Genomic DNA, 144,179 nt, shown 5'->3' with positions numbered 1-144,179 from the left:
CATGGAATGCGTATCATGTGAGTACGAGCTTATCCTGGCCACAAGACCAAACTTCCTTTTCCAAACCAATTCTCAAAATAAAACAGGCAGATGCCCTTGCTAATTTTACTAGAATTTTTGAAAGCCATATAATTTAAATTCACTCGCGGTGTAAAAATCAGCACGCGTCGCGCCACTCGTGGCACCACGTCTCTTCCATAGATGGTGCCACCACAAGCCCGTGACACACCATTGGATCCATTGAACATGAAAATAACAAAAAAATATTAAAACTTATTTAAATAATTTAATTAATTTTCATAATTAACATCAAGTATAAAAATTAATTCAATGAAATTTTAAATAATAAATTACTACAAATTTAAAATGCTATAGCAAAGACCCACGTACCGTATGTCCCAAAATAGAGATCAACAGTTAACCTCAATTTTTTTTTCTACATTCTCACAGCTATCACAGTCCATCTGAGATATATAAAATTTCCCACTAACTAAGTTGGTGTAATGCGAGATAGGAGCAAAAGACAAAACTAATAAAATTTTCTTAACGTAAGTTCATACGTGTTACTTCACATCTGCTCAGTTACCCATCACAAAGAATGAGACTTATTAATTAATGGTCACATCCGAAAAATTTACAAAATGTCTCAAAGCAGCACTAACCCGTCGTTATATCTCATTGAATCTACTTACGAAAAAAATCTACTTTACAGTTAATTCTTAATATATTTTTATTTCTCAGGTCTTTTACAGTGCTGGATTAGCCATATAGCAAGTGTATCAATAGCTACGGGCCCCGCGCAAAAGAAGCATTTCCTACTGCGACTACCCATGGTCTAAGAGCCCGTGAACTCCAGACCTACGTTATATAATAAAAGCTGAAAGTCTATCAGCACATGCTCCCAACACAGTGAAGAACGATGGTCAGTTATGGAGTATGGGTTACAGTGGCTTTGGCAGGTAAACGGTACTAAAGGTGTGTAAAATACCGATCTAAATACATCAAATAATAAAGTGCGATTTTTCGGTATTACCTTCAGATTAAAAATTCTTCAAAAAAATCATCGTCTCCGTATATAGTTCCTAACCAAAACATAAAAAAGTGATATTTAACATTACTAATAAGTGCAGTGGAATTATAAACAACTAGCTAAGAACATACTTTGTGGGCAAGGACAAAAATTAGTGAATAACAAACTATTTTAGTGTAAAAAACAGCGAGACGAAAAGGCTTAAAAAATCAATAACTAGTGACTTTTTCCCGCACCAAATTTCAATCAGTGGTCTATCAACAAATGATCAAAGTGCTAAACCGTTAATTAATTAAATTCATGTGTAAAATTTACAAAAATAAAAAATCATTGAATGACGAAGCATTTTCGATATATTTAATAAATTTGGTATCAGCGCCACCTAGGGAGATATATTAGAACAAATAGAGGTGTCAGACAAGGAGACCAAATCTATCCAACAATTTTCATAGCGGTGCTAGAATTCATCATCCGCAAACTAAACTGGGAGAAAGTAGGCATAAACATAAATGTATTTTACCTGAAGCACCTCAGATTTGCGGATGATATAGTCCTGCTATCAGAGAGCACAACTCAATTACAAAGGATGGTAAACTCTCTACACATAGAAAGCCAAAAAGTAGGCTTGGAAATCAATTTAGAAAAAACAAATTCCATGACGAACGACACTAAAACAACTATTTATCTCCAAAATCAACCGCTAACTTATGCTGGTACCTACATATACCTAGGAAAACAAATCTCTTTTAATCAACGAAACAACGAACAAGAAGTAGAGAGGAGGGTCAACATCACGTGGAAGAAGTTTTGGAATCTCAAAGAAATCCTATAAAGTGACATGTCCATAAAGCTGAAAAGTAGAGTAATGAACACCTGCCTACTCCCCTCACTAACCTACGCCTGCCAAACTTGGAAGTTCACGAGGAACCTAAATAAGATCATAACCAGTCAAAGAAGTATGGAGAGAAGCATTCTGAAAATTAAGAAGATACAAAAAATCCGACATACTATCATAAGACAGAAAACCAAAGCCATCGACGCACTCAGTTACTCACAGAAACTAAAATGGAGCTGATCTGGACATCTAGCCAGACTAACTGACATTCGCTGGACCATAAAGACAACATCATGGCTAGGACCATTTGGCTATAGAAAAAGAGGTAGACCAATCGCGCGCTGGGTAGACGGCATTGTAAAAACAGCGGATACCAACTGGATACGAACTGCAAAAGATAGAGAACACTGGTCAACTCTGGAGGCCTTCACCTTCCGTTGAGAGGGGTTCTTGCAACCACATTTTTCTTATTACATTATTTTTATATCTGTACTAAAATTCTAACTAAAATTAATTAATTGTTAGATAATGCATATACACTACTTTATTGTTTTTTTTATTGTAAACCTTTATAATGTGAAGCAAGAAATAAAAGGCTTTTTATTTTATTTATTATTATTTATTACCTTCAGAATATTATTAAAAATCATGTTATTCATTGCCAGACACTTAACATCGTGGCAGCCCCTTGCCAGACACTCTTAATGTTCATGAAATTATAATTTTACTTACGTCATAGTATAAAAGCTGATTCTTATTTATAATACTTGGGTAATTATGTTATTTTATCACTACTTTTGCTGCAAATAACACAAATTAATGTATCACCCATGAATTGTTTCTTAAAACAAACTCACTTTTGTATTTACAAAGTCACATAAACAAATTGTAAACATATAATCTATGTATGTACGTCCATCGTTCTTACCTGTGTTGGGAGCATGCGCTGACTTTCAACTTTCAGCTTTTATAAAATAACGTAGGTCTGGGGTACACGGGCTCTTGCTCTACCACGTCAGACACTCGGTGTTCGATATTAAAAATGGACTGTAGATTATTTGGTAGGCGCAATAAAGCAACCGTGAAAAAAGGAACAATGCATGTACCACCTACCTTTACTGCTCCTCGCCACACAGCATCCACCGGTGCACGGCACTACAGGAACCAACGTGGTTCAAGCCTCGAGGCTTGAAGGGCGGCCCAGAACGTCTCGGACGGAACCTTCTTGTACGGCGGTCTAAGCGGAAGAGAGCTTGTGTAGGCTTATGAGTTGCGCCCACACACGCATACGTCACGCGATTGTCGCGACTAGCGCCACCGTTTGCTACCGGTTTCAACTTAGGGTTGAAGTACAGTAGCGATAGATGGCACCTTAGCAAGTTCGATCTCCACAGTTGAAATCAACTGACACTTTACCAAATAATATACAATGCAAAGATCGAACACTCGGTAACTGACTATTTCCAGTATATATAGTATATACCAAGGGCTCATTGAAAGAACTATCTACGGGCCCCGCGTAAGCTTAATCCGGGGTTGGACTTAGTATCCCGTAGCATGAATTTGGAGGTAAAAAATATTGTAGCTGATAGAGCTTTAGTCCACAATTATAATGATACCACTCTTATTACAAGGTAATGCACCGTTTTCAAGAAAATAACAAAAAAATTTTAACCTAAAACAGGTAAATCACGTAAATAAACACTACATGAGCGCTGACATCGCGGCGGGAGGCTGAAAACTGGCATGAAATGATGTTGGTTTCTTCGTAAAATAATATTAATAAAATATTATTACTTTGCCTGTCCTAATATTTTAACCCTTTGGTTCAAGCCCATACAGCCATAAAATGTATGAAAAACAGTGAAATGAAATGTAAAAAATAGTCTGTGACAGATTAGACGGCTTCATCAATAATTATTTTTAGATAAAAGGAAAACATTTATAAAAGGGTTCATTGTTCATTTTCATCAATCCCCAAAGCTCTACCAACTAGAATTTATTAAAATTGGTTAGGCTAGGTTATGTCAGAACAGTTAAAACAACGCACGAGCAAGCGTAGCGGGCCGCGGCAGCGGCCGGCGAGTGCCAGAAAGAATTCTAGGCGTTTCCCTTTCTTTCCTCCTCATAAAAATGTCCCAATCCTTAAAAATATCATAATTTGAGATTAGGTTATAATATTTATAATGCTTTTTTCTCTGGAATGGTGCATTACCTTGTAATAAAAGTGGTAGCATTATAATCGTGGACTAAAACTCTATCAATAACAATATTTTTTCAACAACCTCATAATTCGTGCTACGGGATAAGTCAAAGTCAAAGTCAAAAAAATCATTATTCACTGTAAAACTTTATAAGTTATTTAGTGCAAGTCAGGATGAAGTACAAAAGTTACAATAGCATTCAAATGAGTATAACAATATTCATTAACAAAATTTCGAACATTAATTCCAACTATCTTTATCATTGAAATAATCTTTAACATTATAATAGGCCTTAGATGTTAATTTATTTTTTACGACACATTTAAATTTTTTAATAGGTAATATTTTAATTTCATTTGGGAGTTTATTATAAAATATAACACAATCCACTTTAAAAGATTTAGCAATTTTACGGAGCCTAGTAGATGGAATTGCGAGTTTATGTTTGTTTCGAGTATTGACACTGTGTATATCACTATTAAGTTTTAACCTTAATCCGTTACTGGTGTCGTAACTATGGTAATGTACGTGTTGGTAAGGATGATTGCTGACCTACCATCTTGTATGAAACTAAACCAGAGATATTTAACTTAACTACCATTTACACCATATCTTTTTGAAAATATTGACGGCAGTGTAAAATTATTTTCATAATAAAATTTTATTGAAATCTAAATAACGAATTACAAAACTAATTTGGACGGAGTGAGGGTGGCGCAAAATAATGTACTCACAGTTCAAACATTAAAGTCAATGTTTTCAAATTACTAGTTGATCCGTAAACACGATCTGCATAAGCGTTAAACCCTTTTTATATTTTCACTAGCTCTCTAAACACGGGAAAACTACGTGAAATTCAACACAATAACGTAAATCGACAAAATTTTACGATTGATTGATTGGTTTATTAGTGAGGATAATTTTATTGAATTAAATTGTTACCATTTTTTGTCACTTCTTTTTTACATCCACAGGCACGACCAATAAAGAGAACAAATTCCACATAGCACGGCTATGAAGAATACATTGGATATTATTTTTGCATTGTTGGCTGATCTCTTGTAAGTCACAATCGAAGGCTTTACACAACTTCTGAATAAAATTACGCAAATACCGAGTGTGAAATGGCAAACACAAACAATCGAAACTTTTGGAACACTACGTTTTTTGACGTGTTTCGCGACACATTGAACACAATTAAGCTTTTTTCACGGTGACGACGGTTGTACCAAAATTTATGGACGATGCGAGACTCGAACCCAACAAAATACAACACGACCCCATACCTACGTTATTTTATGCTAAAATAATATTATATACTATCTTCCTGCATACTGCCTCGTGCTCTCCTACAGCTACCCTACATGCTTGTCTCGCAAGGGGGTTGGAACTATCAAAACTGTCTGGCTAATGGGGAAACATCACCTACTTATTACCTAGGTATTATTTTATATTAAAATAAGCTTTTATACTATCACGTAAGTAAAATTATAATTTCGTGACCATTAAGGGTGTCGGGTAATGAATTTTGACATTCATATGTGTCATTTCCGTGACCTACATGAATAAAGTGTTTTTTATTTGAATTTGAATAACGTGATTTTTAATGATATTCTGAAGTTAATACCGAAAAATCGCACTTTATTCTTTGATGTATTCAGATCGGTATTTTACACACCTTTAGTACCGTTCACCTGCCAAAGCCACTGCAACCCAAACTCCATAACTGACCATCGTTCTTACCTGTGTTGGGAGCATGCGCTGACAAACTTTCAGCTTTTATAAAATGACGTAGGTCTGGGGTCCACGGGCTCTTGCTCTATATCGTAATAGACAAACACTCTCCTTATTATGGCGAGACTAAATTTAAAATGTTCACGTGTGCTAGTTTTACAGATGTGTTAGTGAGTTAGTGAAGTGTGTAGAACTGTGCTTTTGGTCAATTCCTATGACAAATATTGATAAACAGAGTCCTAGTCATGTATACAATATTTTATTATATAACACATTACACATAATCTATTAACTGATTATAATCTTTAGACAGTCAACTCAGGTGGTCTCTTGTCATTTAACAACTGGGCAACAGCTGGTATTCATAGGAGCAGACACCGGTTATATGAATATAGTGAGAGATCATCATGTAATCATGATGCATCTTTCCTTTTATATGTGAAAAAATATTCAAAATTATTTAAGAAAGTATGTACTGTTGCTAAGTCAATGCATATTAGAGAAATAATTAAAAATGCTTCAAATAAAATAAAAATGACTTAGAAAGTTATTAACTGGGAATATGGAAGAGCGAAAGACTGCAAGTTTGAATATAATCTAATAAATAACAATACAAAAATCCACTCTGAGGAGGAAGTAGCTTCTGCTTTTGAGAATTTTTTTGTCTGACATTCCAGTTTCCATCTCAAACACCCTTGTTTCCTCCACCAGTGTTGCCGAGTCACTTCTTTTGGAAAATGTTAAGGAATGTAAACAAAATTTCAAATTCAGTGTTGTTAGCCCAGTAGAAATAATTAAAACTTTCAGATCCTTAGAAATGAAAAAAACTGCTGATATATAGGGCATATCTGTAAAAATAATAAGTTCTGTTATTGACGTCATAGCACCATATCTAGCACTAGTTTTTAATAGCTGTATTGAACATGGCGTGTTTCCTGACCTTCTGAAGTATAGTAAAATTACACCAATATTTAAATCAGGACTCACTTCTGACCCGAATAACTATCGCCCTGTTTCGGTGCCGACCCTTAGTAAAATTTTTGAAAAAATTATTTTAAGCCAAATGCTTACTCACTTTAACACTTATAAGTTACTTCATATAAAACAATTCGGCTTTACTAGGGGACGCTCGACTACGGATGCAGGTGTTGAACTCATCAGGAATATTTTTGAGGCCTGGGAGGAATCACAGAATTCACTTGGTATCTTCTGTGATTTATCTAAGGCTTTTGATTGTGTTCAACATTCAACGCTGGTCAGAAAGCTATGCCACTATGGTATAAGAGGATCTGCACTCGATCTTCTGATCTCATATTTAAATAATAGGATTCAGAGGGTCGAGGTGATTGGCAGGAGATCTCCTGGGACTCCTCTTGGTATGGGGGTACCACAAGGGTCTATTCTTGGACCCTTCCTCTTCCTAATTTATATAAATGATCTACCTAACCTTGTAGAAAAAAAACACAAGGTGGTATTGTTTGCGGATGACACTTCACTTATATTCAAAGTGAAACGAAGCCAAGTTTTGTATGACGAAGTAAACAATGCTCTATCTGACATCGTGTACTGGCTTAGCGCCAATAACTTATTGTTAAATAATCATAACACCAAATATATTAAATTCACCGCGCCAAATGTCAAAAATGTAGACGCGAATATTTTATTAAATGGAGAGGTGGTAAAACCAGTGGAATCTGCTATATTTCTTGGCATTACTCTTGATTCCAAATTGCAGTGGGGCCCCCATATTGAAGGATTGGCTTAGTTCTGCAGCATATGCGGTTAAGAAAATCAGACGGTTAACTGACATAGATACGGCGAGATTAGTATACTTTAGTTACTTTCATAGTATTATGTCCTATGGTATATTGTTATGGGGCAGTGCGGCCGATATTAATACTATCTTTGTGCTGCAGAAGTGGGCTATTCGCGCGATTTATAACCTAGGTCTTAAAGAATCATTAAGAGAAAAAATTTAAGAAATAAACATTTTGACTGTTGCTTCTCAATACATTTTTGATAATGTTTTGTATGTTCATAAGCACATTGAGGAATTTTCTAGAAACTGTGACATTCATAATGTTAACACGAGGAACAAACATAAACTTGTTATGCCTACTACTCGGTTGGGTCGAGTTAGTAAGTCTTTTGTTGGGCGATGTATATGCTTCTACAATATGATCCCAGAAAATGTACAAAACAAATGTGTTACGAAATTTAAAATAATTGTTAAAAAACGTTTGTGTGGGAAAGGTCATTATAGCATAAACTATTTTCTTAATGACACCACGGACTGGGATTAAAGCGAACACCCTCAGGCTCTTTAATTATAAATGTTTATTGTACGATATTACATTGTAATCCATATTTTATATAAAAAAAAAGCCCGCTGAGTTTCTTGCGCCCATTCTTCTCAGGTCTGAGGCAGTCTCTTTTGAATGATAGATTTTGACGTTCAATAAGTGATTATAAATCCTATTTTGAATAAAAATATTTGAATTTGAATTTGAATTATGAAAATAAACATCACGAAAGTAGTATTGAAGAATCAGTACTTACCTGTGAAATTATTCTTTAGTTGAATTGTTGCTAACTATATGTAACAACACAATCTAATACAGAACATGACACCATTATATTTTTTAATTAACAAGCGTTAAAACACAGAACAATAATGTTAAAAACACTACAATTCAATCGCGGTCCTATTTGAGAGGAGACTAATGGACACTAAATTCCTTCAAAATAGTTTCATGGTCTTCATCCATTCCGTCTCTTTCTCACACCTAGGTTTTTATGTAAGGATAGTTATCTTTCACACAGAGATGGTCTATTACCAAAACTGTACAAAACGCAGCACTAGAGCTAGAGCATCAGGTCGATTCGGAAAAATAAATAGTTTTGTTAAAATTACCTAGTTGTATCGCGCTGTTGTATACCGTTTTTAGAGCTTTTTCTTTGAGGCATTGTTAATTTTTGTTCGTAGCTTCGCTAACATTAAATCAAAATCATATGTGAATATTAAAACACTGCAGAACAAGAAACTTAAAATAAATTTGACATTTTGTCTTATCTATTTCAAAATCTACAAACTACTAACACACAACGCACCATCTTATGTAATTAGGTAGGTACTTATTTAGTAGTACATATGCGAGTAAATTAGTAGTTAGAACCTATGTCAGTTACTGTCGTCCGCCGTACGCTGTTAATTTAATACTTGTTCGATTAGATGAAATAATAGCCCATCAATAGATCTAATGAATAGAATCGACTCGACGGCAATTTTATAACATTAGTTTGACACAATAATTCGATAGTCGCAATGACGTTCTATGCACATATTATACGACCATAATTATTATCATTCGCAGTCTGATAGCGGAACGGCTTAAGTGTATTTATTGACAATGTAAGCATACTGTTCTGCTTAGTCTTGTGTCAACTGTCACTGTCCGAATCAGGTTTTAAATTCAACTTACGGTCGTTCCCAATATACTATCTACAGATAAAAAAATAAGTCAATAATCTGAAGCTGACCCAATATACCCGATAAGTCATTCTTATTGCCTTATATTCGGACGCGTGAATTGCAATTTCCATACAAACTTCTATCGCTGGTAAGCAATACGTCGTCCCATTCATAGACAGCGTGTACGGATAAGGTGAGTTACCGTCGATTAGTTAATTGGGACAGAAAAGTCATCGATAGTTACGATTTCTATCTCAAGTAAGAGATAGACTGAATATTGGGAACGGTCCCTAATAAGTAGCCACTGGAAACCCAAGTGCTGGCAGCCATCTCGGTCAACCGATCAGCCTAGCTATCCAACGTGGAAATGCTGCCAGTATTCCACGTAATGATATTTTTAATTTTATGTACTCATAGTACTCATATTGTAAATGTAGAAAGAGTTCAATGATTATGATCTTTCTTCCCGCTCGCCGCCGCTTGAAAAATTGTTAAGTGATGTACATAATTTCAAGCGTTTGTACAAATACATTAAGCGTACAGTAAATAACATTTAGAAGTTAGTGAACAGTCGTGAAGCGCTCTCAAAGCGAAAGTGACCGAAAAAAGACATGGCTTAAAGGTCTCGCTACCAGGCCATAAAATCAAAAAAAAAAAAAAAGTAGAAAGAGTTTGATTACAATTGATGAGATAACGCTGTCGGTCTGTCAAGTGTCATTTCATTTGTCATTTTTCATTGACAGTGATTCACTGTTCACTCATCTCTCCTGTACATTTTGCCTGCTTATGTTTAGAATACATACGTTTTATTTAATAATAAATAATAATTTAATCAATAATCTGTTTGCAGCGGTTTTGTTTGTTAATACGTTTTGCTTTTATTCATAAAAGTATTAACTATTAGTAAAACATTATAATATTGAATATTTTCTCACTCACAAACAAGTAAAAAGCTACTTTAGCTAGTTGAAAATATATTCATGAACAGAATTGGAAACATTTGAAGTATTGAATATCTGAGATAAAAGCTAAGAGAAAATGGCAGGTCAAGGGCACCAGTTTCCTGGTAACTTCCAAGGAAACGCTCCAGCCATGCGGTCGGGTTTCGTCGGAGCTCCAATGTCGGCTCAAATGCAGGGCATACCAAATCAACTAGCAGGCAAGTATATATGTATTAACATATTTTATTTATTTTGCTCTTTCTTCAAATATCAATATGTAAGTTAAAGTTAGCTTATATTACTATTATTTCTTTGATTAACAAACTTTTTAAAATTTTACTTCAACTAACTCTCTTACTTCTTTCTACTATTTTGTGCGTTTCAGACAACTGTTTGCTAACTCCCTCATAAGCTCTAAAAATAATTTATTCATAACATTTTTTCAATATTCCAATGTACTGTAGCTCTATCTTAGGACCATATTTTGATTTCATAACCTTAGAAGTGTAATAACTGCATAATACAATGGTTCAGAAATATTAACAAGATGTGTCATAGTCAACATATACTATGAAATACAATATAAATATATTATAAAAATAATATCTAGTTTTATGAGTGATGATATTTGCAAAAAATAAACAATATTAATTTCAGGAGTTATGGGAGGACCCATGGGTGCTGGTGGTATTGTGGGCATGAGCAATCAGATGGTTCCACCTTATGGAGCACCAATGCAAGGGCAAATGGGAGCCATGGGTATGGGAGGCCAAGTGAGTATCAATAACTACAGAGTATTACTCTACAAATTTAAGATTAATAAAAACATCACATCACGGGGAGTGTTCCGAAGAGCTGTTTAACCTGATTCCTGCCGCCAAATTCCACCTTCGCACGACACGCCACAAGTTAGGATATCATCCTCACCATCTGGATGTGTCCTCCACAGTGCGGTTTTCAAGGAGCTTTCTTCCACATACTACGAAGCTGTGGAATGAGCTTCCTTGTGCGGTGTTTCAGGGACGATATGACATAGGTACCTTCAAAAACAGTGCGTACACCTTCCTTAAAGGCTGGCAATGCTCCTGTGATTCCTCTGTGATCACTTAACAACAGGTGACCCGTACACTCGTTTGTTCATATTCCATAAAAAAAAAACATGCCCGCCTATGTACACAAAAACAATCATTGTTTTGTAAAAGTCCATAATATTGAGTAGATAACTAGAGATTGCATTTTTGTACAGGGAATCATTAAATTATTTATATTTATTTTATGTTACAAATGCATATCAAATTTTTAACATTCTCATCATTTCAGGATCATTGTTAATAACACTAAATTACTTTACAAGATATCCATAAGTGTTTAACTGTTCATATTTCTTCCGTGTTTGTTGTTAAAATGTTTAATAAATGATAACAGATTAGCAATATTAATATATATATATACAAGAAAATACTTGTGTTTTTAAAATTGAATACGAATAAATACAGTAGGTACTTGGTAATCCGGCACACATTTTTTTCTTTTATGGATTATTGTATTTGAACACTTTCTTTATACATACAAATAATTCTACTGTCATAGATATGTATCCAAAATAAAAGATTATTTATTGTTAAGTATTTTTATTATAAAAATGTGTACTTAATCAATATTGACAATTCGCTGTCTCTCTAATTTATATTCAATTGCTCTATAACCTTAGGCATTACCTGAGTAGCTAAGTGGTGGATTCGCAAGAGGCGGATTATCAAGTACTACTGTATTGAGTTTTTATAAAAGCTATTTTTAAATTTCTTGCTTATTCTAAGTACAAGCAATTGTATAGATTGGTGGTAGTTATTAAAATGTATTTGACAATTCAGTGGTCATTGACTGTCAGGTTAATTTATCTGTTGGCACTCAACTACCTATAAACAATAGGGTATATGCATGTAAATAGATTTAGTTCAAATATTATTTTTTTAATCTTTATTATTATTTACTTTATCTTAAATAGTTTTTTCTTGTTAATTTTTTGCTGATTAACAAATATTAAATAAACGAAAATGCAATAAATACGCGCGAAATATAAAACATTGGAATGCAATGCTATTGGTTAAAGCGCATTGAGACGTCAAAGTCTTGATGACCAATATATTAAGTTTTGTGTTAGTTTTTTATTATTAAATGATCTGTATATTATTATTTACAATGACTGAAAGTGTATTTGTTTAAAAGCAATCAGATAATCTTCTAAAAATAGACGCGTTTATGATGCTATTTGATGACCCATTTTATGTGTTTCAAACCCAGATTTCATTTCTGCTGAATTTAAAAGAGTGAAAGCTTTAGCTTTTATTATGTGATAAATAATTAAATTTAAAAGTTTTTTCAACTCATATTTTCTCACATTCATTTGTGTAACCAAACAATCTATAAATGAGAAGTTCCTTGAAAACCGCACTGTGGAGGAAGGCCAGACGAATGTCCTACATTCTAACAGCTCTTCGGAATATGCGGAAGAAGACAAACAATGGAGCGACGTCCTTACACAACGCCAAGTTATCTAGCGGTGCACAGAGCACTGGGTCCTCGACAATTCGAGCAGCTCTGCGTTGCACGCAGATGCTCAGATTGTTGAGTCTCTTGGAACTATCAAGAATACTTTATCTAGTGCACTTTTCGAAGTATTTTTGCACACAGGCACCAGAAAATACTTTTAAGTAAGTTTTTGCTTTAGGTAAAAAAAGATTATGACAATAAGGGATGGTAATTGATACACCCTGCCCATTGAAAATGCAGTGCCGCTCAGGATTCTTGTAAGACCCATAAATTATAAGTGGTACCACAATTATGAAATGTCATTGACTGAATTAGTTGTATTGCGAATTTATAGGTATTTCTAACTCAAAAAATAAAGGTTCCAGATAAGTTATCGCCAACATATAATGTAATATAACATTCTCCGAAACACGCTGCATCTAATGTTACAAGAATTATTCCGATCGGTTTACTAGTTTTCGCAGTATAACGGAAAGAAAAAACCGGCCATATATTTATTAGTACAATACAGATTGTTGATATAGACTGACGTCACAGAAACTCCGCGCAAAAGGCGCGTTTGAATAGCCCAAATATATTTTAGGAAAAGGATATTTATTTTTAATTCAATAAGAATGTTTTTTTCAACAATTTGATGTTTTGATACCCTTTTTTAGATGCCAATGCAATGTACAACATATTTTTTGAATCATTTACTAAACTGTTTAACTCTATTTTCATTTCAAAATCGTTTATTCCAAAAAATACTTTATCTTTTAATGATTGGGCTTCCGTCGATTTACACAAACGTGACAAACGTGACTTATATGAAGAGAGGCGATTTAATACAAGTGCAAAATTTAAAAATTATATATGGTTATATTCTAAAGAATTCAAGAACGATTGTAAATTAGCTAAGTCTCACAACATAAGTTTAAAGATTAAAAATAGCAATGACAAAATAAAAACAACTTGGAAAATTATAAATGAGGAGATCGGTAAAACTAATAAGAGAAATATTGAATTCAAATTAAAGATTGGTAACAGAAACATAAAAACAGATTCTGAAATTGCAGATACATTTGAAAAGTTTTTATGATATACCGGTCTCTACGACAAAATATCTAAATTCCTCACCTATATCTGCAATGAAACTGCTACAGAAAAACGTATCTTTATGTAATATAATCTCTAAATTTACGCATGTTGATTGCATAGATATTATTAAAACGTTTAGACTAATTAGCGTTAAGAAAACTAAAGATCTCTGGGGAATCTCTGTTAACGTAGTGAAATCTGTAATAAAAATTATAGCCACAGACTTAGCTTTTATTTTCAATAAGTGTGTAGATTGCGGTATATTTCCAAACCTAATGAAACAGAGCAAGATCAGTCCTCTATTTAAATCGGGAGATAAAGCTGACCCCACCAATTTTAGACCCATATCAGTACTACCAACCTTTAGCAAGATTTTCGAAAAAAATGTGTAAACGCAATTAATTAACCATTTTTAGAATAATAACCTCATGCATAATAAACAATATGGTTTTAATCAAGGTCTTTCAACCACAGATGCTAGTATCGAGTTAATAAGAAATATTTTGGATGCTTGGTAGGATTCATGTGATGCGTTAGGAGTGTTTTGTGATCTATCCAAGGCATTCGACTGCGTCCATCATGAAACTTTACTTCAAAAATTTCACCACTATGTGGTTAGAGATGTTTCACTAGATTTAATAAAATCCTACTTGCGTAATAGGATTCAAAGAGTAGACATTAATGGAAAAAGATCAACTGGCTCTATCATATCGATGGGTGTACCGCAGGGCTCAATCTTGGGTCCTTTTTTGTTCCTGGTTTACGTCAATGATTTACCATACCTTATTCAAAATAAACATGATATTATATTGTTTGCGGACGTTTGTTATTTAAAACAAAACGCCAGCAAAAAAAATTCTGTCAGGTTGACGACGACATTGCTGAAGTAGTAAATTGGTTTAATGTTAATAACTTACTTTTAAACGAAAGGAAAACAAAATGTGTAAGGTTTACACTTCCAAATATAAAGCACCAACCAACACCTATAAAAATTAATAATGACAAACTTGATGTAGTAGAAACGGCAACATTCCTAGGCATTACATAAGACTTTAAGCTACAATGGGGTGCTCATATTAAAAACCTTAATATATAATCGACTTAGCTCTGCAGTATTTGCGATAAAAAAAATTAGGCAGCTGACAGATGTTGAAACGGCTAGACTTGTATATTTCAGCTACTTTCATAGTGTCATGTCTTACGGAATTATATTGTGGGGTAGGGCTGCAGATATTGAAAACATATTTGTGCTGCAGAAAAGAGCAATTCGAGCAGTCTATAGAATGCGTTCAAGGGATTCATTGAGAGAAAAGTTTAGTGAAATAAATATTATGACAGTACACTGCCAATACATATACGAGAACCTCCTATACACTCATAAAAATATTAGCCAATTTATATAATTTAAAAAGAATTGTAATATACACAGTGTCAATACTCGAAACAAACATAAACTTGCAATTCCATGTACTAGGCTCCGTAAAATTGCTAAATCTTTTAAAGTGGATTGTGTTATGTTTTATGATAAACTCCCAAATGAAATTAAAATATTACCTATTAAAAAATTTAAATGTGTCATTAAAAATAAATTAACATCTAAGGCCTATTATAATGTGAAAGATTATTTGAATGATAAAGATAGTTGGAATTAATGTTCTAAATTTTGTTAATGAATATTGTTATACTCATTTGAAGGCTATTGTAACTTTTGTACTTCATCCTGACTTGCACTAAATAACTTATAAAGTTCTACAGTGAATAAAGATTTTTTAAGACTTTGACTTTTAGGATGAAAAAAATCTAATTTAAGTATTTTTTAAATCATGCATATACCCTATTGTGACAACATTAAGAAATAATCATTAAAATATTCATACCTTAGTGAAAGTGAGTATGTATGTTACTAATATATTTAATATTGTGTTACAGGGAATGGGTGTCGGTGTTGGTGCAGGTCCAGGAGTAATGCCACAGGCTGTTCAGCAACCAGGTCACTTAGTCATGTTTATGTTTAACTTGCTGTCTTTAGGGAAGTAATTGACAGAATTAACAAATCATCCTCCTGATGCTAAACAGCATCATCTACCCACAATAGTGATTTTGTAGTCTGAGTGATAAGACAAAGCACACTAATCATATCTCTCTGTCCTAGTAATGCTGAGTTTAAAGATTGCGAGAGGCTTCTTTGCACAAGATACGGCTTAGATTATGGGAACCACAACAGCATCTATTCCTGCCGTGAAGTTGTAATGTGTTGGCATTGCATTGTAATGGGCAGGGTGTAGAAATTACCATCAGCTGAAGGTCCCACTCGTCTCGTCCCTGATTGTTATTAAAATATATATATATATATATATTACTAGCAGACCCGACAGACGTTGTTCTGTATATAATAAATAAAATGTTTTTATATGAATTTGTCAATAATATATCATAACATCAAAAATTACTTCGTAAAATATGCACCCTGCTGTCGTAATGAAATTGTTTCACAGCAGAACTGTCAAACCGTGTGACAATAAATTCTCTAGCACAAGCACAACTATATCATAGCTTCCTGTGTTATATTGTAAATACACACCCATTGAATGTGTTACAGAGGTAGTAAATTTTTAGTTTCTCTGTATATTTCCAGGAGGCATGCAATCTTCAGGTACGGTTCAGACTCCTACAGCACCCGTACCACCCCCTGCTCCCAACCAGCCACCGCAGAATAAGGAGTTTAATACAGCATCACTGTGCAAGTATGGCTTTTATGTTTTCAAGCGCAACATCAGGTATTCATGATCTTAAGTAGTTCACCTGATGGAAAGTAACCAGCTGCCTACAGACATCAGCGAGACCAGACCTCATGAGATACTTTGCTGGCCATTGAGATATATTATGGCTGGCCTATGCTTTACAATTGAAGGATCTTAAGTTGCATAGGGATGGCAATATAGAAATATGTGGATGACTCCATGGAGTGGTTGTGCGGCTTAAAAATGTTCACATAATTACTCGATGAATTATGATCACACATTAAAACAAGCTAATTACATCAGAAATTTCATATAAATAGTGTTGTATTTTTTTATGGAAGAGAGAACAAATAAGTGTACTTGTCATCGGATGTTAAGTGATCACCGACATCCACATTACCTTGCATCACCAGAGTAATTACAAGAGTATTGCCGGCTCTTTAAAAAGTGTACGAGCATTTTATGATGGTATTTATGTAGTACCATTGTGGAAACACCGCACAAGGAAGTTTGGCCACAGCTTGGTCGTATGTGGAAGAAAGTATAATTGTTTTGTGGCATTTTGACCCTGAGGACAAGGTTCACAATGTACAAGTAAAGCAGGTAATTGTCAAAGGCTACATAAATTAATGACCATATAAAAGTTCTGAATTACTGAGATTGTGTCTCAAAATCACTTCAGAACTATGTTTATTTACCAGAAGACGTATAGGCAGATAGTCTTGGCAACCACACATATCGCTCTGTTTAATTTTTTATATTACATTACTATATTTATTATTCAAACAAAACAAATCTTATAACTATATTGACAATACTACGGCTACATAAAATTAAAACTATCATTACGTGGAAGCGTACCAAGAATACTGGCAGCATTGCCGCGTTGGATAGCAAGGCTGATCCGTTGACCGAGATAGCTGCCAGCGCTTGGCTTTCCAGTAGCCTTATTGAGGCGCGAAGATAGTATTTTGAACATTCTCCGCGCCTCTGGGCACCACGGGCCAAGTGTCTCGACACCAAACGGCACAAAGATGTATGACTCACTGAGGCCAACATATTTGCGACGCTTGTCTTCGGCAGTCGAAGCAGCAGCCCCAGCACCATTTGACGTAACTTGGACATGATTTGACTCTGTTTAATGAAATGAAAATATTGAAAAACTGTTTCTAGAATGAAATTTACCGTAAGCATAAAGCTTCAAATTTTGCTAAAGGAATTAGTTAATTTCAATCTTTAAAACTGACATTAAAAAGTTAAACTGTCATGCCACAGCCATAATTTATTTAACTAAAATAAATGTTATTTTCATTTTATATGTCAGTTTCTATATTATAGAGATTGTTTTTCGTACAAGTACAGTATTTGAACTGTCTAAAATATCTATAATTCTAAGTACTTGGTCATTTATTTACAAAAAGCAAATGGTGTTTTATTGATGAAGTACATAAAAATTTGCTCAATTTACTGTTGTAACGTTACAGATTTGGGCAAGAAACAGTACAAGACATTGTAAGCAGAACCCAAGATGTTTTCCAAACACTGCGAGCGATACAACCACCCAACGGCACACAGCATGGCGAGAACGCAAGCAACGATAAGAAAGCTAAAATGCAAGAACAGCTGAGAACTATTCGGCTATTGTTCAAGCGGTTGAGACTTATTTACGAGAAATGCAATGAGACTTGCCAGGTATTTATTATCGACATTCAATTAACAAATGTGATCAGCTCTAGGCACGTGATATCTGACACCTTCCGCCTTTTATTTTAGCTATCTGGTATTCTCATCTTTGGCATTGTAACAATTATTTCTACCGAACACTATTTATTCAAGTACGGATAGTATCACATAATACCGGTTTCAATTAGCTTGGTGTCGCAGTCTCTCAGCCTGTACGTATTGTAATCCGGTACCTTGTGTATCATTGATGCAATGCTATATTTAATGACAGTATTTTTTTATTGATATACCTTTTTAAAAATAAATTAAATACATAAGTATCTAAAAACTTGTGTGACCATAAAAAGTCAGCGAGATATATAGTTTTATATCAACATTTTGGAAAAGACGTAAAAAATCTAAGGGGTTGTTTCACAATGTTGAATGTTGCGACCGCTATATTAGTGTACTTCAGTTATTTTCACAGCATCATGACGTACGGTATTTTACTATGGGGTCATGCTGCTGACATTGATATAGTGTTTGCTCTGCAAAAGAGAGCTGTTCGTGCTATATATCAGCTTGGTTATAGACAGTCTCTCAAAGAAAAATTTGAAGAAATAAATATTATGACTGTTCATTGTCAGTACACAAAAATCGTCACCTTTTTGTTCTTAATAGTGATTTTTAGTATTATAACACTAGAAATAATTGATTGCTTGTAACTAATTCTAGTAGGCTTCATAAGATACATAATAGCTTTAAGGGTAAAATATGTATACACTTCTATAATAAAGTCCCAGCCACTATACAGGCATTATGTATAAATAAATTTAAATGTTTTATAAAAACATGGCTTTGTCGTAAATCCTATTACTCCACTGCTGAATATCTAAATGGTCGGACAGCCTGGGACTAGATTGTGATTATTTTATAGCGATATAAATGACTTTGTACAATATTGTAAGTACCTTTTTATTGAAAAGAGCGCAAAAAAGGAATGCTGGGAGAGTTTCTTGCGCCGCTTCTTTTTCAGAGCGCCATTTGTTTCCGAAGCGGTAGTAGTATCTAGTATATTAGAAATGACATCAAAAAGAATTCTAAAGGAATCAATTTTGAGAAAATAAATGCCTTTTATGCCTTTTTATGCCTTTTATGTCCAAATAAAGTATCAGATTGTCAAAGGCTAGATAAATTATTGGCTACATAAAAGTTTCAGATATAACAGATTGCGTTTCACAATCATCTCACAGCTATATTATTTCTAGACGACTTATTATTAGTCTGGCAACCCCGTACTAAATAGTTCCGTTTGACGAAATGAAAATATTAAAAAGACCATTCTTGTTCAATGAACATGGTGTTGTTAAAGGGCTTTTTTTATGAAAATAGGGGACGAGACGAGCAGGACGGTCAGCTGGTGGTAATTGATTCACCTTGCTCATTACAATGCCGCTCAGGATTCTTGAAAAACCCCAAAAATTCTGAGCAGCACTACAACTGCGCTCGTCACCTTGAGACATAAGATGTTAAGTCTTATTTGCCCAGTAATTTCATTAGCTACGGCGCCCTTCACACCGAAACAAAGTAATGCTTACACATTACTGCTTCACGGCAGAAATAGGCGCCGCTGTGGTACCCATAATCTAGCCGGCATCCTGTGCAAAGGAGCCTCCCACTAGTAAAAAACTTCACTACCTTCTCAAGAATGGTATCTTGAAACACTTGTGCCGATGTTTTATACCTTTTTCACAAAAGTATGGCTCAGTCACTCCTTCATAGCTCATACTCCACCAAGCAATCACTGATGTCGGATAGTGCCCATGTTGGACTCTGTCGACTAATTGGGAACCTTCCTTAGAGTTTTGATCATAATTACGGTCATTTTGTTTATTAAAATTGTAAAAAATTCTCATCCATAAACAAAAATTTTCTGTGACCTTCCTTTGTGTACCGCTTCAGTAGTTGTACACCACCCTATTGTTTTTTAAATTATCAGTTAACAAATGCCCAGTACGTCTCTTATAGGCTGCAAGTCCTTAGTCATCATTTAAAATACTCGATATGGTTCTAGGTTCTATTTCATCTCCCGAGATAAAATATTTTGCTCTCGAACAGGATCTTCGAAGTCTTTCCCTTACTGCTTTGACCACCTTTTTCCTACGAACACTACGTGGATGTCCAGATCTTTTTCTGTCACAAACAGAGGAGGTCTTATTATACCTATTAATAGCTCGGTACACAAACATATTACTAATACCAAGCGTATGGAGAATTTTAAAAATTACATTTGGCTACTCCATACCTACTTTGTGTAGTGCAATCACAGCGATTCGGTTCTCCCCACTCCATTTTAATATCGCAATATATTGTACAATGTATTGGCGCTAAAATGAGAGAACTCAATGAACAAGAAGCTGTGCGAGAAAAGAAATTTATTTCAAAACGCGTGGCTGTACAATAACAGAGTTAACAACAATGTTCTGATGTCTGAACTACCATCACGTGACACATACACTAGTGTGTCCGTCTTCTACATAATAAAACTAACATACCATAGTAATGTGTGTAAATGATACAATTACTATCATCATCGTTAGGGTATGGAATACACACACATGGAGAGCCTGATACCACTGAAGGATGAGGCAGACAACAAAGCACTAGATGAGAGACGCAACACAGAGTCTTATCGACTTGCTCTCGAAGAGAACAGAGACCTAACTGAACAGGTATGGTTCATTTATCATAATAATATCTACCTAAATAAAAACTCATCATCTTTAAGAAATATTTCTAAAAGGTCTGTTGTTGTTTAAAAATGTTGCTTCATTGTGTCAATGTTTATTCGCCATCACACAGTCTATTCTTTTACCAATATGAATAATAATAACCTGTCTTTAGCTATCCGCATATATTTTGAATCATAAAACCAATTTTCAATAAGAAACATAAAAAAAGTTGAGTATCTTATTAAAGAAACCCAAAATTATCTGAAATTGAGTTTCAAATGAAAGGATCGTTAACGATTTTGATTGACTAAAGTTACGTTACTTGTGGCCTTTTGTACGTGACACGACGTCATTAAGTTACGTTACTTGTGGCCTTTTGTACGTGACACGACGTCATTAAGTTACGTTACTTGTGGCCTTTTGTACGTGACACGACGTCATTAAGTTACGTTACTTGTGGCCTTTTGTACGTGACACGACGTCATTAAGTTACGTTACTTGTGGCCTTTTGTACGTGACACGACGTCATTTTGTTTTGGTCACCGCTTTGACAACATAAAGAATTATGCGTATTTTTTTAAATATGATATTGTGATTAAGTACAATAAATTTATATTTTGCAGTTTCTTTATATGCCATAAGATAAGATGGTTTACAGGGTCTAGTCAAACAGTCTATCGCCTTGATGTGTTATTCCAGTCACCAGGCCTGTCTCACTCACCGTGTAGGTATCGAAATAGTAAGTACGTGCGGCGGCCTCTACAGAGTAGGCCATTCAGTAGGGACTCACGGCGAGCTGTGACGCACGTGCGAGCTTTGTTGTCACCTATTTCACAGATCTGACTGATATTTTAAAAATGGAGAAACATAAATAAAGCTAAGCATATCAAAGGTCAATGCGATCTAAATTTAAATTTTTAAGCGTTCTTAAGACGCTGAAACAATCTAAAGTGATTATCATTATGATTAAATTACCATTCATGATAGCTTCCTATCTATTTCCTATATACGAAGTAGGTTTTATTATTTCGTGGTCTTCCAATGCATACATTACCTTATACTAGGTAGGTACAGTTGTACGTAAAGAAGTCAACCCTAATGTCGTCAGAAGAGGCAAGAGTCACGCGTTAGAAAGAGAGGCAACTTATAGGTGAATAAAAAAATGTAGGTTAGTAGCGCTGTGCGATCTGAATTGTACCTTATTGTATGATCGTAAGAGCCCTATTTCTTTGATTTTGGGGAGTGAGACTTGCGTATTTGTACTATTATATAAGTATTCTTTGATATATAAGCAATGAAATAATTTATTATTACAGGTCGTGCTAAAGAATAAACAACTGAAGGAAGTAATAACGAACCTAAGAACTATAATTTGGGAGATTAATGTAATGCTGACAATGAGGCGATCGTGATTTGTGTTTGACAAATAGTGTCCGAGTGAGTGACGTGTACAAAAGTACTTGTGCGGTACTTCATTAACACTGGCTCGATACGAAAAGAACATTAATTGGCAAGTCAACTCAGATTCTACGATGACAGTATTCACAGCTTATTTGTGTTAAATGATGAAGCTTACACAACTTATCTCTGGATAGAGGCTCTTGCTGCTAGACAACAGATGAAGACAGGCCAGGTTTATTACGTTAGTGTGCGTGACAAACTACGTGTACCTCACACCTGCAGATGTCACAGTCTATCTAGATGTATAAAATGATCTAAGTGGTGAAGTTATCTTTTATATAATTGAATGGATATTTTGTAATAAGCTGCACTGGCGAGGTGGAAATGAAGCAATGAATGGTGTTCTGTAGCCCCAATAAATGACTCCGGGAGTAGCAGATAATAGTCATTTATTAATTTATATTTGTTATGATTATAATATCTGTTAAGTTAATTTAAAATTAACGCTAAATTAAGTTTTTTCTTATTTTCTTTTTGTTTACATTTGCAATGGACAAATTGAAACTATCATCATGCTATATTTCGTATTTGGCCGCGATTGGTTTGTCATGATGCGACATTTTGTCATATGGATCTGTTGGCGTTTCACATTTATATAATTTATCTTTATATATTTGAAGCCGGTAAGGATGATCTTATTAATTACATGAGCCATTTAAATAGGGCTGAGGTCGAGACAAATATAACATACTAATACATACTAATTTCCACATGAAACTGTAGAATCTTGAGAAAACAAATTAAAAAATTAAGTGGGTGTCCTAATTATTACTTTGAATAAGAATAATAATGCATTTTTTTTTAATTTAATCTAACACGATCAAGCACTGATATATTTATACACAATTTTATAAATGAGAACCTTATTGTTGAGTTTGGTACGACAGTGTGAAGTGATCTCTTTTTATTTATTTGATCTTTGTTTAGGGGTAATGCGTCCACCTCATTGATCTGAATTTCTTTTATGTGTCAGTTGGTTAACTCAGCTACTCTGAATACAGCAATGACTTCTTCCAGTGATGGATCTCCTATTTTTTAATCTTCTTTTTCTAACAATCAAGATCGCTTAATACAAACGCAAGCCTGTCTCGCAGTGCATCGTCCTTGCTTTAATAAATTTATAATTATTACACATTCGCTTATATCAGTCAATAAATTATCAAAGCCCTCTTCAGGTTTTTGACTGCGTTTTTAAAATATACATCTTGAGTGGAGCATATTTTTATTTTTCTTGCACTTCTTTAAATGTTTTCTAATCCTCTGTTTTTAATGTATTGCAGATGTTTAAGGCATCGTCTCCGATTAGATTGAGAAATATATCTACCTTTCTTCCCTCAGTCGCCTCTGCCAAACCCGCAGCTTCCAATAAATAAATAAATAAATATATATATATATATATACATTGAAGGACTGATTTTTTTTAAATTTTCGCTTAAATTTCCATTTAATCATAACTTTCCAGGTAAATTATGTCCTAACACTGAGCCATGTATTATTTATTTAAATTATTTAAATGAATGACTTATTTAAATTAAACAATGGTAACCATTATATACTTACTTGGTTTATTCATACATGAAAAGTCGCCATCTTGCGATGCACAGAACCATACACCATCATCTGTTCACAGATCACATTATAATTATGACTAACATAGATATGTTACAGTTTAGTGGCGCCCCTTTCTTACGCATCTGTCCATGTCATTCACATTTCTCACTAAAGGCTACAAGCACCGTAAGCAATTACATTTGTAATTGACAGTTGTCAGGACTTAGCCAAATGTGTAAATATAAACTAATTAAAAACAAATGTAAATATTTGTGAAGTATTGTAAATATTTATTAAGACATTAGTAACAATCATATTATTTGTTGTATAAATAAAGTTGTTACATACGTACATTTTGTTGTTTGATTTAATATTAGTTCAGTCAGATTGCTGTTCGGCGAGCTCTGTTTTAGTTGGACGTCAGGAAGTCGAGCGGGCCGGATGGCATTTCTCCAATCGTGCTTAGAACGTGTGCCCCTGAGTTGATGCCGGTGCTAACGCGTTTATTCCGGCACTCATATATAAACGGTGTAGTCCCGGACTCATAGAAGTCAGCCCTTGTCCATTCGATCCAAAAAAAAGTAGTCTGTTCGGATCCGGCAAACTAGGTACAGGCCTATAGCTATTACCTCCCTGCTCTCCAAAATCATGGAGAGCATAAATAACGCCGCCAGCTCTTGGTATACCTAGAATGTCACCAGTTGATCAACGGCCAACAGTGCGACTTTCGCCATGGTCGGTCGGCAGGCGATCTTCTGGGCGGCGGCTATCGCAAGCAAGGAGCCTGGCAGTAAGCCTGGATAAAGCGAAGGACTTTCATCGTGTATCACACAAGTCGCCTTTATGGTCCAATATTAAGAAAATGTACCTTCTAAGGATAAGATCTGAGGTAAACAAAAGTTTTTATATCGTCTTGATTCGTCACTATCAATAGATCTGAGATAAGAGTTACGATGAGGATAAGATCTGAGTTAAGAGTTACGATGAGGATAAGATCTGAGTTAAAAGTTACAATGAGGGTAAGATCTGAGGTAAGAGTAACGATAGGGATAAGATCTGAGTTAATAGTTACGATGAGGATAAGATCTGAGTTAATAGTTACGATGAGGATAAGATCTGAGTTAAGAGTTACGATGAGGATAAGATCTGAGTTAAGACTTACGATGCGGATAAGATCTGAGTTAATAGTTACGATGAGGATAAGATCTGAGTTAATAGTTACTATGAGGATGGGATCTGAGGTAAAATTTAAAATGAGGATGGATGAGGTCCGGGTTAAGAGTTACGATGAGGATCACACCTGAGTTAATAGTTACGATGAGGATAATATCTGAGGTAAAAGTTACGATGAGGATAAGATCTGAGTTAAGACTTACGATGAGGATAAGATCTGAGTTAAAAGTTACGATGAGGGTAAGATCTGAGGTAAGAGTAACGATGGGGATAAGATCTGAGTTAATAGTTACGATGAGGATAAGATCTGAGTTAATAGTTACGATGAGGATAAGATCTGAGGTAAGAGTAACGATGGGGATAAGATCTGAGTTAATAGTTACGATGAGGATAAGATCTGAGGTAATAGTTACGATGAGGATAAGATCTGAGTTAATAGTTACTATGAGGATGGGATCTGAGGTAAAATTTAAAATGAGGATGGATGAGGTCCGGGTTAAGAGTTACGATGAGGATCACACCTGAGTTAATAGTTACGATGAGGATAATATCTGAGGTAAAAGTTACGATGAGGGTAAGATCTGAGTTAAGAGTTACGATAAGGATAATATCTGAGGTAAAAGTTACGATGAGGATAATATCTGAGGTAAACAAAAGTTTTTATATCGTCTTGATTCGTCACTATCAATAGATACATATATATCAATTTTAATAATCAAATGAATTACAATTACTTATATAAAAAATAATAAAGCCATCTTTTGTAAATATAAGTTGGAGCGTCTCATTCGGTCCCAAAATGATGCAATTCTTGTGCAAATTATTGCGAAGAGTCCGATATTCTCGCTCTCGCAAACATATTAGCAGCACTGCAATAGGCACCTGGGAAGTTTCGTTTTAAGAGCTCGAAAAGAATGATTTTATTGGACTTTTAGTTAAGCCCTTCTTTATATTATTACACCACAGGTGGCAGGTGTACATATACAGGCAATAAGTTTTAAACAGAGTTGTTTTCACCTCTTTGCTGCACTTTGAAAACCTTCGTGCTATGAGAGCGCCTTCGTTCCCTCTTAATATCGCAGACGTTCCAGATATTCTGTTAAGATATAATGACCTAAATATTTGAATTGATTTACAGTTTTTGAACTATTATCATTGAGACATATCTTAGGAATATTTTCTGGTCCCTTTCCAGATCTAAATATCATCAATACTGTTTTATTAACATTCTAGTTCAACCCATGACTGTTCGCATAATTTTCACAAATTGATTTTAATTTATGGTCTCTTCAGCATACATTTTATATAAAACATCCATGACTTGATAAATTGAACGTGTCCCCCTACCGAGATTCGAAGCCGAAACCTACAGTATGGTTAGTCAGGGTCACTAACCACTGGGTTAAGAAGTCCTTGATAATAGCATGTGTCTATTCAATGAGCAATGGTAATAGATAGGTATCTAATGGTAATATATTGTTGAAGTTAATATTTATTTTATATCAATAAAACAATTCTTACTAGGTATAACATAATTATATTTCCTCTTTAAAACTCTATTTATTGGATCTCATTTTGATTTTATGGTCAATCAAATATGAGATCCATCGAACTGAAAGTCAAATGATTTAGTCAAACAAAATTAAATAAATACATAATAATTTACGTCTTTATTCGTATCGAAGCATAATCATAATACTTATTTTAATGTAAAATAAATAGTAAACAATTAAATGGCAAGCTCCGTATCAACTATAAGACAACTTAGTCTACATCTAAATAAGTTGAAACACAAATTAAGATCGCTCAACTGGTTTAGGAATGTCTAGAGTTGCTTTCTTCTTTTTTTCTAGAACTTTCTTCTCGTACGGACGTTTGTCGATGCTTGTATATTGTAAGGGTTCGGACGGTGGTTGGGGAATATCTTGCTCTGGGTTTTCTGGGATTGCCTCGACTTCTTTTCCAACACTGCGGCCAGCGGGGAGTGCGTGGAATGCTTCTGCCAATTCAGGGTTTATTTCTTCAAGCGGCGTGTCGCCGTTGCGGATATAAACCGGAATGTAGCCGGGCACTTCAGGTAAGAACTGCCATTTAGGTCGGGCGTCTGCAACAAATACTTTTATTAGCATATGAATAGCAGTTTGCATATTGAGTGTTGTGCTTGCATATAACTCGGTATTACTACCAACGTGTCGAAAGTCAGATAAAAATCTCATATTAAATTGTATAAATCGCTTAGTTTCGCTTACAAAAGATATATAGCTGATAATTATAATTTTTATTGGTAAAAGTTGAGATAATAATATTTTTGTTTTCTTGTCAGAATCAGAGAGTCAACATCTCCTGAGGACGCCTCGTGTACTCGACGTACTTATCCATTATACGATAACTTATGGCCTAAAAATCAAAACTACGTTTTGTCGCAGAAAATCATATATAACAATTAAAGTGATATAAATAGCACATCGTAAGAAAATTAAATGATTGTTGAACCTTGACCATTGAACCATTGAACCTTTTTAAAAAAAATAAAATCGTTTTTTTATATAAGAGTAATACTGAGCGAGTATTGGTCGAAGTCATCACGAACTTTTGGTGGATCATTCTCCAATATTTTACACTAATAAATAAATAATAATTTGTAGAATCTAGATCGAGCCGCTCGCTGTTAGACAACTCATGATAACTGGCCAGGTTTATTATTTGAGTGTTCATGACAGCTACGTCTTACACTTGTGATACGTCAGTCACTTTGTTTAAGTGTACGTGCGCTCGTTCACTGCTGTCACAGTCTATGAAACCGTATAAATAATCTAAGATTTAACATATGTTAATATGTAAACTATTTACAGTTTGTGTGGATTGATGTACAATGTAGGTACGTACTACATAGTTACAACTCCTTAGACTTTTTATGATTAATTTACTTTTTTAATTTAGGTAAGGACCTAGGTAGGAAGGTCCTACTACTACTTAGTACACTTCATCATCAGCCGGAAGACGTCCACTGCTAGACAAAGGCTTCCCCCAAAGATTTCGGTCCTGCGCTGCACCCATCCAACGTATTCCGCCGATCTTGACCAGATTGTCGGTTCATCTTGTCTGGGGGGGCCTACCAATACTGCGTCTTCCGATACGTGGTCGCCATTAGAGGACTTTACTACCCCAACGGCCATCTGTCCGTCAAAATATATGCCCTGGCCACTGCCACTTCAGTTTCACAATCATTTGGACTATGTCGGTAACTCTGGTTCCCCTTACGGATCTCCTCATTTCTGATTCGATCTCGCAGGGTAACTCTAAGCATAGCCCTCTCTATTGCCCTTTGATCGACCATACACACACTAGTTGAAAACCTTCGTCATCAGACACTGGGGTATTTGAGACGAGAAGATTTTACGGAGCTTCTCGAACGCTGTCTTTCGCGAAATTGGACTTGCCTTACTGAATTGTTTGTCCGAGGTAGACGTACTCGTCCACAATGTCGAGAGTAGAGTTCCCGTTTACTACGAGAGAAGGTGCGACATGGATATTTGACATGATCTTCGTCATGTCCATGTTCATTTTGAGACCTACTCCTTGGGAAGCTGTATTGAGGCCATCGAGCATATGGCTCAAGTCTTCCATGGTGCCATGCTATTATTACGATATCGTGTGCGAATCGAAGGTGAGTGATGTATTCGTCGTTGATGTTGATGCCCAGTACTACTTAAGTTATACAAATTAAATTTGTACCAACATGGACTATGGACTCGAAGCCGATCCTCTCTGGTGACGTCCCAGCGCTCTTAGCATGCCACATGATCCGTAAATCGTGGTATGTTAGTTCAACTCTCGGGTTGTGGTGGTTGTTTAATTTGTTTATCTGCACCCATGCTTTAAATACTCTATTAAAGATTCTAAAACAGTTATCCGTTACATCATCCAAACGAGTGTTGTAATGTTTTACTGAACTTCATAACAACACTCCTTTGTTTTTTTTTCGATCCCTTATTATCGATCCGTTAGTTACAATAGATTTTTTTTTTATTGCTCCTTTAAATGATTTTCAACTAATAATTCTAATCAAAATGCATCTCGGGTCAATTAACACCACAGGACCTGCAGGTAAGTCTTCATTTACCGTGATCGTTGATAATGATATTATGTTATCCAGACCTCTTCACTTACATTCAAGATAATTTATAAATCTAACACTAATACATTATCGATAGATTTTTAAATTTGAGTGGGAATGAATTGATCAATAACTTATTTCTCTGATAATCTCTTGGAATGGACAAGGTTACACACCAAAAGGTGATCGATCAAATTCAATTATTTTTATTTAAATAATATTTAAAATTACTTGATTGAAGGCCAAAAATTAACAGCCATTCGAAATAATGTGCCTCAGACCTGAGAAGAACGGACGCAAAAAACTCAGCGGGATTTTTTTAAATAAAAAATATGGAGAACATATTACTTCCCGTGTGTGGTATCATAACAAAAAAAATATTTGACTTTATAATAACCTTTACCACACAAAAGTTTTTTTTCTTTTAAATTTCGTAACACATTTGTTTTGTACAGTTACTGAGATCATGTTGTGAAAGCATATACATGGCCAACAAAAGACTTACGAACTCAACTTAACCTTAAACATATTTGTTCCTCGTGTTAACAATAAATCGTATCAATGAGCATATTACTTATAGATACTATATACATACATATAAAACAACAACAGATTACTATATGTTTCTGGTTTTGTTTTACCAAATTATTGCAAGGGGTCAACGCCCGCAGCCGAATATCTCGACATTACAAGATCACCACTTATCACCTGCCTTCATTATTTTCCCGCCTTGAAGAATTGAAACTCAAGTTCACTCGATTTTAAATTTAAAACAAACGGTACGAGAAACTATTTTAGAGTGTACACGAGTTGTGTGCATTGTCGTTTTACTGTTCGTCGATAAATCAAGTTAAATGTACGAAGCTTTCGAGTAACGGTTCAAGTTTTTGCTTCTCAAATTGCTAACTGTAGTTTGTAATCACCTTGTTGCTTCAGAATATATGAAAGTGGTTTTTATATTAGTGTTCTAGTAATTAGTTTGCAGTTGACATGATTATTTTAAGAAATCACGAGATAGCACTTCCGAATTACCGCTCAAGGTTTTTATATAATATTAATTAATGAAGTACAAATAAACGTGCTGGTCACTTATATTTATAACTTGTTTCTCTACCGCTCTGTCACTGGCCATACTCTCACAACCGTCCAACGAGCCGCATCCAAACATTTAATATATATACATATATATATATCACAATCACATGACAAACTGTTTATTTATATCAATCAATATTTATACATGATTTGAATTGTGAAACTTCCCACCTCTAGCCTTAGATATTTTCTACCTTATCAAAAATAAATTTATTCTTAGGTAATGTTATATATATTTTATTAAACAATAATGACAAACCATCTAAATTATTATTCAGAAAAATAACACCCATAAACATACCCACACACTCAGCTATAAGTTACACACTCACACACGTTCATATCCAAACACAACACAAACACAAGTCAACATTCCTATTTACAACTATTTTTCTCTGTTTGCTGTTTCGGTTTCATATCAACTAAGTTTTGATTTTTTTTGTTGTGCTAAATATATAATTTAAATTAAAGAAGAAGAAGCAAAGTAATCACATATGCTCTAGGTATAGTTATCCAGACTGGTACACTAGAGAAATCATTCGAGATATAAAAATTAAAGCCACGCATCACAAGCGTTATAAGGCAAGCAAATCAAAAACAGATTACGAAGCATTTAGTTATTATAGATCGAAAGTAAAATACGCGATTGTATTGGCCTATGATCAATATCGTCAGCGGGTTCAATCGAATTTAATAGAGGATCCTAAGTCCTTTTGTAATTTTATAAACAAAAGTAGGGCTAGTGTAAAAAGTAAATCTTTGATTAAAGGCGATGGGGAGGTGATGACTGCACAGCGAAGCGTGAATTTGCGGATTATTTTAGATCAGTTTATATCCAGCAGAAACCAATTTTAGACGTAAACCTAGCAATAAAGGAAGTGAACTATGACAACGGAGCTGCAAGAGTTCACATTGGGGAGTTACAGCTAAGTGACGTGCAGAGTGTGCTAACTCAACTTAAGCCAAAAAAATCGGCAGGTCCTGACTGTATACCTCCATATATATTAAAGGATTGCCGACTGGTGTTGGCGAAGCCACTGCTCCATATTTACAACTTGTATTTAAAAGCAGCTATATATCCCGAGTGCTGGAAGATTAGTCGGGTAGTTCCGGTACCCAAAAGTGGGGGTAGCAGTAGAGTAGACGAATATAGACCTGTGGCAATCTTGCCAGCACCAGCAAAGGTTTTTGAGTCAGCAATTCAAAAGTGCGTCTTAGCACAGGTACAATGTTACTTGTCAGATGCTCAACATGGGTTTAGACCGCAAAGAAACACCACAAGCAATCTATTAACCCACATGGTAAATATTATTCCAGTAGTTGATGGTGGGGGACAGGTCGATGCAACCTACTTTGATTTTAAAAAAGCTTTTGATCTAGTCCATAACGATGTGCTGATAAAAAAGTAAGCTGGATTTGGATTCATGCCGCAACTATTAAACTTTATGGCCAGCTATATGGCTGATAGACAGCAGTATGTAAATTATGCTGGACATACATCAAAGCCTTATTTTACCAGATCCGGTGTAATTCAAGGCAGTAATATGGGTCCATTAGAGTTTATTATGATGATTAATGATCTTTCTAAGGTAGTTCAGTATGCGAAGTGCTTGCTCTTCGCCGACGATCTGAAACTTTCATTACCAATAAAAGAAAAGAATGACTGTGAGAAATTACAAAGCGACATCGACAGGGTTGTAGCCTGGAGTAAATATAATTTATTGCAGTTTAACACCTCAAAATGTTTAGTTATTACTGTCTCCAAATCTCGTAATCCGACATTATTTAACTACCACGTAGACGGGGCGCAAATGACCAGGGCATCTGAAGTCAAGGATCTTGGAGTGATTCTTGATGCCAACTTGAGGTTTCGTGATCATGTCACTAAGGTTTGTAAGAAAGCTTTTAGGAATCTGGGGTTTATATTACGTATGGCTCGTAGTTTTTACAATATTAAGGCAATTATTAATTTATATAACGCTTTGGTTAGAAGCCAGTTAGAATGCAACGCCGTTATCTGGGCTCCTCATGAAGCCAAGTACAGTATAATGTTAGAGCGGATACAAAATAAATTTATACGGTACCTGTATATGAGGCTATACGGGGTTTACCCTTTTTATCCACTTATGTACCCGACATTATTTATTTTGGGTATGGTAGGATACAGCGAGCTGAGGGTAAGAAGGGACCTGGCGCTGATCTCATATCTATTCAAAGTACTTAGAGGGAAGGTGCATAATGCGGATGTATTGAGTAGACTGTATTTTGTTGTTCCGGATAGGTACGTATGGCGCCGACGTCGGCCGCCGTTGCTGATGGTGCCGTCCGCGCGCACCAACCTGTTAAGCCAGGCAGCGGTGACGCGTGCCCTTCGTACTATTAATGATATGGCCTCACAGACGGATCTGTTTTGTTGCACTCAGGGTGAATTCACGAGAGTAGCGTTATTTATAATATGTTATAAAATTTAAGGATGTAAAAAAGTGAAATATTGTATGTACCTCTATCGCATTGGAATATACTGTAATGATAGTGTGTATTTTGATAAAGTAAATAAATAAATATTTAAAAAAATTCACTGTTGGACAATACCTTGTATTATAATATATAGTTAATATGTGATATATTGTGCTGTATATTAATGAAAATTATAAAAAATAAGTAATAACCGGTATTCATGATCCCCAGCAACATCAAAACTATAATAATTATAATACAATTGTAGCCATGCTGTGTCCATTCATTAAATATGTTTTAGATAAACGTGTGTTTTAATTTCTTATATAATTAACCATAAATTGAATAGATATGGTACTATTACTACTATTTTTTATGATATTGAGGGACGAGACGAGCGAGACGTTCAGCTGAGGGCTCAATTAATACGCCCTGCCCATACAATACAGAGCCGCTCAGGATTCTTGAAAAATTCAAAAATTGAGCGGCACTAAAATTGCGTTCGTCCTTGAAACATAAGATGTAAATTATAGTAAGTTTATAGAATTAACCGACATAGATACGGCACAACTAGTTTACTTAAGTTATTTTCATAGTTTTATGTCCTATGGTATATTGCTATGGGGCAGTGCTGCAGATATTAATATCTACCATCTTTATGTTGCAGAAGAAGGCTATTCGAGCAATTTATAACCTAGGTCCAAAAAGATCAAACTACTAACACTAGGAACAAACATATTATTGTGTATATAGATATATATATATATATATATATATATATATATATATATATATATATATATATATATATATATATATATATGTACTTGTTATACTTACTACTCGGTTGAGTTAGTGGTTTGTTACGCGATGTGTATACTTTTACAACAGTATTCCAGAAAATGTACAAAACTTTATTGAATGAATTTATTTTGAATTTTCAAAAACTTTAGAGCCCTTTCACACCTTCAAGAGATTGTAGATTTGAGTATGTTATTATTTTAATTTCAACTCCACGCGAATAAAACCAGAAATTTCATAAATACAATATTTGTTGGAGCTTGGCAGAATTGATGGAATTATATTAACAATTATTAAACTAAGCTATTATTTTATTGATATCTGAATACAGATAAGATATCAACATTCACATTACATAACCCACTGACCTAATTCAACTAGTATAGATTAAGTCATAACAATATTTGTTTAAGATCTATAAACATAATTATGATGACCTTAACCTTATAATGCACCTAGTGTTATATACAACAGTTGTTATAGAGTTATGACTAGAAGTTTTCACAGTATTCATATTGAGGTTAGTTACAGATTACAAAGGCGCAGACAAAAGCTAGTTTTACAATTATCAAACAGCAGCCGAGAGTATCAGATGACTGAAGGCTAATCAATGATAATTAAAATTTATTAAGGATTTAAACTATATATACTATTACACTTGTTAAATTAATATGATTGACAGTAGGATGATGCTGTTACCAGAAACTCTGCTTCGTGTTATTAAAATTAAAGTTATTATATTTTTTACAATCGCTAATAAAATGATCGCAAAATACCTTTATTTATTTATGGTGTGTGTGTGTGTGATATATGTAGTGTAACTCAATAACTCTAATTGACTTACTCCGTGTGTAAGGCGTTGACTATTTGACGTTTGTGTACTTTTGTTGTTTCACTTTACATAACATTATAATGTAGTTGAAATAATTTGTAAACCAATGAACTCGTTAAAAGCTCAACCTTTACCGAAGTGGCGGTAAATGTAAAAAAGAAAACTAGACATTCATAAGTGTCATTTTCTTGACCTACATGAATAAAGTGATTTTGATTTGATTTTGACTAACATCAGGGTGTCAAAATTGGGTGTTGGTGTGTTTGCGCGTTTCATTCACTCTAATAATTTTTCTCTAACGCGTCAAAAGAAGTATAACATCAATTCAAAATTTAAAAAAAAGATTAGATATCAGTTATTGAAAGTCAATAACTACCACCCATTCGCAAAAGTATGCCTCAGACGTGTTAAAAACGGGCGCAACAAAATCAACAGAATTGTTTTTTTTTCATAAAAAATTTTTTTAGAAGTAATATCGTATATATAATTTGATATTTAATAGCCTACATTGCTATGTACTGGTGCCGTCGTATACACGGGCCATGCAGGTCTCTCTCGGGAAATCGTCGACAAGTACCAGATGAAATTTGTGTCTTCTATCGAGTCCTCTCTCGACAAGGTCGCGGAATGGGGTAAATTGAACCTTGTTCAATTTAACCCTCAGAAGACTCAAGTTTGCGCGTTTACCACTATAGATCTGCATTTGTCGTATCACCGCTCTTCGACAACACTTCCCTTAAAGCCTCGTCTAGTATCGGAATACTGGGTCTCGAAATCTCGAGCGATTGCCAATTACGCGGTCATCTGGAAGCTAAATTGGCTTCAAAGAAGCTAGGCGTCATAAAAAGAGCACGGCAATAATTCAAGCCGGCCCACATTCTAGCGCTGTACAAAGCGCAGGCCCGACCACATATGGAGTATTGCTGTCACCACTGGTCTGGCGCACCCCAGTATCAGCTTGATCCAATAGCAGCTCGAAGTGGTGGAGAGGCGTCGCTTCTTTGTGTGTCTTCTTCCGCATCTATCACGAAAAGTGTTCTGTAGAGCTGTTTCACCTGATTCCTGCTGCCGAATTCCACCTTAACACGACACGTCACAGATTAGGGTATCATCCCCACCATCTGAATGTGTGGCGGTCTTCCACAGTCCGGTGTTGGAAGAGAATTTGGGCGGCGGTGATCACTTAACACCAGGTGACCCGTACGCTCGTTTGTCCTCCTATTCTATAATAAAAAAGACTGAGGGCGGTATTCCCAGTCTGTGGTATCATTAAGTAAGTCATTGATGTTAAAATAACATTTACCACAGAAACATTTTTATAACAACTTTTTGAATATCGTAATATTTTTGTTTTGAACATTTTCTGTGATCTTGTTATAAAAGCATATGTACATGGCCTCACTAACAACTTATTAACTCGACTTAACCGAGTATATATATACTTATTAATAAATGCAATGTAAAGTTACTCGAAGTTTTAAATGACTTGTCCCTGTCATGTAGTGTCAAAGGTAAGATAAAAGAAAAAGTTTTCGAATAGTAATTTGAAATACTCCCTAAGTTGTATTAAGATTGCAACGACTGTACTTGGTATAAAGTGCCTCGTGGACGCCATAGTTATAGTATGTATGTACGTATGTAAGTATTAATGTTCCAGTTTATTAAAAGAGCCACAGCTTCGTCCGTGAGTGTCGTCGCCCGCTGGAATCTGTAACCACCGCGCTGTGGCCGCCTCGGAACAGGTTGATCTTGTTTATTTCGCATTATAAAATACCAATTCCCTTCATCTTAGATCCGTATAGACTTACAATACACTGACGTATACACAAAGCGTGCGACAGATACAAACATCTCTAACGGATATTCAGATACATACGAGTAGTAACACGAGGAACAAACATTAACTTGTTATATCTACTACTCGGTTAAGTCGAGTTAGTAAGTCTTTTGTTGGCCATTTATATTATTTTACAATATGATCTCAGAAACGGTACAAAACAAATGTGGAAAGATTGTTCAAAAAATTGTGTGTTAAAGTTTACTATAACATAAATTATTTTCTTAAATAATAAAATTTATTGTACGATATTACATTGTTATCTCTCAGTTCTGAGGCACACTATTTCGAACGGTTGGTAGTTTTTGACGTTAGTCAAATAAGTGAGTAATAACTGAGTTCGGTTAACAAGTCGTAAACTGTCAGCCACGCTCCTTATAGTATGTTGAATTCTTTCTTAAGCCCTAGCTCTCACTAGCTAACGTATGGTGTCAGCTAGTCTCTGTATCATAAAACGATAGTTGCATTGAGAAACTTTTACAAAGAAACAGGAAATTCATGATATATATATATATATCTATATATATATATATATATATATATAGTATAACTTCTGGTTATAAGTTATGACCGTACGGAAATGAAACTCTTTTTACATTCTTTATATGAGCTTGACTTGTATATCTATGTAATGTTTAACGGAATCTTTAAATACGTATTTCACCCACTTACCGATGACAATATTATAATTAAAACATTCTGTTCTACTTTTATTATCTTTGTATGTATGATAATTTAATTAAATACTTAATTTAAGATTAATTTAATACTTAGCGCACAAGTCAAAGACTGATGTCAATTTAATAAATAATATAGCCTGTCCTATTTTTACAGCCAGGTTCTTCAAGATAAGCCAATGACGTTCTATACATATTATAGACAATTCACGTCATACAAAAACAAACCAAAAATAGGGCACATGCCACAAATGACACCATCATAAGCTTAAACTACCATATCTATACATTTCTGCGTTTACTCCAGTTGTTTAAAATATCATTGGTCAATAAGCAGCAATGTAAACATTTTGTCAGTTTAAGCTCCATATGTTCAATTTAGAACCTGATTTGGACAGTGACATCAGTGGAGTAGCAATTAGGTTTTTTTTAACCCTGACGAAAAAGAGGGTTGCTCTAAGTTTGGCATTTGTCAGTTTGTCCCTATTTTCAGATCAAGATCTGTTTAATCGGAGGTTTTTTTTTTATCAAAAATCACACTGATATTATAAAGGTGAATGTTTGTACGTTTATTTATTAGTTTGTGTGCATATTTATTATTCCCTAACGCTCTAGCTAAATGGATTTGGATCTAATAAGCTAAGGTAACATAATGAGAGACACAAACTAGATTTTAAAGATTAAAGGTGTACATAAGTATCAATTATTACTACGTAATGATACGTCTGTGATACCGTGTAAATAGCACAAGTTTGTAATTGTTCACGCTCTTATAAGCCGTTCACATTCACCGGCAATGACTTTCTGTACACAAACTACAATATTGCTAATCATTGTTCACTTGGCCCTTAAAAAAGAGCGACTCCATAGTTTTCATTTCTTACCTGTCTCATTCTGACTAACGGTAGAGAAAGAGTTGTGAATACTTGTCAATAATTATACTATATTTAATGAAAAATATTCGTTTTACAAAATTATTTAAGCTTTTCAGGCCATCTTATATAAATAAATTACCTATAAGTAACACCATCTTTTTTTTGCGTCGTTATAACGTATTATTTGAGCACTTTTTTAGGCACACCTAGACTTGGTGACGGACACAGGACTAAGGAGAAAAGTATGCTTACATTGTCTATAAGCACACTTTTGCCGTTCCGCTTTCAGAATGCGAATGATACATAAACAGCTCAGGAAAGTTAGCCCCCCAGATTTTTTTTTTTTTTTTATTTTATTACATCGTTAGTTCGCCATTTGTTCTTGATTGTTCTCTATAAACATTTGTTTGTTCTCGATTTTTTTTTTTAAATTGCAATTCATTAAAATTGGTTAGGTTAGGTTAGGTTATGTTAGAACATTTAAAACAACGCACGAGCCGAGCGTAGCGTGCCGCGGCAGCGGCCGGCGAGTGCTAGAACCAAATAGTAGGCGTTTCCCCCCATTTTTAATTAATTGTTCTAAATAAACAACATAAGAGCAAACAATTACTTCTAGCGAACAATTAAGAACAAACTACGAACTAACGATATGCGATATTGAAAATTCAAAAATAGAAAAAATTTTTTTTCTGGGTGGGCTAAGTTTGATGAGCCTACATAAACGCGTGCTAAAACATTGATTATACGTTACATTACAGTATCATCGTTTTAAGCTTAGAATAATAACGCTTTTAAAATTAAAAAACCACTAATAATAGTTTAAAAAAACGTAAAAACACGCTTATCTAGAAAACAAAAATAAAAAGTAGAAAATAATTTTCCAGAAGCATCAACTACCAATTATGTAGTTAAGTAACATTAATGTATTTTATTGTAAAAAAAGCGTGGGACGTGCATTTTATGATATCTTCAAAATGACTACTTTTTCCAATATAATATGTCAATAAAACATTTATAGTAGTGACATCAAGCATACCTTTATACAATAATTTGTAATAAATATAATAATTCTAAATTAAATTTATTTTTCACATAATAACAGTATTCGTGAAGAACTATTCTCTACTTTGTAGTCTGGATTTTCTGTCAAAGCGCATTTTTAGTTTTTTTTTAGTTATTATTTATTTTTATTGAGGAGGATATGAGGAGACAACTCATCACGACACTACCACCAACGTGATTTTTAAAATTCATTTAATTAGGCGATTTATGACGAGTTAATATTGTTTCGTGTATTATCTCCCATTTAAAGATCTCTCAAGTGACTCGTGATGGTAATCTATATTACAAAACGGAAGTTTATTTTTGATGGAGAAGAAAGTCTTCCAGCTTCTGAAGCACTATGAGAAGTGAACCTGGTCTGTATATACTATATATATATATATGTTTGTATTGTGTATTTGTACAAATTATTAGTTTTTTTTTACAGTTTTCCTCGTGGTTCGAAATTATTTATATAGAAAACTGTAAGAATAACTTGAAAATAGATTTCCTCAGAATTCTCTTCAATATAATATATTAATTCTTTAGTTGAACTTTGTTTTACTGTATTCAGGTTAATATAATATTGGAAATTAAAATAAGGTGAAAAGCCGGCAATGCTCTGGGAATACGTCTGTTGTACCACAGATCATGGGCGGAGGTGATCACTTTGCATTATCGACTTATCGTAATTGATACAAATGTAATTCACAGAAAGAACTCTACATCATAATATATAAATGTACTAACACAGACGAGAACGCGCGCGGCGCCGCGGGGACGAGTTAGTTGCCAATCAATAACTGACTAACTATGATATCACCCGCCACCCGGACTTTATATATTTCTTATAACATGTCTAAAGTTTCCTTTGTATCTTATGATATCACGACTATTCTGAGAATCGAAGCCTGCCTGCTTATTAAACTCTGGTAGATGTATCAAAAAAAAAAAATAATAAATATCAACTTTAAGATAATGTAACAGCAATATAATAAGGTGTTGTTCAAAAGTGATATTATATCGTGGTGACAACGAGTCACCTGATGTTAAGTGATCACCGCCACCCACATTCTCTTGTAACACCAGAGGCCTATAAGGAAGGTGCACGCGCTTTTTTGAAGGTACATATTCATGTCGTATCGTCCCGGAAACACCGCATAAGGAAGTTCATTCCACAGCTACAGAAATTGTAGCGATCAGGTAAAACAGCTGTATATACACTTTATATTCTCCAGGTTATTAGTACTAATAGAAGTTTATACAACTGAATTACTTATATAAGAAGGCTCTTGCTCAAGGCTTCATTTAGTGAAGCTTATTCATCGCTAGGATTAACATTGTCAAACAGCCTTGATATGCCTCGGCCAATTAGATAAAAATACACAATTGTTAACACGCCATTTACCACGATTATCAAATCATGAATAGGCTTCAAATTACAGACAGGCATCATAGCTGGTCCTGCTTCAGACACGAGCGCGGAAGATACAAAACAAAGTCGTGACCAGACATTATGTTTTATGAATGTTTTAATTGCAATTTAACTACATCCTTTGTTTTAGCTAAGTGGTATATTATATAGATGTTTAGATAGCGTAATATGTTAGGCAACATGTTTTTGTTTACATTTTAAAATCAGGAATTTTGATTCATACATAACATTAAACATATAAACATATACACATAAACATACACATACATTAAACATAAACATTAAACATAACATTAATATTTTTCACAACAATTGAAATCAAATAGTATATTTTTTTTTTTTTTATGGAATAGGAGGACAAACGAGCGTACGGGTCACCGGACCAGAGATGACAGCAATACTCCATGTGTGGCCGGACCTGCGCTTTGTAGAGCGCTAGAATGTGGGCCGGCTTGAAGTATTGCCGTGCTCTATTGATGACGCCCAGCTTCATCGAAGCCAATTTAATATATAATACGGTTAAAAAAAGGATTTAACTAGAATTAATACCCGAAGAGCTAGTCATATTGAGCTGCCAATGGTGTGAAGTAATTATGGAAAACAGCAAATAACCTTTGAGGGAGTTCAGATTTATAACAACCTGCCCTCAGAAATAAAAACTGCCATTGACTTCTTTTAAAGCGAGCCTTCAAAGGCACATACTCAATAATTATGAAACGTTTCTTATTGAAACGTTCCCACTTATTTTATTCATAAGTGGGTTGTTACTTTACTCGTTAAATTCTCATGTAAGTGACAACAGATCTTAATGAGAATAAGGTTAAATAAACCTAAACATTTAGACTTACTTACTATTATTTTTATAAGAAATGAAATATAAAATCATAATGTTCAACAGGAAATCAGGTGAGTCTTAGTAGGGCACGATAATATTGTTATTACAAATTATAATATCATTTTTAATTTTGTACATATTTATATTTCAACTGAGCTTGAGATGAATAGGCTTTACTCAGACTTAAATAATGTAAGACTTAGCTGAGTGTGATATATACAATGAACTTGACTTTTGAATTAGTCTTACATTTAGCTGAATTTCAGCTGTCAAATGACTATAAATATGAAATCGAAGTTTTACGTAAATAAAGTCTGAGCAACCTACACTCTATAGATCTCAGCGTTAGACTCAATGGAAAGTGATAAGCGAGCGACGGTAATTAATATCTGCTACTCAAGTCAAACGTAACGATGTCGGCCTTTCACGCGGCAATATTATGTTCTGAGCTTATAAGTCTCTAAGTCGCATCGGTTCAGGAATACTGCACAAAGTTGTTATGCATAGAGCCGAGTGGTGAGTGACCCTGCCTTACCTACAAAGCTAAAGGTCCCGGTTTCGAATCCCGGCAGGTGCAAACATTTATATCGATAAGTCAGTTCCAAAGAGTAACCATTCCAAAAAGGGTTCCAAAAGAAAACTACTCGAGTTGTTAATGTTTGAAACGAAGATATTCTAGACTTATGAAGCAATATTAGAAGTAACAACTAACCTGCATTCACTTATCAATTTTTTTTCTATGGTAATGGCGGGTTAACGTTTATGAAACAATTTCTCATACTTATCTCAAATTTACAAGATTTCAGGCTTGTTATACTTTCAATCTGAGTTAGGTACCTATCGATTTTTGCTATAATAATTAATATGTCTAGATAGAGTCTCTTGCTGTTAGATAACCGATAAAGTCTATTTTTTTCGACTTTGTCAATCTAGGCGTATAAATGATCTAAGGATATTTGTTTCCAAGTCATGGATGTTTATATGTATTAATATATGTTTAAGTATGTACATCGTATTAAATATATCGTCGTCTTGCAACATATAGCACAGGCTATGTCTAGTTTGAGGTACGAGGGCTGCACTAAAAGTATCGAGAATGGAATATTTCCACTGTTCCTGTCATATTAAAATCGTTTTAATTGAATACTCCTTGGTTTCAAAATCGAACACCATTTATTTATTTAAAAAAGGATTCTCGGTCTTGTCATAAGGTCTTTTCAAACTTGTTTAGTCGTTGAGAAAATGGAATTGACTCGAGAAAATTCTAGAGCGATGATTTATTATTGCATTCTTCTCTATACATTTTTGATAATGTTCTGCATGTTCATAAGCAGATTGAGGAATTTTCTAGAAACTGTGACATTCATAATGTTAACACGAGGAACAAACATAAACTTTTTATGCCTACTACTCGGTTGAGTCGAGTTAGTAAGTCTTTTGTTGGGCGATGTATATGCTTCTACAATATGATTCCAGAAAATGTACAAAACAAATGTGTTACGAAGTTTAAAAGAATTGTTAAAAAACGTTTGTGTGGGAAAGGTTATTATAGCATAAACGATTTTCTTAATGACACCACGGCCTGGGAATAAAGCGACCACCATCAGGCTCTTTAATTATAAATGTTTATTGTACGATATTACATTGTAATCCATATTTTATATTAAAAAAAAGCCTGCTGAGTTTCATGCGCCCATTCTGCTCAGGTCTGAGGCAGACTCTCTTGAATGGGTGGTAGTTTTTGACGTTCAATAAGTGATTTTAAATCCTATTTTGAATAAAAATATTTGAATTTGAATTTGAATTTGAATATGACTTTCGAAGTGGTTTAACACAAAAACAGTGTGTTGACCGGATTATTTCTGCATTTGGTGATGAAGCCCCATCCAAAACCACAATTTATCGCTGGTTTGCTGAATTTCAACGTGGAAGTGTCAAGCTCAGTGATGATCTCCGTCAAGGTCATCCAAAAACTGCAGTCACCAAAAAAAACGTTGATGCTGTGCGTAAGCTGATTGAGGAAGATCGACATGTGACATACCGCGAAATTCAGGCAACTTTAGACATTGGCATGAGTCAAATACAAATAATCTTGCATGAACAATTATGTGTAAAAAAGTTGTTTTCCCGATGGATACCGCTTTGCTCTGTGAAGAGCAAAAAGCGGCTCGCGTTACTTGGTGCGTCAGAACTCTCGAAAGATTCCACGCAGGATCCTCAAATGCTGTATATAACATCGTATCAGGTAACCTGATAATAAAGAATAAATTGCGTGGTCACAGATTTTCATCACCTGAAGAAGCTGTGGACGCCTACAAAACGGCCATTTTGGAGACCCCAACTTCCGAATGGAATAGTTGCTTCAATGATTGGTTCCATGGTATGGAAAAATGTGTCAAATTTAGCGGAGAATACTTCGAAAAGCAATAAATACATTTTTAAATAGTAATGTTGTGTCACTTCCCGATGATTTCCGAAATTTTCAGTGCCGCCCTCGTAAGATAATCTGTGTCAAAGTGTGTCAATATGTCAATATTTGCGAGGAAATTTTTTTTCTAGGAAAACATCGAAACAACAAAAAAGTGATGCGAGTTAAATTTAGCTAATCGCATTAATATGAGAATCTAACATTATATTTACAAAAAAATACTGAGCACTCTCTCTCGTCTTTGATGTAGTACTTAGTACTAACACGCTAGCTTATTCATAATAGTCTGCTAACTTAAAGCTTGCTAATTCTCACTCTGTCTTCTTCTATTGACCTAAGTCAAAATCAGAAAAACACTCCTAAGCGGCTGTTTAAAGTTAGCGGACCATAATGAATAAGGGGAGAGGTGTTTAGTTTGTCTGTTACATCTAAGGTGGACTACCACATTCCTTCCACTATATCTTATATTTTTCGTGTACAATATTCAACGTATTTACACTTCTATGAGAAAGATGAAATTAATAATAATCACAATCTTGTCAATGTGAGTGAACAATAAACAATAAATATTTTTAATTGTTTGTTTATTATATTACAATTCATTAATTCGTATTTATCAAAGTCAAATTAATTTTATTCAATTAGGCTTAAGTCATTAAAAATATTTAAGTAATTTGAATTACTCAATCTACCATAAAAAGTACAGCTAGTGAGAAGAACATACAAGAAACTCAACGGCCACTTTTTGTAATCAGAAATGTTGGTTTGTTTTCTAATATATATTTTTGTATTTTGTTCATATTTTCATCAAGTCGAGTTGATCTCAGTGTCGCAGGTCCTACGTAATGACAGAACCCTTGGACCATATAATAATACTCTTTAACAATTCCTTTATTATAAAGTCTTGTTTATACAGTTTTGTTTAATTTGGATGACGGAGTGATATATTTACGATATTTTCTTTGTGACTTAAGGCCTAGCCCTCACTTTCATACAAACTATTAAAAATCTTACGAAAATTATGTTTATGATACGGAAATATATAACATTAGAGGTTCCAGAAGTCATTGGATGTAATAGGTGACGTCCATAAAGAATTTGTATTTTAAATTCTTGAGAACTGTCAGTATTAAATTAGTGATTACTAAAATAATATATATACTTACTATAAAACAGCTCAGCAGGACACGATAACCGTATAATAAACTTGTTCTAAATTTTATTATGTTTAGCTTCTATTCTATGAGAAAGGAAATTGATATTTTTATAGTTTAGTTCGTTAACATATTATTAAACATACAATAATTCATAAATTAATTACCTACTCTTTGCTTTTAATATTAACATTGACAGTAGATACAAGGATTACTTTTACATATAAAAAATGTCAATCTTTTAATCGCGCGGGCATCTAATTAGATTAATAACATATTAGTGCTTTGTAATCTTTATCCGAAGAAAAAAAAAGCAAAAGATTAATTAATAAATAATGATTTATAATTGACTTATTGCCTGTAGTTCAATTTTCAGATTATAAACAAGCTGGCATTTTTTAAATTCCATAAATAAACTGAATTAAAAATATACTAAGACAAGGTTTATGTTAATAAAAATTAATTATTAAACAATCTTACCAATGAGCACGACGTGCACTAAACACACCAATACAATTAACTTATACATTGTGACTTAAGTCGAGATACCATGTACTATGTAGTTGTGCGCAGGCGTTGACTGCGAGCTTACGAGTGAAGCGCACGAGAACGGGACTCAGATAAAAACCTACTCAAGCCAGTGCAAGTCAATTATAAACATCCCAGAGCTCTAATATTTAAATTTTATTGATATAATCTAAAGTTGCATCGACATAATTACCACTTTCTGGATACAAAGAGCACTTTGACATTTGGAATTGTTTTTGTTTAGAGGCTTCACCCAATCCGGGTTAGAAATAGAAATATATCACACACTTACACACAAGCACAACACAAAATCTTTAAAAGTATTATAGTGTAATTAGACCAATAAATGTTGAACCTAAAATAATGTGTAGCTGTAATGTGCAGTCGGCCATCGTGTAATAGTTTTGTAATTAGTTTATTTTTTATGTGCTGTTCGTTCAATAACATAACAATTTTGCAACAACACTAATAGATAAAAGTCGTGAAGCTACATCAGTTCGTAGAGGGGCTTTGACATGGAGAGAAGAACTGAAAAGAAACACCCACCCCATCTTTTAAATCATATAAAAACTTACCCTACTCATTATATTATCATATAATTTAGTTGCCTGCGCAGAAACAGTGGTAGCCGTAAATTAATGACCGTGGTTCTATCCGAAATGACAAGTAAAAGTAGAGGATTAGAAATAGATACATTACAGACGCATCATTTATAAATATTATAACTCCGATATAGGCATTATTATCGATATATTATAGTATTTTAGTAAAACTATAATAATTTATGAACTTCGCACCGCAATTGAGCGTTTGCGAGTTATTAGTAATATTGTTTTCAATTCATAATAGTGATTTGAAGTTGACAGATAAATAAATGACAGATATAAGTAGAGTAGAGAATAGAGTTGCAAAAAGCAATGCCATCAAAAACACACTCGTAAAAAAATCATGTCTCGCACCTCAGTTCTTCTACCGTAAAAAGTTTTGAGATGAATGTTATTAGCATAGCTACATATTATAGTGATATTATTTATATCTATATATATATATTATATTATAGTGACGGACCTAGACGGTCAATTTATTTAGGCCCTAATAAGGGTCCTTCTTTATTAAGTTATAATTATAATAATAATGGTTTCTCTTAAGAAACGATGACCCGTACCTACCTACTATGCTGCTCGTAGGCACAAAATATCAGAAATAAAAATAATAAGTAGATACTTAGTGGAAATAAAAAGGGTTTTAATTTAAATGTACTTTAATATTTTACTTAGCCACTAAATATATTATATAATCAAATAGTATCTATGTTAAAAAAAATATCTAAAGTTATGTATTTATTATTGACGAAAATATTAGAAATAAATATATTTAGTAGTCAATATTAGTAAAAATGATTTTTCTTATGCCACATTTAAAAGAAGAGCTGAGCCATAACTCTTTTATTATTTAATCAAAATAATATAACACATAATAATAGCTGTGACAAAATACTAGTTGTTACTAACTAACCTACTCCTATCAGTAACCAGTAGCTGTTACTGTTACTCAAATAACAGTCGATACTAAATAGTCTATCTCGCTTGTCACTGTGAATTTTGATATCTTGTCACAGTGACAACCGGCGATATTTTAATATCTGTGACGATAAATTATACGTCTCACTCCTCTAGAAAAATATTCAATTTGTTTTATTCACAGTCTGTGCATTGGACGACTTTCTAACTACATATATTAACTATTGAGTATATTACTTGATAGAACTTTTTAAATTGCTGTCGTACTGTAAAAACAAATGACATGCTTTGAAACAAATGTACTAGATCAACAGCTGCACAGAGAGTTATAAATTTCAATGTGTTTCACAACGAGAGCTTATTGGCCAATTCTAAGATCAGATAGTATGACCATTCTACTACTAAAAGTATCTAAATGAAGCCAACTATTAATAAGCGGTACTTCATTGGTTGCAATTATTGACCTAAAAAAAGTAGATATTATAACTTTTACTTAGATAATTTTATAATTTATTTATATTATATATATCTTAATATATATAAATTACGTAACACGTCGTTTGTCCGCGATGGAGTCCTAAACTAATGAACGGCTTTTAAGGGGGATTACTTAACTCTGCACTTAAACAGTAAAAAACAAAGTGTTTTCGGTTCATTACACCAAACACAGAGGAGGTACAAACCAACGTACTTATAAATGATCAAAGATTGGAACGCCTGAACGGACACTACGGTCTTCTTGGGTTCGTTAGGTAGTATTGTCTTTGATTAACGCGAGTGTTAATTATTTAAATAAAACTCTTTCTTATCCTATGAAAGTGTTTTACTTAAACATCACGTTAGATATCAGCTAATAAGCTTCGGTCCACATATTGCCCAACTAGCAGATAGACTCAGCTCTGCGGCATACGCCGCCTGAAAGATTAGAGAGTACACGAATGTTGCGACCGCTAGATTAGTGTACTTCAGTTATTTTCACAGCATCATGACGTACGGTATTTTGCTGAGGGGTCATGCTGCTGACATGATATAGTGCTCTGCAAAAGAGAGATGTTCGTGCTATATATCAGCTTGGTTACAGAAACCCAAAGAAAAATTTAAAGAAATAAATATGACTGTTCATTGACAGTACATTTCTGAAAATTTATTATACATTGACAAAAATCGTCACCTTTTTGCTCTTATTTGATATTTTCATTATTATAACACTAGAAATAAGGGATTGCTTGTAAGATGTAGGCTTCATAAGATACATAAATAGCTTTAAGGGTAAATGATTCACTTTTTTAATAAAGTCCCAGTCACTGTTCAGGCATTAGATATGTATAAATAAATTTAAATGTTTGATTAAAAAATGGATTAAATTATAATTATTTTATAGTAATAACAATGGCAGTACAATAATGTATATTTAATTTATAAAAATATGTTTGTTACTTCAGAAATCCGAGCTTTCGACTGATAATAATAACCGATTTTGATAATTATTTCTTTATTTGAAAGCTGGTGTTTCCCGTGTGGTCCCATTTAAATTTGGTCCAGATCTGACGATGGCATGCATGAGAAAACCATAAAAGTCTTAAATGTGCTATAAGTATATGGGCGAAAAATTTACGAATAATTCAATATCACGTCCACCGATTTCGATAATTCTTTTTTTATTGGAAACGATATACTTCAAAGGTAGTTTGGTGAGAGTTTGGTAAGGTTCTGATTATAGGCATGACAAATTAACGGAACTCTTCAATTCTTAGGAGCTAATTAACGATACTCGGCCGATTTTTTTTAATGCTATCTGGATATTTGAGTCACCCACTCACTCTCTTTCCAAGACTGTATATTATTGTTTTGACGTAAGTTATTTTACAATTAACATATTATGTAGCTACAGAAAGTCAAAGTGAAAGGTCTAATGGTTTTCTCTGTCTGACATCAATTTATTGCATCGTTATTCGCATGCGCTTGGTTATAGCTTGTTGCTAATATATTATAGATAATGTTTTATACAAACATCTTTGTACATTCCGGGTTTTTCTAATGGGCTTGCGTTTGCAGGAGAAAATCATGTTAATACAACACTTAAGTCTGTTAGCTCGTTATTAACAAGCTTCTATATGAAGGAAGTTGTGGAATTTTAAATGTAAGTACATAAAAAGCTCACGTCTGACCGTTTAAAATCGGGTTCTGTACCCGAATGTTAGAAACGGATAGAAAAGGTAGAGAAGTAAGGCGTGCGAGAGAGAAGAATATCAACTCTTACGTAAATTCCGCAAGATAGAAAAGGAAAGCGAATCTCTTGTTACTGTAACTGATTTGGATTGACAAGTCGCGAAAAGTCATTTTGTATAAACTGGTATTGTTTTATTAACCGACTTCAAAAAAAGGAGGAGGTTCTCAATTCGTCGGTATGTTTTTTTTATGTTATACCTCAAAACTTTCGACTGGGTGAACTGATTTTGATAATTCTTTTTATGTTTGAAAGCTGGTAGTTCCCGTGTGGTAACATTATAATTTGGTCCAGATCTGACAGTGGCATCCATGAGAAAACCATAGAAGTCTTAAATTTGCTATACATTGGTATAGCAAAGTGGATGATATATTTACGAATAACTCATTATCACGCCAACCGATTTCGATGATTATTTTTATATTGGAAAGAATATACTTCAAAGATTGTTTGGTGAGAGTTTGGTTAGGTTCTGATTATGAAATCCATGACAAAGTAACGGAACTTTCATCTCTTAGTAGCAAATTAACGATACTCAGCCGAATCTATTTTATGCTATCCGGATATTTAAGTCATCTACCATAACATAGTTATGGTCAAGTAATTGTCGTAGTCGAATATGATGATCAATGGGACTCCTTAACGACTTAGAGTAAGGGTGTGATCTGTAGCAGAATTTCTGCCTGTAATAAAATTGCAAAGCGCTTACGTTCATTGCTGCATTGAAAAATTTAGTATATCTACACATACTTAGACAAATTGATACTGTACTTCAAATTCACTAATAAAAAAAAATTACTTTAATTAAAATTAAAAGTATGAAACTAATTGCGTATTTTTATACAATCTAATTCTAGTTACGATTATTGTAATTTTTGGAGTCGGGCTCATCCAAGATAGGTTTGTAACTACATACATAGCTATAGGTGAGATCTGCTTGAGTCGTGAGGAGGCGAGAGTGGGTCGCGACGGAAAGACACCGATTCCAAAAATTACACTAATCGTAACTAGAATTAGAGTATATAAAAATACGCAACTATTTTTATATTTTTTAGTGCATATTATATCTATTGTTTTGGAATAGTGTTTTTGAAGCTGGTTGTTTTTCTTTTATTTTTTTTTGTTTTAAAGACTAAGCAAAACACGAAAACATCCAAGTACTAAGTTATAACACGAGAGGGGCAAAGAACATTCCTACTTTTTCTTCTCAAATTATTCATTATTTTTTTTTGTTGTGATAATATAATGGTTGATTATAATGGTTTTTTTAAACTTTTTTGAAAAGTAACTCATGAGTTGACTAATATTTGTTTCGGCTCTAAGGTATTCTGGTAACTTGTAAAAAAAAGACGTGTGGCACTCGGGGACTGCCGCGGTAAAGCTATTGCATAGCAATTTTTTATCAACTTATGCAATTATAATTATTTATTTATGCTGTTTTTTTTTCTTTGATATTAATTCAAGTTACACTTTTTGAGCGTGGTGACCAATAAGAAAACAATTTTTTTTCTTTTATTAAATAAATAAGAAGTTAATATTGTTTAAAATATTTTTATTATCTTAGAATACATGTAGGTTATTCAGGAATATTTATCATTGAAACTATAGGTTTATGGTAACTGAAATAAGAAACATAAGTTTCAGACTTGATATCTTCTAAATATCTGGAAAATACCGCTTCAATGGTGGTCCCATATTTTGATGTGGGAATTTGAAGAATTTGTGGATCATTATTCATTTTCAAATTCAATATTTTCGAAAGAAAAGTTGTCAACCGCTCTGATTTTTTATCAGCGAAATTGATGTTGAAATAGGCAGCCAAAAATTAAAAAAAACGTGATAGAAAAAATAAAGAAATTAAAAAAAGTCAAGACGTACCCCAGGCTCGAACCTGGGACCTTCTGCTCAAAAAGCATACGTGATAACCGCTGTTCCACGGCAACTGTAAAGATCGTGGTGAAATAACTATATACTTCTAGTAAGTGGGGTGTTAGGTTATTTTCGTTACGGAATTTCAGGATTCAGTCTCCACGCTCAAGGCCCGCGATAGAAGCTATGCAATAGCTTAAAATTATAAGCTTTCATACAAATTTATAAATTATTGTTAATAATATAATTAGCTCTTCTTTTTTCTCACTCGCCTATTTCTGTCGTGAAGCAGCAATGTGTAAACATTACGTTGTGTCGGTCTGAAGAGCGCCGTAGCTAGTGAAATTACTGGGCAAATGAGACAACATCTTATGTCTCAAGGTGACGAGCGCAATTGTAGTGCCGCTCAGAATTTTTGGGCTTTTCACGAATTCTGAGCGGCACTGCATTGTAATGGGCAGGGCGTATCAATTACCATCATCTGAACGTCCTGCTCGTCTCGTGCCTTATTGTCATAAAAAATACTTATAGCTCTATCGTAATTCTCTACATATGATGATGACCTAATGGGTTTAGCGTCAAAAGGTTGTATAAATAAAACACTTTTTAACGGATTTGTGTTTTAACATTATTTTTTGCGTATTGGAACCCGAAACTATACATTATACAGCAAATACCACCTCCGAGGCAATAAATGGCGCTGAACTTCACAATGACAACTATTACAAGTACAATCTTTGACTCATTTCATGTGCAGTACCCCTGAAAACGCGCGCTTAAAAGGCCACGATACGTAGGGTTAGTCAAAATGATAATACAAATGTAACTTTTACGCAAAAACTAATGTGAAAATACAATTACAAGGTATAATTACACGCATTTTAATTCAACTTTAACAAGTGTTTTATTTAAATGTTTAACACTTGCATTAAATAAAGAAGAAACTAGAGACGCCCCCTATACTGGACGTATATTATAAAATGATAATTGCTGTTTGATGGGAGGGCGACAGAGGTTACTGAGTGGACGTCGACCCCTAGACGAGCTCTCGGCAGTTCCGCGCGAACGAAACGGACATTCAGAGTCGTGGTTATTATTCTAGCCTTCCAACCGTAACGATGCTATTACATAGTTTGTTCCGAACCCATGTCGTATAGAGCCGAAAACACTGCACTTGGGAGCTCATTCCACAGTTTGGTTGTACGTGGAAGAAAGTTCCTTCAGTACTGTATAGGAACGCCACACATCTAGATGGTGGGGACGATAATCAAAATAGTCGAATGCAAAAGGCTATTACACACTCTCGTTGGTCACATACCAACCAGAATCATGGAACCCAGGATTATTTAAGTATTGCAATAGTGGCTTCAGAAATAGAGCACAATAATAAACACTGTATGAATGTATGAACCAGCAATCAACATCACAACCCACTAGACTTCGGATTACTTGACAATGCCGATGTTGTGAAGACATTAAAAAGAAGCCACGTACTTTAAATACAAGAAGCTGTGGCCTACTGCTTCTCTTTTAGAACAAAAACTCCGAACACAACTGTCTGATTACAGTAAATATTTGATTGAAGGATTTTTTATTTTAACATCTTAGGCTGAGATCTATAGATCGTATTTAGAATTTGCTCAGACTCTACTTAGGTCAGAGTTGGCTGAGTGTAAGATTAGTATTATCTTTGATTTTAGTTTTTAAGCATTTGACAGCTATAAATATGCTTATACTTACCTAAGCTAAGACAGCCAAATGCAACAGTCGAGTTTGCGTTTTATCACACTCAGCTAAGTTTTACGTAAGTAAAGTCTGAGCAACGTCTAAGTAAGCTCTATAGATCTCCGCCTAAGTCACTGTAGAAATATTAATGTTAGTTGTGTTTTTCAAGACTACACGCATAGTGGACTCATTTCTATTCTGTACGTTGGGGATTAGCTTGACCCCTTGTTCCAGTTCGAATCATACACTAACAATATACAAACAAAATACAAACAAAGCGTGCAAGAGAGAAAAAATGAAATGAAATTTATTTATTGCGTCAAATACAGTGTACATAATGATCTTAAATTTATTGTAGTGTCTTCTATTCGGCTAATTAAAATTAGCATGTAAAAAGTTTACTTAAAATAAAAAAAATCTTCACACTACAAACATTGTTGTCGATTAACCATTTACCAGTGGGAGGCTCCTTTACACCGGATGCCGGGTACCACAACGGCGCCTATTTCTGCCGTGAAGCAGTAATTTGTCAGCATTACTGTGTTTCGGTATAAAGGGCGCCGTACCTAGCGAAATTACTGGGCAAATGAGACTTGACATCTTATGTCTCAAGGTGACGAGCGCAGTTGTAGTTGTAGTGCCGCTCAGAACTTAAACAGTAAATCGTTTCTATGGTAAGTTTTATTTCTAGAGGTAGATGATTGAATGATTTTATACACATTTCGTAGCTACTATTTAGGTATAATCCGTTAATAAATGAGGATTCAATTGAATGGCAAATAAATTAATTTTGTTTTACAAATTTACAAACTTCAAATATACAGGGTGTCCCAAAGTTGTGGGACATGAAGGGAAAGTACCTTAAATATCGTAGATAGGGTTATAGGGTAGTAGATTACTAAAAGAAGACTTTATGTTATTTTTAAAAGTTAGTAATTCTGTATTCAAAGATTTTCTAAAAATTACTTGCCTCGTCTGGGAATCGGACTGACTTAAATGTAAAAAAAACATCCCTACATTTATGATAATTATGTAGATATCAGAAAGTAGTCAATTAAGTGGGTATTTTTTTGCAAATTAATTAATGATCAAAATGTGATCCCTCCTGTCTTATGCAAATCGCCAATCTTTTAATGAGTCCACTTTTAAATGTCTTTTAATACCACGTTGAAGTGACATCCACCCGGCGAATATAGGGTAGCTCGTACAGACACTCGACTAAATCGCATCATGGCACCCAAGACGAGCGGTAAGGCGGCGAAAAAGTCCGGTAAGGCGCAGAAGAATATTTCGAAGACCGACAAGAAAAAGAAGAAGCATAAGAGGAAGGAGAGTTACGCTATCTACATCTACAAAGTGCTCAAGCAGGTGCACCCGGACACCGGTATCTCGTCGAAGGCCATGACCATCATGAAGTCATTCGTGAACGACATCTTCGAACGTATCGCGGCTGAGGCGTCCCGACTTGCGCACTACAACAAGCGTTCCACGATCACATCCCGGGAGGTGCAGACGAGCGTGAGGTTCCTGCTGCCCAGTGAGCTGGCCAAACACGCGGTCAGCGAGGGCACCAAGGCGGTGACCAAGTACACGAGCTCAAAGTGAAGAAGATATTTAATATTAATAATAAAAGCCCTTTTCAGGGCCACTATTTGGTTCAGATACAGGTTGGATCATGATAGTTTTATTTTGTGTATGCGCGCACCTTTCGCCACTACAATATATCGCTATTATGCTCTCATATTAATTAATTAAATAATTTCTACCGATAACATATTGCGTTGTTATAAAGCATAAGTTTACTACATTATATGTAAAGTATATACTATTACCTATGTAATGATCGCTTATTATAATTAGCGGCAACTTTACGTACACTACGAATTAGTCATCAATATCTAGGCTATTTTAATAATAGATCGTATGAAGGAGAGAGAAAAAAAAATCTACATACATACATAAGTATAGTAAAATACCTAATAAAATAGCGGCCGCGCCTGAAAGAGATAGCAATATCATCGATATATAAACGACGAGCGCGCTATCGAGCGTTATAAATATAGGCAGGTGCTCTTGCGTCCACTAGCAAGGCCTTAAGCCTCAACTCGAGTTCGCTCACGAACATCAATTAGACTTATTATTAGTGCAAGAGACATTTCTAAAACAACGTATACGCGATCCGCGTATCGCTAATTATAACTTAGTCAGGAATGATCGCACCACCCGCATGGGTCATTTATTTTAAAAGGTCGCTACACTGTATACCTATAGATCCTCCGGTCCTCACTAACATCGAGGCCTCTGCCATCCGAGTCAGTATGGCGAATCACCAGCTGATCACTGTTATTTCAGCTTATCTTCCGCCTAACAAACAAATATTAGACAGATATAGACGCATTACTCGGCCACGAGGCCGCAGTCACAGTGGGCGGCGATCTTAACGCCAAACACTCAAGCTGGAACAGTAGAGCCACAAATAGAAACGGAATTTTATTAGATTCTCTCACGGACACGCTGAACGTCTCAGTAATAGCACCTGACGAACCAACACGATATCCGGATATCGTCACGCACCGACCCGACATACCAGACGTTGCGTTACTTAAAAACGTAATGCTCAATGTAAATTCAATCGAAGTTTTTCACGAATTAGAGTCAGACCCCGGCCCGTCGTTCTAAGTCTAGGCCCACCGGTTAACTTGCAACCACCGACGAAAACAGTGATCGACTGGCAACGGCCTTATACCGGACGTCATCGACTCGGTTGACACGGCTCACAGTGCTATCTCTCATGTCACGTCACATATACAGAATAGGATCAAGGCCTGCTCCAGGCAGGTTCCGACGATGCAACCGCATCGCCTAAACCTGCCACCAGAGGTCAGGGACTTACTCACGCAGAAACACAGAGCCAAAAGAGCTTACGATAGGTATCCGTCGGTCGAGAATAGGCGCCACCTCCGCTACCTACAGCGGGTGGTACGGGAACGTATCGCGGAACTCCGTGGCGAACGTTGGGACCGCTTGCTCGGCAACCTTAACCCATCACATGTGGCTTTCTGGAAGCTGCCTCGCGCTTTCAAACAGGAGCCATCCACTGTCATGCCTCCTTCAGATAGACCGGGACTACGGCCGGCGCTCGATGACGATGAGAAGGCTGAATGCCTCGCCGATAGTCTCGAGAGTCAGCGCTCTCCAAATGCAGCAGCCGACCCGACACACGTTGACGAAGTTGAACGTCGCTCCGCTCTGAGCCCTTCAGGCGATGTAATAAAACCCACCTCCAACGAAGAGGTGAAGCTAATTATTAAGGAGCTTCACTCCAAGAAGGCCCCGGGGCCCGACACTATAAACAATAGGGTTCTTAAAATCCTACCCTCGACTCTTATTCCTTTATTGGTTAAGGAGTTATTATCTTCATTGTTACTCACGTGTTCATTACTTCTTATTTTCTTGGATTTTGTACTATTACCAGAATAATGACGCCGGAAACGCTTCATCTTCTTAGCACGTGGTAAAAATGCCACTTCTGAACTTTTACTTTGATTTTAAATTAATTTAAAAAAAAAAGAAAACTTTACGTAGATTTAAAAAAAAAAAAAAAATATAAGAAAAATTAAGTATATTTTCAATTACAGTAAACTTAGTACAAAACTTTTAGAAAAATAATGCACGCTCCGAGAAAAAATTCAAATTCAAATTCCAAATTTCTATATTTGATCTTAAAGTATAGATACAAAATTACTTAAATCTACCTATTAAAGCAATTTACAAGTAAGCCTTATATATGTAGATATCAGAAAACTTATTTCTACAACCCTATCTACGTATTGAGGGATAAAACTTTATTATGCTTAAAAAACTAATACATGAGGTTTGTGGGGGGGGGGGGGGGTCCAGGAAACTGGGAAAACCTGGCTATTTGCTATTGATGCACCGCTTTGTGCTTGATTGCCCGATTGATGCTCCGCTACTAATCACGCCATTTTATATCATCCCCTCTCCGCTCCTCGCCTCTCCCGCCAGTCTCCTCTGCTGCACCCTTCACCCCTCCTCCGATTACCGCACCACTCCACTCCGCCGGTTACAAAATATTATATTTAATTGGCTTAACTCATGTTCAATCAGTTTAGGTACCAAAGACATACAAAATCCCTCGCTTACACCAAGAAACAAGTCAAAAGTTGTTTAATACAAAACTTGTAGAACACTTGTCATAAATATTTTTTTGTTTTAAACATGTATTGCAATTGGTTGAAATACACAAACAAAGTGTGCGTGAAATATGAGAGACAATGAGTGGACATTTATTTGTTTACATTTTTGGAACACGATTTACATTTCCGACTATAGTATTATTTTGCAGTTTACAACTTTACTCAATCACGTTCTATACATGTAGACAATGCACCTCATACAAAATCAACGCAATATGGCACATGCCACAAATGACACCATAATAACCTTCGACTGCTATGTCTATACATTTCTCCGTTTAGTCGAGTTTTTTAAAATATTATTGGTCAATAGGCAGCAATGTAAACACTTTCAGTTTCATCTGCGTATTTGAATTGAAAACCCGATTTGGACAGTGACATCAGTGGAGTAGCAGTTTGGTATTTTTTTAACCCAGATGAAAAAGATTATTGTGTTTGTTTGTTGTCTTCTCGCCTCCTCAAGTCGTGTGTGCGACTCAAGCACATCTCACCTATGACTATCTATGTAGTTACAAACCTACCTTGGATGACACAGACTCCAAAAATAACAATAATAATATAATATTGACACACTCTTACACAAATTATCTTGCCCCAAACTAGGCAAAGCCTGTACTATGGGTACAAGAAAACGATATATTTAATACAATATACTTACACAAACATACATAAATACATATAAACATCCATGACTCGGAAACAAACATCCATATTCATCATATAAATTATTAATTAATTAACAATAATCATTACCAGAATTAGATTTATTAATTAGATTGTAGAGAAATAGGATTATTTTTATACTTTTTAGTGCATATTTTTTTACCACAGTTTTGGCCGTTCCGTTATCGGACTGCAAATGAAATGTCCATATGTATAGAACGTCATTGACTTTACTCTTTGGTTAGCTAGCAGTTCGTCTACACTTCTACAGTAAACGTGTTCACTGTTATGTTATCTGTCATTCGTGCACTTAGAACTGTGACTCAGCCTGGCACAAATCTCTAATAAACTCGAATATGTATGGCATTGCGCTAAAAATAATGGCGGCTAACGCTGTCTCGCTCTAACCTATATTCGACTCTTTTATTTGTTTTGGTTTGAGTGTTATTGACATGTCATTCATTATTATATATTATAATATTATAAATGTGAAAGTTTGTATGTCTGGCTGTATGTTTGTACTTCTTTAACGCAAAAACTACTGAATGGATTTTGATGAAACTTTACAATAATATAGCTTACATACCAGAATAGCACATAGGCATCATAAAACTATCGCGTGAATTATACTTTATACGACAAAACAACGTTTGCCGGGTCAGCTAGTTCAAAATAAATGTGACTGTTAATAATTTTTGTTACGAATTTTCGTTTTCTTTTACTTTTTTCTTGTATTATTCAGGGTAATGTGCTTAATTATTTATATAATAAATGCGTAAGACTTTCTAAGCTATACCATGTAATAAAAAATGTGTAAAACATGTGGTTTAAAATCTGGCTGGTAAGAGAATTTTCATGACTAAATTCTTTTTGGATATAGAAAGGTAAGCACTTATGAACAAATAATAAGCTAATAAACAATGCTTAAAGTGATTAAAAGTGATAAAGTATTTATTAAATTCATCTAGAATAAAAATTATAATCTATCCGTAGTGCTTGACACTTTTTTATCGATTGTCGATATTTTATTTTAAATTATTAATAAATTTATTTTTATTTATTTCATTTTTATGGTATCTATATTTTTGATTAATAAGTTTATTACCTATGAAATCCTTTTTATTATATTATATTATGGTTATGACGTGTGAAAAAATATTTAAAGCCTAAAAATTAGGGTTAACTAACTTCTGCTAATATGTATTCTGTTATAATTTCAGATTCAGGACCCTCGCCTACGACTTTATTGCAACATCTGAAAAACGAATACCAAAGACTGTCTAAACTGAAACTACAACGCAAAACAAAACTATTAATAAAATATTAATTATGTTAATTGTTTTTTCTTTGAGATAACTAAAACGTACCCATTAGTTTAAACAAGTTAGACTTTGCTTAGGTCAATATTAAAATTAACAAATAAGAACCTTAAAATTAGACATTACTTATATTAATTTATTTTATTTATATATATATATATATCGTTAAAAATTATGTATTGTTTCCAACCCTATATATTTATTATATTGGCAAATCTGATATCACGTTATTAGTTGATTATGTTGGAATCAAGATCATTGCAATACAATACAAGAGACATTTCTCATTATTGTTGTATGGCACTCCCGTCTCTTGAACGTAGTGTTTGAATTCTCTTTGCTTTGACTTAAAAGTTAGAACCCGCTACCGAGAAATTCAAAAGTTATGGTTAGACTTGTGGAAGAAAGACCAAGATAATAAAGGACAATGGTATGGCCACACACAAGAAAACATACCTGTCAGACCCTGGTACAATCAATTGAAGGATTGCAACAGAGATTTTATTATCACGATAGATTGCGTTTTGGCCATAATACTGCACCGTCACATCTTGCAAGATTGGGTATTGTTGAGAATAAAATTTGCCCACATTGCAATTCAAATGAAGGAACTATGGACCACCTTATTTTTGACTGCCAAACATCTCTGATTGACAGACTTGTGCTGGCTAGTGTAATCAGTGACTCCAAAATTTTATGTGATTCTTCATCCCACCCGCCTCCACTTGATCCATTATTAAGAGACAAAAGAAGTTATAAACCATTATATAAATATATTAAGAATACAATTCTAACAATATAAAGTGAAGTGATAAGTGAACTGTGAAATGAAAAGTATACATATTTATATAATAAAAAAAGACTTGACTTTAAGGTCTTAGTTACCAGGTCATAAAATCCCAAAAAAAAAATGAGAACCCTTTAGCGAGCTATGTTTTGTTTTGTATCTAAAAATTATTTAGAAATATTATTATTTATTATGTATAGTAGTTAATTTTTGATTGTCTGTTCAGTACTCACAACTCAGTAATAATGTGGGCTTTTGTACAAAAAAACAAAAATGACATAATTTATTTATCATTACTTCTGTTTAGTGTTCTAATTGGACCTTATTACAGAAAACTTAGAACAGAAGAAGCCAAAAAGTGGGCTGGTACAATTTTAGGGATAGCGTTGATCATTATTGTATCTGGCTATAGTGCAATACATCCCATTTGTTCTGCTTTAATAGGTGTTATTATTATAAAAGTAACCACAATTAGGTAACTAGAATTTCATCTTAAATGTGAAAAATAAATTACGACTAATTTTTTATAAAATTTACTTATTTAATTCAAATAAAGTAATAAGTAATATACTTTATTTTCAGATATTGTCATGTTGCCACATTCTTTTTCATGTTTGCATACCTATTTTTCTTTCGATTTGCTGATAAATTTGGCTTCAGACTATCATCGGGACAGACTAACCTTATACAAATGATAATTGTATTAAGAGTTATCGGAGTTGCATTTGAGATGAATGGGTCTTGGTTAGCTGTAGTAAACCCAAAAAAGAAAGGGAATGAGGAGATAAGTAAAATAAATGATAGAGATGAAGAATTCATAGAATTGATAAATCCTAACATAATTGATCTTGTTCATTATTCATTTAATTATATTGGGTTGCTTACAGGTAAAATCTATTTTATTGTAATATTTTAGATACAATAAAACCTTATCAAATTTATTTTATTATATTATATACTAGCTGACCCGACAGACTTTGTTCTGTGCATAATAAAAAAATACTGGTTTTTTATGTTATCAATAATATATTTTCATAACATCAAGAATTATTTTGTAAAATAGGTATGCTCCCTGTCAGTAACACTCTATATTATGTATAGAATGTCATTGCTACCTGTTAATTGTTTCACAGCAGAACTGTCAAACTGTGCCCCAATAAATTCTCTCATAGAAAATAAGCCCATACAAAACATATATTTGAATTTCAAAATAATTATGGGTCTCAAATTGAAATAAAAACTATCCTATCTCTTAAGTTGGACTAAACTGCACTTGATCTGTAATTACTTCAGTAATTCCCATTTAAATCTGTTCACTAGTTTAGGAGTCCATCGCGGACAAACAACATGTCATGTAATTTATACTATATATTAAGATAATATTTTTTTTTATTACAACAATTGAAGTCACTTATTTATATAGTTGAAATGTCTCATGAAAGTTTTGAAAATTTTATTTTAGTTAATACCAACCCTTTTTTTAGTTGGTACCTACCATACACCTAGAATATAATAGAGTTTAAATGACTCAACAGCCAGATAATATGTGACCAATTTTGATTTGCCTATGTGTGTGTTACCTTAGACTTTAATATTCAAAAGTGTAGTGTAGTCTTGTGTAGTTCTCAAACTAACTAGTTCGAAAGAGCTCTCCTAGAGACAAACAATGCAAACTAGTTCCCGGGTCCCTCACTCCTTCCTTCTTTAGTTTATTAATAAATAAATGGGGGGTGTGGATATCATATAGGCAATTAGGCAGTGCCTACCTTGTTAGGAACCTAAATAAATTTAGTACTAGTGTTAATGATAATTTATTACCTATGGTAGGCAGTCTGGAGATTGCATATATGATGCAAGCAGTGTTTCATACAAATTATGTCGTACTGTCGGACTCAAGTGCAACTACAACTATTTAGATCTACAATGGCTACTTTGCTAGAAAACCAATGCACAACCCTGTTAACAATCCTACGGATGCTACATATTTGTAATCAGTGCTACGGATCCTTTTTCGAATTCCAATTCTGTTATGTGCTTTGCAAACTAAATTATTAAATTGTTTAATATAATCTTGCGTAGGCTCAATATACAAAATATTCTGCGCATAGTTGTCAGTGGGTATCTAATTATGTTCACTAAATGAAATAGTTTTATCGGCATCTGGGGATGTTCACTCTAGTTCACAGTTCTTTAGTAAACTACCAGAAAAGCAGGATCGGGTGATCAATCAGTATTGGGTTCGAGAAAGGAACTAACAAACTAGAAGACGGAGCTATTTCGTTAAGGAGCTGCGAACTAAAATGACCGCTCCTAGTCAGGAACTACTATGTGCAACCCTAAAAAGGAGCTAATTTCATACCTGACTGTTTACGGATTGTCAATCAAAATTGGTGACAGTATTGTTTTGATTTCCTTTTCTATCTTGCTGTGTTTCCATTAGTTCTTCCTTCATGCACACTTTGTTTGTGTATAAATGTACACTCTACCAAAAGTATTTTGTATGTCTATGGTTGAACATGAGTGAAGCTATTTAAATATAATCCTACTAATATTATAAATGTGAAAGTTTGTATGTCTGGATGTATATTTGAACTTCTTTAACGCAAAATCTACTGAATAGATTTTGATGAAACTTTACAATAATATAGCTTACACACCAGAATAACAAATAGGCTATAATTTATAAAACTATAATGTGAATTATACGTAATATTTATATTTTTCTTTTAAGAAGTGTGATTGATACTAATGAATACAACTCGCGCCATCTCTTATCAACTAGCAAGCACAAGATCAATACAATTAAGACAGCAAAACAACATTTGCCGGGTCAGCTAGTATTTAATATAGTTGTAATATCTCTTGAACATGTAATAATTAAATTCATCTATTATTCACATACCTACAGCCATATTAGTATTGTAATATAATAATATGATTATAATAAGGCCAATTAAGATATATATAATGACTAATAATCCATAATCTATTACAGGCCCATACTACAGATACAGAACATTTAATGATTTTTTCCACTTACCCTACAGTAAATATGTTGACTGTCTTGGTTTCACCATAAATACCTTGAAAATTGTTCCACTATACATATCACTATATTTGGCGTTTTCACATATTTGGCCATTAGAGGTAAATATAATGTTGTTTTTATTGAATATTAAATTAAAAATCATTTTTCTCTTAATTTTGACATGTTGAACTTGCTCCACTCACTCCATGAAATGTTTTTTTCATAATGTTCATGTATTGAATTTTATCATTGATCAGAAAAAGAAATGAAAATAGTTGGAAATGTGTTACTAACATATTTTTTTTAAAAAGCACAGCTAAAGAGATTATATTACAAGTTTATACAATAACTATAACTACATGAAAATATTTCCCCAACCAATTATATTTTTTTTTTCTAGTATGTTCTTACCGAAGATCACAACAATAGGAGTTTCCTGTACAGAATGATGTATCCATGGGTTTTATTTGCCGCATTCCGTCAGCGCATCTATTCTGGAATGACCTTAGCTGAGAGTGTTTGCACATCGGCTGGGCTTGGGGCCTATCCAGTTCAGGGTCGAAATAGAACAGGACATGGGCCTACTGTTGGTTATATGAAATTAAAAAATATGTAAGTATTACTTCCAGCTCATTTATATTTTCTATTCTAAATTATAATATTAAAATACCATTATATTTATTGTTACTATGAGGGTTAGAACTGGCCACTTGTAAACAATATAATAAAAGAATAAGCTTAAATTTTGAAAATGGAACTCTGCCAATATTACTGAGTATATGGTATGGTATGGTATAGGTGCTCCTGTTTCCGCAATTAAACCACTAGTATGCGTCCATTTTGTGTGCAGTATTGGCCAGTCACTCCAACCAGCCCAGCTCCTTCCATAAGTTCAGTACATTCTTGGTTAAGGTTTTTGCCTGTTGGTTGGCCACCCCCGCACATTTCAGGATTACGTGAGTGACCGCCTCTGCACTTAGAACTGTCCGTTACGCCGATTATGAAAAGGTGCTTGTTTAGTGATGTGTGATCCGTTAGGGTGCCCACCATTATACAGATGTCATGTTTGTTGAGGCTGATAAGTCTACGTGTCAGTTTGGGTGACAGTGCAAGTATCGCTTCTTTCGACTGTCTACAGCTTGAGACATTCATCCATCGGGTGTTGTGTAGGTTGTTGGTGAGAGTGTCCATGAGCGCATTTGGCTGAAGGGCAATGGCAGAAGTGGCATTGGACCACAGTCACTAGGGTTGCCGATGCCCGCCTTGCAAGTTCATCCGCTGCAAAATTACCCAACGAACTGCTTATAAGAGGCAACTTGTTACAGGGTTTGGTCGACACTCGCGCTGAGTTTAGTTGAGTATTAGTTCAGCGCTGTTAGTACCGCCATACTGTCAGAATGAATTCTGATTCTGTGGCCATATACTTTTCTTCTTAATAGCTGCCTTGATGGCTACACTCTCACATTGGAAGATAGAGCTGTGTGTGCCCAAGGGTATGGAAGTGTGTATGTTCAGTTCCTGTGAGAAGATGCCGGCACCAGTTCCAGCAGCCACTTCGGAGCTGTCTGTGTAAATTCTTAATTCATTTACACCTGACTGGTCAGCATCCTTCTCACATAGCTGTATGTGATAGTTCTTATGAAAAACATGTGTTTTAGGTATCTTATCGCATGGTGCCTCACAGAGTTATTATATGTACGAACAATTTATAATTATTTAAATGGTAACCGTACGAAAATTTTATAATTATTAATACGGGTACTGGATAATCAATTTATTATTATTTAAATTTGTTTTTAGGAACTACTACTGATCAAGGGCCTATTCGGTTGTGGCACGGCCGGCGCCGCTGCCGCGGCCCGCTACGCTCGGCTCGTCCGTTGTGTTCAACAATCTAAATTTGTTTTTGGGACCTACTAGTGAATAAAGGCCCATTCAATTAGTTGATTACACTAGCGCATAACTAAAAAGTAATAACTATACATTAAATACAAGAAAAATGACCAGTAAAATCCGTTCAAATTATAATGTCGCTAAAATCCGACCGAAAAGGAAAGAATTCGATTGACACTCTACCGGTTAATTATAATATCACAAGTGAAATAATAATATCACGGCTTTGACAATATACCCGTGACATATTTTGTCGTGTGTGTGTATTGTAATAAAAAAAATAATAGTTGTAGCATGTACGGATAAATATAATAACTATAATTTATTCGTCCAGTACCCGTACAAACATTCACATCGATAAGTAATTTTAAATCCTTTTTTGAATAAAAATATTTGAATTTACATTTAAATTTTTCTTTATTTTAGGTCTGATGAGGAAGCTAAGAAAGCTGAATATGATTTTAAAACTGTTGAGTCTATGGAGGTGTGGGGTTGTGAGACGGTTGTTACATTGAGAGATTCCATGAAGGTATGGAACAAGGCCGTGCAGTACTGGGTTGCTATGGTGGTTTACAAGAGATTTCCAATCAAGCCGCTCAAGTAAGTAGTTTTTTTTTTAATTTATTAACGGCTTCGAAGTAAGTAGTTAATATGTATTTTGCACAGACCATAAACTATTTATATGAACATTATAGCATATTTAAAGAAAATGACTTATGCTATTTAAAATGTTATAAATGAATCATTTAAAATTATCAATAGTGTTAATTATAAGTTTGCATAGCACATGGAAGCCTCCTTTGCACAGGAAGCCAGGATGCTAGATTATGGGTACCACAACGGCGGCTTTTTCTGGCGTGAAGCAGTAATGTGTAAGTATTTTTGTGTTTTGGTCTGAAGGGCGCCTTAGTTAGTGAAATTACTGGGCAAATGAGACTTAACGTCTTATGTCTCAAGCTCAGAAGAATTTTGGGTGTTTAAGAATCCTGAGCACTGCATTGCAATAGGCAATGTGTATTAATTACCATCAGATGAGCATCTTACTGGTCTCGTTCCTTATTGTCATAAAAAAATAACTTCTATACCATGCGTTGCCCCTATACATCTTCAGGAGCTGGATCGAGGGTGAATCACCCAATTTTACACGCCTCAAACTCAGAAATATACGATTCGTATCTTTTTTGTGGGTAACAATGGCCGACCAATCCCAACGGGCGCTGTCCCGAACGATATGTGTGTTAACATTATTATTTAGAATATTGTACAAATTATTCTAGTTTTCTTTAGTGTTAATTACGCCAATATTTGTCTTTAAACAATTCGACACGTGTTTCGCCTTTACACGAGGTATCTTCAGGACGTGTTGTCTGGCCAAAAGCTGGCACGAGACTCATTTGTATAATTATGGATATCCGCAAAGTAATGCCTACTTCAATAACTTTTCTAGAATATTGTATGTTAATTATTAAGGAATTGTTATTTGTAAACGATATTTTCAGGATTCATGCCGCATTGTTTGTGTCAGTGATATGGCATGGCTATCACGCTGGATATTTCTTTTGTATCTACTTCTGTCCGTTTTATTTGATGGCTGAAGATATTTATTATAAACTCTACTATAAGGAAGCCACAGGATTGGTAAGAAATTTTACTATGAAACATATTTACAAATATTTTCATCTGTACGGAATTCAAATAATCTTGGAAAAAAATCATTATAGCTAAATTGATTTACTGAACGCATCACGAAACGCGTCGCTACCGATGATGTATGGCATCGTAGGAAGAGAGTTACTTATTATTATTTTTTTGCACACGGTTAATGTTACTTTTTTAGTAGCCTATACAACTTTTTAGAAATTATCTTTAGAAGCATTAGTGTTTGTAATAAGAACAAATCCCCGCGCTTTCGAACGGGCGGGAACTATGTTACATTAACGTTTACATGACGTCAGCGGACAAGCATAAAAACGTCTTTCCGCGGGGATTATAGTTCCTTTAAATCTTAACGTTATTGAGGTTAAGAATAAATTATAGATGCATATTTGAATTTTGTCATCTGAAATTAACTGAGTACTCGTATTAATGGAACGCCAATCTCTATTGTCTATCCTTTATCACACACACACACACTTACGCCTGTTTCCCGTCGGGGAAGACAGAGACAACAGAATGCCATTTGCTTCTATGCCTACAAACATTCTTCTTCTACATTCATTACTCTTTTGATACATTCTCGCCGGTTCCGGGTGCTTCGGACCTTTCCTTTTTTCAATACGTCCCCAATTTGGTCGACGAATGTCCTACGATATCTCCCGCGACCGACCCACACACACTTGCCTTATATATTTGATGCGTAATTCTTTCTTCACTCATTCGCTTCTTAAACAGTAATTTTTTAAATTTCATTAAACCTTTAACAGTTTTTTAACAATTATTTTTTGGGGAAGAGGATAACAAACGACCTCACGGGTTAGTTATTAACTTATATATTAATTAATTAAAAATACATTGTTTTCAGAAAAAGAAGATTATCGGTTTCATCATGTGGTTTTTAAGATCTCACTCAGAATCATACCAAGCGGCAGCATTCCTACTTCTTACATTCGATCGGATCTGGATATACTATAGCTCAGTGTACCACTATTGGTATGGCGTATGGCTAGCGTTTTTAGTAATAGGTCACGGATTATACCATCTTCACAAAACCAATAGACCAAAAAAGCCAAGAGAAACTGAAAACATTGAGGTATCTGAGAAATTAAAATGAGATTTTTGTTTTACAATTTATGTAGGTAGTTATGTATTTTTGTTCACCCTTTATATCTCTCTCTCTTTTTCATATTAGTCATTTTGGAGTGAAAACTTCTTTAGCATCGTTGTGATTTGAAAGTCGATAAAACGAAAAAGCGCGACAGTAAAAGGAGAGAGACACATAAATCTATAAGATTTAACGTGGGAGAAAATGAGTTAGGAAGCGTTATACAGTTTTGGTACCAGACGATCATAGTTAAAGAAGAGATTGTCCTATGTATGACGCGAGTATATCTTTATATATTCTGACGTCATCCGCACGACGTATTACCACATAGATACCACGAGAACATAAATATGGTTGCGGTGATAGTAGTCTTTCGTAACAGTTGAAATCATGTACCAGGACTTCATATGCAGTATTGAGGTGCATGCAGAAAGCAGGTTTCACTTCTGACATATGTAATTTTGTACGCACGCAATTTTTTTTGTTGTATTTTAAAAGGAGGTAGAACATATGATGTAAAAATTAAGTCTGAATGCGATATTATTATTTGTAATCTAAGATCTGGTCTACTAAGGTTTAAGTAAAGTAAATGTATTAGTTTAAAAATACTCATTTTGTAAAATGACCCAACTAGTAAAAAATCCTAGATTTAATAATTTTAAATCTAATTTAAACGGGTAGATATTATGTATCATAGAATTTAATTTTAAGAGGGTAGGTGTAAATAAAGTTTACAACGATGATTTTGGTACTATCTATATAAAATGAGGACACGGAAATAATTATAACTTACCAATTTATCGCATAGTAGGCCAAGTGTTAAAAATAAAAAGTACAAATAGGTTACGCCTATACTTCTTTTTATATTTCGTTCATCTTGTTACCATTTCGGTGAAAAAATATCGTTTATTCCGTTCCAATAAAACTAATTAATAAAATGGCCTGAGGGCGATCGCCCCATTCCCAAGTTGTGATATCATTAAGGATTTACAGTTTTTTTAACAATTATTTTGAACTACGTCACACGTTACACATTTGTTTTGTACATTTTCTGTATCAGTTCTGTCTTAGCAATGGCATGAGTTGCTTGGTTTTTGCTTCATATTTAATGGCTATATTGTTAGTAAAATCTCATTAATTTTAAAATAATACTGGTTAAATGTATGTGGGGGTTTGTATCTCAAATACAACTGATACTCATTCACTATTATGTATTAGTTTTATTTCACTTGTTTATGTACAAAATAGTGAATTGTTTCTTAAGTGAAAACTAAACCCGAATGATTTTTCAAAAAAAATACAGCCTGTATTATTAGACCATTGGACTCTGTTGCTGATAGGGATCAATCTTCGCAAAGATATGTATTACTAAAAATGAAAAAAAAAATACCAAATATATTCATTAATATCTGCGTTATTATTTTTACAGGAAAGAAAACTCACCTCCTATTCAATTTTTTTGATATTTTATCAAGGATAAATCCTATCATGGTATCAAATGCAGTAAGGTGATTAGTGAGGCATATAAACTTATGCATTGGAGTCAACAGTAAACATTTTGAGCAATTTATTAGTTAGGTAAAAGTGAGATATGAAAAGTATATTCTAGAATTTTTCTATTTGCTTTCATTTTTAATTGTAAAGTTTGATCCTTATCAGCAACAGAGTCCATTGGTTCAATAATACATGATGTATTTTTTTTTTAACTATTCGGGTAGATTTCCGTCATAAGTTCAAAAAAATTTAATAAATTAAATATGCAGTTATTGGTTTCTTATAAATCGAGGGCATAACTCCTTTCAAGACTTTCCTCTAAGTCTCGTAGTTTCCGACTTGGCCATCACCGCCCTTCTCAAAAAACCATCATGTATCTATATATTTCCGTAGTAATCGTAATAATGGTTGTAATATTTCTCGTTACGTAGAACGTACCTAATCACGACTAAGCCAATGTTGCGGAACTGATGCACAAGCGCGTTAGCTGCGTGTCACTTCTAATTGTAAGTTATATTTTTTATTCCGTGTGACACAAACTGTATATAATCACAAATTTTATCGATTTCATTTCAAGTTGCTCACTTCAGCTTAACTGAGTTTGCAGGACATCCTTTGAAAATGAATTATCAGAATAAAAACAAATATGCACTAGGAGATAAAATAAAAACTCAATTTTGTTAAAAACAGCACATATATTCATTTATTAACACATATAATTATTATTAACAACTATTTGTTAGTGGAGAGACATCACATAATATTAATTATACACATATCGTTGTTATTGTATCACATTCTTGATGTATAGGTGAGTCAGGTACGTGAAAATCACTGTCGCACTGAAACGGAACATACAATTGCTATAATCACAATTTAGTTAATAATTCTTAACAAAAATATGACACATTAAATGCTTAGGCCTAAGGTCCACGGAGGCGGTACGATACTCCGTGGACTACGATATATTCCTTGCAGTAATAAAACATAAAAATGAATAGTATAGTACATTTAAAATGCATCTAGGAAACAAGACTTAGATAAATATAAAAAAGTGTGTGTACTTATGTATGCACGCAAGAAGTTATACTTCTATGGCGTAACAAAGCAAAAATCCTTAAAATTATTTATTCCTTGTGCTATTCTACGTTTGTAGAAAGAATAATTTTGTAAAAATCTTGCAATGATGGATTTGACAATTAATTAATAAAAACCGAATACGGCTGTACGGGCTTGAACCCTTTGCCTATTCTAACAATGGAAGAAGAAACCAAAAAAAAAAAAAGTCGCAAACGTCAGATAGGTACCAACTTCACCCTGTTACTTTTGTGGTACAGTGACGCGCGCGAATCTTAAATTTCACTCTCGCGCACTTTCACGCGCCCAAAGAAGTATAACTTCAATAACAAAATTTAAATCTGCTTGATCGGTCGGGTGAATATTCATTGGAAGTAAATTTTATATGATATTTTATCGAGAACGAGGTTTAAGGTTAATTTGCACATTTCAAACAACAAAAAGCATCAGGATCTTTTTATTAACAGACATTTGTGTTTGCCAGAACATGACGCCGATTGAAATGGCTCATGATCAAAGATGCGAATGCTCTGCGGACTAGTGCGTAAACAATAACCGAATTCGGTCCGAGATTTCTAGACCTGTATTTTCACGGGTACGTATCGGACTCTGATCGGAAGTAGTGCGAAAGCGCTCTAACAGTTCTAAGTTTTAACTGAAATAACAGCAGTGATAATGTACTTTGTGTATATCAAAAGAATAACAATAGAAGTTATGTTAGATATATACACTTTTCATATTTATATACAACTTTTTATTACCAACAAATTAAGATAATTTAAGTAAGAACAGATAAGGCATGTCTTTGAGGTAGGTACATAAATAAGAGAATGTTTTGATAACTTTACATAATTACAAAAATATTATAAAGAAGTTAGGAGAAGTGGACTTTATTGTAATTGTAACCGGTTAACTTTTTTTTTAAAGAAAATAGCCCAGTGCAAGAATGAGCAATACGTCAAATAAAGTGTTCTCAGTCTCCTTGTACTTATGAGGTACTGGTTTAAGACTCAACAATAAATAATATTCACATGAGATTAGGTAGGTACTGTTATTTGAGTATTTTTCGCTTTCCATGCGTTTATGATTTGGAAACAACTTTAAAGTACATGTTAGTGTGTATCATACTTGGAATAGACGACCTGGCAGCTTGACAAGGCGTGATCAAATTCAGAATACTAAGTGTGGCTGACTGGTTACGACCTGTCAATCAAAATCGGTTACAGTAACAGTAGATTCGCTTACCTTTTCTATCTTGCTGTATCTCCATTAGGGATGTTCTCCTGTCTCGCTTTTTAGCTAGTATATTGATAGTTTATGGTCGGTATATTATTTAATTCTATCAATTTTGTTTGCAGACGTCCTATGCAAAACTACTTTGCACAATAAGCAACAACGAAATATAATCGATTATTTGATTGCGAAGCTATTTTAACGAATCTTAGGCCAGGATACTACAGGCATATGAAATGTTGTTAATATCATAAAAATGCGTGTATAAACTAGTTATAGATACATTATTGAAGCGCTGGTAACGATTATTTAAAAGGGGGCCATCATAGCAGAATTCTGAGGCTTGCTTTTCACTTTATGATCAAGTTATAGAAAAGCTATTCTGTCACCATGTTAACCAAATCACTGTTAATACACTTGTTTACTCTCAGATGAATTATTAGAAAGTCTTAGTACAGATTGACTCTACCGTGACATAGGAGTCAGAGTTAATGTTAACCAGAATTTTATTTGGTACGGTGGATTAGTAAGCATAGTTATACCCGGGACTTAACTAAGTAAATGTTATTGTTATATGACATTACTGCGCTTTGGCGCGCATCAAATTACTCGAACTTTTAAATGCTGTCGTCGTCAATTGATTTATTTAAGGTAACTCATTAATTACAATATTACTGAATAATCCTGTGACATAACATATAAATTAGCTTTCTTAGATACACTATACTTTAAAAGAACATCTATGGAAAAATAACCCTAACTAAATATCTCTTCAATTATTTGAGAAAGCAATTTGGGAATCTTTATGTACCTAAAACATTTTTGAAATCAAAACCTCTTTGGGTACTCAGATTGCTTTATTTTGTGAGGAATGAATGATACTTAGCCGTCACGTTCAGACATGAAACGCTCGAGCCAACTAAGGAAGACTCGCTCGGTGAGTATATCGTATTATGGACCTCGCTTTGTAAATAATTTTGTACAAATTGTGTTTTAATAATACTCAAAGAGGTTTTGACTTCAAAAAATATTACAGATAAATAAATACATAAATATTCCTAATGTGCTTTCTCAAATAATTGAAGACATATTTAGTTAGGGTTATATTTCCATAGATGTCCTTTTAAAGTATAGTGTATCTAAGAAAGCTTATTTATATGTTATGTCACAGAATTATTCAGTAATATTGTAAATTAATGGGGAAAGTGATACGGTTATATTCATTAGAAAATTATATTAAAACCCTAAACCAATTGATGACAATAGCATTTAAAAGTTCGTGTAATTTGAGAGGTACTAAATGCTCGCCATCGCGCAGTGACGTCATATAACAACATTTACTTAGTTTAGTTGCGGTTAGAACTTTAATGCTTAGAGTAAGTTCTCTAAATACTAGTCACTCAATATGGACTAGTGCAATATTTCACACGATAGGATTGCTCGCGAAGTGAATATAGCAACAAACGATGCACTTATCTTGCGTGACCTCGCTAGTGATTCACAGCGAGTCTTTGAGTAAGGTAGTGTCGGTGGCAGTCATTTTAAGTTTTCAACGCGGTCTGATGCAGTTTTTCGGTAAGTTTTGTAAGATTATTGCAGCTATATTGACACTAGTTGTATTGTAATTATTTATATTCTGAAAACGTTATAATGTTAGCAGTTATTGCCGCCAGCAGTATCTAACGTTATTATATTTTGAAAATATTATAACTTCAAAGTAACTTCAGTTTCTAATATGGACCACGACAGGGATTTGATATAGGACAGGTGGTCCATATAATGAACCCAATTAATTAATTTATTATTATATTTTAGGATATGGCAAAGATTTCATGACAATGGCCATACTTGCTATCCAAGAAAAAAAAAATGGGTTATTTAAAAGCTTCCAAAATCTATGGTGTACCTAAAACTACTCTGATTCGTTTGTGCCAAAAAAAGATAGGCCTTTGCAGGAAATAACCAATATGGAACTTGGGAGAAAAGCAACACTTCCCACAGAGTTAGAAAATGATCTAGCTGAATATGTTCTTCGAATGGAGGAAGCAGGATTTGGATTAACTCGACGCGATATAATGTCATTGGCATTTCAATTGGCACAAAAGAATAATTTGTCACATAACTTTTCCCAAGATAAGCAGTCAGCTGGCAAAACTTGGTTGCGATTGTTCTTGAAACGCCACCCAAATCTTTCTTTTCGCCAACCCACTGGAACGTCCATTGCAAGACTGAAGGGCTTTAATAAAGAAAATGTCAACAGATTTTTCACATTGTTAGAAGAAGCTATGGACAAGTACAAATATACGCCTAACAACATATATAATGTTGACGAGACCGGCATAACGGTCGTGCCCTCTAAAATGCCCGAGATACTAGCCGCGAAGGGCAAGCGACAAATCAAGGCTACAACGTCAGCTGAAAGAGGTTCGACAGTAACATGTGTTTTGTGTATGAATGCTAGCGGGTCGTTTGTTCCATCCATGATGATTTTTCCCCGTACGCGGGATCACCCACTTCTAATGAGAGGGGCACCTATTGGTTCAATACACGCATGCAACCCATCAGGGTGGATCTAAACTAATCTTTTTACTCGGTGGTTTAAGCATTTTTTGCAGCACGTACCCTCTGAAGCTTCTCCTGTACTATTGATATTAGATGGACACGCTAGTCACACTCGAAATATTGAACTTATTGATTTGGCGCGAGAGAATCATGTTCAATTATTATCATTGCCTCCACATTCAAGCCACAAGATTCAGCCACTCGATCGAACATTTATGGGTCCCTTTAAAAAATTCTTTATTGAAGAAATCCGGCAATTTGTACAAAATAAAAATCAGGCAGCAACGCATTACGATATTGCTGAACTATTTGGGCGTGCATATGTAAAAGCTAAGCGTGCAGAACTAGCAATCAACGGTTTTTGTGTAACTGGAATTTGGCCAGTGGATAAACATGTTTTTCAAGACCATGACTTTATTAATTGTGACAATGATAAGCCAATGCCTGACCATATCCAACCTATTCAGGAAAACACTGCCCATTTGCCACCAGCTGTGCCCGCACATAACAGTGATGATAATGATTCAGACCAGACATTCTGTGACGATACTGAGCCTCAGCCACTGGAAGAACCACAAACTATAAATGAAAAGGTCATTGATATTATCGATGAAAATCCACCGGAATCGAACAGTGAACATGTTACAGATAAGCCACAATCGCCGACCGACAACACTATTGGTATAGATGGATCTGAACCAGTTGCATCAATGAACGACCCTGAAGTAGTAAATGAGGTGCAAAGTTTAAGTTCATTAGCATTAGCTGAAATTTCTCATCTCTCTCATAATGGCTTGCTGGAACGAAATTTGTCACCCACTCCACTTCCAAATAAAAACGATAGCGATAAAATTGAAATAGCTCAAGATTCCATCCCATCTAATGATTCTATAAATTTCATAAATTTATCGCCTGGACCTTCTTCATCCCCTTATTTATCGCCACAACAACTATACCCTGTACCTCGAATTAAGATAAAATTCAGCAAGAGAGGAAGAAAGGCATCTAAATCAACGTTCCTTACTTCCTCACCGTATAAAATTGATTTGGAAACAACAAAAATAAAAGAAGAGAAGAAACAGAAACATTGAAAAAAAATAAGGAACTTCACCAAGGAGTTAAATGAACCAAAGGAAAACATTAGACCAAAGAAGAGATCTAAACCAGAACGAAAATTACAAGAAAAAGACGGAGACTAAAAAAAAGCAACGAAAAAACAATCGACGGAAAAATTTTAACAGAATAGAAAAACAGCGCTAAAGCAACATAGGTCAGCCTCTACTTCTGATGATGATAATTATTCAGTCAGCGATGATACTGACAAAAGTCCTGACAGAAGCCAGAATAATAACGCTAAGTGCTTATATTGTGAAGGTTGTTTTTCTGAGGATATGCATGGGGAAGTGTGGGTGGAATGTCAATCTTGTGGCCAATGGGCCCATTGATATTTCAGGTTGATTAATTTAAATGTTTATATCAAAATAGTTAAGTACGAGTAGATATGTTCGTACCATTAGTGTTAGTACTTAAAATTGTTTAGTCCATATTAGGCACCCTAGGTCCATAATAAAAACCTAGTGGTCCATATTGAATTACCTATTTTAAAATGGTTATGTTTGACATATCTTAAAAAAAATAAGATAATTAATAAAAAGTTGCTGTAATGCTATTTTTTTTAATAGTTTACAGTTAGATAATAATTTCTTGACTGATTGAAATAATAAATACTTATTTAGCTTGTATTATTTTACTTTTATTTAAAGAAATCCTTATGGTAGTCCATATTTAGAGAACTTACTCTACTAATACACCGTACCAACTAAAATTCTGGTTAGTAGTAGAGTCAATGTGTACTTAGACTTCCTAATAATTCATCTGAGAGTTAAAATTATTTAAATAAACTATTAGTATCTATAATATCGTTGGATGCATCTGAATCTTCTAAAATATATTTTGAAAAACTCACGATACATATTTTGTTAATTTGAATGCCGATATTTCAAATTAGGCGCCACGTGGACAGATGATGTACTATTAGTGTCAAACAAAGAGGATGTATTTACATCCTACGTAATAAGTGGCGGCACTGCCTAAGTAAAAATTGAAATTTAGTTTCGTATGAAACGTGCAGACATTTGACATAAGTTTAAAATAGTAGTAATTACAGTATCGCGATTGCCCACGAAGTACAATCCGGCTAAGTTTGAAAGCTTACAGTTGCTTAGAACGTAGTGGATTTCTCTTTTTTTTAAAGATTATAGCCGTTATCTGTCAATGACTGCACGTTTCACACAATCAAGAGTTTCTCGCCGCCTCCGGAGTTCCGCCGCGACCACGATTCATGAAATTGGATTGAAATATCAGTAAATAAAAAAAATTCAAAATATCTAAATAGTTCTAATGGGGATCACTTCTCTTATCTTGACGATTTCCTTTGCATTTACGGTTCTTTATGAATAAAAGAACTAAGGTTTTGTTGTAGTAGTTGTGCATATACATGATTTTATAGTGCTTACAAACCGTCATTAGATATTCATGAGATAAAAATTAGATCAATCACAAAAAAATGTGGTAATTGCAGGTATTTGACAAAAATAATATGAATAACAATGTAATAATGCTGCGAAATAAATTAAAAATATAAATTAAAACCGCTTTTAGCTGTTACGTGCACCTAAAATATACCTTTATGTAAAATATTATATACAATTTACAACCCATGTGACCAAAGAAACTTAGGAAAAGAAAAATGTATTATGAGTATATTAAAATTAGTAAGAAAATTAGCTTTAGTGAGTATGCGTGAGTATTTTGCCATAGGAATATATTATAAAACTAGAAAATAAGACTTACGTTATTCTTACAAATAAAAATTGTGTCTGAAAAGCAGGTTATTATACAGCATTGAAGCCTAGATTAAAATAAAAAGGAACAAATTATCATGCAACGTGTTACTGCGAGCCACTACACCAAAACGTGGAATATTCTTGGACTATTTACCCGACATTCCAACCATACGAAACTGGTTTGTTCGTGGTGCCCCCACTGCGATGGGCATAGTTATTTCCATAATTCCTGTTCTGATTGGGCGCCTGATAAGCGGGGTTCCCTGATGGATAAGTTTGCGAATTAGAACTTCTGGAGCTATACGAGTTGTAGTTAGGATTCTCCATAATAGGTCGCGTGTTAAAGAGTCCATTAATGCCTCCGCTTTTGGATAAATTACCGAGGATACTTCCAAAGACGTTGGATAAGCTTCCACTGCCGCCTGAGGTGCCCTGCCCCCCTTGGCCGTTCGCGAACTTGTTCAGAGTATTGAAGATGCTGTCAAGTGGGCTTTTACCACCTGATCCGAAGCCGCTGCTGCCACCGTGAGTGCCACTGCCTCCATATGGTGAACTACCCCCACCATACGGAGAACCCCCTCCATTTGATCCTCCGAAATTGGATCCCCCATAAGGAGAGCTTCCTCCATTTGAACCTCCATATGGAGAGCTGCCTCCATAAGGTGAACTTCCTCCATTTGAACCCCCATAGGGAGAACTGCCTCCGTAAGGCGAACTTCCTCCATTTGAACCACCATAGGGAGAGCTTCCTCCATAAGGAGAACCGCCTCCATTTGAACCTCCGAAACTGGAGCCACCGTATGGATTGCTGTTATAAGGCGATCCACCGTGGTTGTTGGAGGGAGGCGGTGCGGGCGCTGGATAATTAGGCGGTGACTCGAAGTCTCTCGTTGGTGATTGTGGGACGGGTTTAGGTGTTGCTGGTTTGTCCGGCTCTGAATTTGATCCTGAAAATTGAAAACGGAGTCAACAATTTTATTTCACTCAGATATTATTATGGTATTGGTAAAATTAAATATCAGCCGGATGAAGTCCACTGCTGGACAAAGGCCTCCCCCAAAGATTTCCTGCACTGCCCTCATCCAACGTATTCCGGCGATCTTGACCAGATCGTCGGACCGGTCGGTATCTTGTGGGGGGCCTACCAACACTGCGTCTTCCGGTACGTGGTCGCCATCCGAGGACTTTACTGCCCCAACGGCCATCTGTCCGTCAAACTATGTGCCCTGCCCAAATTAAATATCGGTAAGAATTTTTTTTGGCGGTGTTATTTAGCTTGTAATTTTACAGCTACAGGACACATTATATCATTAAACTTTCTGAATGACGGGCGCAGTGCCATGTGATCAGGGTTGTATCGCCGTATCACCTCATTTATGTTCAGCGATTTTTCAAGTTTACAGTTTCTGAAATCTGTATAGTTATACGATGTCTTGTAAAATATTTTAATAAGTGATAAAAAAAATCCGAATTCACCATCAACCAAAGACTTCTTTTTACAAGTTGGATATGTTCCGCAGTTAGAACTGTGACCATAGGAGCAGGGGTCCTCAGCCAGGACACATACTTCGTTTCTTAAACAACCGATGTCCTTGCAGGTTCGCCCGTATTCTGAAAAGTAACAAGACACACATAAATCAAAGTACATATAAAAATTGAATCTTCTTCATCTTCTCGTTCCGTTTGGTGACAGTTTTATGAAAGTTGACGTGGAGAAATATCTTAGTACATGGAATTAGCTACTTAAAATGTTATTTAGTGACGAGACCAACAAAACCTGATGACATTGACAATTTTACGCGTTGTCGTTTACAATGCAGTGCCGCTGAGGATTCTTGATTGAACCAAAAATTCTGAGCGTCATTGCAATTGCACTCGTCAATCTGAGCATAGAATATAATAGTTTATTACGCACCTAGGGAGAAAAGTAGGTTATTCTCACCCGCGGAATTTTGACAATCGCGGGTGGCAATGTCCTACTTATCTCACGTGGTGCGTATACGATTTTTTTTCCCTGGTACGAGGAACAAAAGTCCGATTCTCTCCCGGCAAGACGACTTTTGTCCCTCGTACCAGGGACCTTTTACTAAAAGTGAGCTTTTCATCAAGGTGAGTTAAAAATATATTTATTTATCAATGGGATTGACAATAACATAACGTATTGCAACAACGCTTGGTAAACGTCATGAAGTTATATCAGTTCGTAAAGTGGCTTTGACACGGGGAGAAGAACTGACAAGAAATACCCAGACCATAATTTAGGTAAGTCATAGAATAGCAAAATTGTATAGTCTGCTTAAGTATATAGTTTTAGGTTGGCAGTAAAGAACCATTAATATTTTCTATATAATCTGCTATACTTCATAGTAAGCCTTCTTTGGCAAAGTAATTTAATTATATTTATTTTACCAGTGGGAGGCTCTTTTGCACAAGATGCCGGCTAGATTATTGGTACCACAACGGCGCCTGTTTCTGCCGTGAAACAGTAATGTGTAAACATAACTGTGTTTCGGTCTGAAGGGGCGTGAAGTTACTGGCAAACGAGATTTAACATCTTATGTCTGATGGAGGCGAGCGCAATTATAGTGCCGCTCAGAATTTTTGGGTTTTTCAAGAATCCTGAACGGCACTGCATTGTAATGGGCAGGGCGTATCAATTACCACCAGCTGAACGTCCTGTTCGTCACGTCCCTTACTGTCATAAAAAAATCTTATGTTTGTGCTCAGTGAGTCCTACTATACTGTCTGGTATTTTATTGTAAAATTGAATACCAAAATCTACGAAGGATCCCTAAACCCCAGCTAACACGGCACGTAGAGTTTATTCTTTCTTCTTTAATTGAATGAATTCAAATTGCAAATAAGATTTTTCAGTAATTTCACTAGCTATGGCGCTCGTCAAACCAAAACACACTGCATCCACATTACCCACTACTACACGGCAGAAAAAGCAGCCTGGTACCCTGCATCCAGGCGACATTCTGTGCAAACAGTTAAAAGATTGGCTACCGATATGTGGAATTTTATTTATATTTTGTACATTTAACGAACAGTCGCAATGCCGAAACATCTACTAGACATGTTACAGGTAGTAGGAATATTATTATATTATTATTATCTATGCCTACTACTCGGCTAAATCGAGTTAGTAAGTCTTTTGTGAGGCGATATAATTAATGCTTTTAAAACAAATACCCAGAAACAAATGTATTACGAAATTCACAAAAATTGTTAAAGGACATTCATGTGGTAAAGGTTATTATAACATAAATTACTTTCATAATGACACCACAGATTGAGAATGGAGCGACAGCCGTCAGGTTATTTTAACTATAAATTAGATTGTATAGGGATTTTATCAAGAACAAAAAAGCAAAGAAGAAGCCCGCGGTGTTAATGTTGCCGTTCTTATCTGAGGAATTCAAAATTCAATTCGAATGGGTGGTAGTTTTTGACTTTCTATAAGAGATTTCACATCCAATTTTGATTAAAAATATTTGAATTTGAATAATTGGTAGGCCCCACACATGATGGACTGACGATGGTAAAGATCGCCGAAGTAGGTTGGATGAGGGCAGTGCAGGATCGATCGTCATGGCGATCTTTGGGGGCGACCTTTGTCCAGCAGTGGACGTCTTCCACTGACAGGCAACCATCATGTATAATTTATTAAGTATGGACAGCAAGTTTCGTTACCATACACTAGTAATTGAATCTACACTATATTTGAAGTTTTAATAAACTCGATCAGCGACTTTCAAGGGTGCCTTTGCTTGCTACGGATGGCCTAAAGAAAATAAACATAATGAAAGCGTCATAGACTTCAACATTTAATAATTTACGAAGTTCATTTCCTGCAAAAACGAATCCATCATAAAACATGTTACTCAATCCAAATATAACATCAACCTCATTGAAATCCATCACAAAATCAAATTCCTCAATCGAAATTCATGTCAATAAAGAAGGAATCTAATAAAAAATACATGGTCCTGCATGAATAAGTTTTATTTCTGTGTTCTTCGGGAAATCTCGCCCTTTTTACAAGCCGTAAGGCGTGACTCGGTGAAGAATTCGGTCGGGAAGGGAAAAAGGTTATTTGCATATACACGATTATAGACTTAGATTGGGTTCAGTGGCACGTCATGTTCGAGAGTATATTTACATCATTTTGAGGCATTGGCGAATAATTTTTGATGTAATGAACAAAATTCATTTTATTTTTAATACTGTTGTTAGTCTTCATAGAAAACGGCACTTTGAATGCACACCAGTACATATTTGATCCGTATTACTTACGCCTACCTACAACCCGCATTAACGGTTCATGGAAAAAAAAAAGATTTTTATGGACGATAACGCTCGCGCTCACCGTTCTGGCGATGTGGAAGCGTATATTCGTCGTTTGGATTGTCGAGCTCGAAGTCCCGACCTCAATCCCATAGAGCACATTTGGGATGTTCTAAAACGAAGAGTAAGATCGGTGCAGCCCGCTCCACAAAACATCAGGGAGCTAAGGAATGTAATTGTTGCGCAGTGAAAGCGTTTTCCACTAGAAACAATTAAGAATAGCATCGATAGCATTCCCATGATGGAATTAATTGATTTTAAATAAATTTCGTTAAACATAAATTTTAACGAAATTGACAGAAACTACTTTTTTCTTATTTATTTAAAGTATTATGGTGATACAAGCTACTTAGAATAATGAAATAATCTGAAGATGCCTGTGAAACATGTTATTTACATAGATGCCCGTTTATTTTTAAAAGAGTGTATTAAAATCATTTGAAAAAAAAATATTTGAATTTGAAATCGTGTGACTTCACTTCTGCGCTATACTTTTGTTCATCCTGTCTATTCTTCTTGTGACAAGCCATTGAACCATCAAAAAGCATGTAGTTCTAGCGTACGAACAGATATTGTAAAAATAAGCATACATTAAATAAATAGAATATTTCATTGTCCTCCATTCATCCACGCAAAAGATAATCCCCTTTAAACATAAAAGCAGCTCAGCAACGCAATGCTTTTAATTCACAATAAAAACATAATATCCCAACATTAGGAATCTAATAAGAATTCCGAATGAAATACAACTCTCATCTCAGCGGATAATAAAATTTATTCCCATAAAGTGATAAAAAAAGAGATCCTACTACGAAAACGTTTTAAGCCGAGTGGTAAGACGATGTATTTTAGGTACGGAATAGAATTTGCGACTCGGTAACTGCTGCTTTAGAGGCAATAAAAAGATATAAAGGCGTATAGGGTCGGATCATAACTCATTGTTTTGTACTCTCTGAGTAGCTTGCTCAGTTTATGTCTGCATTACCTAATGGATCTGAGCTGCTCACACGGAAGCATGTTGAGAGCACAGGCGAGCAACCTTATACTGGGAATTTTGTTTTATGTTACTAATTTAGTGTTACCCTTTGATATAATACAGCAAATTGAGAGAGGGACAGGTCGCCATCTAAGTGACGTCACGTAAGCAGAGACAAAAATGAATACCGTTTGCAAAACAAATATTAGCGCGTACCGTATGAATTCACATATTCTATGATTGTTAGTAAATAAATAATATTTACCATAACAATAGCATTCAAATGGGATATGATGCCTCAGTTCATTAGTTTTCTAGGAAGCACTGTAGATCTACGTAGTCGTAGTTGCGCTTTAGTCCGACAGTACGAAATAAGTTGTATGAAACGCTGCTTGCATCGTATATGCAATCTGTAGACTGCTGTAGGTAATAAAATTACCTTTAACACTAGTGCTATATTTATTTAGATTCGTAACGAGGTAGGCACTGCCTAATTGCCTATATGATAAGCATGCCCATGTCTCAGTTATAGGCGAAAACATCATGCTTAATATTAACATACAACAAAAGATGGAAAACAATAAGTAAATCTATTAAATTTAAATCAATTTAAATATATATTCAAATAACAAAGATTATTATCCAATACCTGAAAAAACTGTCGTTTATTAAAATTGCGATGAAATATGTCAATTAGACATGAAATCCGTTATTTATTATTTTTAGGGGCGGGTAAAAACCTATATTAGATCCTGCGTAATGACGACGTAGAAACGGATTATATTGCTGACAAACTGTCGACTCGGTACGAGATATACTTGTGTTGTTACGTGCTTTTCTCGTTGTCACATTTGTTAAAATCTGTACGAAAAGAATTAACAACATTGCATAGATAGTTTAGAAGTCAGAGAAAATTAATTACTTACTTATTTTTTTTTTATGTTAAAATAAGATGAATTTGTATGCAGTTGAATTTGCAGCAGTGCAGCAATTTGTAAGCAAATGAAAAGAAAAGAATAGTTTTTTTATATGATATAAGGACGAGACGTCATAAAATCTTGTATTCTTTGTTCAACTCTCAGGTTGTGGCTTCAAATTTTAATTGTGTATTAATTTGTGTATAAAAATGATAACAAATTGTTTAGATTTGCAAGAGCGACATCTCAAGTCTTCCTAATATGCAAATACTGGAGTTGGGCAGGTTATCAACTGTAAAGTAGATCCTGTAGATGAAGGCACAGCCTGAGAGTTCAACAAAGCATACAAAATTTTATGACGTTGGAAGAGCACTCACACGGAACACGAGAGAGGGTCGTCGGTTCAAGTCCTGTATCGTTCATAGATTTGTTTTCAAATTTTATTTGTGTATATGAGTTCAGTGTGGCTGTGGGAACTTGGAAATATCAATTACAGTAATTTAACTCATGAAAATTTTTCTGTAAGAGATACAAAGTACTACATAGAATACAAATTTTATTGTAAGATATAATATGTGGACATGGACTGTATCTAAGGTACTTAAGAGATATTGTTTCAAATTTATTATTATTGCTTTCATGTCAATGTCCGGTGGTAAGGTGATAAGCATGAACAAAGTGCCTATAGTCTATCTAGGTAGTTACTTCTCAGCCAGCCTTAAATGTTTATTTTTGAGACGTAAGCCTGTATATACCTGACCTTATAGGAAGTGAAACATAAATACAACGACTACAAAAATATGTATTGTGTTCTAACATCTCGACCAAAGCTATTTTGATCGAGACAATCAGATTATCTGGAGTGACTGATTGCAGTGGGAAATATCAAGGGCATAAAACTACGGGGTCGATAAAATAGAGACCATAATGGGACTCAATATTCCGAATGCCCTGAAACACGCGAGGACTTTCAGAGCATCGACCTTCATCAATAAAGACGAGAAGGAAGAAAACAACCACAAAAGGCTTAAATCACGTAAAGGATACGCGGATGTGTTCCCCCCGCGGGGTACAGCTCGTCTATATATATAATTATGATGAAAATGGTCTTTGTTTGAGGATCAATCACGCCTAAACCACTGGTCGTATCGACATAAATCTACCACCATTCGATGCGAAATTTATCCTAGATGGTTTATGGCTATTTTTACGAATTCCAGCGTTCCTTCCTTTTAAAATTCGCCCAGCGAAGCGGGCGGGAACTTCACGGGCATTTCACGTTACAATGAACTTTACAATTGAAATAATAGTAGACAGATTATCAATCTTATATCTTTAAACGAGCAATTCTTGTATATATATATATATATAATCTGAATCTCCGAAACGGCTCCAACGATTTTCACAATATTTTGTGTACAGGGGATTTCGAGGGCGATAAATCGATCTAGATAGGTTTCAATTTAAAAAAAGTAGTTTTATCCGTGTTTTAATGAGAGACAGGTACAAAAACATTAGAATACAAAGGTAAATTTCGCCAATATACACAAGACGTATAATAGCTCAGATGGGAAATTGGGTGATCCGGAAAGCAGACGACCCCGGTTCGAATCCAGAAGTCCTATTAGTTTTTTTTGTTCAAGTTTTGTACATTCTTAAAAATCCGAGCAAGGCTCGGTCGTCCGGATATTGATATTTAAAAGATAGGTTACGTAGACAACATTCGGTGTTTGAAAATGAAACACTAACGCACACATGAATAATTTAACATTGCAATAGCACACTACATTACGATTACAAGTCAAAGCAGGGTAGTAAATGCAATTATCGCAAGCGAAAAAGAGATAAATCTTATTTGCTAATTGCTTTGTATTTGCATAAAAAAAATACAGTTAATTCATCAGATATGATTTTTTACCGTACACCGTGATTTATGCCTAAATTACGATTCATTCATGAGTTTATGTAGTAAAAGCTATATTGTAGTAAAACTGCATTGAAATTAGGTAGATAATGTGTCATTGATTTTATAAAAAAATAATGTAATATTTAATTAATTATATTTATTCAAACAAAACAAATCTTATAACTATATTTACAATACTATCACTACATAAAATTAAAACTTTCATTACGTGGACGCCTACCTAGAATACTGGCAGCATTTCCGCGTTAGATAGCTAGGTTGATCCGTTGACCGAGATAGCTGCCAGCGCTTGGGTTTCCAGTAGCCTTATTAAGGCTCGAATATAGTATTTTGAGCATTCTCCGCGCCTCTGGGCCCCACAGGCCAAGTGTCTCGACACCAAAAGGGCATAAAGATGTATGACTCACTGAGACCAACATATTTGCGACGCTTGTCTTCGGCAGTCGAAGCAGCAGCCCCAGCACCAACTGACGTAACTTGGACATGAGAAGGAGCCAGAGTGTCGACGCAAGTCGCGTCTCACACCAGCGCCCTTCCCCGTGCCCAAGCCACCAGTGTCATTCCATCAGGACGCTTGCCATCGCGGCGGATTATACCATTTGGCTCTAAAACAGCTGGTATATTAAGAGCGGCAAATGCCCTGCGGATGACTTGACGACTGATACGGCCAGCCGATTTTAGGCAGGATAATCCGTGACGCCGAAGAACATCTACCGGAACGCCACATCTACATTGATGTGGTTCATTCAGTTTTATACCTAGCCGGAGTGATACGCATATTGACAATGTCATATTGTCAAGTAGCGTTCCAATTGGCGCAGAAGGCAAGGCTTGTAACCAAAAGCCAGACTCATATTGTGTCACGGCCAAAAGACGAGCACGCTCTGTTCTATCAGTAGATGAGATTAAAAGATCATGAAAGGCTGACTTACAAAGAATTAATATTGATTATAATATATAGCCACATTGATGATATCAATTATTTATACATAAAATAATAAAAAACATACAGACATAACAAAACAAAACCGAAATTTATTTCCTATTTTTACAATTTTACTAACGACGGCTCCCAAAAAGTTTTAAGATTACAATTAAGTATTAGTTTTTGTATATTATATTATTTATGTCTTTTTGTTGAGCGCCTATTACAATAATTGATTATTCTGCAGTTAACAAGGGATATACTGAAAGGGACAGTGTTACTGAAAAAACTCCTACGTAAACAAATAGCACTCACTGTCTACATCCGCTACCTACTTTAAAACTTGTTTTAGTAGTTTGATAGTTCAGCTACCTATATACGCACTTGTTTATTAAAAAATATTACATTTCGTATTAAATTCACTGCAACAACGACTTTTTACATCACTTCCTAAAATATTCTACCTCGATCATCCCACAACAGACAGCATCAATATTTCGTCATTTCTGTACGTTAATCTATGAGCGGCTTGGCGGCGATCGGCGTTGTCATGGCGACATATTTATTTTGTTAGATAAATAGTGAAATCAAATAAAATGTTAAAATTCATGATTTCTTAACTGTGGTATGTAATTCTAAAGATTTTTTACTTTCGTAATTAGTGCATAGTCTACAGCATAATCTTCCCATAGCACACGACAGCATTTTAATGTTGTATCTATAACAAATTGTGAGCAACTCTGTCAACAACAAACGCGTGTGTACCGTTTTCGTAACGAGAGAGCGATTACGACAAAAGGAACCAATTGACTCCATTTAGGCGATTGATTTTCGGCGCGCTAGCGACATATATACCTCTTTTAATAATATTATATCATTGCAGATTATACGAACCATAAACTAGTTGGAGTGTTAAACTTCCTTTTCCTTCAATTACAAATATACCAAAAAACTTGTTTTCTCTTAACTTTTCTAATATTTCGGGCACTTATACAGTGCCGCATTTAGATTACTTGATGCCCTAAAGTTTAAGGCCCAAACAAACAACGCCTGTGGTGCCTCGTCTACTAGTAAACTAGTACTTAGTAGACTTTTAGAAAATAGTCCTACGAGATAAATAAATATAGTGGAATTAGGTATTACCAGTTGTATACAAAAGTACCTATAATAATTTATAATACAAGAAGAAGAAGAAGCATTTTTTTTGGTCAATATCTTCTTTTACAATGTTGAGCTAGTTGATTCTTAAATAATGAATATTTTATAACACAATATATTTAGATAAGACGATAACATCAATTTATAATTTTTTCTTTGAAATAAATTACCTACAATGGTAAGACTGCAGAAACTGTCTAAAATAAATATCACGAGGGGCTGCTGAAAACCAGTGGTGTGTTAGTAATATAAGTATTAACACAACTAAGTATTGCGTGTGCTCTGTTTAGTAAGGAATCATGCGCCGTACAATGATTGTTCACTTTTAAATATGTTGTTTTTAGGGTTCCGTAGCCAAATGGCAACAAACGGAACCCTTATAGATTCGTCATGTCTGTGTGTCCAACCGTATGTCACAGCAACTCTTTTCCGAAACTTTAAGAACTTTACAGTTGAAACTTGGTAAGTGGATGTATTTTGTGAACCGCATTAAAATTTTCACACAAAAATAGGAAAATAAAACTTTACATTTTGGGGTTTCCCCATACTTATAACTGAAACTAAAAAAAAAAATTATCAAACCCATATGTCAGGGGTATCTATTCAAAAATGATATAGAGGTTTCTGATATCATTTTTTTCTTTACTGAATAGTTTGCGCGAGAGACACTTCAAAACTGGTAAAATGTGTGTCCCGTTCCCCCTGTAACTTCTAAAATAAGAGAATAATAAAACTAAAAAATATGATGTACATTTTACCATGCAAACTTCCACCGAAAATTGGTTTGAACGAGATGTAGTAAGTAGAATAAATGTAAGGCTATGTGGGTTTTTTCTTGGTAATAGGGCAGCTTTCACAGACTTTGATATGCTAGTCAATATTTTTGCGATGATGCTTATGGCAAATAATATATAATAGTACCTCATCGTGCCACCATATACGTGGTGCCCTTAGCAATTGCTTTGCTTACGGGCTAATCCAGAACTATACTTATATTTGATTATTATCTGTATATACCTTTATAAAAACAGCTATAAAAACTATTACCATTGAAGCTAAACGTGCTAGCACGAAGGTCATAGTCGTAAACAAAGGTCGTACAAACAGGACGCCTCTTATATGACGTATGGCTTGATAACAGGAAATTATATGAATCGGTTTTTTCCTCTCAATGATATCAAGTATCAAGTGCGACAGTATAAAATTATTTTTAGTACAGTAGTGCAACATTATTCATATACTGTGTTATGAATAAACGCGAAGAAAAGTAATCCAAATTTAAATAAAAAAAAATTGTCTTTATCTTACCTTTGTCGCTACAGAATTACATGACAGGGAGAAGTAATTTTAAACTTGGAGTAACTTTACACTGCGTTTATTAATAAGACAGAGATTAATAAATTAAAAAATAAATGTTTTGGTAAGCAATGTTAAATTGATATATAATCTTATACCTTTAATCGAGAAATTCTTGTATATATATATATAATCTGAATCTCGGAAACGGCTCCAACGATTTTAATAAGTTTAGTATACAGGTAGTTTCGGGGGCGAGAAATCGATCTAGCTAGGTATCAATTTAAAACAAATGTAGTTTTATCCGTGTTTTAATGAGAAACAGCTACAATAACATTAGAATACAAAGGTAAATTTCGACATACAAGACTGTAATAGCTCAGATGGGACATTGAGTGATCCGGAAAGCAGAAGACCCCGGTTCGAATCCAGATGTCCTATTAGTCTTTATTTGTTCAAGTTTTGTACATTTTTTAAAAATCCGAGCGAGGCTCGGTCGTCTGGATATAAATAATAAAAAATAAATAAAAACATCTGAAGTAAGTACCTTGAATACAGTCCATGTCTACATATTATGTCTTACAATAAAATTTGTATTCTTTATACATTCTATCTCTTACAGATACATTTTCATGATTAAAATTATTGTAATTAATATTTTGCCTCCAAGTTCCCATAGCCAAACTGTCCTCATATAGTTTTATAAGACTCGGTACTATTTTTGCATAAGTATTTCATAAATAATATGTGGCTGAAATTTTAATATACGTACCTATATTTTATAATCATTATAGTTATGAGAATAAACAACAAAATGTGATAGAGTTAAGATTAGGGGACAACGCATACCAATTAATTACACAAGCAGTTATAAAACACGTGCAATTATTATAGTAAACCAATCAACACCTTTCTTAGAATCTCAATTATAGCACGTATTCAATATTCACGATTATGTATCTATTCTTTGTTTCAAGTTTTGTTAATTGGATAAGGAATGACGCATTGTTCCGTTATTGACTCTCTATTAAAATAGGTAACTATGTTAACCAAACAAGGCTAAGTTATAAAGATTTCTATGGGAACACATGTTTTATGTGTGCATTTCATACGCGGTAGAAGTGAGACCTTATAAGTCATGAAGAATTATATTATAAAAATGATGGAAAATCTCTATAAACGTATAATACGAAATACGAAACATCACGGTTGTTGTGATGCCATTTCTCAAGCTTTTTACTACGCATGCGCACGTATAAACACACGTACAACGCTGAAGCACGTAAACACGAGTGAAGGGGTACCAACGAAGAACAACAACAACGGGCCAGCACTTGAATAATAATTTTCAGATGTGCATTGTGCATGAACCTCTAAACTGCATATGAGGTCCTGGTACATGTTGCTAGGATGACGCATGATTTCAACCGCTATGAAAGACAATACTATCACCGCTACCATATTTATGTTCTGCTGGTGTCTATGTACTAATACGTCGTGCTCATTACGTCAGAATATATTAAGGTATACTCGCGTCATACATAAGACAATCCCTTCTTCAACTATGATTACCTGGTACCATAACACTGTATAATGCATATAATTTGATTATACATTTATCTACACCCATGCTTTAAATTCTCTATTAAAGATTCTGAAACAGTTAGCTTATTACCAACATTAAACCACCCAATGTCGTAATAACCATTACATCATCCAAATGAGTGTTGTAATGTTGTACTGAATTTCATAACAACACTCCTTGGTTTTTTTTCGATCCCTTCATGCGCAAAGAGTTTCAACAAACAGCCACATTCTTATTTCTCGATGCGTGGTAATAAACACCTACAATAGGACGATTCATTGTGATTTGGAATAGGTGAAATAGAATAGTACTAATGTACAAATAATGTACAAATTCTGTTGTCTCCGCTCAGGCAAATGACTACGCTCATGAGACTTAAGCTGAGATCTATAGAGCGTACTTTGACTTTGCTAACGTAAAACTTAGCCGAGTTCAAGGTTAGAACAAGGTTTGACTTGGTATTTATAGTCATTTGACAGCTGAGATTGTACAGAAGGCCTACCATCAACTTTAATTAGCGATGCGATTCCAATGCAGTTCAGTTTAGGTACCTAAACTGAATCGCTAAAATTCGTACCATGAAGTGCCTTTTACTGAATGGCGTTTGAATCGCTTATGAAGAATGAACGAAATAAATTTGTCTGTGATCCGCGGTGTGAGAAAGAGATGACGCTCTCCAGTCGTTGCAAAGTTTGTCTCTCTTACTCGAACCAAATGCGTTGCGTTTCGAAACCTAAAATGATATGATTTTACCGGTTTTTTTCGTAGAAAATACTAAAAATACATTTTAAAATTGGACTTTATAACGTCAAATTATAAACCAGTAAGCCCTTTTTTGTAGTTTATTAAATAATAGTAATATAAATATATATAGTTCTTTGAATTACAATTAAATGTTTGCTTAGGTGTTTTCGTAAAAATAACGAGTTATGAATCCTAATCCTAATCATAAAATATCTTTACTGACATTGTAATACGAGAAGACAAAGAGTATTAAAGATGGTCACCAAACAAATTAATAAATAATAAAAAATTTTCGTGGACTTACAACGCGACGTCCAGACAACACTACAGTAAAAAAGTAGGACACCTTTCTAAGCTTTTCTTCTCTAGACACCAATATTTTTTTCGTATTCGTTTTAATTTGAAAAAATTTACTGGCGAGGTGTTTCTACTACGACTGAAATTATGTATGGCCGACACAAGATGAAATTTTAAAATGAGTCCATAAAATGTTAACGAGTTACAAGTTGCGGGTAGATAGAACTTACTGGAGAAGCCATCAACTGCGCAGAGCACCGTCAGCGCCATTAAACCCGTCCTCCAGTCCATACTTAATCTGGAAAGAAATTGCTCGTTAGAACACGATACTAAAATAATATGTAGTTTGTAATAGAACCTTCTTATGTCCGACGTTATGATAACAGTGTCTTGCAGCATAGAATCCTAATATTTGAAATGCGAATGTGAATTTGGTTGCTTATCTATACCCATGCTTTAAATCCTCTATTAAAGATTCTAAAACTATTAGCTTATTGCCAACATTAAAACACCCAATGTCCTAATAACCATTACATCATCCAGGCGAGTGTTGTTATGAAATTCAGTTCAACATTACATTATCCGTTTTCTTAATAACACTCCATTGGATGATATTATGGTTACTAGGACTGAATATTTTAATGTTAGCAGTAAGCTAACTGTTTCAGAATCTTTTATAGAGGATTCATATTTTAAGGGTGCAGATAAATGCTTGAATGCAACTGTTGATAATAATTAGGTATTAAAACACTCATGTGATACTATTATCACGCCACATTCATGTTTTAATACCCCTTATAACATAAATAACTATTATTATGCTACTCAGCTGTTCGTCAAATTTTAGACACGTTGTCATAGGTATATTTGATCTTAAAATATTCAACCGAAAATGCTTACATAATATACGTCTACATAGGAAAAAATACTCTCTATTCTATATAATTTTTTCCCTATATTTGTAGTAAGACTTTAGACTTGCCAAATTTACATAGCTTTCGGTCAACGTGAAATACCGCTTAAATTTTGATTCCCTTGAGAGTATTGAAATATGCGTTTTTTGCGGCATAAACGGCTGTATCTTTCTAACAGACTTCAAAAAAAAATCTTTGTTGAGTAAAAATTTAAAAAAAAAGAAAGCGACTTCAAACCGATATTTTTTGTTAATTTTTATTTATTTTTTGATTATTAGTGACTTTGAAGTACACTAACTAACAATATGTCTAATTATGTGTAGATATACAAAATTTTTCAATGCAGCATTCAACGTAAGCGATTTGCAATTTGATTACAGACAGAAATTCTGCCACAGATCGCACCCTTACTGTTAGTCGGTAAGAAGATCTATTGATTATCATATTTGAGTACTACAATTACTTGACCATATCTACGTTACGGTTGATGACTTATATATCCTAATAGCATAAAAAAGATTCGGCCGAGTATCGTTAATTTGCTCCTAAGAATTGAAGAGTTTCGTTACTTTGTCATGGATTCCACAATCGGAACCCAACCAAACTAACTTTGAAGTATCCTTTCCAATAAAAAAAGAATCATCGAAATCGGTTGGCCCGATATTGAGTTATTCGTCAATTTGTTGTCCACATACGTATAGCAAATTAAAGACTTATGGTTTTCTCATGGATGCCATTGTCAAGTCTGGACCAAATTATGATAGGAACCCACGGCAAGCACCAGCTTTCAAATAAAAAATAGAATTATCAAAATCGATTCAGCCAGTCGAAAGTTTTGAGGTAACAAACATAAAAAAATATATACCGACGAATTGAGAACCTCCTCGTTTTTTGAAGTCGGTTAAAATTAAGGTTATATAATTAAGTTTTATTTCAATCGCGCGTAAAGATTACACGCACACACTTTTTTTTTCATTAAACCCTTATGTGTATGGATAGGTCTTCAAAAATGATATATTGAGATTTCTCTTGCACTTGGCCGCTTTTTTTGATGGTACACATGTCGTCATACACAAGTTTATTCCCATAGTTGGTTGAAGTCAGAATGAGGTTCCCTGAATTCTTAATGAGTTTGCGGCCTGCGGTGGGTGGGTAGTGGATGCTGTCAGAAGGAAAGCAATATTTGCAGTAGAAGATTCACAAAGCGAGGTATCACAAACGTTATAAAATTAAATTTATGTTAGATGGACTGTTGTACTTTTAGGTCAATACAGACAATAATCATTTGGACAGCTCTCATTATCGTTATGCTCGAATTGGAAGCTACATTTAAACACACATTAGCGGTATAACTACACGACCAGTGTACAGAGGGTTCACCATTTAGGGCGCTTTCGCACTACGTCCGATCCGATCCGTACCCGTGAAAAACGGTTGGGTGTAGTTGTAGAACTATTTCTAAAGGTTGACGGAAATAAATCGGAGGACAGAAGCCGGATCTAGTACGTAAACTTCCATAGAAATAGTTCTACGACTACATCGGACCGTGTTTTCACGGGTTCGGATCGGATTCGGATCGGACGTAGTGCGGAAGCGCTTTGAGTAATTTAAAAAGTCCTGACAAAAATCATCACCTTTTGATAAAAGCCCGGACATTTTATTTGATTTCTTTAGATTCCGTTTCTCGTAAAGATTAAATAATGATATTAATTAGGTAAGTAAGTCTTTATTAGGAACAAACACTACAACTAAAGGTAAACATTAACACATTATAATACCGAATAATAACAACAAAATATGAAAAACTTATCTTAATAATTACGAATAATATAATATACATGCCTGATATAATTAAAACTAATATACATCAAGAACTAGAGAAAAAACTAAAGTAAGACTTATTCTAGATCCACATAATAAGCTGGTCTTTGCAGTGTTTTATCCGAAAAAGGTTTGCTACTCAGCATATCTTCTTCTTTTATATATAAAAATGAATTGCTGTTCGTTAGTCTCGCTAAAACTCGAGAACGGCTGGACCGATTTGGCTACTTTTGGTCTTGAATTATTTGTGGAAGTCCAGGGAAGGTTTAAAAGGTTTGAATAAACATGAAAATGCTCGGAATTAAATAAAAACAACAAATTTGTTTTTCCTTTGATGTGTCCATACATAATTTCTATGAGACAATTTATTGACGCACGGTTTGACAGTTCTGCTGTGAAACAATTTCATTATGACAGCAGGGTGCATATTTTACGAAGTAATTTTTGATGTTATGATGTAATATTGACAAATTCATAAAAAAACATTATTTTATTTATTATGTGCAGAACAACGTCTGTCGGGTCAACTAGTTAGTTATATATTATTAATATTATGTAGATTTTTTACTTTTATTATATTCAACATAATTTAAACTCAACTTCGGACAAAATCTGGATTAATCCGGAAAGATTTTAAAGCTAAGTGTACATTATTACATGTTATACTTAACAATCTTCCTTCTTACTCCTTCTAATGTCTATTTAAGTTAATATCTGTAATAAGCTTTAAGTTGTTTATTGTATTTTTAGTGTGTGTAAATAAATAGCTGTAGATATTCCGGGAAATAAATAAATAAAGATCACGACTCTGCACGCACAATAAAATAAAAATAAGTTCACAAATAAAGATGCTCGAGACATCGAAAAGATGATCTTATGTGGGAGCCACACCCCCCATTCTTTACTGTAGAACACCCCTCAATACAGTCTCCATTGTACAAATACTTGAAGATCAGCTCTTTTCACCGAATATAGGAAGCTTTTATGGATTAAATGGATTGTTAAAGAAGGCTTAGGGTGAACCAACGGCCCAATATCGTTTGACGTACTATGCTGATATTAACGATCTAGCTAATATTGGGGTGTGCCATTGAAACTTTCTTCCACGTAGATACAACCAACTTAATTGAGCGGTTTCAAGGATGCCTTCTTTTTAACATTTACCATAAAACATGCAGAGTGCAGACTCATTTTAATTGATATCATAAATTCGTTTTTAAAAAGCAAATAGGGCATGGACGTAAACATTTCGTTGTTATGTCGCGAGGAATAGGGGAATGGGTGACATGCAGATTCAGGTAAGTGTGCTGTTAAGTATTATGTTAACTTCACTGCGTGAACTACACAGTGAGTTACTATGAGTGTGAAACTAGATAGCGCTGTATTATTAAGATGGTATTTTCTAAACACACTTTAAATATTTTTAAGCCGTTACATAGGTTAGTTGTATTTTTTGGAAACGGAAGGCACGTCCCAGGAGACGTGCGGCAGTTACTTAACTCCCCGAAAGCAACTCTCGCCGCCGGGGACTGGAACTGCAAGCACCCTGCCTGGAATGCCAGAATGGCCAACACCGCGGGCAGAACACTTTTTAACGACTCCTTACAACACGGATAAGAGGTCCACGGCCCGGAGGTTCCAACCCACTACCCAGACAACCATGAATACCTTCTGGATGTGATTGATTTCACTGTCCTCAAGAACTTGGACTGCCAGCTGACTCAGGAAACTATTATCGATGAGATTCTGTCAGACCACCTTCCAGTACTTCTTACCATAACCGCCACCGCAACGCGAGCACCATCACGACCATCACGCCGGGTCACTGACTGGAAGGTGTTCGCGGAAGAGTTGGCAGCCAACACTCCATCCCGGAAGTTAGAGACAGCTGCCGACGTCGAAGCCCTCGCCGTGGACCTCACGGGGAGTATCCAGCGGTCGCTGGCCACCGCGACAAAGGAGACCGAGTCCAGAAAGATGCCGGAGTTGCCCGCAAGACTGCGGCAACTCATCCTCGAGAAACGAGCTTTACGCCGCAGATGGCAGGTGACCAGATGCCCAACACTCAAGACTCGTCTTAATAGGCTGGGCAGCCTAGGCAAGAAAAAGCTCGAAGAGGATGCCGCCGAGAGCTGGGAGGAAACGATTGGCGAGGCCGCAGATGATGTATCAGTTCTTCATCGTCTGTGCCGCCAAATCACAAATCTAGCGCCCCCAGCTCGCCCGCTGCGTCATCCCGACGGAACCTTGAGATACGCAGCGGCAGAGCGTGCCGACATCTTCGCCGAACACCTTGAACGCCAGTTCCAGCCGAATCCAACTGACGACGTATCGCACGTGACAGCACTTGAGAGAGAGATCGCCGAATATCTAAACCGGCCGGTAGAAGATGCGGTGTTCTTCTCCCTAACTAAAGTGAGAAGTTGCATCCTTCGGACGAGGCCCAAAAAAGCCCCGGGCGCGGATGGTATCACAAACGCCGCCCTGCGTCATCTGCCGCGTCAAACCATCGCGGCGATGACGCGACTCTTTAATGGCATCCTGCGCTCGGGGTACTTTCCAAATATCTGGAAGGAAGGCCTCGTCATTATGATCCCGAAGCCGGGGAAAGACACCGCACTAGCACATAGCTACCGGCCCATCACTCTTCTGGCGACCCAGTCTAAGATATTCGAATCTCTCCTGCTGTCACTCCTAAGACCCTACATAGAGCTTAGGGAAGAACAGTTTGGATTCCGCGCTGAACACAGCACCACGCTCCTGCTGTCCAGGGTACTGCACACCCTCACCGCTTCTCTCAACAAAAGAGAGAAAGCTGTGGCAGTATTCCTGGACATGGAGAAGGCGTTGGACCGTGTTTGGCATACTGGACTCGTGCACAAGTTAGCTGCAACCTCGACACCTCCCCGCCTGGTGAGGAAAGTCGCTTACTTCCTTGAAAACCGTCGGTTTCGAGTAAGGGTAGACGATGCCATTTCAGCTTCCAAGATTATCTCTGCTGGCGTACCGCAGGGGAGCTGTCTGTCTCCCCTGCTGTACGCAAAATACACAAATGACATCCCGCTCGAACCGTCGGCGACTCTGGCGCTGTATGCAGATGACGCGGCGTATATTACATCGTCACTCAACCTAACGCACGCCGCCGTGAAGATGCAGCGCCAGCTGGACACCCTGCCAGAATGGCTCAAGAAGTGGCGGCTATCGGTGAACGTTGGCAAAACCCAGGCGCTCGCGACTGGGAGTGTGCACACTGGCCAGCATAGGTTGCAGCTAAACGGACAGGACATTTCGTGGTCCCCGACGGTAAAGTACCTCGGGGTCACCATCGACCGCCGGCTCAACATGAACGAGCACGTCACGAAGACCATCGCGTCGACAAACGTCGCGATGGCCTTACTTCGTCCAGTGCTCTCCTCAAGCCTCCCGCTGAGGGTGAAGGTCTTGGTGTACAAGACCCACCTACGCAGCCGACTCACGTACGCCGCGCCTGCATGGTACGCGCTCGTGAATCTAACTAACCGGAAAAGGTTGCAAACCGTGCAGAACAAGATCCTCCGCCGCATCACGGGCGCACCATGGTACGTGAGGAACCAAACGATCCAGAGGGACCTAAGAGTCGAGGGCTTGGACGACTTCACTCGTCGTCTCGCCGTCAACATGTTCGCGCGTGCCAACTCGTCCGATCTCCATCATCTGCGAGATCTGGCCCCCTGGCACGCGCGGCCACCTGACAGCCGCCGCTACCCGCGTGATCTCGTGCGGGACGAGGATGAAGAGTGACGTGTTTGCGCGCGGCTCGGCTGATCGCCCTCCCTCTTCTTCGGGGCTGATCGTCAAGGCCCGCGCAAACCGGCAACAATCACCGGATCTCAGCTGAGGAAACAGGCGCTCCCTCAGCTCCAAAAAGATGACCACAAGGGGGGGGGGGGCGCTCCCCCAACCATACCATAAATTAAAGAAGACGATCGCAGAGAGCAACGACTCTCAACCCCAATGACCCGCCCGTTTCAACGGGCGGCGAGTGATCCTTGCTGCAGGGGACGAAAAGTCCTGATCAGCATTCCCCCACCGCGCCCATGTGGGCGCGGCGAGAGAAGACCACGAAGAGAATAAATGTCTTCGCTAAGTGAACAGTTGTTTCTATGTGTGAGTGCATTAGTTGGGAAGTGTACAGTGCACTTATTTGGCGTGTAGATTAATTATACTATATCATAATTAAGCATATTATGTGGTTGTGCTGAATATATGTATTTATTACTCGACCGCTTTCTTAACCTTATATTATTCCCCTCTACACATGAAGCGTACAAGATCAAAGAGATGGCGCTAGAGGCTCGGGTTAGGCCTTCAAACCGCTTGTAATATAAATCCAAGGACGACGATAGATATTGGTTTCGAAGTTGTTGCTTATGTGACAACGTCACCACATGTATCTATATTATTGGGATTCACGGAATCACCGTATAAAGAATGAAATCGTAGCATAATCAGCTAGCAAGCATGAGCTCATGAAATAAGGTTGCCTTCCATCCGTTATATATTCATAAATACATAGGTATATTACTTTTTTGTTTTTATGATAACTTATTATCATAAAAACATGTTCAGCTGATGGTAATTGATACGCCCTGCCCATTACAATGCAGTGCCGCTCAGGGTTCTTGAAAAACCCAAAAATTCTGAGCGGCACTACAATTGCGTTCGTCACCTTAAGACATCAGATGTTAAGCCTCAATTGCCCAGTAATTTTACAAGCTACGGCGCCCTTCAGACCGAAACACAGTAATGTTACACATTAGTACCTACGCATAATCTAGCCGGCATCCTATGCAAAGGAGCCTCCAGCTGGAGCCAACACAGTCCACATTATTTTCATATATTTAAAATAAAACAATTACTGTGTTACTTATAAACGCGAAGTAAACTTATTCCAAGTTTAAAACTTTTTGTCCCTATCTTACCGTTGTCACTACATAATTACATGACAGAAAGAAGTAATTTTAATCTTGGAGTAACTTTACACTGCGTTTATTAGCAAGACAGTTAATATTTAAACATAGTTATAAATTTAATGTAACGAGCCTAAAAGAATAACTGGTTAATATTTCTGCATATGAATTTCTATACTTATCAAAACTACATTAAAATATCACTAACTAAAACATTATTAATTGACTCCATAATTAAAACTGAAAACAAAATTTTATGAACGATGCGGGACTCGAATCCGCGACCTCTCGCGTTCCGTGCGAGCGCTCTTTCCAACTGAGCCAACCGTTCGTAAGTGACGTATAATTTATAAGATCTTGTATGCTTTGTTCAACTCTCAGGTTGTGGCTTCACCTACAGAATCTACTTTAGTACAGTTGATAACCTTCTCAACCCCAATGTATGCATGATAGGTATATATTAGGAAATTGACTTGAGATGTCGCTCTTGCAAATCTAAACAATTTGTTATATTTTTTAAGTGATAACCCTCACTTCTGAGATTAATGACATAATTAAAACTGAAAACAAAATTTTATCAACGATGCGGGACTCGAACCTGCGACTTCTCGCGTTCCGTGCGAACGCTCATTCCAAATGAGCCAACCGTTCGAGTGACGTATCATTTATAAAATCTTGTATGCTTTGTTCAATTCTCAGGTAAAAATTTTGTTTTCAGTTTTAATTGTCTAATTAATCCCAGAAGTGAGAGTAATCACTTTAAAAACATAACAAATTATTTAGATTTGCAAGAGCGACATCTCAAGTAAATTTTCGAATATGCTAATATTGGGGTCGAGCAGGTTATCAACTGTAAAGTAGATCCTGTAGATGAAGCCACATCTAATTAATCCCAGAAGTGAGGGTTATCACTTTAAAAACATAACAAATTATTAATTCACTCATAAAATGATTCATCAATACATATTAATTCGTACAACGGTTTCCAATAAATGAAAATTATTTGTAGCAACTCTACAAGCATTTAATGATTTACCTGCAGCTGGGATGTTGTTAATATTAACACATATCTGATACCCGGAACATAATATATAATGTACACGAATGTATATTTAATATGAAATGAGAACAGGTCAGTAAACGTGACGTATTGTTTAGCCACAATGTTTAACAAAATTATTTGAGCTATGTGACAAATTGTGTTGTTTCAAGCATTCGGATACCAGTAGTGCCTACTTGGGTATGTCAGTATTCTAAAGTATTCAGAGTTTTTACCTTCAAGTAAATGCTTATGGAAAGTAAACGGACGTTCCTCTTTTAATATAAGTGAAATATCTAAATCAATTTAAAATGCCATGCCATTATATCCGATGTATTTGGGGACATACTCGTACAGTGGCCACGTGTAAATATATATAAATAATATGAGTTAGAATTGTAATAATTAGTAGTTAAAAAAACCTAAAAAATACGCTTGTTATAGAAAAGCGAACTAAAAAAATGAAATTTAAAATTAGCTTCAATTCCTGCCTTATAGACGATTTATGAAAATTATATAAATTAACAAAAATCTTATTTTGCAAATTCAAAAATGGAATAATTTTATCAAATTAATGTATTGTCATCGGTCCTCGATAAATCTACGAAGTTTGAACTAAATCTGGCCGCTTAAAGTGGGTCTAAATTGTGCCCAAATGAGTCGGTTACATGCAAATATACATACAGGTGAAGCTAATAAAAAGTGTGTAAAAATGACCCAGTTTTATAATAAATATATAGATGGAAATATATTCAATAAAATATGGCTACATGTTAACTGAAACATAATTCCGAGTGAATGACGTCACCGCTCAGTATTAAACACCGGATGGCTTGAAGTTTTCTTGAATACGTTTTCATTCACGCGTGACGTCACCATTAAATTTAGGAGCGTTTACGCTCGAATTTATTCATTAGATCGGTATCAAATACAATAATATAATTTTGTGTTACAGCTGTCATTGCTGAAATTATTTTATTTTAGGAAAAAGTAGAGTAGTTTTAAACTAGAGCATGGATTCAAAATCTATTTATTTATTTTGATTAAAACGGTTACAACACCAATTACAATAATCAAGTACATTAAACTATAAATGTTAGACGCGAGGACTCACAAAGTTGGAGCAGCAACTGCACCAACACTTCAAGTCTAGTAGTAAATAGATCACAATCAGGGCGGGCTTCTACGAGGTGATTAAACAATTTCAAGACTCGCGGCACGGGCGTCGCAGTGCGTGTTACCGACGACACGCGGGTACCGCCAGAAGACGGTGATTTCTACAACGAATATAATTGTCAGGTGTATACAATCGAATCAGCTCATTATGAATATCAGGGGCATCTATTAAGCCCCGGCTAACTTTCAGCAAGGTAGTTGCCTGGTCGAGAGCCCGTCTGGTTTCCAGAGTGTTGTATCCGAGGCAACCGACGAGATACGCCGTCGGGTACAAGAACGGGTAGTAACCTAGTTTCTGCTTATACAGGAAACGCAAAAATGCTTTTTGTACTTTCTCCAGCATAAGGGAGTAGGTTACTTCGTAGGGATTCCATACGCACGCGCTTGCTTCAAGCTTACTACGCACAAGGGTACTGTAAAGCAGTTGTATAATATTGACGCTGTGGAAATCGCGCGCATACCTTAATACGAAACCCAGTCTCATAAAGGACTCTTGAGTGACTGTTATTATATGGTCGTGAAAGGTAAGCTTTTAGTCAAATGTCACACCCAGGTCTTTCATTGAATTCCGTCTACTTATGAGCTTACCATTAATGCGGTACTCAAAAGGGATTGGTTGTCGCATTCGACAAAAAAAAATCATCGTTCTATTGAGATCTTTTGATCACAAAACTCCGACAATTTCGACGCGGTAAACAGGAAATGCTTAGTGCAACACAAAGTCACACAGTAGTTTCAAATAAAGTGTAACACAAGTTATTGCGATAATCCGGAGAACGGTGTTACTCACCGCACTGCCGCATGAGTTATGAGATGTTAGTAGGGTGTCGAACAGTTGGGAGCAGTCGAGGTTACGTGTGCAACTTTAGAATCAGTGGCGTTCTATATATAAAGGCTCCCCCACACAGGCAAGTTATTATAGGTCGATAATATTGCTTGCGTTACTGCGATATTTGTTTTCAGTACGCTTTGTATTAGGATAGCCATGGAGTTACACACTGCTGCGATAGTAACGCCGCAATGGAAGTAGGACGTTGCGTTTGTCTAGAATGTTTTCTACCAGGACGCAAACGGCCGTACACACACCTTTTTTTATGAAAATAAGGGACGAGAAGAGCAGAACGTTCAGCTGATGGTAATTGATACGCCCTCCCCATTACAATGCAGTGCCGCTTAGGATTCTTGAAAAACCCAAAAATTCTGAGCGGCACTACAATTGCGCTCGTCACCTTGAGACATAAGATGTTCTCTCAAGTCATGTCTCTAATAAGTCTCATATGCCTAGTAATTTCACTAGCTACGGCACCCTTAAGACCGAAACACAGTAAGGTTTTACACATAACTGCTTCACGGCAGAAATAGGCGCCGTTGTGGTACCCATAATCTAGCCGGCTTCCTGTGCAAAGGAGCTTCCCACTGGTAAATACAATTTTCTTTACAAAACTATGTTCTGTTATGCAGTATTGGTGTACAATTAAAAATTTTTTGTACAATTTTTATCTAGATTGAATGATTAGCATGGCTCCAACTGTAAAAGCCATTTTGGTGATTTATTTTCGCACTGTCTATATAAAAATAGAAATGTAATGAAAACATGAATTTTCTTCTCTGTATATGTGAATATTCTGTACAAATATTATTATTTTTTGTAAAAAATATAAGCTTTATATATAAACCGTCAAGAAATGGTTTCAATAATGCGCTATATTGGCGATTTCTTGTTTTAGCAGCCTTAACACATAAGCTTCAATATAGTCCTCCTATGTCAAATACATTTTTAAATATGGCCCAGTACCTGTGTGATAAATTACAACTCGGCACTACGACGCGATTGTGGAGTTGGTAAATCATTATATGTCGTCTAGAAAAGGTTTCAACTATGTGCTATTTTGCCCATTTATTGGGATAGCAGCCTTAATACTACGATCCGTTTGCGATACAATATTCGCACACAATATCAGCGCGGTAAACAGAAAGTGGCCAGTTCAACACAAAGTCACATCATAGTTTTCAATAAAGTGTAACAACTTGTGCCATAATCCGGCAAACGTTTACTCACCGCGGTGTCGCACTCAGTAACGAGCTTATACGAAACAGTTCCCGGCGAAATTGCTCGGGGAACGAAGCGGGTGTCGTAAAGTTGGGGGCTGTCGGTGAGACGTGTGCAGCGTTGGAATACATATTGTGTCGACTGTCGACGGCTTTATAGATCTGCTACTTTGGCACTTCGAGTTTTATAAGTGCTTCTTTTCATAGTTCTTTTTAAGGTAATCAACGGGGACACTATTACTACGAGTTACGACCGTTTGTCAGTCAGCCCAATATACACTCAGCGGCACAATTAACCGCCCACCCTTTTAAAGTGGCAAATTTTGATGTTATCGCAGTTGTAAGTTATTGGTCATAAATAAGTCAAGTGTGAAAGAAATGTAGTGACGAAAAAATTACAAACTACCCACTTAACTTTGTTTTTTTTACGCATAAGTTGTGAATAGGATAAATATCGAACTTCGTCTCATTATCGTTATCGTTGCCACACTGCTTACATTGCTTCAGTGGCATTAAAAGTAAACAATTTGAGTTTGTTTTGGTTTCGTAACTTAAAGCTAGTGTTTGGACATCACAAACATGCCATTTGATGATTCAGTGGCGAGAGCCGTCGCTTATCGACGAAGGGTGGCGCGGAAGCTTGGTGTCGCACGTACCACCTTAAGGGATGCAGTGAAACGGTTTCGGGAAAGTGGCTCTTATGAGCGAAGACCAGGACAGGGCCGAAAAAGATGCACCTCCGCTCGTAAAGACCGATTTCTTGTGACCAATGTTCTAAGAAATCGGTTCACTACAGCTGTTGAGGCACGAAACCAACTTCGTGAGGTTCGCAATGTTCAAGTGAGTGAAAGAACAGTGAGAAGAAGACTAGGAGAGAATGCCCTAGTAGCTTTTCGACCATCTCGAGTGCCACAATTGCTCGTAGGCCACCGGAGAGAAAGACTTCGTTTTTCCCGAGAGCACGCCGAATGGAATATGGAACAATGGATGAATGTTATGTTTACTGACGAGACAAGAATATGCTTGCACGATCCTGACGGTCGCCAGCGTGTATACAGACGCAAGAATGAAAGGTTCGCACCATGTACTGTTGTGGAAACAGTAGGTTACCAAGGTGGCATGATATGGGGCGGCATTACTTACGAAGCACGCACCGACTTGGTTATCTTCGAAAGAGGTGGAATAAATGCTCAGAGGTATGAAACAGAAGTGTTGGAACCTAATGTAATGTAACCCATTTGCTCCATTTATTGGCGAAGATTTTTTATTAATGCAGGACAACGCTCGCCCCCACGTTGCTAGAGTTGTTTCCGCGTACCTGGATACCGTCGGCATTCGAAAATTAACATGGCCATCCCGGAGCCCAGATTTAAATCCTATTGAACACATATGGGACAATTTAAAAAGACGTGTTCGAAGCCGCATACCAGCTCCAACCACCATAGATGAATTAAAACAATCCGTGATTGAGGAGTGGCAGAACATTCCACAACAGATCAAAGATGTCATCGACAGCATGCCAAACCGTTTGATGGAAGTCATGAGGGCTAGAGGTGGAAATACGCACTATTAGAATTCATTTATTGAGCAGATTTTTTATTTTTAAGCCATTTCATCACATTTGTTAATTTACGGTCAAAGTGTTTTTCAGACTTTTTTATAAATAAACGTAATAATTAAAAACAATATTATCTTTCATTTTACTTCAATATACCTACGTTATAAAATAATATTCACAAGTAAGGCCACAATTTTTTTTTAACCAAAATCGTAAAAAATCAAGGTGGGCGGTTAATTGTGCCGCTGAGTGTACTTCACTTATATATCAATAGTAGTGGGAGTTTTACCAGTGGGAGGCTCCTTTGCACAGGATGCCGCCTAGATTATTCGTACCACAACTGCGACTGTTTCTGCCGTGAAGCAGTAATGTGTTAGCTTCATTGTGTTTCGGTCAGAAGGGCGCCGAGACGAGCAGGATGTTCAGATGATGGTAATTGATGGCTCAGTACAATGCAGTGCCACTCAGGATTCTTGAAAAACCAAAAAATTCTGAGCGGCACTACAATTGCGCTCGTCACCTTGAGACAAGATGTTAAGTCTCATGTGCCAAGTAATGTCACTAGCTACGGCGCCCTTCAGAGCGAAACACAGTAATGTTTACACATTACTGCTCCACGGCAGAAATAGGCGCCGTTGTGGTACCCATAATCTAGCCGGCATCCTGTGCAAAGGAGCCTCCCACTGATAAGGTAATTTAATACAAAACTCTGAATAAATCAGCTTTGTTCGTTACAAAAAATGGCGACGTAATTACAGTCCTCCTTTATTGAAGTTGACTAATTAATGTTGAAAGGTTGCCGAAAGGTAATTTCATGAGGTTTGTTCCTTGAATTTGATCGTGATAAGGGTTGCGGTCGTTTCTAAAGCAGACTTATGAACTTTTGCTTCATTTTAATTAATTCTTCACTTAGAATATACTCGCTGACCCGGCAAACGTTGTTTTGCCATATAAATTATTTTTAGAGTAAGACCGTTTCTTGTATATTGCAACATTACTTTATTTTTCTAAAATAAAAGATTTTTTTCTAAAACTAAATGAAGCCTAAGTTACTCCTTATTACATCAGCTACCTGCCAATAAAAGTCCCTTTAAAATCGGTCCAGCCATTTCAGAGATTAGCCGGAACAAACAGACAGACAATAATTGTAAAAAATGCTATTTTGGTGTATATACCGTATATATATTCATATATATGTAGTAAAAAACGATTATTTCAATATTACAAACAGAAACCAATTTTATTTATATGTATAGATGTATAGATATGGGAGTTATTATTAATTCAAGGTATACTACATAAATATCCATTCGAATATTTATGCCCCAGACCTGAGAAGAACGGGTGTGAGACACATAGCGGATTTCTTTCTTTTATAAAAATTCGTAAAATTTATTATATTTATTATAAATAGCTTGGGAGCGGTCGCTCCATCCCCAATCTGTGGTATAAGAAAGTCATTTACTCTACCTTTGCCATATAAAGGTATTTAACAATTCTTTAGAATTTTGTAATACATTTGTTTGGCACATTTTCTGGGATCATATTGTAATAGTTATTTATGCAACTGTTGTGTAATAAGGGGTATTAAAACACGAATGTGGATTTATCTCACGAGGCGAAGCACATGAGTGTTTTAATACATAATTATCAACAGTTGCATACAAGACTTTATCTACACCCAAAATATGAATCCTCTAAAAGATTCTGAAACAATTAGCTTACTGCTAACATTAAAATAGCCAGTCCTAGTAGTAACCTAATATCATCCATTACAGATTATATACAAATAAACTAAGTATTAATGAAAGAATTATTTATTTTAGTAGTAATTTACATTTTGTATAGTGCAATAAATAAAATTCACTTGAATATTATGTTCTTTTGGAAATTAATCGCTCATTTTTTGTAAACAAAACAATAAAAATATCGAAGAAAAATGGCGGGGATTCGAATGACCTACTTTTTTTTACGGCGCGCAACGTTCTGGTAGTGTGGAACGCGCGTAAACCAAAATGTTCTTTTTTTGAAATTCATACAGATGCCACGCATCGAGCAATAAGAATGTAGCTGTCTGTTAAAACTCTTTGAGCATGAAGGGAATGAAAAAAAAAATAGGAGTGTTGTTATGAAATTCAGTACAACACTCTTTTGGATGATGTAATGGTTATTAGAACATTGGGTGTTTTAATGTTGGCAATAAGCTAACTGTTTCAGAATCTTTAATAGAGGATTTAAAGCATGGGTGTAGATAAAAGCATATTATATCTCCCCAATAAAAGACTTACTAACTCGACCTAACCGAGTTGTGGGCGTTACAAGTTTATGTTTTTTTTTTATTATTTAGTGGCACGGGATGCAAGTGCATAGGCCACAAGTTTATGTTACTGATGTTACCAGGACTGGTGTTAAACTTATGACACATTGTGATTATCACAGTTTCTAGCAAATTCGCTAATATACATAACATTATCAAGAATATATTGAGATACAACAGTTAAAATAATTATTTCTTAAAATCATTCTTTACAACCTACTATGCTACTAGGCTACAAATAGACGAACAAAAGATGGTGTTAATATCGACTACACTGCTTCTGGTTAGAGCCTCTTGCTGTTAGGCAAGACAAGACAACAGGCCAGGTTTATTACTTTAGTGTGCATGACATCTCGCGATACGTTAGTCACTTTGTTTTAGTGTGCGTGCATTGCCGAAATTTTTGCTACGTGTTCACAGCTGTCATAGCCTATCTACGGCCGTTTTCAATAACATATCCTTAGTTTAACTTACAGATACATTGCTGTCACCGTTTAATGACAAGATCTTATCTATCCATAGTTATGTCCAATATAGTTATAGTCCAATGCTTTCTGTCGATAGGTTATTGAGATGTAAGTAAGCGTAGAAAGATAGATTTGTCTACCTTTAGTAAGTTAAACTAAGGATAGATAGGCTATTGAAAACGGCCGCTAGACGTATAAATTATCTAAGAAATTTGATTTGATTTTAACCAGCGTAAGTAGTATCAGTAAATAACAATATATATTGCTCTTAATAGTGATTTTCATTATTATAACACTAGAAATAAGGCATTGCTCGTAACTAATTCTAGTAGGCTTCATAAGATACATAATAGCTTTAAGGATAAATGTATACACTTTTATAATAAAGTCCCAGCCACTGTTTAGGCATTATCTATAAATAAATTTAAATGTTTTATAAAAAAATGGCTCTTAAATCCTATTCCTCCACAGCTGAATATCTAAGTGATCGGACAGCCTGGGACTAGATTATGATTATTTTATAGCGATAGAAATGACTGTACAATATTGTACATTTTTATTGAAAAGAGCGCAAAATAGAATTTGTTTGCGATGCGGTAGTAGTAGAAATGACATCAAAAAGAATTCTAAAGGAATCAATTTTGAGAAAATAAATGTCTTTTATGCCTTTTTATAAATTACTAATAATAACGCCCCTTTTGAAGTTTATGAAGTAACAATTCTTTTTAACAGAAACAATTGAAAATATCAAAACAAATAAAGATTTTCCGTGCTTTCGGACCTTTCTAATTACATGATTCTAGGTGATTGGGAAGCACAGGGTAAGGTTTTGATTTATCATTTCATTGGGACAATTTACGGCCAATATTGATGGGATTTAATCCATGGGATAACGTATTGCTATTTTTAGATTAGTTTTGTATGAATGTGACCAATAAGCGTTTTCTAAACTACGTAGGTATAGGTAGGAATTTGGAAATCAGGATTGGCATCATTATTGAAATGTAAATTCCAGATTGATTGATATATTCTTAGTTACAGTTAGTCTTCTAAATTATATCCCGGGTACGAGAGGTAAGATGTATCAGCCAGAGAGGATATCTGTGTCTCGGTCAAAAAGAGCAGGGCCAGCTTCGCCGTCTCCAGGTGGAAATTGACATATTTGTTGCAAAACTCCACAGCGAATGTGGAGGAGGGTGATTTGAACCCCTTGCTCTGTTTGCCCCGAGTCAGCACAGGTTTGCCCCCTCCAGAATACGCATGGCAGCCCGGGCATCTACTATTAGGTATAGGTCCTGATGGTGGACGCCCAGGGAGGGATTTTCCAGGACTACATAGTCTGGTACCATCCTGGAGTACTCTATTTTTAATCAGGCCTCCGGATAGACCACAGATCGAACGAAACACAGCGGCAGAGTCGCTATTTCACGCCGGTTTTAAGTGGAAGGGGGGCATTTCTTTGGGCGTGCCGGCCTAATTCGGTTGTGTCCCTTAGGACCCAACTACTACTTAATTCTAATACACAACTGAAGACTTATGTTTACTAAAATATACAGCACATGTATTCACATAAAACACAATTGGGTAGTTTCGACGATACAGCACATGCCGATTCTATTCTTTAAGAAATTCGGCTTCGAGTAACTTTTTATAGTATATGAATTTTAGTGCAAATAGTTTTTTTTTAATTTATGAAAAATTCAGCGAGTGTAGTTGGCAAGTAACCTACGAAATCCGCAGTGTCATTTATAACGTGACGAGACGCAAGACAAATTGTTGTTATTTTTCTGCTTCAAGCAATACAAATGGCGGCAATCTTATAGAGAACTGTAACATAATCCAGAGTATATTTTTATATAAATTCGTAGACATGCAGACATTTATACGCATAAGCTTACTTGGCAATAATATATAGGTAGGTACATAATACCAATATAAGTAACCTTGAGAAAAAAAAACACTTTTGAATAGCAAGCTGAACAAAAAGAAATATTTTTATTAATGGTCACTGAGTTTTTTTTAAATAATAAACGAGATGACTTTATTTTTGTTCTTAAACGAGCTCTCCAAAATATATAAAATCTATTTTTAGTTCGGCTTGCTTTTATACTGTGTTTTTTAAATCTAAATTTATTTTCTTCTTCGCCTAAAAACTACTTTAATACATACACTTAGTTATATTGCAGGTATATTGTCAAAGCCGTGATATTATAATTTGAAGGTAGACTGTCAATCGACTTAATTTATTACAATTTAACGTAAACGTTACAAATACCCGCATTTTAATAATTTTTAGAAGTATTTTATTTAATTAATCTTGGCAGTCTCGGAACATTTTGTCTTTTTATTACTAACATAACTAAGTTACTGGTAAATAACCTCCAAACATAAACCAACTGAGAACAGTCCTATTCGCAGCAAAATCAAATTAGTCATTTGTGCAAATAGATTTGCAAAAAAAAAAACGCATTGTATCACTTTTTCACGTCACTCGTAAAACGTATTTGTGGAACATTTTATCTTTTTGCAGACAGGCCGAATGTGGAGAGGGATGACACTGGCAGCAAGCCACTTTGCAGTTCATATATCAATCGTGCTCGTAACGGCCACGCTAACTGCGTGCCTGTCACCCTCGCATTTCATAGCTCTTCACATTGTTTTTCTAACGTTTCTCAAATGTGACTTTGCTCACGTACAACAGAATTTTCCTTAGGATATAATCGATCTTTAAGTGTCTAAGGGCATTTTGAATACCTACACTGATAATAGCCGAGAGTATAATACACTTTTTTTTTTTTTTTTTTTTTTTATGAAAATCAGAGACGAGACGAGCAGGACGTTCAGCTGATGGTGATTGATAAGCCCTGCCCATTACAATGCAGTGCCGCTCAGGATTATTGAAAAACCCAAAAACTCTGAGAAGTAAAACCTACATTACGCCTGTCACCTTGCCTGTCATTTGCCCAGTAATTTCACTAGCTACGGCGTATAGTACAGATGTGTGATGTTTTACAAACGCTGATCCTTATATCTAGGGGTGAGTTCCTGGTGATCTGTAATAGAGAGTCAACCTACTACCAGTTCCTCGCAAATACCAGCTGTTAAAAATGTTACAATAATGTACTGTATTCGTTTTCAGATCTTTTGTGAGGAAAATAAACAGATATATAATTAAAATTATTATTATTTTGAATGTCTTTCTTTTATAGGAGGGGCGATCGGGTAAACACGTGATAGGCAATGATGAGGCATGGAAATCTGGAAAACCAGGGATCAAGAGAAGCGTTGCCGGCCTCTAGGGTCTAACAGAAGTCTGTTTATTCGATAAATAACGTTTAATACTGTTTAATACCAAATACTAGTGTTAAATTACACGACAAATTACAAAAGAAATAAAAATATATGGCCCATGACAAAGCACATGACTAGAATGTTGCGAAACCAGTTGTACTTAGAAGTTGTACTACTAGAAGACTAGTATAAAGAAGTGTTCGTTTTTTATTTCCGTCTACGTCAAACGAGATATCTAGGTACTACTGAAGGATAGGTATTCAAAGATATTTACTATGATAAAGATGTTAAAGTAGCGAAAATATTTTCGAAAGTAACAAGTTTGTTGGCAAACATATCTGCGGGACTTTCTTTTAACTAAAGCACGTGAGTAGATAATACAGGTATCTAGTTACTCATGTGACTGCAGCGTCCATTTTGTTTAAAGAATAATTCATAAATTGATTTCTGAATTCATAGAAGTATAGCTATTATATTATGGTAACTTATTACGTGTCAGGACATAGCACAGAATAAAAGAGTACCTATTAGTACAGAAGGTTTACTTATTGAAACCTTGTAAAGAAATATGTACTTTATCCACGCGCTCATAAAGTGCTTTTTTAACCGCACACTGTTCGCAACTACTGCGACGAACGCGTATCCGACTGATACACTACGATCCACCCGTACTTCTTACGTACCTACTCAGGGTTGACGCGTCATCATAATATGCTTCTAGTGCCAAATCTGTACATTTCTACCTTTACTCCAGTTGTTTAAAATATTATTGGTCAATAGACAGTAATGTAGACATTTTTTCAGTTTAAGCTCCGTATTTTGAATTTAGAACACGATTTGGACAGTAAAATCAGTGGAGAAGCAGTTTGGTATTTTTTTAAACGTTGACGAAAAAGCGGGTTGCTATAAGTTTGGTGTATGTCTGTCTGTCCCTATTTTCTGATCAAGATATGTCATTAGACGGAGGTGTTTTTTTCGTTTTCAATAATAAATTACACTCAGATTATAAAGGAGAAAGTTTCAATATTTACTTATTTTTTTTATGTGTACATATTTGTTACTCCTTAACTTAACTGTTTGTCAATAATTGTACCATAAGTATTTAATGAAAAAAATAAACGACGTCTTGCTAACTTTTTCAGGCTTTTTGCCAGCCCATCTTATAAAAATAAAATAAACTTACTGGTGGTAAGTCACACCATCTTTTTTTCTGTCGTAAACGTATTATTTGATCACTTTTTTATTGTACACTAAGGCTTGGTGATTGACACACCGTTGACACACCACTTAGGAGAAAAGTGTGCTTAAGTACATTGTCTTTAAGCACACTTTTGCCGTTCCGCTTACAGACAATACATAGAACGTCATTGAGTTCTTGCGAACATTATATAATATTATAATTGTTAGATTATTTATCAACCCTAGCAAATCTTTAAGTACTGAAAACATATTGCAGTAGAGGCAAAGATCACTATGCGCTCAGAAATTCCAATTTTGTTTTACTTATCCTGTGGGGATAAAAGGGCGCAAATACGGGCGCCTGAAACCACTAGATCCGATATTCGAATTCCAGACGCGATGCATTCTAGTACACATTCTCGCATTGCGGATCAAACTACATGTGGATTTATTTAGGAAGAAGAATTCCCACACACAGCTTTGAATAACACGATACCAACGACATTAAGAAAATTTATATTGGATTTGGTTTCCAGATTTCATGGAATATAAGGAGAGAACCATATTATAGCTTGTCTATCCATAAGTTCTTTTAAAATACATTTATACTTTGTTATACTTCGTCCGCACACACACGTGACTAAGCGAGGAGTGCTTTATATGCAATGAAGATATCGTAATATTGTTTTGGAAAAGGACCAATCAATTGTCTAAAGAATAAGACTTACAAGACTTAATTAAAATCTATCCAGTATTTTTTCGACAAATGAAAAACTACTATCGTTTATTTATATAGATGACGTTATGCAATCTTATATAAGAGCCACCTAGTTATATCTTATATCTTTAAACGAGCAATTCTTGTATATATATATAATCTGAATCTCGGAAACGGCTCCAACGATTTTCATAAAATTAAGTATGCAGGGGATTTCGGGGGTGATAAATCGATCTAGCTAGGTTTCAATTTAAAAAATATGGTTTTATCCATGTTTGAATGAGAAACAGATACAATAACATTAGAATACAAATGTAAATTTCGCCACTATATACAAGACTATTATAGCTCAGATGGGACATTGGGTGATCCGGAAAGCAGAAGACCCCGGTTCGAATCCAGATGTCCTATTAGTTTTTTTTTTGTTCAAGTTTTGTACATTCTTAAAAATCCGAGCAAGGCTCAGTCGTCCGGATATTATGTATTTATTTATTGAAGTTTCAAGGAGCTTTCTTCCACGTACTACAAAGCTGAGGAATGAGCTTCCTTATGCGGTGTTTTCGGGACGATACGACATGGGTACCTACAAAAAAAAGCGCATACTCCTTCCTTAAAGGCCGGCAACGCTCCTGTGATTCCTCTGGTGTTGCAAGAGATTGTGGGTGGCGGTGATCACTTAACACCAGGTGACTCGTACGCTCGTTTGTCCCCCCATTCCATAAAAAAAAGAAGTCTCAGCCAAAAATGAAAATAATTTATTCGAATTTACTAATTTTGGCACACACTACTGACGACGTCCATACTTTCGGATATTTTTGTTGCATTTGTACTTCAGACAGAGACCACGGGATTCCATGTTTGCGCTAGTCTAAAACCATCCTCCCTATCAAAATAATTGTTAGGATGCTTTTTAATTTCGATAGCTTCTCTAACAAGTCGTGGGATGTATTGGCGTTCAGCAGATCACTCGTGGATTATGCAGCTCGATCCAATGGTTGGTTACCGGCTTTAAGCAAATGGGCGACCATTGCGGATTTTTTTGGATCGTTATTTTGACTGCGCTAATGAGTTCAGACATAGCTCTTTTTGTTTGTGCGATATTGGGAGTTCAGCTGATAAATTTGACTTCAGTTTGGGGAAGCTCCTATATCGGATGTCGTCAGTAGTTTGTGTCGTGAATTAGAGAATCAAAGACCAAAACGAATTAAGCGCCATGTGGACAGATTGATGTACTATTAGTGTCAAGTGTCAATGTGTCAAGAGTTTCCCGCCGCCTCCGCAGTTGCGCCGCGACCACGATTCATGCAATTGGATCAAAATATCGGCATCAAATTAATCTATATATATATAAGAGATTTCCACGTATATAGTCATCACTCATCAGTCACAGACTCATCACGATATCTCTGGAACCATTAGAGCTAAAGACTTGAAATTTGTTAGGAATATTCTTTTCACCGAGTAGAGGTCAGCTAAGAACGGATTTTTCAAAATTCCATCCGCAAGTTTTTTTTTTATTATGAACAGAACAACGTCTGTCGGGTCAGCTAGTAAAATATATATCGTGAGTAGCCGTCATAATAATTACAATGCGAGAATTTTAATACAAAATTACCCATTTCAAATATCAGGTGGTTTTTTGTGTTTTTTACTAATTCTGTTATTATATATTATAATAAAATTCAAAAACGTCTCAAATAGATACAGTTGTAATGAATGGAAATCTGGTAAATAGGTTACGGTTTGATTGTGTTTTGATAGACATAGAGTTCGATGATAAACATTTTCCTAGAATCACGTTCAGCGTTGTCAACTTTAACCGTAAACACTCGCCTGATAGCTGATAAGACTGGGTGCTTTGTAGATGAGGTCATACAGCGAACGTGGCTAATGCGTAATTTTTTGGAGACTAGCTGTTACCCTCGGCTTCGTTGCTTTTTAAATGAAAATAAGGGGAGAGACGAGCAGAACTTTCAGTTGATGGTATTTGAATTACAATGCAATGCCGCTCAAGATTATTGAAAAACCCAAAAATTCTGAGCGGCACTACAACTGCGCTCGTCACCTTAAGACATAAGATGTCAAGTCTCATTTGCTCAGTAATTTCACTAGTCACGGCGTCCTTCAGACCGAAACACAATAATGCTTACACATTACTGCTTCACGGCAGAAATAGGCGAAGTTGTGGTACCCATAATCTAGCCGGCATCCGGTGGAACGTAGCCTCCCACTGGTGTCTTTAAGCAGTCATATTTTATAATTAATTCACTTATGCGTAGTAGTATTATTGGATACATAATAATTGGGGCGCCTGTTGTGGTGCAAAGCAAGTGATATGGCTAGGCATAAAATGATTTAGCAATTCCACGATCGGCCGACGACGTAGAAGATTGATCTATTTCGGGGTGAAAGATCATTGCAAGTTATCGCGTCGTAGTGCCGAGTTGTAATTTATCACACGCATACCATTAGGTACTGGGCCATATTTAAAAATGTATTTGACATAGAAGGGCTATATTGAAGCTTATGTGTTAAGGCTGCTATAAGAGATCGCCAAAATAGCGCATAATTCAAGCCATTTCTTGAAATAATTTAAATATATCTTCAGAATATGATTCTATTTTTTATAGACAGTGCGCAAAATAATCACCGAAATACCTCACACTTTTACAGTTGGAGCCATGCTAATCATTCAATCTACATAAATATTGTACGAAAATGTATTAAATGTACACTAATACTATTGATAAATTAGCAAATGCTTTTAACTCTGAATTTAAAAATGTAATCTAGCTGCGCCCTATTCCTCAAGGCCGTTGGCTCGGTCCCCAGCCTTAACACGGCTCAGACACATCATCTATAATGCAATTTGCCGCAAATCAAATTTATTAGGTACTATCTGCATTAACTAAACAAACTACTACAAATGTTAGGTATATATGTACGTATTCTATGTGCACCGTGGCGCTATGATGGCGAGATTAAATGAAAACATGGGATGAGCTATCTAAAGACATAAAAGGCATTTATTTTCTCAAAACTGATTCCTCTAGAATTCTTTTTTTTTATGTAAATACAGGACGAGCAGGATACGTTCGACGTTCAGCTGATCTTAATTGCAGTGCCGCTCAGGATTCTTGAAAAGCCCAAATTTCTGAGCGGCACTGCAATTGCGTCACCTTTAGACACAAGACGTTAAGTCGCATTTGCCCAGTAACACCCTTCAGACCGAAACACAGTAATATTTACACATTACTGCTTCACGGCAGAAATAGGCGCCGTTGTGGTACCCATACTCTATAGCATATACCATATCTAAACCATTATTCTAAAATTTAAAGTAATTAATTGAAATTTTCAAGAAACAATATAATATGATATGTATATTTAGGAAACAAAATTTTGGTTAAATATGGCCGTTGATATCCCTGCGAGATCGAATCAGAAATAAGGAGATCCGTAGGAGAACCAAAGTCTCCAATATAGCCCCAATGATTGCGAAACTGAAGTGGCAGTGGGCAGGGCACATAGTTGGACGGACAGATAGCCGTTGGGGCAGTAAAGTCCTCGAATGGCGACCATGTACTGGAAGACGCAGTGATGGTAGGCCCCCCACAAGATGGACCGATTTTTTGGGGGAGGCCTTTGTCCAGCAGTGGAATTCTTACGGCTGATGATGATGGGGAAATGGGATTTATAGATAAAAGCGTGAGTGTAAAAAAGGTATTGTAGGAATAATCAACAGCAACCCTAGTACTACGCTATCGGGGTTGTTTCTCATACACCGCAGTAGTTAGACATCTGAAAATTTGACAGAGTATGTAATAGTACTTATTGCCAAATAATAGATAATAAAATCCAATATGGCGAATTCAATTTTATATATATATATTGTTATAGCGTCCTCTCATGTTCATTTTGCAAGTTTTTAAAAAGTACACAGTATCATTAGTGGTGCTGGAGGAGTAAGTTGAGGATACCTTGGACAACCAAGCAAACAAATGTGTCGATCCTTTCACAGCCTAAGGTAAAAACCCGCCTGTCCACGATATGCCACCAAAGAATTCTTTCGTACTTTGGCCACATAATGCGAAGGGGTAATGAGAGCCTGGAGAAATTGATCGTCGTTCGGAACACAAATGGCAAGCAAACCCGAGTAGAAGAAGGAGAAGCTCCTACCAGATGGACTGAACAAATAAAAGACTCCAGGTAGTGACCTGAATGTAAAAACGACGGATGGATGACGGACCTAAATCAGTGGATTTAGGTCCGTCATCAGGGCCATGATGGACAGAAGCTGATGGAAACAAATAGTTCACTCCAAGTGTGGACCACTTGTTAATGACCATGATACTCAGTCATGAGGGCATGACTAGAGAGAGAGATCATTTGTACAACGTACTTTTGTACAATGTAATTTGTAATCTAGTGAGATCTTTGATATCTTCAAGGTATAATAAAAACGAGATCAAAGAGTAATAATTTTATTTTATATGATAGTGCAATTTTAAGTGGTTTTCCTGAAACTGGAGTTGTGCCAATTTCCCAGAATATTGAACAAGAATAAGTAATGTTACAGATCCTTTTCTGAATATAAATATACCAAGTGGTACCTACATAATTATACTAGAATATTAATTCAATATGGCAATGCCATGTAGGTATGTCATACCATGAAGTGTGTAAAATCAAACTAGGTACTTGGAGTGTACGGCAAGGAGTAATTAGAACATCGTCAATATTAGTGTTTGATTCACACAGGTTAATCACCAGACACATGTAGGGACATCAACATAGCATCTATGAACAAATCTGTGATTAATCTTTGAATTATTTTGCCTCGGACTAAATGTATAAGACTTGAGAGAAATTGTGTAACACCCGAAACGTTTCGGGTGTTACACAATTTCAAAGACAATTTTATACTGCTTTTACGTACTTGCTCTTCGCCGCAGCATCTAATTATTAATGCATGGGTGTGTTAAATTGGTGTTGGTATTTCCTTTCGGTATATTATCATGCCATCAACAAATAAAGAACGAATAGCTAAGCTGAGAGAAAACAGGAAGAAAGATCCTGAGAAGTATGCTGAACATTTGTGCAAAGAGAGGGAAAGGGGCTTATTAGAAAGAAAAAGAAGATGGAATAATGTCCATAAGGTTTTAAATTGGAACTACGAACGTTTAAGTGTGCACAAAGTTAGAGCGCATAGGGCAAAGAAAAAAATGGTTGAAGTTTTTTGTTATTATCCCATATGATACGTTGCCGGCCCTTAAGGTAGTATGCTCTTTTCTCGAAGGTACCTAAGTCGTTTCGGTTCCGGAAAACAGCAGCCGGTAATTGATTCCACAAAGTGGCCTTTGGGAGGTAAGAAGTTTCTTGAAAAACGCGCGGTTGTGGATTGCCAGACGTCAACGTAATACGGGTGGTATTTTGCATTCACTTCCCGTATATCCCCGTAGGATCTTGATGTGCTTACATACATTTTAACAAGCAGAAGTTAGAAGTGACTTCAAGTCTGACTTGGGAGCTGTACCTAGTTCCTCAGGTAAACTGCAGGCTATTCAAACAGTAAAAAACAGCTAAAGTACATTGATGTTTACACTAATTTAGAAGAGGATGAACCGGGATCACTGCAGAAAATTAAACTAAATTCTTGTCAGATTTCAGCCAGATATTTTCACGTTTTTGAAAGCAGTTGGAGATAAAGCAACCACATTCAGACGTGATGAAGATATCTATGATTTGCGATACGAGAATATAATACGCGTGTTGCCTACTCCTATTTTTAAACTAAAGGTGATAATGTGTATGAACTACAAATTTCCAGTAGAAATTGATGTTTTCATTATTAAATGTTAATCTTTATTAGTGTTTTAGAATCATTCTACAATTATTGTTTATAAATTTTTGTTATGATTTTAAAAGAAAGCATAATATTTCATTATTAAAGCCCATAAATTCCTTATATGTATATTCATTTCGTACTCGTAACACCCGAAACGAAGCATCTGTAACATCCGAAACAGGTAATTTTATTAATTAAAATTAATGGAAAATTGATAACTAACTTTTTATTCCGTGTTTAGATGGGCTAATGTATATAGTTTGACTTGTTATAAATTAAACTGGAGATTACAGGGAAAATTCGCTGAATTATGCATATTAAGACAGATGGTCAGAAGGTAGAGGCAATTTCGAGTAACACCCGAAACAGCTACTTATTTGTAATTTTCTCTTTAATGCTTAAATATTTTATAAATGCAATTTTAGGAAAAGAAAATTTAACCCAACAAGTGTGTGATTCAATAGTTATAAAATCTAGTTGCTAATACTACTTCCAATAAAACATATTTTATTGAGTTCACATGTAACACCCAAAATGAACATGAATAATAAATTTATAATATAAAATAGCAATATAAACAAAAAATCTAATTCAAATAGGTTATATTTTTCTCGAAAGCCAACACAAGCAAATAGTCCAAAGAATGGGTGAAAGTGTTAGCTATGAGTGAGTATAATATGTATAAATGTGTCACCAACACATATAAATATTATAGAATACTAGCTGACCCAGCAAATGTTGTATTGCCGATATTAAAATTGTGATACAAAAGTAACTGTTGATCGTAGATGGGTGAAAATTTGAAGTTGTATGTATTTTTTAATGCTGACTCATAATCAAACAAATTAAAAAAAAATGTCAAAAAAATTAATTTCGTGTAAACCCTTAACATTTAGGGAATGAAAAATAGATGTCCGATTCTCAGACCTACCCAATATGCACTCAAAATTTCATGAGAATCGGTCAAGACGTTTTGGAGGAGTTCAAAGTTTATCACCATGACATGAGAATTTTATATATAAGATAAAATATATGTTTTGGTAACACAAAGAAATGGCCCCCTATACCAATATGTTTTTGGAATTCTTAAGAATGTTTATTCAACACTAATTGTACAGTAAAGAAAGATGAAGAAGGTAAAAAAGCCCTCGTGTGCCTGTTCTTCTCATACTAGCTCAAATGGATGGTAGTTTTAAGATGTTCAATAAGTGATTGAAAATCCTACTTTGAATAAAAATATTTGAATTTTATGTGAGGAAACCTTACAACTGTGAAAAAAAGTCAAAGGTTGTGTGAAAAATCTTCAAACTTCCACTGGTATGCCCAGTGTGTTAATACAAAATATTGCACCCTGTAGATGTGGTGAAAATAGCCCTTGAATGCCTTATTATCTACCTACCATTGTACATTTAACTACAACCACCCATTGTACCAGTCGAGAGCATTCCCTAATTTTATTCAATATAATAAGATAAAAATAACTGTTCATACTAATATATACATAGTAACCAATACAGTAGGGATACTCTATTAACTTAAAAAACCTTTTTTATAAAATTAACATACAACCTTAGACCTGATGTTATCTTGTCCAAATAACATAATATATGTTTTATGATTTCATTAATGCTAACAATTAAATATGTACTCACATTAGGTGATATATATTATATTAGTAAGGCTTAATATTTAAAATATAATATTTGGTTTTCTTTATACAATTTGCAAGAATTTAAAATGTGTACATTTTTTATTTTTATTGAAAAGGAGGACAAACTAGTGTATGGGACACCTGGTGTTAAGTGATCACCGCCATCCACATTCTCTTGCAACACCAGAGGAATCACAGGAGCATTGCCGGCCTTTAAGGAAGGTGTACATGCTTTTTTTTTAAGGTACACATGTTGATTGTTGTATCATCCTGGAAGCTCATTCCACCTTTGAAAGAAATCTCCTTTTATTTATTAATATGTTAAGCAATCATTTCTTATATTATATTCAGTGTGGATATTTGTTGATGGAGGCGAAACCCATTGTATGGCAGAATATATAACACAACATAACCTAAGAGGTTTTCAAAGCTAGGAGTAAATGACCAATTAATGTTTGTTTGAAAAATGATTTCAAATTTCTTATAGTTTTGTGTTCTGAAACAGGCTTATGATAGCAATCATAGATTATTAGTTCTTTTATATATTATATTTTTACTCTAAATCTAAAAGGAAAGAACATATGCATCTTTTAGCAATTAAAAATACTATGCTAAATATTAAAATGTCCTGAAAATAAAAATAACATAACAAAATATTTTTTTTTTTTACTGTAAGTTAATATATATTTGTGAATAGTAAAAAAAAAGTCTTACCAACTGGTTTCCTGGTGCCTCAAGGTGTAAACAATAAACATAAATGCTCAAGAATGTAAGATGTTATACTTTTACACAAGGTCAGTTATTATAAACGTATATAAAATTAATCTTTTTGCACTATATTATTATTGTATCAATATCTAACGAGTAATAATATCGTATCAGTTATCACTTATAAAATATCAACGTAAGTAGTGTATCTGTTCTATGTTAATTTTAGAATTTTCCATAAAATAATAATTTTCTCATATAAACTACGTAACCAATAGCCTAATACAACTTAGTAGGTACCTACTTATTACAATTACCAACTGGAACAAGACAAGTTAACTTGACAGCGGTCAGCTGTCTTACGATTTAGTGTTGACACTTGACATAACATACAGCTGTGTGCTATGTTGCGATAAATTAAAAGTCTGTGGTATGCACATTGCACAGGTTAGGCGATAAAATAAACTGATGCTTATTCTATTTATTTTTAGGGGTTAAAGTCTTCGAAGTAACATTGAACCGTCATGGTTTGACATTTTTGAGTGATGTTTTTTTCATACGGTACCTATGTAGTTGTACTTTAAAAAAAATGTGCAACATACGATTATCGACTTTCAGTTGCTTTTCCAAAAGTCCGCCCACACAAGTGAATTATAACATTGAATTGAAAGAGAAGGTGGTAGGCGATCCCAGCTAAATTACCCAGTAATTAACGGCATGGTTTAACGTTACCTTACCAAGAATATTGACTCATTTGTGTCAAATCAATAAAATAAAAAAATATGAAAAATGGCTATCGTGATTTGACTGATCAGCAGAAAGAATCGCGTGTTGAAACTTGTGTTGCCTTGTTGAATCGATACAGAAATAAAGGAATATTTGATCGAATTGTGACATGCGATGAAAAGTGGATTCTTTACGATAACCGTAAGCAAAAATTGCAATGGCTGACCCCAAGTCAGAAGCAAACCTTACCAATAAAAAGGTAATGGTTACTGTTTGGTGGTCCCAGCATGGTTAACTATAGCGGATATCTACTGTGCTGTACTCCAAACAATGATAGCGAAACTAGCAGTGAAACAGCCCCGACGCATGAATCGATATTCACCATTATTGCTCCATGATAGTGCGAGACCTCATACAGCACGAGAAACCGTTTTAACTCTACAGGAACTGCAATGAGAAACCATTCGTCACTATCCGTATTCGCCTGACCATGCTCCAACGGACTGATAAGTTTTTTTCTCAGGCAGTACAAAATGTTTTCACACCGTTTGTCGAATCTAGATCAACACAGTTCTATCGCAAAGGCATGAACGACTTTTAGTTTTTTTTTTTTAATGAAAATAAGGGACAAGACGAGCAGGACGTTCAGCTGCTGGTAATTGATACACCCTGCACATTACAATGCAGTGCCGCTCAGGATTGTTGAAAGACCCCAAAAATTCTGAATGGCACTACTACTGCGCTCGTCACCTTGAGACATAAGATGTTAAGTCTCATTTGCCCAGTAATTTCACTAGCTACGGCGCCCTTCAGACCGAAATACATTAATGCTTACACATTACATAGATTGCTACCATCTATTTCTGCCGTGAAACTGATAAAATAAATAAGTATGTTAAATTAAAAAAAAAAAAATATAAATTTTTCAGTAAAAATCGGCAATTTCTAACTTAAACCCCAAATATAATACTAGCTGACCCGAAACACATTGTTCTGCACATAATAAATAAAATTCTGTTCTTTATGAATAATATTTCATAACATCAAGAATTATCTCGTAAAATATGCTCTCTGGTGTTATCGTGAAGTTGTTTCACAGCAGAACTATCAAACCGTGCGTCAATAAATTGTTTCATAGAAAATATGTCCGTACAAAATAATTCATATTGGAAATAAAAATAATTATGGGTCTCAAATCAGAATAAAAATTATCCCATTATTTAAGTTGGACTACACTGCACTCCAAAGAAGAGATCTGAAGTTAAGCATAAGATCCAGAAGATATGAACGAATAAGTCCGCTGAGTTTAGTGTATCCGTTCCTCTCAGGTCTGAGACATACATTTAAAATCCTAAATTAAATACTTAAAAATATTCAAATTTGAATTTAATTTTGAAGATGTACTTTTCGCCTTGTTTCGCCCAACACGTGTCGAATTTGGTTTCAGGATTATTTCACGTTGAACGTTAACCTCGTGAGAGTAGGTACCTACATATTATTATTAAGTATATTGAAAATAATTCTAAATGAAAGTTCTATATTTGCAGGTATCGTGGTAACATATTTCATAATACGTAGTTGCACATAACAAGAATTAGACTTAGTATCCCGTAGCAGAATGTGGAGGTAAACAATATTGTACTTGATAAAACTTTAGTCCACGATTACAATGATACCACTCTTATTACAATATAATGCACCGTTTTCAAGTAAATAACGAAACAATACTAACGTAAAACAGGTAAATCATGTAAATAAACACTACCCCCCTTATTCAAAATAGTCTGCTAACTTAAAGCATTGCTAATTCTCACTCTGTCTTCTTCTATTGACCTAAGTCAGAATGAGAAAAAACACTCCTTAGCGCCTGCTAAAGTAAGCGGACCATTATGAATAAGGGGGTAAATGATATCGCAACGGGAGCCTTAAAACTGTCGTTCAATGATTTTGGTTTCTTCGTAAAAGATTAGGACAGGCAACGGGTTCAAGCCCATACAAACATAAATTGTATGAAAAACGGTGAAATGAAATGTAAAAAATAGTCTGTGACAGTTAAAATGCTACAACCGATTTGTGGGTGTTTCCCCCTTAACAAATTATTTATATAAGAATTTTTTTTCGTTTTTTTTTTTTTATAATTGTGTACTTATTACGTTGTATAATGGTAGCACTATAATCGTGGACCAAAGCTTTATCAACTACAATTCATTAAAAATGGTTTGGTTAGGTTTTTTTTATGGAATAGGAGAACAAACGAGCGTACGGGTCACCTGATGTTAAGTGATCACCGCCGCCCAGATTCTCTTGCAACACTAGAGGAATCACGAGAGCGTTGCCGGCCTTTAAGGAAGGTGTACGCGCTTTTTTTGAAGGTTTCCAAGCGAAGGTGGAATTCGGTGGCAGGAATCAGGTTAAACAGCTCTTCGGAACACTCCCCGTAATAAATGTGGTAGAAGACACACAATGAAGCGACGTCTCTACGCAACGCCAAGTGATCCAGCCGTTCGCAGAAGACTGGGTCCCCGACAATTCGAGCTGCTCTGCGTTGCAGGTGGTCAAATGGATCGAGCTGATACTGGGGTGCCCAAGACCAGAGATGACAGCAATACTCCATGTGTGGCCGGACCTGCGCTTTGTAGAGCGCAAGAATGTGGGCCGGCTTGAAGTATTGTCGTGCTCTATTGATGACGCCCAGCTTCTTCGAAGCCAATTTGGCTTTGCCCGCCATATGGCCACGGAATTGGCAATCGCTTGAGATTTCGAGACCCAGTATTCCGATACTAGGCGCGGCTTTAAGAGAAGTGTTCTCGAAGAGCGGTGATACGAACAATGGGGTTTTTTTAGTGGTAAACGCGCAAACTTGAGTCTTCTGGGGGTTTAATTGGACACAAGTTTCTCCCGGCACTGGTCGACGATTTCCCGAGAGAGACCTGCATGGCCAGTGTATACGGCATCACCAGTGCTATCGTCTGCATAGCAATGAATGTTGGAGGTGTCCAACATATCATTGATATGCAGAAGAAACAGCGTGGGAGACAGCACACAGCTTTGGGGCACTCCAGCATTCACAGGCTTGGGGTTCGAGCAATATCCATCGACAACGACCTGTATGCTACGCCCAGTGAGGAAGCTGGAGGTCCACTTGCACAAGCTCTCGGGAAGCCCAAATGATGGAAGTTTTGAGAGGAGCGCCTTGTGCCATATACGATCAAAGGCCTTCGCTATATCCAGGCTTCAGGCCAGGCCTTCCCCCTTGCTTTCAATATCCGCCGCCCATCTATGTGTTAGGTAGTCCAGAAGATCACCTGCCGACCGTCCATGGCGAAAGCCGTACTGTCGGTCATTGATCAACTGGTGACCCTCTTGGTATACTAAAACAAACAGTCTCCCTTTTTTTGGATCGGATGGACAACGCGTTAGCACCGGCGTCAACTCAGGGGCACACGTTCTAAGCACGATTGGAAAAATGCCATACGGCCCGCTCGACTTCCTGACGTCCAAAGAAAACAGAGCTCGCCTAACAATTTTCTGTCTGAACTGTACTTCAGGTATCGAGCTCTGACTACGCGGGATGGTCGGCGGTGTATTTCCGTTGTCGTCAAGAGTCGAGTTGGAAGCAAAAAGAGCGCACAGGAGATCGGCTTTTTTTTGCCGTATGGGACAGGGTGTCATTCCTCATGTGCAACGGCACATCCTCATGTGCGGCGGCAAGGACGGCTGGTTGAAGTTACCAAGAGCAGCTTTCGACAACGACCAGAACTTGCGTGTTCCGGTCGGGTAACTGGAAAGCTGCTCGCCGATTTTGATGACGTGCTTCGATTTCGCACGGACGATTTGCCGCTTAAAAAATCTGGAGGCACGGTTATATTTCCTCTTAACAACTTTGCAGTTCGGATCCCTTGTGCACAGCACCGCAACCCAAGTTCGATACGCCTGTTTTTTGCAGTCGGATGCTGCTTTAACTAACGCATCGAACCAGGGCATTGATCTGCCACCGATCGGTACTACAGAGCTTGGTATATAAATATCCATGCCCTGTAGTATCACATCGGCTACTGCAACGGCGCAGGCACAAGGATCATCCGAAGGGAAACAAACCTTGCCCCAAGGGTAGGATGCAAAAAAGGAACGCAACCTATCCCAATCTGCTGACTTGTAGTGCCGAACGCGGCGGGTCGCTGGTGGTCTGCGACGTTGGCGTCGGATAGACACTACACTCCTCACCAGGCAATGGTCGGACGTTCGGAGGGGGGCGTCGACAAAGACCTGGTAACCATTGGGATGTGTAGTCAGCAGAAGATCTAATAAGGACGGCATGTGGCTATCCACATCCGGGAGCCGCGTTGGCGACTCAACCAATTGGGACAGACCATACGCCAATGCAAAATTATGCACAGATCGCCCTGCGTAGTCTGTGGTACGTGATCCAAGCCATTCGGCATTGTGCCCGTTGAAATCACCCAAGACTACGATTTCAGCGGAGGGGATCTGTGCAAGCACGTCGTCAATTGCCGCTTGAACGCAGTCCATGAGATGATCGGTTTCTGCGTTACCACTATGGCACCTGTAGACACACAGTCCTCTAAATCTACGCGGAGCCAGAGAGTAGACAAGTCACTTCCCTCAAAATTGCCGAGACGGCGACAGCAGATATCCTCCCTAACGTACACACATACCCCGGCATGAGGCAAAAAATTGTGCTCAATTTTGTACCCGTTAAATATGACGTATCTAGGTCGAGATATCTGCGTCTCCGTGAGGAAACACAAGGCCGGCTGTGCCGTCTCAAGGTGGTGGTGGACGGCATTTAAATTGGAGTGAATTCCCCTGATATTGCAAAAAATCCACGTTGAGCGTGGATTGGGTGCCGTGGTGTTATTGCCTCGTTTGTCCTCGGTCATGTGCGGTTCTGTGCCCACCTCAGAATACGAAGGGCAGCCCGAGCGAGAGTGCTCGGGGAGGGATTCTCCGGCTCTGGTAGAGCCGGTACCCTCCCGGGGTAATTTCTTTTTTCGGACCGCGTGACACTAACCTATGCGAAACATAGCGGCACTAGGCCGCTCCTTCACGTCGGTATTCTGTGCGAGTGTGGTAATTAACCCGGACGAGTCTGACCCGGTTGTGCTGCCGTCATAAGACGGCAGCGTGACTCTCCCACTTCTAAAAATCCCTTAGTCGCCTCTTATGACACCCATGGGCCTGGGACTCCCCAATTCTTTTTACGCCCCGGGGAAAGTACAAGGCAATAGGTTATGTTAGAAGAGTTAAAATCACGCACGAGCCGAGCGTAGCGGGCTACGGTAGCGGCCGGCTAGTGCCAGAAACGCATCCTAAGTGTTTCCCTTTCTTTCCTCCCCATAAAAATGTGGCAATCCTCAAAAAATTCATAAATAGCGGTTAGGTTATATATAACCTAACCCCTATTTATGAATTTTTTTCCCAGCGAAAAAAGTATTATAAGTTATAACTTATAATACTTTTTTCGCTGGAACGTTGCTGGAACCTTGTCATAAGAGTGGTAGCATTATAACCGTTGACTAAAGCTCTATCAATTAGAGTATTTATTAACCAATAAATCGTGCTACGGGATACTAAGTTTTAACCCAGAACAATTCGCGAATAAATAGGCAATATGTTATTGTTTTACACCTAACTCTATGCCGTCCTATGACCACAACACTTTTAATAATTATGAATTTCAGCAAAATAATACCTACTTACATCTATAAATTTTCTACAATCATGATTATTATTCAGTGCTTATTTATTATTCCAATGATATTTAGCAATTTTTTAAAATAATTAATGTTTACAAATAAAATTTTTGTTAAGTTCTGGCATAGATATCTTATATCATTATAGGTATATTAACACCTACCCTCTCTGATAGTTACTCTGATTACCAAGAAAAGTTCCGAGTGTCGTTGGGATCGCTATGTGAAACAAGCATATGACACTAGAACTGTAAAATGTATAATGAGAACAATCTACAACACATATTGCCAATGGGGAGGTGGGAATTTATTTTACCAAGTATTATAGTACCTATCAAAATAGAGATGTATAAAAGACGAGGAATACCTAAGTGTATGAATACAGTCTGAGGTAAGCTATTATTATTTTTGTTAAAATAGTTGACATTATTTGCAAAACTTTACTATTATGGGGATACCACCACAAACGAGTGTATTTCGACGAGCACGCTCTTCTAGTGTCGGGTAATTCAATGGTACAACGATTATTCTGTCAGCGTATCGACGTGACGCTTTGAGTTGTGCCTATAAGATTTGAAATCCTGTCAACTCTAACTACAGGATTTCGCGCGAGTTGAATTCAGAGTTTAGGAATGCGATAGTGCAGTGACCTAATTATAATGGACGAACATAATTATGAGTGTGTCGATAAATTTAAACAATGCTTCAAGTTTACCATTTTAACCTTACCTATATTTAAATCTCATATTTTCGTTTTGACTTTCTTCAACACACATGAAATGACGTCTAAAGCATTTATAGCCATTTTTCGTTTCTTTTTTCTAATGAAAATAACGAACGAGACGAGCTGGATGTTCAGTTGATAGTAATTGATACGCCCAGCCCATTACAATGCAGTGCCGCTCAGGATTCTTGAAAGCCCCATTAATTCTGAGCGGCACTACAACTGCGCTCGTCACCTTGAGACATAAGATGTTAAGTCTCATTTACACAGCTATTTCACTAGCTACGGCGCCCTTCAGACCGAAACACAGTAATGCTTACACATTACTGCTTCACTGCAGAAATAGGCACCGTTGTGGTACCTATAATCTAGCCGGAATCCTGTACAAATTAGCCTTCCAATGGTAGTTTCGTGCTTGGCGATGATAAAAAATTCGAATCAGTCATTATTAAAATAAAAAAATAACACGGTAAGCGACGACTACGGCACTGCAGGCGCGGGAAGCGAGGCGTGCGGAAAGCGGGGGGAGATGCTCCCTCTCTTTACCCCAGACCCCGCCTGCATTCAACTCGCGCGCAAGCTGTACCTCAAAAATAAATGATTACACAAATTTCATTTTTGGCCTTCATCTTAAAAGCCTGGAGTTTTACTTCTATCGTGCCGTTTCCGCACACTGTCAAAATCGTTATGCTTTATTAAATTTGATGAAAAAAAAGATACTTAAATAATTGTTTTTTGTTAAATAAATTAGTAAACTAGAATTAAGTTAAAATTAATAGAAACAAAGCAAGGAGTACCTAATCAAGAGTAAAATCAGTTCTCAAACAAGAATCAGTGTCAAAACGTAGGTAGGTAGGTATGAAATTTTAAACAATGAAAATTTTCGACTAAAATAAAAAGATTAGAAAGGAAACAATAGGTCAGAGCTTTATTCTCAAGAGAAATTAACTGTTCCATTAGTTTTAATTCACCCGACGCTTGACTTCATTATTACAGTTGTTGCTCGTATAAAAGTGCTCTCAAATATTTCAGCCACATTTAAGTGTTATATAAAATTGAGAAATAGCGTACAAGCTGCAGCTTTACGAGGATATAAGTAATTGTAATCGCTATTATTACTTTCTGGCAGTTTGAAATAAAGATCTCATAGGGATTCCGAACGGCTATTCGATAATTTGACTTCATTCGATACGTTACATGCTTTGCGTTACATTTTGTATATCTACAGCGTATAATAATAATAGTTTAGAAAAAGTTCAGCTTTGGTTGAAAAGATAATGGTTGAAATTTAAAATGAACATCAATTCCTGCCTTTTTGACGATTGATGAAAAAGTTATATAAATTGGTAAAAATCTTATTTTACATATTGAAATATGGAATAATTTTATCAAATAAAAATACTGTCCTCGGTCCTTGATCAATCTACGAAGTTTGAACGATATCTGCCCGTTTAAAGTGGGTCAAAATCGCGCCCAAATGTGTTGGTTACAAACTATAATATAGATACAGGTGAAGCTAATAAAAAGCGTGTAATATATAGCTATTGTGTCTTTTCCACGTTTTTAATTTTTGTTAAATTATTTTACCTTCAGTATTGTACCTTAATAAATAAATTTATTTATTGGTTCCAATGGTACCTATTAATCTTTCCAAAATTACGCTACTTTAGGTAAATAGATCATGATTTACATATACGTCAATTAAATTGAAACACATAAGATGGCGTCATATCTAAGTAAATTAAATGTAGGATTATATAATACAATAGGTTATTTTAATGAATATTAATTTGTACAAGTACCGTAATCGGTTACATGAATTTAGTTAAAATATGTTATCAAATTGACAATTTGTTAAAACAAATATCAATTAACCTAGATGCAAGATTTTAAACACCCATAAATATAAATGTAGAAATGCATTAAAAAAATATTTATACGAAAACAATGAACCTAAATAAAAACCTTAAAAAATATAATATAATAACTAAAATATATTTTAGTAAGGTTCCGAAGATACTGGCAGCTTTCCCCCTTTGAATAGCTAGACTAATTCTTTGTCCAAGGTAGCTGCCAGCTCATCGGTCTTCTGTGATGTCATTAATTATTATAGGTTATTTTATGTTACTATCACGACTTAGGCAAATTTATGTAAATGTGTTAACTAATAAAAAAATAAACATAAATTTAAAACACATAAGAAGTAAAATTATATACTAAATATTATAACATAGAATAAGCTAAAACTGATGCACATTTCAAAAAAGGCGCAGAGTGTTTAAAACTAGGCGTCTAATACTACAGACTATTAGAAAACACTTCTATAACAGTTAATGATATTTACAAAATCATTATATGTCCAAGATAATCTATTAACAGGTTGATTATCTATATGATGTCCACAACCGAGAAGTTCGAATAAAGAAAGGCCTTATATTTCTTGTTGTACAAGGATAAAAGTATAGAATTGATATCTATCATTTAATAAAAAAATTGTTGAATGTCGTATGAAAGATTTCACATATAAACCGTTATGAAATATATTATATTACTTGTTAAAAGTCTAAGGATACTTACGATTATTTGCTGAGGCAATACTACACTGCACGATATTACAAGAAGAGAGTAGGTACCTAACTCGTTGGCTAGAAAGCATTACGGAATAAACACAGTGCGGGTAGTTTATCAGTAATGCATATCGGATAACGTAAAAGGATTAGTGGCTTTCAGCCAGCTGCCATCAACCACAGAGGATATGAATATGGCATTATTTATACGTGATACTCAGTTTTCGTAGAGAAACACACACTCACATTTTTACAAGCGGGTGATACATTAGTTAGTGGGTAGACAATATGTGACGCCACTGCAAGGGCACAGCAATGTTTTATAAAAAATAAATAAGTTTTATACATAAGAAAACAGATATTAAAAGTAAAGATCATACAACTATTATTATTTATTATAGTATAACTATAAATTTCTATGTTATAACTAATTCTCACAGTAAGTGTAATTAAAAAAATCAGGTAAATCGTAGAAGCATTTTGAAACTAATAAAATTTTAAAGATCTCTTTTAAATAGAGATTCAAGATTAGAGATCTTTTTTTTAATTTCGTTTAGGATGTGATTATAAATCTTTAGTGCCATGTGGTGAGTGCTCGATGACACTAGTGACATGCGTGTTTGGGGTATTTTTAATTTGTTTAAATTTCTTTTATTTCGCTTGTTATTTGGTTGTGTGATAATCTTCTAAGTTATTCAAACAAAACTATATATACTAATATATAATATAAACTATATATATAAATCTTATAACTATACGTCTTACAATACTATGACTACATAAAATTAAAACTATCATTACGTGGAAGCGTACCAAGAATACTGGCAGCATTTCCGCGTAGCTGATCCGTTGACCGAGATAGCTGCCAGCGCTTGGGTTTCCAGTAGCCTTATTGAGACGCGAAGATAGTATTTTGAACATTCTCCGCGCCTCTGGGCCTCACGGGCCAAGAGGCTGGTTGGTTGAGTTGAGTATAAGTTATAAAATAATGGTTGCACGTTACTGCATCAAACTGGAAAAGGCACCGCTCTGGTACACACCTATCCAGCATCCTGTGCTTAAAGAATACGTTAAATAAGATAATTTAAGATAATTTACCAATGTGAGTTTTAGTAAAAAAACCATTTAAAATGATAATGAAGCAAACTGTGCAAGGAATGTCATTTGGACGAACATTAATTACTCCGAGACCTTTAATGGAGCGCAGTGTCCTGTGAAATATGAGCCTGCAGCGATATCGAGCTTCAATAGCTGTTGTCTATGAATTATTTATGAGATATGGAAACGCATTTAGACTAACTCAACTTTGATAAACTTTAGTTGTCTGCCTTTGTTTTAATCCTTCTTTAAAAAATAATATGAAATTAAAAGTAATTATTATTGTTCTAACCGATACCGTTGAAAGCATAAAGAAAATACTTAATAATAATCACACGATGAAATTAAAAATCTCGGATTGTTAACGAAACGTTTGTAATTAAATTCAGACACAATTTATTACGTCATTATCATCATCATAATCATTTCAGCCGAATGACCTCCACTACTGGACAAAGGCTTCCCCCAAACATCTCTATCTACGACGATTGGTCTTGCGCTGCCTTGATCCAACCAGTTCAGGCGATCTTGACCAGATCATCGGTATATCTTGTGGGGGCCTACCAACACCGGTGCTATTCTTACAGTAAATTAAATACGAATCTAACGACCTCTCAAGCTAAAATCATTGAGCTTGTGGCCGCAGAGCGTGCCAACAATTATACATACGTATATACTCTCGTAAAACATAACCCTCCTTCTGGCGCAGTCGGGTAATAATAAACATGTAATTACGTTGTTTATGTAGTAAGCATGTTGTGTCATATTCAACCATAAATTTAGTATATAAGGTCGAGTTTTCCTTACCAGTCTAAAGAATTTGTCACGTCTACGAACGTGATATTCTATGCTCCATATATAGTTTTAAGTTAAAATACAAAAATTATTTAGTAAACTATCAAAAAGATTCACAAATAGGTGTAGGTAAACTGAATATATATATTTTCTTTCTGACCTAGCTTTATTTTAATTGTATACTTTAATCACAACGTTTCTTCTTTATTTTTTGTATGTATTTTCAACTTTTGCATATTTTGTATCTTTTATATCGGTAATTTTTTCTTTCTTTATGCTTCAATGTTGTATTTTCTATGTATAAGTTAATTGGGAAGGTTTTCAGTTTTAAGTATGTGCTATCCTGTGTCTAAAAATTTTTCAAACGTTACTCGCACTGTAGCTTACCACAGTGCGAGTATATGTCGTAATGGGCTACGCTGAAAACCAGCGCTGTAGCATTTTGCTACAGCATACGCTGAGCGGTGTCCATTATCGCATCATTCTTAATTGCAATCTTGATTATCTTCACAAATATTACTTTACTTTAAGCGATATTGTAATGTTTAAATTTAAAGTGTTTAATAAAACTTTCTAAATTAATTTGTGTGATGTGAAATATGAAAATGTAATCGTAACAAATATAAAATATACTTGAAGATTAGTACTCACAATGACGACTTGTCACAGGTATATGTGAGACATCAGCTGACAAGATAATCTAAAAGAATACAAATAAGCTATTAAAATTATTAATAACCATTTATTGTTAAGAATATTCCGCTTGTAAATAAATATAATTTTAACATTAAATAACCTAAATAGGATAAAATAACATAAGCAGCATAACGATTGGGTGGTATATTATATACTTATCGTATAGGTGGTATAAGTATATATTATATACCACAAGTATGTTAAATATATTACAATGAAAATAACAATGCTTTATATGACAACAAATTAACTTAATGATGAGCATAATTAAAATAATATCGCTCGTGGCTTGCTACATACTAATAAAGGCATAATCTCTCCGAGATTAACAAAACATATTTTGTGTACCCAAAGAAAATGTACAAAGTGTGAACAATAGTCTGCGATAATTATTCAATTTGTATAGCCGTTACGCCGCGCCCGACGCTCTGATATAATGGCTGTTATTTGGCTTTCCACCCTTCCTATTAGCAGACCGCGTCTCTTCTGGCTTTTGATTGCATATTTACACAAACTGTGACATCACACAACGGACCCTAAAATTGACGACCATTTTTCAGCAGATATATAGATGTATGTCTAGGATTTTAACAAAATAACTAATACAAGCTTTATCTAATATATAAAATTCTCGTGTGCCGGTGTTTGTTACCAAATCGGCCAACATCTATTTTTCATACCCCTAAATAATTTTTCTTTAATTTTTTGACAATTTTATTTATTTTTAATTTATTATGATTCAGCATTGAAAAATGCATACAACTTCAAATTATCGCCCTTCTACGATCTACAACAATTTTTGTATCGCGATTTTTATATTATTCTGTTCCATTCGCAATAGGGTTGCAAGTTGGCAATCGAATATAATAATTGTAGTACGATACATTTTATGTACGATATACATGAAGCAGTCTAAAAGTTATGCACATCTTGCTAATTGGAACAATTTGAATTTCAAACAAACTTCTTAGTTGCAAACTTCTTAGTAATAAAAAAAAACAATTGGTGGGAAATCATTTGTCGATTGTTTTTTAGCACACATCAAAGTTCTACGTACGCAACGAAACATTGAATTAAGTCGAGAACATTTTAGAGCAATGATTTTTTAAGATTTTAAAAGTTCTCCTTATCCGCAAGAATATTCCGCTCGTCTTCAAAATGCTTTTGGGAGAGAAGCACCTTGCTTGAGCACCGTGAGGCGGTCGTTTGCTGAATTTGAGAGAGGTCGGGTTTCTTTACATGACGAATTTCGTGAAGGGCGACCTTCAACTGCCGTCAACGAAAATAATGTGGCTACTGTTAAACGGCTAATTGAAGTAAACCCGCAGATTACTTATGAGACAATTTGAGGACTATTGGGGATTAGTATGAGCCAAATTCAGAAAATTTTACACGAAGAATTGAAAAAAACACGAAATTCGGATACTTTGTTGTCGTTGGATCCCTCATGAATTGACAGCCGGGCAGAAGCGGGCTCGCGTGGAATGGTGCTCACAGATGTTAATGAAGTACGACCACGGTCCTTCTAATGCTGTTTATGACATTGTCACAGAAGACGAAACGTGGCTTTATTTTTTTGAACCCGAAAAAAAAAACAGAAATCTTGTGAATGGGTGTTTGAAAATGAGAACAGGCCAACAAGTACGCGAAATACGACCAAAAAGCCGCGTTCTCCTACATCATGACAACGCTTCTTCATACACGGCCAACAAAACTAAGTCATTTTTAGCTTCCGAAAAAGTACAACTCATCCTCCATCCTGCACATAGCCCCGACCTAGCACCCTGTGATTTCTGTATTTTCCCCAAAATCAAAGATTTGATGAGAGGTTTCACTTTTATCAATTTTTTCAATCCGACGGGGCGCGCGTCTGCGGGACTTCTTTCATGAAATGGACTCTACCTATATCAACATGCATAATATTCTTATTTACAAAATTCATTATGACGACTGGTTAATTTAAACTATGATTAAGATTTGAATAAAATCCTTCTTTGTAAATTGATGCTTGGCAACACAGTCGTTCAGATTTATATGGAGATCTATTGTCGTCAGTGTGAAACTGACCCTAATGTCAATGGATTTATATTACCACACCACACTTTGAATGTGAAAGTAGTTTGCTAGAAAGCATCATAGAATAATATCTACAGAATCCGAGTGGTATGAGTAATGCATGTCGGATGACGTAAAAGGTAAATGGATTAGTGGCTTTTAGCCAGCTGCCTTCAAACACAGAGGATATGAATATGGCATTATATGTGAATACGATATTCAATCTTCGTAGAGAGCGCAAAGTTTTCGGTGTGAATAAATAACATAAATATATTTTATAGATTTTCAGATGATATTAATCAAAATAAAGCAATTCTTAAACTTTATGCTTATAAGTTATAACTTAGAACATAATTACTTGAAATTAAGACAATGAGGATATGTACCAAAAATACTGGCAGCATTTCCACGTTAGAAAGATAGGCAATTCCGTTGACTGAAATAGCAGCCAGTGCTAGTGCAGCTCGAATTGTCGGATATCCAGTGCTCTGTGAATGGCTGGTTCACTTGGCGTTGCGTAGAGATGTCGCTTCATTGTGTCTTCTACCGCATTTATCAAGGAGGGGTGTTCCGAAGAGCTGTTTAACCTGATTCCTGCCGCCTAATTCCACCTTCGCACAACACGCCACAAGTTAGGATATCATCCCCACCATCTGGATGTGTGGCGGTCCTCCACAGTGCGGTTTTCAAGGAGCTTTCTTCCACGTACTACAAAGCTGTGGATGGGATTCCTTGTGTGGTGTTTCCGGGATAATACTTTACGGTATTACGGTACTTTAAAAAAGAGCGTGTACACCTTCCTTAAAGGCCGGCAACGCTCTTGTGATTCCTCTGGTGTTGCAAGAGATTGTGGGCGGCGGTGATCAGTTAACAACAGGTGACCCTACGGTACGCTCGTTTGTCCTCCTATTCCATAAAAAAAGTGCTTGGATTTCCTGTAGCCCTATAGGTGAATGTATTGATACTCTCATCTTCTTATTATAAAAATACCTGGTCTTCTTATAAATTTTATTATATTAAATATAAATATCCGTTGTTAAAAGTAAGTTCTATAATAGCATTATTAAAAGCTAACATTACTTGTGTGATTTTTTTGTGATCTAATCAATAATTATAGAGTAGTAAAAACGTTTATATGCTTCGGAGATTATTGAATTGTACAAAAGATTTAGTGTTTGTATGAGTGCAACCAATTCAGTTTAGTGAAACAACTGGGGCGATTGTTAACATTTAAGGTTTGTTGGATTCGTCTCCTCTCCGAATAGCAGACGAACCATTAAAATATCGCAAAAATTCACAAAGACAAATTCATAAAACAATTATCCTGGAGTTCAATCTGGAATGAAATCAAAAGACATGACCCTAATGGACAAGTAAAAAAAACAAAAACATAAGCGTCACAAAGAGCAAGGTTTTTGACATTCCTAATCATCCGGGTTTGTGTATTAAGCAATCAGCTCTTGTCTGAATTTACTCAATTCATCCGAAAGTTGATGAATGCTTCTGCTTTGTTGTTATTGATGACATCAACCTCTGATATGCCAACATGACCCGCGCGCCCGCAGAAATCACCTGCTGAGCTGTTTTGGCGCCAAACCCAACGCCGGCCACTTGAGACGCTATATCCACTTGTGTTTACAATAGTAGAGGTATCATTATACGGTTTATGTTACAAGTTGTTACATAAACTAGCATGGTTATTGTAAGATGATTTATCATAGATTCGTTCTGTCATATCATCGCTCTTTCAGAGTTATACGAGAAATTGGGACTATTTTGCTAAACGCGTCAAAATAAAAATGTTGAAAGTGAATTCTTTATATTATTTTTACCACAGTGGACACGTTATAATATCATCTTAAGATTTCATTCGAGAAGTATGTGGTCCTTCCTAAATTTATTAATGAAGACATGAATTCATAGCTGTAAAACAACTATATAATTAATTGCCTACCCACAATTATTCAAAAATTGTTAATCGTTTAAATTCATAAATACTATGTCCCGTCTTACACAAAGTTATGAATGCATGTAAAAGAAGATTTATTAATATATATCTCGGAGATTTATTTGGATTTAAAATCGAGCGTCACAGTGTTGTTATCCACCATGTTGTTTTAAGTCGATCAGTGCGCACAATCGGCGCGGGCGCTAGCTTGAAGACGACTGCGACTTCTCAATGAGCGCTCTACTGATGGGCAATAATAACTAACTTCAATCACGTCACCGACAGTGACGTACACAGTGACAACTTCAAACACACTTTAAAAGATGACGTTCGCCATCAGTTCAGCCTAATACACAGAGTAGAATATAATCATACAGGCCATATTACTTTTATATTCTAATTCTCCGACATATATATAATTAAAATTAAAAATACTAATAAACTGTCGAATAAAAAAAGTTTTGTGTTGATAGCAATCATAGTTTTATTATAATATTGAATACAATTCAAGTTAAAAAGCCTATATTTAAAAAAATAAATCTATCGAGATTTTATATTTTGCAATTGTGTTTTTGAAACTGCAATAATTTAGATAAAGAAATGAACATGTCAAAAAACTTAGTATTTTAAGTAGATTTTCAAAAATTACTTTTTAAGTATATAGCGCCTTAATAAATCAAGCACAACGCTTTGGTATAGACTCATTTAACATCAGTGCTTCAGCTAATTACATCTGAGTGGTTTGGTAACAAAAGGCAACCGAGTACCTACTTGCTTCAACTTCAAATTAAACCATAGTTTAGGGCAAGTTGCCAACTTTACTCCGACTAGATTAATAGGCGAAACATTCCAAAACGAATGCGACGATCATTAGAAAATTCATGTCAATCATTTTCTATTTATTAAGTTATATTCACATATCTGCCGAGACGTTTAATTGTATTATTTGTATTAAAATACGCAATAAAAGATGTGTTGAGGCTGAAATATATCTATCAATATTAAAATATATCATTCGAGTATCTCACTTAATTCCTAAGGGGATGATAATGAATAATAATTTTAATAAATATTGGTTCGAAATTTAAATTTTTGGAAAGCATCCTTTACGCGGTCTTGGCTTCTTTTGAACGTAGTGGTTAAATTCTCTTTGGCTCCTTTTACCAGCTTAGCGAAACTCTCTAATTCACATTCTCGCGATTCACTCGATTGTATTATACGTGCAGTCATTGATAGATTGACAGATGACGGCTAGAATGTTGTAAAAGACGGAGATAGCAGTAATCCATTACGTTTGAAGCAGCTGTTCGCTTTCAAACTTAGCCGGATTATATACTTCGTGGCCAATCGCGATACTGTAATTACTACTATTTCAAACTTATGTCGAATCACTGCACATTTCAAACTAAACTAAATTTATTATAATTAATTTAATTTTTACTTAGGCAGTCCGGCCTCTTAATACTTAGTATTTACATCGTCTTTGCTTTTACGAGCTCGATCATTTGTGTTTTGTTTTAAATTTATAAGTAAACTTTTAAAAAGTTTAGCAGCAAGAAGTTTTCATACATTTATAAACTCGGATATATTTTATTCGAGGAAAAATAAAAGCGTCCGTACGTGGTTGCATTGAGTTCTCAACATTCTTTAAAATGGTTGTTTATTGTATTTAATTACCAGTTACTTAGTTATTTTCAATCTGACCTTATTATATTATATCGTTAATACGAAATATAATCAAGTCTCAAGATATATATATCCAGGATTAAATTGTTAACCTTTTGGGCTGGCAACGCTCCTGCGATTCCTCTGGTGTTGCAAGAGAATTCGGGCGGCCGTGATTACTTGACAACAGGTTACCCGTCCGCTCGTTTGTCCTCATTTTCTATACTAAAAATATTTGATTCATCGATCTAAATCTTCAGTTAGAACATCAGAAAATCTACAAAACTGATATCATATGCATTTTATAATAGTATATTTTTTATTATAAGTTTGTTATGACTGGTTGCTTATGACTCTAGAGGCGGTATAATATTCGCGCGGGCCACAGGTGATCAGAGAAAACGGTAATAAATTTTTATAAAAATGACTCGTGGCATTGACGTGATGTTCATACAGCCAGTCCCGAATATTTTTCTATTTTCGCAAAACTTTTTTTTAATGAAAATAAGGGACAAGCAGGAAATTCAGCTGAGTGTAATTTATACGCCCTGCCCATTACAATGCAGTGCCGCTCAGGATTCTTGAAAAACCCAAGATTTCTGAGCGGCACTACAATTAAGCTCGTCATCTTGAGATGAGATGGTTAGTCTCATTTGCCCAGTAATTTCACTTGCTACGGCGGCCTTCAGACCGAAACACAGTAATATTTACTGGCCGCTTATAATCTAGCCGGCGTCCTGTGCAAACGGGCTTTCTACTTATTGTAACATGTGAATAATTTGATAAAATTAAATGTGGATATAGTATCTGCTAAAAAATATGTAACTTGTTAATTATAAATTACATCTATTAGAAATAAACTTAATAGCCTTGCTGTCAAAATGTTATTAGGAACTTAAATTAATACTTATGTTATTAGGAAAAAAAAAACAACTGAAGTGCAAGAGTAGGAATATTGTAAAAATAATATAATATCTCCTCATCATTACATCAAACGGGGTAAATTTCATATTGTGATTACGTGCACAACGCACTACCCAATTTACCATTTATTGTGCAATTAACAGCCTGGAAAATTATGCTCATTTGTTTACTGCCACTTTCGATGTTAATTATGTTTTACTTTCATAAAATTACATGCGTCATCCCCGTGTATAGTTAAAGTTAAAGTTTAGACTTCAGACAACATGTCAGCGATGGTAATTAATCTCAACATCTTTGAAATGGGTCTGGTTCATCGCGGGTAAAACTGTCCCAACTATTTCGAAGTTATTGTGCTTATTTATTACGTGAACGGTGACCTTAATAGTACACCGCTTAAAGCGACAGGATCGGACCCCTCGGCCGGGATATAATTGTTTAGAGAGTCGCTTTGACGAGTGAAAATGTGAACGCGAAAACCAAGAAGAATATTTTATTGGACCGCAACCTGCTAATTTTCGCGGGTTGAGCGGAAAATCAGATTTGAACAAAACACACAAGTTTTTATGACGATACGTCACTCGAACGGTTTGCTCAGTTGGGAGAGCACTTGGACGGAAGGCGAGAGGTCGTGGGTTCGAGTCCCGCATCGTTCATAAATTTTGTTTTCAATTTTTTTTATTGTGTTTTAATCCCAGATGTGAGGGTTATCACTTTAAAAACATAACAAATTGTTTGGGGACTATAATTGTCAAATAACGACATAAATAAATGGCTACATAAATTTCTCATGCAACCTTTAAAGTTTCGTTAATTTATACGCGTAGATAGAGCCTCATACAACAGGCCAGGTTTATTACTTTAGTGTGCATGACAAAATACGTCTTACACCCGCGATATGTATGTCTCTTTGTTTTATTGTGCGTGCTTAAAATAGAGGTATACATTTCGCCACTATTTTTAACGTGTTCACAGCTGTCACAGTCTATCTAGACGTATGAATTAATATGCTTTGAAGCATGTACATGTCCGTACAATGAGTCATATATTTCATATTTTGATATTTTATTCATTTGCGTGCATGGCGCTAATGCTCCATTTTTGTGATGATGTTTCACTTCGAGATGTTGCGTCATACAACGTTATATTGCTTTTTTATATGAAAATAAGCAATGAGATGTGCAGGACGTTCAGCTGATGGTAATTAATGCGCCCTGCCCACTAGGGCAGATTATCCTGAGCGTGACTGCATTGACTACAATGATTCTCGAAAAACCCAATAATTTTGAGTGCTACAATTATTGCACTCGTCACCTTGAGACATAAGATGTTAAGTCTCGTTTGCCCCGTAATTTCACTAGCTACGGCGCCCTTCAGACTGAAACACAGTAATGTTTACACATTACTGCTTCACACTTTGTTGTGGTACCCATAAACTAACCGGCATCCTGTGCAAAGGAGCTTCCCACTGCTTACTGAGGCTAAGGCACAGCCAGAAGCTAGACGGGTAAAAACATGGTCCCGTTAGGTACCTACTGGTTTATTCTTCCAAAGAGAGTTGATATAGGTATCTGACATGTAACAAAGGCGAGAAATTTTATTGCGTATTTTGGACTCGTATATGCTCCTTTTTCCGCAATTAAACCACTTAGTTGGGTCCATTTTCAGTTTCCAGTATTGGCCAGTTACACAAACCATCTCAGCTCCTTCCAAAAGTTCAGAACACTCTGGGATGTTCGCAGACTTCTCGGGCGACCTTGTTTTTACTTAGGTTTTTGCCCTTTGGTTGGCCACTCCTGCACATCCTAAGATTATTCGTCTTCATCTAGACGTTCTGGAGCTGGATGGGCCACACACTCTGGAGGGATCCCAACCATATACCGAGGCAAGCCTTAGACTGGAACCCTCAAGGAAAACGCGAATGTGGCTGTCCAAAGGACACCTGGCGGCGGACTGTCACCGATGAAGCGAAAGAGATCGGAAAGACCTGGAGTGAAATTAAGAGACCAGTGGGAGGCTCCTTTGCAAAGGATGCCGGCTAGATTATGGATAACACAACGGCGCCTATTTCTGTCGTGAAGCAGTAATGTGTAAGCATTACTGTGTTTCGGTCTGAAGGGAAATTACTGTGCACATGAGACTTAATATCTTATATCTCTGACGAGCGCAGATGTAGTGCCGCTCAGAATTTTTGGGGTTTTTCAAGAATCCTGAGCGGCACTGCATTGTAATGGGCAGGGCGTATCAATTTCCATCAGCTGAACGTCCTGCTAATCTGATCCCTTATTTTCATAAAAAAAAAATAGTGATGCTCAGGACCGATCGCGATGGAGATGCACTGTTGATGCCCTCTGCCCCAGCTATACAGGAACTAAAGTCAAGTAAGTCATCCAGACGTTCTCTGTACTTAGGGCTGTCCGTTACGCCAATTTTGGCAAGTTGCTTATCTAGTAGTGTTACCTTTAAGGGCGCTCATGGACCATGATTTGGATATGGTGTATGCTTAAGCAGGCGAATCGACGTGTCAGTTTGGGTGTGTCTGCAGCTTAAGATGTTTATCCATCGGGTATTGTGTATATTGTTGGTGAGAGAGCTTATCCATGAACGCATTTGGCTGAACGGAAAGGTGGCAAGAGTGGCAATAGGCCAACCACCTCGAGCCACTGAGCCCCACCTTGCAAGTTCATCCGCTGTATTGTTCCCCAACGAGCTGTTATGTCCCTTGATCTATTGCGGTGTTAACAATTGTAAGAGGCGACTCTTTTCAGGGATTTTAAAAACTCGTATATTAACGGTACCTTGTAGGAGATCCTCTTCAGCGCATTTATTAGGTTGGGGTAACCCCGATTGGTCCCATTGTAAGCACAATGGCTAGCAGGTGTACCCTTTCAAACAAAAAATAAACTCACAAATAAAATTTGAAAACAAAATTTTATGAACGATGCGGGACTCAAACCCACGACCTTTCGCGTTCCGTGCGAGCGCTCTTCCAACTGAGCTAACCGTTCGAGTAACCGATATAATATATATATTATATAACATAAATCTTGTATGCTTTGTTCAACTCTCTGGTTGTGGCTTCATCAACAGGATCTATTTTACAGTTGATAATGTTTATGTTCTTAACATTTTTATATTATGTATACTTCTAGGATTAATACATAAATGAAATTTGAAACAAAATTTTACGAAATTAAAAATAAATCATTCAAACATACAAAAAAAATAAAGTGAACAAGAATTTCCTCTATTTTTCAAGTAGGTTGAGAAAAACAATATGTATAATTTGTATACTTGAGTCACTTAAAATGTGAAACCGTTTATGGTACAAGCTTAGTACAGCGCGTCCAAACGGCACATTGAAATAAATCGCACAAAGGAGTGCGTACTAAATTCTAATGATTCAAACAGCCACATCCAATCGGTGACAATGGAGCCAACTCGTCCGTGTTACGATCGACTGATTGCAAGTAACCGATGCTTTTGTGCAAGTTAACTTCACCATCCCAGTTTGATTGAAAACACATTGAATAGATCACAGACTGCATAAGAGACCTATATAAAATGCAATGCATTGTTACTAAGTGGTATGAATGCGCCTTATGGCTATATTTTTCTTTGGTACATGGGGCACACTAAAAGTTTTGCACTTCTAGCTACTCGGAACTATTTGAATTTCGAATATTATATTTTTGAAACGTTGCAACCTTCTTAGTAATAAAAAAAACAAATAGCGGGAAATCAATTGTCAATTGTTTTTTATCACACATCAAACGGCCAACAAAACTAAGTCATTTTTAGCCTCCGAAAAAGTACAACTTGTCACCCATCCTGCACATAGCCCGGACCTAGCACCCTGTGATTTCTGTATTTTCCCCAAAAACAAAGATTTGATGAGAGGTTTCATTTATCAATTCCGACGAGGCAGTGATAGCGTTCAATCAGCACGTAGAAAACATGCCATCAGATCTGTGGTCCTCCTGTTTTAAAAATGGTTCGATCGCATGAAAAAATGTTTAAAATGTAAAGCAGATTATTTTGAAAAGCAATAAACATAATATTTTGGTCATAACATGTTGTTTTTTTAAGTTACGCTTTTAGTGTGACCTACGTATTCTGAAGGCAATTTTTTTATGACAATTAGGGATGAGACGAACAGGACGTTCAGCTGAGCACTACAATTGCGCTCGTCTCCGTGAGACATAAGATGTTAAGTCTCATTTGCCCAGTAATTTCACTAGCTAAGGCACCCTTCAGACCGAAACACAATAATGCTTACACATTACTGCTTCACGGCAGAAAAAGGCGCCGTTGTGGTACCCATAATCTAGCCGACATCCTGTGCAAAGGAGCCTCCCACTTTATAAAGTACCTAACAATATTTTCATATTTGGAATGATACAATAACGATCTTTATAGCACAGATTGTTATTTCTGTGTGTATTTGCCACATTCACAAATACTCGGATTCGTGCGTATTCATCGTCTTGTTATACAAGCCTCTGTTGCTCAGGGATTGTTTGTCTACACTACACAGTATGCGTCAATTATTCATTCATTCATGCGACAAGTAGGTATAGATCAAAGCGACGCTTTCAATACATTATCTTGTGCAGATAGTGACAACACTATATTCATCATTTGATTACAATTCAAGACCGATTCTAGAATACGGGTCAATATCTTAGTGTGATTGCCGTACATTAAGGTTACCACATGTCCACTCCTGTACGGATCTGAGCTGGCACTTTAGCTAATACCCGACTAACTGTTCACGTTGAATTACCCAATTTGTATACTAAATATATGCATGTACCATCTAAACCAATGAAGTAAGGATATAAATTCTGCATTAATTGTTCATTAGATTGCGTTAATTATATTTGAGAAAAACATTATGGTTCCGAGTAAAAG

The 144,179-nt window shown here is 35.6% G+C and overlaps 4 protein-coding genes across 5 annotated transcripts; 3 read left to right on the top strand and 1 right to left on the bottom strand.

The window, feature by feature from the left end:
- The first annotated feature begins 10,041 nt into the window (after window positions 1–10,041).
- On the top strand, window positions 10,042–24,343 carry LOC126969596 (mediator of RNA polymerase II transcription subunit 30). Its single transcript, XM_050815138.1, has 7 exons — window positions 10,042–10,434; window positions 10,874–10,989; window positions 15,773–15,833; window positions 16,479–16,587; window positions 18,069–18,276; window positions 20,847–20,978; window positions 22,295–24,343. Exons 1-7 carry the CDS (start codon window positions 10,314–10,316, stop codon window positions 22,388–22,390), a joined length of 843 nt encoding a protein of 280 aa, XP_050671095.1. The 5' UTR covers window positions 10,042–10,313; the 3' UTR covers window positions 22,391–24,343.
- A 29,503-nt stretch (window positions 24,344–53,846) lies between these two features.
- On the top strand, window positions 53,847–54,221 carry LOC126969612 (histone H2B-like). Its single transcript, XM_050815159.1, has one exon. It carries the CDS (start codon window positions 53,847–53,849, stop codon window positions 54,219–54,221), a length of 375 nt encoding a protein of 124 aa, XP_050671116.1.
- A 5,510-nt stretch (window positions 54,222–59,731) lies between these two features.
- On the top strand, window positions 59,732–72,776 carry LOC126969559 (lysophospholipid acyltransferase 7-like). Its single transcript, XM_050815080.1, has 8 exons — window positions 59,732–60,077; window positions 60,185–60,489; window positions 62,598–62,749; window positions 63,031–63,242; window positions 64,950–65,123; window positions 66,023–66,161; window positions 67,045–67,272; window positions 68,714–72,776. The coding sequence occupies exons 1-8, from the start codon at window positions 59,848–59,850 to the stop codon at window positions 68,762–68,764; spliced, it is 1,491 nt and encodes a 496-aa protein (XP_050671037.1). The 5' UTR covers window positions 59,732–59,847; the 3' UTR covers window positions 68,765–72,776.
- On the bottom strand, window positions 69,454–120,666 carry LOC126969580 (keratin, type I cytoskeletal 9). Of its 2 annotated transcripts, XM_050815115.1 has the most exons (6): window positions 120,363–120,665; window positions 90,902–90,969; window positions 77,973–78,107; window positions 76,877–77,443; window positions 76,651–76,759; window positions 69,454–69,620 (listed from the first exon to the last, which is right to left on the bottom strand). In XM_050815115.1, the coding sequence occupies exons 2-6, from the start codon at window positions 90,960–90,962 to the stop codon at window positions 69,563–69,565; spliced, it is 930 nt and encodes a 309-aa protein (XP_050671072.1). In that variant the 5' UTR covers window positions 90,963–90,969; window positions 120,363–120,665; the 3' UTR covers window positions 69,454–69,562. The 2 variants fall into 2 exon arrangements, with proteins under 2 accessions (XP_050671072.1, XP_050671071.1); XM_050815114.1 differs by having other exon boundaries at window positions 76,651–77,443; window positions 120,363–120,666.
- Window positions 120,667–144,179: the final 23,513 nt, after the last annotated feature.

Source organism: Leptidea sinapis, chromosome 18 (genome assembly GCF_905404315.1).
Source record: "Leptidea sinapis chromosome 18, ilLepSina1.1, whole genome shotgun sequence".
Taxonomy (NCBI): Eukaryota; Metazoa; Arthropoda; class Insecta; order Lepidoptera; family Pieridae; genus Leptidea; species Leptidea sinapis.
Note: the sequence above shows the minus strand (reverse complement) of the source record. Positions and strands in the feature narration are given on the sequence as shown.

Bases quoted from the DNA above. Each gene is read 5' to 3' on its own strand.
- LOC126969596 (XM_050815138.1), top strand. From the start codon at position 10,314: ATGGCAGGTCAAGGGCACCAGTTTCCTGGTAACTTCCAAGGAAACGCT. The intron at 16,588-18,068 runs GTATGGCTTTTA...GTAACGTTACAG, and splicing joins AATACAGCATCACTGTGCAA to ATTTGGGCAAGAAACAGTAC. The intron at 20,979-22,294 runs GTATGGTTCATT...TTATTATTACAG, and splicing joins ACAGAGACCTAACTGAACAG to GTCGTGCTAAAGAATAAACA.
- LOC126969612 (XM_050815159.1), top strand. From the start codon at position 53,847: ATGGCACCCAAGACGAGCGGTAAGGCGGCGAAAAAGTCCGGTAAGGCG.
- LOC126969559 (XM_050815080.1), top strand. From the start codon at position 59,848: ATGTGGGCTTTTGTACAAAAAAACAAAAATGACATAATTTATTTATCA. The intron at 60,078-60,184 runs GTAACTAGAATT...CTTTATTTTCAG, and splicing joins ATAAAAGTAACCACAATTAG to ATATTGTCATGTTGCCACAT. The intron at 63,243-64,949 runs GTAAGTATTACT...TCTTTATTTTAG, and splicing joins TATATGAAATTAAAAAATAT to GTCTGATGAGGAAGCTAAGA.
- LOC126969580 (XM_050815114.1), bottom strand. From the start codon at position 90,962: ATGGACTGGAGGACGGGTTTAATGGCGCTGACGGTGCTCTGCGCAGTT. The intron at 78,108-90,901 runs GTAAGTTCTATC...GTTACTTTTCAG, and splicing joins CGCAGTTGATGGCTTCTCCA to AATACGGGCGAACCTGCAAG. The intron at 77,444-77,972 runs GTGAATTCGGAT...TTCAATTTTCAG, and splicing joins AAAGAAGTCTTTGGTTGATG to GATCAAATTCAGAGCCGGAC.